General features: G+C 43.9%; 6 protein-coding genes, 1 long non-coding RNA gene and 1 pseudogene across 9 annotated transcripts; 2 read left to right on the top strand and 6 right to left on the bottom strand.

Annotated features, from left to right (window-relative positions):
* The first annotated feature begins 15261 nt into the window (after positions 1-15261).
* PRSS37 (serine protease 37) lies at positions 15262-20449 on the top strand. The gene is made up of 5 exons (XM_062194594.1): positions 15262-15295; positions 16822-16963; positions 18165-18418; positions 19616-19752; positions 20303-20449. The coding sequence occupies exons 1-5, from the start codon at positions 15262-15264 to the stop codon at positions 20447-20449; spliced, it is 714 nt and encodes a 237-aa protein (XP_062050578.1).
* Positions 20450-45161: 24712 nt separating this feature from the next.
* On the bottom strand, positions 45162-45739 carry TAS2R5 (taste 2 receptor member 5). The gene is given in 4 exon segments (XM_062194582.1): positions 45162-45211; positions 45214-45489; positions 45492-45591; positions 45593-45739. Coding segments are annotated over 4 exon segments (573 nt in total).
* A 16062-nt stretch (positions 45740-61801) lies between these two features.
* Positions 61802-62695, bottom strand: TAS2R4 (taste 2 receptor member 4). Its single transcript, XM_062197640.1, has one exon. The coding sequence runs from the start codon at positions 62693-62695 to the stop codon at positions 61802-61804; it is 894 nt and encodes a 297-aa protein (XP_062053624.1).
* Positions 62696-71612: 8917 nt separating this feature from the next.
* TAS2R3 (taste 2 receptor member 3) lies at positions 71613-72563 on the bottom strand. The gene has a single exon (XM_062194568.1). It carries the CDS (start codon positions 72561-72563, stop codon positions 71613-71615), a length of 951 nt encoding a protein of 316 aa, XP_062050552.1.
* Positions 72564-77987: 5424 nt separating this feature from the next.
* SSBP1 (single stranded DNA binding protein 1) lies at positions 77988-97651 on the bottom strand. Of its 3 annotated transcripts, none has more exons than XM_062187897.1 (8): positions 97604-97651; positions 97073-97129; positions 93920-93980; positions 92188-92328; positions 91920-92007; positions 88653-88741; positions 86747-86820; positions 77988-78187 (listed from the first exon to the last, which is right to left on the bottom strand). In XM_062187897.1, exons 2-7 carry the CDS (start codon positions 97094-97096, stop codon positions 86777-86779), a joined length of 447 nt encoding a protein of 148 aa, XP_062043881.1. In that variant the 5' UTR covers positions 97097-97129; positions 97604-97651; the 3' UTR covers positions 77988-78187; positions 86747-86776. The 3 variants fall into 3 exon arrangements, with proteins under 3 accessions (XP_062043881.1, XP_062043791.1, XP_062043784.1); XM_062187807.1 differs by lacking the exon at positions 77988-78187 and adding an exon at positions 85508-85595; XM_062187800.1 differs by lacking the exons at positions 77988-78187; positions 97604-97651 and adding an exon at positions 97501-97584 and having other exon boundaries at positions 85602-86820.
* LOC133757142 (transcription elongation factor A protein 1-like) lies at positions 79101-84830 on the bottom strand (annotated as a pseudogene).
* Positions 97652-97710: 59 nt separating the features above from the next.
* On the top strand, positions 97711-131017 carry LOC133757517 (uncharacterized). Its single transcript, XR_009865686.1, has 3 exons — positions 97711-97807; positions 101076-101328; positions 130576-131017. It is a non-coding gene; the product is annotated as an uncharacterized LOC133757517 (long non-coding RNA).
* WEE2 (WEE2 oocyte meiosis inhibiting kinase) lies at positions 106850-129767 on the bottom strand. Its single transcript, XM_062187693.1, has 11 exons — positions 129435-129767; positions 122717-122910; positions 119896-119947; positions 116913-117085; positions 115665-115786; positions 113292-113438; positions 112354-112458; positions 112175-112260; positions 111305-111475; positions 109591-109733; positions 106850-107038 (listed from the first exon to the last, which is right to left on the bottom strand). Exons 1-11 carry the CDS (start codon positions 129765-129767, stop codon positions 106876-106878), a joined length of 1689 nt encoding a protein of 562 aa, XP_062043677.1. The 3' UTR covers positions 106850-106875.
* Positions 131018-144179: the final 13162 nt, after the last annotated feature.

Raw genomic sequence — 144179 nt, 5'->3', positions numbered from 1 at the left:
TAACCTCTACTCTACCACCAATGGCTCTACTCCCAACCTGTGTGTCCTGATGGTCCTCTTCCCCACTTAATGCTGTATAATTGTTCAAACCTGGTAAATGCCACTCTTAGGATCATTGGTTACTATCCTCACTCTGTCTTTTATGACCTTGTCTAAATATGATCAGAGTCGACAAACTTGGAAGGCTTCCATAGCCTTGGCAACTCATGACGACAGCCTAGGGTGGTTACTGGCACCATAAACTAGAGTGTCAATTTGTTGGGTCAACAACAGGAGCCACTGTGCACTTGCTCCTCATGTGGTATCTCTGTCCTTAATGTGCTGTACATTGTGATTTAATGCTATAACTAGTACTCAAACAGTATGTTTCACTTTGTGTTGCTATGTGGGTGCAAACTGTTGAAATCTTTATACTAAATTGATCTTCTGTATATAAAGAGAATTGAAAATGAATCTTGATGTGAATGGAAGGGGAGAGGGAGCGGGAGAGGGGAGGGTTGTGGGTGGGAGGGAAGTTATGGGAGGGGGAAGCCATTGTAATCCATAAGCTGTACACTGGAAATTTATATTCATTAAATAAAAGTTAAAAAAAAAAAAGAAGAAGGGTGGGAGGGAGAAGAGAGAGGTACGGAGGGAGAGAGGAAGAGAATATCATAATGTTCTTAGAATTGTATCTACAAAGCACACTGACTCTATTAAAAACTAACTAACAATTAAAATAAGAAATTAAATTAAGAGCGGCAAGATGGCGGAATAGGAAGGAAGCACATTTATAGTTCGTCAAGACACACGTTAATATAAGTGGAGATACTGCAGGGTCAAGGAAGAGTAGGGGAAGAAACAGCAGAGGAAACTCTTCCGGAACTAGTGATTCACAGTGGACCTGCGTGGAGAGCGTGGGAGCCCAAGTTCGGGACACCAGCGGCAGACTCAACGCACCAGCGCTGGAACGCGAGGTGAGCCGAACCTCCATAGCCCGAGACACCAGCGGGCAAGTGGAAAGAGGAGGCTAGAGGGAACGAGCCTTGAAACTCCGTGGGGAAAAGTTCACCAGGCTAACTAGAAGAGAGAGAGGAAAAAAAAAAAGTGACCGATACGGACACGAGTCTCTCTTTCTCCGCTCACCTCTCAAAGGCGAGCAAGACAAAGAGCAGGTGCCATTTTGGACATACGTCATAAGCAGGGCGACCTCAGGTCTGCACCGGCCCTGAGCCTAGCAGAAAAACCTGACTCTGTGGGGAGGGGTGAAATAACTGGAGATTAGCATCTAACTTGGCAACCCAGTGGGAGACTGCAGGAGAATTGGAGCCCACACTGAGGGCAGCAGAGATTCCCTGTGTGGTCCTTGGGAAAGAGCTTCCGATCTCTGGCTCCTGTGGGTATATCATTTGCCTGCTAATTACTACCTCCAATTACGTTCAGCTGTGCGGAATTACTTCCCTTTTGAATCAAAAAAAGAAAGAGAGATTTACCACACCTAACCTGGGAGTGTCATCTTTGACACACCCTCAGCCCTGAGGAACCAAACACAGCTCTCAGTCCACACTCATCTCAAGCCTCTAAGGCTCCACCGAAAGCAGACAGTCCACTTAATATAGAGCCATAGTGTAACAAGAAAAAACACCACAGTGAAGAAACCAAATATCTCCAACATGCCAAACAACAAACGCAAAAACCAAGCTAACAAGAACAAGGAAGACACTATGACGCCCCCAAATGAAAAAGACACCCCAATTCAAGATTATGAAGATGATGAGATAGAAGAAATGCAAGAAACGGATCTCAAAAAATTGCTAAGAACATTAAGAACTTCTCAAAAACAAATTCTTGAACTACAGAAATCCTTCATGGACAAGATAGAAAATCTCTCTCGTGAAAATGAAATATTAAGGAGAAATCAAAATGAAATGAAACAACTAGTGGAACAAGAAACTGTGATAGTGACGAGAAATCATAATGAAATGAAGAATTCAATAGATCAAATGACAAACACATTAGAGAGCCTTAAAAACAGAATGGGCGAAGCAGAAGAGAGAATATCGGACTTAGAAGACAGAGAACAGGAAAGGAAACAGGCAAACCAAAGAAAAGAAGAAGAAATCAGAAATCTAAAAAATATTTTCGGGAATCTACAGGATACTATTAAAAAACCCAACATTCGAGTTCTAGGAGTTCCTGAAGGCATGGAGAGGGAGAAAGGATTAGAAGGCATTTTCAGTGAGATACTAGCAGAAAATTTCCCAGGTTTGGAGAAGGACAGAGGCATCTTAGTACAGGAAGCTTATAGAACCCCTAATAAACATGATCAAAAGAGATCCTCACCACGACATGTTGTAATCAAACTCACCACAGTGAAACACAAAGAAAAGATCCTAAAAGATGCAAGAGAGAAACGTCAGATTACTCTTAGAGGATCTCCAATTAGACTCACAGCAGACTTCTCATCAGAAACCCTACAAGCTAGAAGGGAATGGCGAGACATAGCCCAGGTACTAAGAGAGAACAACTGCCAGCCCAGAATACTATAACCTGCAAAGCTCTCATTTGTGAATGAAGGTGAAATTAAGACTTTTCATAGCAAACAGAAACTGAAAGAATTTGTTGCCACTCATCCTGCCCTGCAAAAGATGCTTAAAGATGTGTTACACACAGAAACACAGAAACATGGTCACCAATATGAAAGAAGGTAAAGGAAGGAAACCTCACAGCAAAAGATCACAGGAAGCTCAATTTATCTTTGACATAGAATTAAACTCTGATGCTCTGTTAAAGCAATGTGTTAAAGTAATCTATTGTGTTCTCTTGATGTCTGTTAAATTCTAATTGTTCAAAAACAGCTGAATTTTTATTAAGATCTATGGGTTAGGTAAATATGTGCTTATTTTCAAAGATTTGAATAATCACCTTGTAACAAGATCAAATTTGGTCTATGAGTTTATAATTTTAAACATGGCGACTTAAAGTCTTTTGTCATCCACAGTTATATATGATTTGCTGCTCATAAAACTAAAGCGTTGTTGGTTCTGAGTGTAGCTGTCCTCCTATAGGTTCCTATGGACTTTTTCCAGCCACTTCCATTGTATTCAGTACTTTGGGATGGCTCTGTAAACAGATGAAGCCAATAATGTATTAACAGTACCAACTGAGAGAAAGTATGGTTAACTGAGGTTACTAAAAAAGCAATTCAAATCAATTGGCAATCTACAAAAAGAGTTAAAGATTTTAAAAGCTATTATTAAAAACGCTATATTGGTCTATTACGCTATGTTAAATGTGTGTACATATTGTATGTCCACATGGGGAAATTTTATTAAGAGTCTTATTTTAAATGGCTTATAGATAAGATTGTCCATAAATTTAAGCTGCTAAAATCAATCAAAGATACATTTTAATTTGAGTGAACAGAATCTATGTATCATATGTTTTAAACTTGTAGGTAGAAAGAAACTAAAAACATTTTATATGGTTGTGCTTAGTTTGCTGGTTAAACAAACTACACCATGTTAGATATTTAAGAGGTGTTTTCAAATACATGATTCTTAAAATTTATAGAAGGCATTGGACCTTCTGGTAAATGTTTTCTTAAGTTGTTATCTAATGGTTGAAACGGTTTGCTAAGTATTCATGTGATATTGCTATTGTCAGCAAGCGATCTAGGACTTGCTCCCTCATTTCTCTATTCTAAGCCCAACTTGTTCTTTCATTTCTCTATTCTCTTCAAGGTAGGAAACTAAATCTATTATGAAGGAATCTGTAGGACGCACAATTTAATCTTTAGACCTTATAAAAGAGATGGCTAACATTTTTCTGTAATAGCATAGCCAAAATAAGAACTTAAATAATAATCTCATAGCTAGATTCACTTCGCCATCAGCAAAGTATACAGTAAGTAGAAAAAACCTCCCTTTCAGACCAAAGGGAAAGAAAGTTTTAAAGTGAGAATATAATTTTCCTCATGGGCATTGTCTACCTTAGAAAAACTACTACAGAACATGCCTGTGACTATAGACTTGTAGTTCAGGCCACCGAAGATTAGAGATGGGACACGGGCACTCCCTTGACTTGCATCCTCTGGTCTGCTTTAACACAAACCAGGAGGAAAAGAAAGCTAGGCATCAGAAGCAATGGGTGGCAGGCCTATTAATGGCTGATCTGTACAGTGATCTGCCCTCAAGGAGACCCAACAGGCCAGTCCACTGCAGTGGCTTTCAATGAGGTAAGCCTGGGCTTCAGCAGAAGTCAGCTTGTGAAGAGCCCTGGCAGCTCTGCCAAGAGTTGGATCACTGGAAAAGGACCTGCCCTGGAGTCGAAGGATGCCCAGGTCAGAGCCACAGATCTTATTGGCTCTAAGCTGAAAAGCCCTTCACTCAGCCCAACTTCCAAAGTGACCACTGCAGCTGAGGGTGTGGTCAAGTAGGGTCAGCAACATTGCAGGCAGAACTGTAAATTTCTTGTTAGAGTTGCCACCTGCCTTTACCTGGCCAGCTCTCCTCCCAGGCCAGCCAAGTAATGAAAGTCAACAGAGTGCCTTCCCCTAGGAGGTTCACACCTCCCTTAGGATATACCCCATGTGAAGAGATAGATAGGTCTGGGCCTCTTAACTTACAAGGCCTAAAGCCCACCAGATTATTATCAAGCCCCTTCTATCAGGTTCTATTGCCTCTCAATCAGAAAACTTAATTGTAGCTTAGACAGCACCTTTCTTAGCTCCTCTAAGAATGACTCTGTCCTTTGTTCTAGACCCTGTCTAGCGTACTTGGGCCTCATTCCTTTGTAATCATAACCTCTACTCTACCACCAATGGCTCTACTCCCAACATGTGTGTACTGATGGTCCTCTTCCCCACTTAATGCTGTATAATTGTTCAAACCTGGTTAATGCCACTCTTAGGATAATTGGTTACTATTCTCACTCTGTCTTTTATGACCTTGTCTAAATATGATCAGAGTCGGCAAACTTGGAAGGCTTCCATAGCCTTGGCAACTCATGACGACAGCCTAGGGTGGTTACTGGTGCCATAAACTAGAGTGTCAATTTGTTGGGTCAACAACAGGAGCCACTGTGCACTTGCTCCTCATGTGGGATCTCTGTCCTTAATGTGCTGTACATTTTGATTTGATGCTATAACTAGTACTCAAACAGTATGTTTCACTTTGTGTGTCTATGTGGGTGCAAACTGTTGAAATCTTTATACTAAACTGATCTTCTGTATATAAAGAGAATTGAAAATGAATCTTGATGCAAATGGAAGGGGAGAGGGAGCGGGAGAGGGGAGGGTTGCGGGTGGGAGGGAAGTTATGGGAGGGGAAAGCCACTGTAATCCATAAGCTGTACACTGGAAATTTATATTCATTAAATAAAAGTTAAAAAAAAAAGAAATTAAATTAAAAGAGAAACCTAAAATATATTAAAAATGAAAGATTATTTATATATTTATAACAAAAATGTCACAATTTTTAAACTTTCTAATCAAGGCCTTAAACCACAATTCTAAAATAAAAATTTCTGATATAAAAAAATAAAGAAAATACATTTTTTGAATAACAAAAAAAGAAATCAAATAACCTAATAAGAAAATGGGTGAAAGGAACAGACACTTCACTGAAGAGAATATGCATGTGGTACATTAGCACATGGACAGATATTCAGCATCATTCACCAATGGGTAAAAGAACAATAACACTGCAGTGAGGGGCCGGCGCCACGGCACAGCAGGTAAAGCTGCTGCCTGCAGTGCCAGCATCACATATGGGCACAGATTCAAGTCCAGATTGGAGTCCTGGGGGCTGGCGGTTGCTGGCAGCTGCCCGCAGACCCAGTGGAAATGAAGAGGACATGTTTGCCTCACCTCAACTTACCCACAACAGTGCCTACTGCCCAACTGAGAGAGGGCACATAGAGACTGAACAACATGGTCTCGAATAAGCAGAGGGTCATAGAAGAAATCAAAGAATAACCAGAAACTTTCTGGAAACAAATGAAGACAACAGCACATCATGTCAAAACTTATGAGATAAAGCAAATGCAATGTTAACAGAGAAATTTATAGCAATAGGTGCCTACATAAATAAATTGGAAATGTCCCAAATAAATGAGCTAAATATCAATGCATCTCAAGGACCTAGAAAAACCACAACAAACCAAACCCAAAATTAGTAGGAGGAAAGAAATAATTAAAGTTAAGGAATAAATAAACAAATTGGAACAAAAAATACAGAAAATCAGTGAATGAGGATCTGTTTTTTTGGAAAAATAAACAAAATTGATATACCACTGGAGCAATTAACAAAAAAAAGAGGGAGAGGACATTAATCAATAAAATCAGAGGTGAAAAAGGAAATGTAACAACAGATACCACAGAAATAAAAAGAATCATCTTGAATTATTACAAAGAGGTGTAGCTAAGAAATCAGGAAACCTAGAAGAAATGGGTAGATTCTTAGACACATACAATATACCAAAACTGAGTCATAAAAATTGAAAACCTAAACAGACCAATAACCAAGGTGTATACTGAATCAGTAATAAAGGCCCTCCCAACAAAGAACAGCCCAAGACCAGATGGCTTCACTGCTGAGTTCTACCAGACAGTTAAAGGAGATGTAAATCCAATTCTTCTCAAACAATTCAAGACAGCTCTGAGAGAGAGGGAATCCTCCAAGACACTTTTTATGAAACTTACATCACCTGAATTCCTAAGTCATAAAATGATGCAACAGAGAAAGAGAACTACGGACCAATGTTCCTGATGAACATAGATGCAAAAATCCTCAACAAATTATTATGTAATCAAATCCAGCAACACATCAGAAAGATCATTTACCTGGACCAAGTGGGATTTATTCCTGGTATGTGGGGATGGTTCAAAATTCACAAATCAATAAATGTGATATATCACATCAATAAACTGAAGAACAAAACTACATGATTATCTCAAGATACAGAGAAAGCATTTGGTAAAATGCAACATCATTTCATTATGAAAACCTTAAGCAAATTGTGTATAGAAGGAATATTTCTCAACACAGTCAGGCAATTTATAACAAACAGATGGCCAGCATAAACAGAGAAAAGTTGGAAGAAGTCCCCCTAAGATTCAGAGCCAGACAAGGATGCCCATTCTCACCACTGCTATTTAATATGGTCCTGGAGATTTAGCCAGAGCCATTAAGCAAGAAAAACAAATCAAAAGATTACAATTTGAAAAGAACAAGTCAAACTATCCCTATTTGCAGATGACATGATCCTATAAACAGGGAATTCAAAAATATCCGCTGAGAGACTACTGGAACTCATAGAGAGTTTTGTAAAGGGGCAGGATTGTAAAGCCAACACAAAAAAATCAATAGCTTTTGTACACGCAGTCAATGTCATGGTTGAGAAATAACTTTTTTTTTTGACAGACAAAGTTAGACAGTGAGAGAGAGAGACAGAGAGAAAGGTCTTCCTTCCATTGGTTCACTCCCCAAATGGCTGCTCCGGCTGGCACGCTGCGCCAATACAAAGCCAGGAGCCAGGTGCTTCCTCCTGGTCTCCCATACAGGTGCAGGGCCCAAGTACTTGGACCATCCTCCACTGCCTTCCCAGGCCACAGCAGAGAGCTGCCTACAGACAGCGGAAGAGGAAGCAACCGGGACAGAATCCGGTGCCCTGACCGGGACTAAAACCTGGTGTGCCAGCACCACAGGTGGAGGATTAGCCAAGTGAGCCGCAGCACAGGCCAAGAAAGAACTTTTAAGATCAGCTCCATTCACAATAGCTCCAAAAAGAATCGGATACATTGGAATAAACTTAACCAAGGATATCAAAGATTTCTACAATGAAAATTACAAAACACTAAAGAAAGTAATAGAAAAAGACATTTAAAAATGGAAAAATCTTTCATGTTCATGGATTAGAAGAATCAGCATCATCAAAATGTCCATACTACCAAAAGCAATTTATAGATCCAATGCAATCCAAATCAAAATACCAACAATATTCTTTGCAGATTTAGAAAAAATTATATTAAAATTCATATGGAGACCCCGGTTACTAAACCAAACTTACACAACAAAAACAAAGCTGGAGGCATCACAATACCTCATTTCAAGACATACTACTGGGCAATTATAATCAAAACAGCCTGGTACTGACACAAAAACATACTTGTGGATGGATGGAATAGAATAGAAACTCCATAAAATGATCTATGCATCAACAGCCAACTTGACAAAGGAGCTAAAATCAATCCCTGGAGCAAGGATAGTCTCTTTAACAAATGGTGTTGGGGAAACTGGATCTCTACATGCAGAAGTAGGAAACTAAAGCCCTACTTTACACAAAAATCCACTCACAATGGATCAAAGGCCTAAATATACAACCCAATACCATCAAATCATTAGAAAACATTGGGGAAACTCTGCAAGACATTGGCACAGGCAAAGACTTCTTGGAAAAGACCCCAGAGGCACAGGCAATCAAAGCCAAAATTGACAAATGGGATTACATCAAGCTGAGAAGCTTCTGCACTGCAAAAGAAACACTCAGCAAAGATAAGTCAATTGACAGAATGGGAAAAATATTTGCAAACTATGCAGCTGATAAAGGGTTAACATCCAGAACTATAAATAGTTCAAGAAATTCAACAACAACAAAACAAATGATTGAGTTAAGAAATGAACAAAGGACTTGAACAGGCATTTTTCAAAAGAGGAAATTTAAATGGCCAGCAGACCATCAGGGAAATGCAAATTAAAACCACAATGTGGTTTCATTTCGCTCCAGTTAGAATGATTCCTATACAGAAGTCAACAAAAAACAAATGTTGGCAAGGATGTGCTGAAAAAGGTACCCTGGTCAATTTTTGGGAATGTGAACTTGCACAACCACTGTGGAAGACAGTATGGTGATACTTCAGAAATCTGACTGTAGACCTATCATATATTCCAGCCATCCCACTCCTGGAAATTTACCCAAACCAAAGAAATCAGTATATAAGAGTTTTCTGCACCTCCCCCCTCCATGTTCACTGCAGCACAATTCACAATAGCAAAGATATGGAATCAACCCAAATGTCCAACAACTATTGACTGGAAAAAGAATTGTGGTACATATACACTATGGAGTACTATTCAGCTGTTAAAAAAAAAGAAAGAAATACTGTCTTTTGCAGCAAAATGGTCACAACTGAAAACCATTATACTAGTGAAATAAACCAGTCCCAAAAAGACAGTATCACATGTTTTCCTTGATCCAAGGTAACAGAGTATCTGATATGTAATGTATTGGATTTAAATAGACATTTTGAGAATAAATGATTGTTTATCACCCTTGACTCTTCCATTGAGGAACAGTGTTTTGTTTTGTTTTGTTTTTTCTCGTCATACTATTTGTTGAACTCTCTTACTTAGTTAGGTTAACAATAAAATCTTTAAGTATATTGAAAATAGAGGCCAGCGCTGTGGCTCACTTGGCTAATCCTCCGCCTGAGGCACCGGCACCCCAGGTTCTAGTCCTGGTTGGGGCGCTAGGTACTAGTCCCAGTTGCTCCTCTTCCAGTCCAGCTCTCTGCTGTGGCCCAGGAGGGCAGTGGAGGATGGCCCAAGTGTTTGGGTCCCTGTACCCACATGGGAGACCGGGAGGAAGTACCCAGCTCCTGGCTTCAGATCGGCGCAGCACCGGCCATAGCGGCCATTAAGGGAGTAAACCAATGGAAGGAAGACCTTTCTCTCTGTCTCTCTCTCACTGCCTGTAACTCTCTCTCTCTCTGTCTCTCTCTCTCTCACTGTCTAACTCTGCCTGGCAAAAAATTAAAAAAAAAGAAAATAGATCATTGTAAAAATTGAGAGTGGGAATTTGAGAGGGAGGGGATAGAAGAGTTGTGACCATAGGTGGGAGGTAGGGTATGGGGGGGTAGTGCCTCTCTGTTCCTAAATATGTATATATGAAATGTATGAAACTTGTACAACAAATAAAATTTTTTTAAAAAGAATATGCTTCTATGATGGTGATAATGGTAATGGTGGCAGTAGTGGTAGTGGTGGTGGTAGTAGTGATTGTTTTATTACAGATTTATTATTGCACATGGTATTTTAAAACCAAGAAAGCAAAATATGTCCTGTCCTTTTGAAATTTACAACAATTCTGCCTTGTGGTATGCTATAAATTCTTTGTTTTTTTTAACTTTTATTTAATAAATATAAGTTTCCAAAGTACAGTTTTTGGATTACAGTGGCATTCCCCCCCCCATAACTTCCCTCCCATCTCCCGCTCTCTCTCCCATCCTATTCACATCAAGATTCATTTTCAATTATCTTTATATACAGAAGATTAATTTAGTATATATTAAGTACAGATTTCAACAGTTTGCACCCACACAGAAACACAAAGTGTAAAGTACTGTTTGGGTGCTGGTTATGTATGCTATAAATTCTTACACCTCCTTCCAGACTCTGACTACCATCCTTCCTTCTATTTTGCCTGCATTTTTCAGCCCAAGAACCTTATCAGTCATTCAGAGGAGGTCTTTTTATTGTTGTTGTTAAAGATTGATTTATTCACTCTTTACTTAATATATACTAAACTGATCTTCTGTATATAAAAAGAAATGAAAATGAATCTTGATGTGAATGGAAGGGGAGAGGGAGCGGGAAAGGGGAGGGTTGCAGGTGGGAGGGAAGTTATGGGGAGGGGGAAGCCATTGTAATCCATAAGCTGTACTTTGGAAATTTATATTCATTAAATAAAAGTTAAAAAAAAAGATTGATTTATTCACTTGAATTACAAAGAGGGAGAGGGGGAGAGGGAGAGAGGAGGAAAGAGAGAGAAAGAGAGAGAGAGAGAATCTTCCATTCACTGGTTCGCTCCCCAGTCACAATGGCCCACACCGGGCCATGCCAAAGCCAGGAGCCAGGAGCTCCATCCAGGTCTCCCACGTGGGTGCAGGGGCCCAAGCACTCGGGCCATCTTCCAGTGCCTTCCCAGGCACATTAGCAGGGAGCTGGATGGGAAATGGAGCAGCAAGGACTTGACCACTGCTCTGATATGGGATGCCAGAGTTGCAGGCATAACCCTCTGTGCCATAATGCCAGCCCCATCAGACCTGCTTTTAAGCCCTTAACAAAATGGTTTTAGTTCTGGTTATGATAGAGCCTGGACAGAAAAGAGGGATTAGTATACTTTCCATTTCCCAAATTGTCCGGAGCCTAAACCGCCAACTCTCCCTCTCCAACACAGCACCACAGCCTCCTCCCCAGGACAGTACAAACCAACCTGACAAAGAGATGCCTCAGTCACTCACCAGTCAGCACAAACAAGGTAGATAAGATGAAGAACTTCATCTTGACACCTGAATCCTGTCTGGAGGATAAAGCTGCCGAGGGAATGAACAGGCACAGCACGTGGACAGGATCGATATCCTGCTTGCAGATTCTGAACACATGAGAAGGTGCAGGTGGGAGGACCGGAAATGAAAATCTACAGAAATCGGCCACCTAGAGGTCTGTCCTTCCCATCCCGACTCGGTGGAGAACGATGTCCAGCACAGCACACAGCTGCTCGCGCTCTCAGTCAGCAGTTCTGATAACCTCGTGCTTACTGACACCTGGCTTAGGAATCAGAGCTTTAGCCTCCTTATTTAGGAAAAAGCCTTCCAAAGCAGGAGCCGGGAGAAGCTTCTGTGGAGTCACGTCTGTGTGTCAGAGTGAGTCGAGTGCCACCCCTCCGGCCTCTCACTTCCTGTCTCTGGCTCCTTCCCTGCACGGTGTGTGTGGCACCCTCCTCCTCCAGATGTCCCATTGACTTCCTCCTTCCCTCTCAGCGGGCCAGGTGGGTCTCCACCCCTCTGTGTGACACCCACTCCCCACCCCTTTATGTATGTCAGTCACTCCCACTCCTCTTCAGGATAGCTTTACTTGCACAGGTTATATCTCGTAACAACATGGTTTTGAACTGAGCCCAGCCAATGTCAGTATCAGTAGCTGTCGTTGTATCTCTCCAACCAGTCACTGCATTCCCCTTGCTGACATGTCTTTTCCCCTTCCTTTCTCTGTAGTTGCCATTTTCAAATTAAATAATTGAATTTTGGTGGCAAAATACATCAAGTATATATGTTATACCAAGGAAAAAAAATCAATGAGGATGTTTTTAATAATACAATGTTAGATGCAGTAGCTCTAGAAATCAGAGATGCTCTGTGGAATGTGACCGGGGACAAACAGAAGCATATGTACGTGGAATCTACAGCACTTAATAGGTAAAGAAGTTAAGATCAAAACATTTGCCAATATATGAGGAAACATTGAATATCTCACACACAGACACACACACACACACACACCCTGAAGCAGCAATAGGAGTCTAGAGTTGTTTTTTTTTTTTAAGAGAAGCTTTAAATAAAATGTTCGTATCAATATTAGTATCCTTAAAAAAAAGTGGGGGGTGGGGGGGAACAGTGGTACAGACCGGCTAAAGGAAGCATTCAGAGGCTAAAGTCATTAATATTGAAACAAGAAAGTCTGCTCTTGGGAAGACTTTCTAGGCCCAGATACAACTGTGTACGGTGGGTAGATGAGTAGATGAGAGGTGGGCACAGAGGAGACAGGACTGCAGGGTGGCTCCGAAGGGGTGGAGGAGGGAGGGAGTGCCGCCAGTGATGCTTGAGGACTGGACTTTCTTCCGAGGTAATACAGAACGATGGAAAAGCTTTAAGCAGGAAATAAATATCTTTCTACATTATAGAAAAATTACTATCCTGAGCAAAATACAGAATGTCATCTTGAGGAATGACTGAGAGGTACAAATGTTACCAAAAGCTCGGTTCCTGTCCTCGCGGCCAAATCCAAACAAGGACAAAACTGAGTGAGGAGGGAGATAACGTAACCTACTGATAGAGGAGAGGCAGCAGGTCAGCAAGCTCAAGATCTACCACCTCCTTCGGTGAGGACGGCATGGGTTTTTAGAAACCAGAGAGGAAGCTGGGCTGCAAGTCAGGTGCTGAAGCCGGTTGTAGGTCTGATGGCAGGGTATCCCAGACATCGGTGTAGTTCCCAGGGACACTGGCTTGATGGTTTGACCTCAGCATGAGGAGGGATTAGCAGGGTGTTCTGGAAAACCAGACCGCTGCAAATGCCATTTGGCTGGGATCTGAAAGAGGCAAGGTACTTTACTAAGGGACTCCAGGGTGTCATTATTCAGGATGAGCCCGTGCTTACTGTGTGCTTAGTTATTTGATCCTCTTTACATTCTGTTACAACAAATTGAACCCTCTGTTCATGCTGCTGGGGCGGGGCTGGATTACTCTGCAAATTTCACTGACTTTCTCAAGGCCAGTCTCTGGCACTTACAAGCGAGCATTATTTAATCTGTGGGAATAAACACTCCAAGTAGTCACAGACTTGGTAGTCCTCAGAATATGAAAGAGAAAAGAAAGATGTGCTTGGTCTGGTTACACACCTATGAGTACAAGGGAGACAAAACTATGGACAGGATCAGGCTGCTCACAACGAGAAGGAAAAGATGTGGCTAGATCAAAAGGTTCTTGGAAATGCAATAGACTTCAGGATTTAGTGGTAAGAAAAACAGAAGTCAAACAATTGAAGGACAGAGTTGTTCCTGAAAAATAAAGAATACAGGCCCAAGAATTAATTTAAAAGCCTAGAGGAATGAAGATTTTTATTTTAATCTGCCACATTTCGGGGGCTGGAGGAGCTGTATATATCCTGTTTTCCAGCAGGTGACTGCATATGCGACCAGAAGTCTGATCTGCACTTATCATTGGGAATTCATAGACAGACAGTAGTCCCCAGTGCTAACCTCCTCTAGAGAGCTAGTGGTCCCGCTTCTCTGTTCTCAGACCTCACACTTCAAAACCAAGCCACAGATCCCTCTCTGACCCACAATCTATGAAAACTCGGGAAAACAACGCCAGAGAAAAGTCTTTTCCAACTGTTCTTCTGTCCCACTCCGATACACAGGAAAGTCCCCACAACTGCACCCTGTCTTCCAAACTTAAGTACATCTCACAATCCAGCCTGATCCCCAGCACGCCTCTGGGCCTGCTGTGAGGTTCAGGGGAGTCTGCGCTGTGCCATTCATTCCACGCGGCAAGGGATTTGTACAAATCTGCAATATCCATGCCGGCTGATTGGCTGTGGTCTGGACGACATGGCTGACAAGTGCAGGCTTCTAGTGGCAAAACCTGGGTTCAACTTCTTGTCTTCTACCATGTGTCACTGGGGAAATCACTTAAATTCTGCCTTAGGTCCATTACCCATAGATCAGGAAAGATAAAAAAGAGATATCGGCCCCAGTTGTGGCCTTGGGATGAGAGCATGAGTTTAACAAAGTATAAGGGGTTTATATGAAGTAGTAACTCATTTTAGATCTCTAACCTTACATAAAATCAGCCCTGATAAATCAGCTTGGTGCCTGGGGTTCCATAGTGTTTGATGGATGTTAGCGGCTAGGGTTAGCACGCTGTTTCTTGGTGAAGTGTGCTTGCAAGCATCCAGGCATGGCTGAGGCAGTGTATTCACAGTGGGAAAGCTTTGCAGCACGTAAGCAGAGTCTAGAAGGACTCCCCTCTGAATTCTCCCAGACACGCAGACCCTAGATACGTAAACCATCCAGAAGGTAAACTGCTGCGATAACCGCTCCAGGAGAGACTTCTCCTGTCTTCACTTCTCTACCTCAGGGCCACTGGCTCAGGACAGGACCAAGGGTGATGACGACCGAGTGATGGAACAGTGACCAAAGGCAAAGGTAATGCTAGTGTCATAAAGATGGGAGGGGCCGAGGACAGAATAAGTAGCCAGTCAGGGGTCCAGAGCACACCTCCAGGACACTGTCTCCATGAGCTAAGGTGAAGAGTTCTGTCCTCCACAACCCTGGCCTCAGAAACGTGGGGGCGAGATAAGTCGACAGCTCCTTTTTCCACAGAGAACTGAACTCGCTCCAATCACCTGGGCCTTTAAGAATGGCAGAGAGAGGGGCCCAGACCAGGAATATAAGCAATTAAGCTGCCTTTTCCTCTCATGAAAGGCCCCAGTAGAAACTGAGTCCCCCACCATCCCTGGAGCAGAGAGCCTCCATTTGTCCATTTGGAGATGGCTCCACTCATCTCCCTGCCCTGAGTATGCCTAATGCCACTTTCCAATCCCAAGTGCCTCATTCCTATCCATCTCCACCAATTCTAGGAGGCGTTCTTGAGACGACTTGAGCTGAGGGCTCCACACTCTGCTGCTGCTCTTCTTCGACATATCACAGGGAAACCAGACCACCATGAAATTTACGTTCTATCTGTGTATCCTTGCTGGTGAGTGTCTGACACCTTCCACTTGGTCCTGTAAGTCAACAGCTAATGCAGGATTGGGCGAGACGGAGGTAGAACGTGTGAAGGGTGCAGAAGAGTCACAGAACACTGTCATGAGCAGAATTAGGGGCTCTCCCCCTTAGATCCCACCCAACGTCTTCCAGGACAGGTTGAGTCCCTTCTTCTAGTCCCAAGTACTGGGGTGGGTTATGGCACACACTTGTCCTGGAGAGTCCTCAGCAGTGAGTGTATTAAAAATGGGTACCTCACCACCCTCTGGGCAAGTCCTAGTGTGGTTTCTAGGCTAGAAACTGATACTGAAACTTCAGATACTCAGAATGTAGGGGCTAGAGAAGGTGGAAAGAGGAGATCACATTGCCTTCCATTCCTACGCTCTTCTGATGGCAGAACTTGTGGATGACATCGCTCATCACCCCCTGTCGGCCTAGGCTCTACCACATATTACCTGTGTGAGATTGGGAAAGCTACTTAATTCACCCTTGTTTCAGTTTTTTCAGCCAAAATGGTGCACTTAATACCTATATTATGCAGTTGTAGAGATTCAATAAATCAATATAAAGTACTTAGAGTCATGCCTGATATCGAGCTCGGTCTCTTGCCCTATTAAAACCTCCACCTTTCCCCCTTGGGATTTCTAATTATGGTATCACACAGAGAACATTGTGGTGAATTTAAGGCACTGTTTGGGGAGTATTAACCAAATTACCCAAATCAGACAAGACACAGCAATGCTTTATTTCTGACACTAGATTTGGCCTCCTTCCCCTTTATTCTCTAGAGTTTTCCTTTTAACAATTCATTTATGAGATGTATCTTCATATTAGAAATTTGAAAATTTTCTAAGTAGGGAAAAAATCCTTCATTCAGAATCCCACCCCATCAATACATGCTGCAAATACTTTGAATGTATCACCACATATAATAAATTAATGTTTATTTCAATGATATATTTTTGCTTGTTGTTCTAAGAAAAATATATTGAAATATACAGTTTATTTTTTAAATTAAGGAAGCTCCTTTGCTGTTTGATATTTCTTATAAGTACAATTTTAAATATATATGATGTTCTACTTATCATGTGCAACTGTTTTTCAATGCCCAACATTACCATATCAGACATTCATGTTTCTAATTCAACTCTTAAAAATAGTGCTCAACTAACACACTTATTCAAAATCTTTATCTAGATTTGATAATTTCTGTAAAATATATTCTTTGGTTGGAATTATGAGGTCACAGTTGATAATTCCTGATGACTTTTCAAAAAGTTTGAATCAGTTTACAAGCAGTAAATTCAATTGTTTCTCATTACTTTATTAGATTGTTAATAATAACCAAGGAAATATTATTATGATAGTTGTTATATATAACATCATGTTAATTTATATTCTTATTGAGAAAAAAAAGTGTCAAATAGTCACATTTCCTGGCCAGTTGGTGACTTCTTTAAAACTGTGCATACTTTTCAACTTGGAAATTGGTGACTTCTTTTCCAATTGTTTTCCCAGGGGCATCTTTCTTTGCTCACTCATCTGTGCAGAAAGAAGACCCTGCTCCCTACTTGGTATACCTCAAATCTCACTTTAATCCTTGTGTGGGTGTCCTCATCAAAACTGATTGGGTTCTAGCCCCAGCTCACTGCTACTTACCGTGAGTACTGGGCATCCCCCACCCCCAAAACAGCTCCTGTTCCTTCTACAGCAGTGATTCTCAAAGGGACCAACCTCCTTCCAGGGTATATTGGGCAATATCAGAGATGTTTCCAGCTATCACAACTGGAGAACAGTGCCCCGGGCTTCTAGTGGGCATAGGCTGGAGCAAGGGTACTCCCAAACATGGCACATTGCACAGCACAGTCCCTTACAAGAAACACTGTCCCCCAAAATGCCAATAGTGCCACTGCTGAGGAACTCTGTGCTATACATTATACCTTCTCAGTCCCCTACAACTTTTTCAAGTGTTTCTTCTTTTCCTGGCAATTTGACCACATTTCATCAGAGTCCAGAGATAACTGATAATGGACTCAACTTGGGTGAATTAAAGAGAGTTTTTAAAAGAGCTAATTGTAAGGATATGGTGATGTCCTGGGGAAAATGCAAAGACTAGTTCTGTACTCCCAGGATCAGTGTCACAAAAATTCAGTGACTGCCTCTAGAAAGAGTGGTTTCCATGGAGAGAAACAGAGAAACTGACTCCTACATGGAGACACAATATAATAGGAACAGTAACCTTTGTCAAGTGACACAGGCAATCTGTGGCAATACTGCAAGCACAGGGCTGAGAGGGTAAATACTCCAACCTCACCTTTCTCCCTTCAGTTATCTCTGGTGCTTCCTGTTGACCAAAACCCAATAGGTAGTCAGAGGACAAAAGAGACCATTGATTTAATCCACATAAAGTCAACTTCCTGAAGTCCACAGCAATGTGGAGGGGCATTGTCAATGGGCTTAGTGAGACAAGCAGGAACTATCCAACACTGAAGTCATTCTATCCCCAGTCCTCATCAAAAAGGAAATTGTCCAATTTGATAGGCTGCGGAGGACGGAAAATTTCTTAGGCGTGCATTATTTTTCTCTACACTCCATTGAGTACACTACAGGAAAATATGGTGGTTAAGGGCTCCACCACTCACTGAATGACTATAGGTAAATTACTCCTATGTGCCCCCGTTTTTCGTCTGTAAAATGGGAATCAAAATAGGATCCACTGCATAGACTTATTGTGAGTTAAATTAGATAATCCAGATCAAGCACTGGTCACTTGTACGTGGCTTATTGTAACATTCAGTACCTTAGCCATGAAGAAGAAGAAGATGATGATGGTCATTATTTCTAACCCCTTCATCCTCCAGAAATCTGAAAGTGATGCTGGGAAACTTCAAGAGCAGAGTCAGAGACGGCACAGAGCAGACAATTAACCCTATCCAGATTATCCGTTATTGGAACTATAATGACACCTCCCCCCAGGATGACCTCATGCTCATTAAACTGGCCAAGCCTGCCACCCTTAACCACAAAGTCCAGCCCCTTGCCCTTGCCACCAGCAACATCCGGCCAGGAACCGTCTGTCTGCTGTCAGGTTTGGACTGGAGCCAGGAGAACAGTGGTGAGTGTCCCTCTCCCAAGTAGATCACGGCTGTCAGGCACCTGTGAGTAGGAGACCCGTGTCCTCGGGTGGTATGCAGAAGAGGGGAGGGGAGGGAGTGAAGACCCACAGCATGCGCTACAGGAGTGGCCTGGCACAGAGACCTTCCTACAAGTCCAGGGTTTCTTCTCCCCATTTGTCTAAGCTTCTTCGGGAGCCACCAGGCCACCTGACAGTACACAGAGGCCATACCAATCCTGATTGTCACATGCACAAGTCACATCATATCCCATATCCACACATGTCACATGCAAAGGACTTGTTCCTTTCAGCTTCTTATTCCTCCCTGACCAGACACGAACCAGAAAGAAAACTCTACATTTTAAAGAGACACACAGACTCGCTCAAAAACTTCAAACTGGTGTCCTCACTGTTAAGCCACAGCCTGCAACACTGGCATCCCCTATGGGCACCGGTTGAAGTCCCAGCTGTTCCACTTCCATTCCAGCTCCTTGCTAATGTCCTGGGAAAACAGCAGAGGATGGCCCAAGTCCTTGGGTCCCTGCACCCATGTGGGAGACTTGGAGGAAGCTCCTGGCTCCTGGCTTCAGCCTTGCCCAGCCCAAGTCATTGTGGCCATCTGGGGAGTGAACCATCTCTCCTTTCTCTTTCTGCCTCTCCTTCTGTCTCTGTGTAACTCTGACTTTCAAATAAATAAATCTTTGAGAAAAACTGAGGACTAATTTTCATAACCATACTTAAGTTAATTTCTTCTCTTTTTCTCCTTTTTTACAAATATTTATTTACTTATATACTTATTTTAAAGGCAAAGCAATGGGGGTAGAGAGAGACAGAGACAGAGAAAGAGATCTTCTGTCTACTGGTTCACCCACCAAATGGCCACAACAGGCCAAAGCCAGGAGCCAGCAACTCCATCTGGGTCTCCCACAGGAGTGGCCAGGCACTTGGACCATCATCTTTTACCTTCCCAGGTACATTAGAAGGGAGCTGAATTGGAAGCAGAGCAGCCAGGATTCTAACCAGCGTGCCCATATAGGACGCCAGTGTCACAAGTGGTGGCTTAACCCACTGAGCCACAGTACCAGCCCCCTTTTCTCATCCTTTAAAAGCAAACATAAAAGGGCTCCAGTTGAAGGCGAGTGGTGGGTAGATGGATTACATAACGAGTGTGATTCTTTTATCCCCGTCTTCCTTCAGGCAGACATCCTGACCTACGGCAGAACCTGGAGGCCCCGGTGATGTCTGACAAAGAGTGCCAAAAAACCGAACAAGGGAGAAACCACAGGAACTCCTTGTGTGTTAAATTTATCAAAGTATTCAGCAGAATTTTTGGGGTAATCTTTTCTCTATATTCACCTTCATTTACTTGCATGTGCCCACTTAACCTCACCATAAAATATTATTTTTAATTTCCAAATATTTTTCGTGAATTTATAGGTGTGCAGCTACGAAGCCACCATTGTTTGTTCAGTAACTGACTCTCCTCTCCAAGTATCTTTATTCGTTAACAAGGATCATGTTAATACTCTAGTTAATAACACTCTGTTAGGTGCCCATTCTCGTAGCTGCAAGTGAAACTGGGAAGACAGGCATGAGTTAATAAAAACGCAAACTTTTCACAAACAGAAACTGGCTCAAACATTTGAAATAATGAGATGTGACACGTCTCACAGAGCCTGTTCTTTGGCTCTCTCAGGATCGCACAAGGCTGTGACAGCCACTCTAGGGGAAGAAGCCAAGCACCCTGCCCCAGTCACTGCTCTTCTCATGACACACACACTGCTTCTAGGCGAGGCTCCCTCAGGTCGGGGACTAGGGGCAGGTTCCTGTGAGGAAAGGATCTGATCTCTCCCTCCCTCCCTCCCTCCGCACGACCTCGGGTAGGAGGTGGCTGTCGCTACTGTCCTCTGCAAGAACAAACTCCAGGGAATCGAGGTCGGTCACTTCATGGGAGGGGACGTCGGCATCTACACCAACGTTTACAAATACGTGTCCTGGATTGAGACAACCACTAAGGACAAGAAACACTGAGACCGCACTTCTCCCTCTGCACCTGCCGGCTCTGCTTTTAACAAAACAGGCTCATACTCTCCCTACCCTCGAAATAAATCTCCAAATTAAAATCTCTGGGTACAGGAGACCAGTAGCCTTGATTTTCTTGTTTCTGTGTCTGCTTGCGTTCTGTGATGATGTAAAGAACCAACAGCAAGCAAAAGAAGTTACTACACTGGACTGGGTTACATTGATAAACTCTTACAACGTTCATAAGCAAACCTTTGGAGTTCTTTTATCCCCGTTTTACAAATGAGAAAATTGAGACTAAAAAGGGTGACTTAACATTACTCATAGCTTGGGGGGGGGGTATAAGAGCCTAGAATGGAACCCAGAGAGTCAAATTTTAAATTCCGTCATGCCGATCTCCTGAAAACCATGGGGTAGTCCAAGAATTCACGAGGGATGCTGTCTCCTACTTCCCTGTTACTCTCCCCTTTCAAAGGGCTGAAGATGCTCACTGTGGCTGAGGCCTCAGCACTGGAATAGGCTCAGTTACGTTCAGGGCTGCATTGACTGCAGCATGCTGTAGAGAGAGCCAGTGGGACAGTGGGGAATGTAAAACTCCAGGACGGGCTTAACAACCGTAAGTCAAAGCCAAGAGGAATGCCTCCAGGGCGAGTGAAGATGTCATCCCCTAGACCCAGGGAAGGAAGACCCACACCGCACCAGCCAGCCTGATACAGAGATGGCTGGGGAAGAGGCAGAGGGCACAGCTGGGTAGCCACGGATCACGACTAAATACAGGCAGAAAGGCAGGTGCCAGCTCCCAGCTGGTAGAGCACGGCTATAGACCGCGTGCTGTGTGCACTGGAGATTTGTATGCTGAATCCGAATCCCCAGAGTCCTGGTGTCTGGGGTTGTGGCACAGCAGGTTAAGCCGCCACCTGTAATGCTGCCATCTCTTATCCCAAGTGCCTTTTAGGTTTCCATTCCACTTCCAATCCAGCTCTCTGCTGATGTCCCTGGAAAAGCAGTGGAAGATGGTCAAAGTGCCTGGGCCCCTGCCACCCATTGGGAGACCTGGATGGAACTCCAGGCCCCTGGCTTCAGCCTAGCCCAGCCCTGGCCATGGCAGCCATTTGGGGAGTGAACCAAATGGAAGATACCTCTCCCTCCCTCTCTCCCTCCTCCCCCCTCTATAACTCTTCCTTTCAAATAAATATACCTTTTTTTTAAATGAAGGTATTTAGAGTTGGGGACTTTGAGAGGTGAATGGAATCAGTGCCTATAGAGGCCCCAGAGAGCTGCCTTCTACCCTGTGCATGTATGACATGGATAGAGCAGTCTATAAACCAGGAAGCAGGCTCTCATCAGACACTGCATCTGATGGTGGCTTCATCTTGAATTGTCCAGCTCCCAGAACCACAACTGCCCATAAGAAACCACTCTACACTGTTAGAGCAGCTTAAACAGTCTGAGAGAAGCACCTCTCTAGATGTCTCAAGCATAGCGGTGACAGAGGGACTCTCTATACCCAGGAGACTGGGACATGCAGGACAAGCACTGGCAGAGTAACCCCCCAGCAGGTGAAGAGTCATACACCATCCTTGGTAATCCTTTATTTCTTTTTTTATAGAGGGAAGGGAGTATTTTCTATTCTCTTGGTTTATAGTGCAATCTACACTGTAATGAGTCTTGCACTGGTCAGAATGGTGACCCTGCAAAGGTGTCTGTTATAATCCTGTGAAAATGTAATCAGATGTAATTATGGCTATGGACCTCGATTTGCAGAAAGTGTCCTGGATTATCTCAAGTCACCGGTGCAATCACAGCACCCTTAGATGCAGAAAAGGAAGGGTAAAGGTTTGGTTGGAGAGCTGCAACAACAGAAGAGGCAGGATATAGGCACAGCATGGAAAGGACTTCACCTTCACGGCAGGCTTTGCAAATGAAGTAAGGGGCAACAAGATGAAGAATGTGAGCAGTGAGCAGTCTCCAGGGGCTGGAAGAGGCCTTCAGCCGAGGGCTGGCAGGGAAATGGAGACTTTACTGAATTCTGCCAAAAACCTGAATGACCAGGAAATGGGCTCTCCACAGAAGAGAGCACAATTCTGCTGACACCTTGACTTTAGCCCAGTGAAATCTTGACCTACAATCTAGACCTTGTACTTCTGACCTACAGTACCATTAAGATAATAAGGTTGATCACATTAAGCTGCCTGTAATAATCCGTTACAGCAACCACAGAAAACTCATAAATCCACATATATAAAAAGAACAACTTCTCATAATGGGAGGATGGCCCAAGTGCTTGGGCCCTGCACCCGCATGGGAGACCAGGAGGAAGCACCTGGCTCCTGGCTTCGGATCGGCACAGCGCGCCAGCCATAGTGGCTATTTGGTGGGTGAACCAATAGAAGGAAACCTTTCTCTCTGTCTCTCTCTCTCACTGTCTAACTCTGCCTGTCCAAAAAAAAAAAAAAAAAAAAAAAAGACACGCAGAGGCTCCCAGTTGCCCTGGGAATAAATTATAATTATCAGACTGGCATCCAGCCTTCCTGACACTCCCTGCTCACCCTCTTCGTCACATGGCATTGCTTCCTGACTATGTCAAATGAGAACCTTAGGACAAAAGAATGCCAGATGGAAACGTAAACAGCCCGAAGTAAGTTGGAAACATGGTCAAACAAAGCAAAATTACATCCTTTGAAGAAAAACGGAAACATTTGCATGAGCTGGAGTCAAATTTTCAAGCATTAAATGTGCAGGCAGTAATGTTACAGTCTGGAGAATTTTCCTCTTCTCCCAGGCGCCTATATGGTACACAAGGACAAAGCACACTAATCGCTATCCAAGGACCCCTCTTGGACTTCTCCCTCAATGTCTGCAGCCCCATTAGCGTGCTGCCCTGCCGGCACAGCATGGACTCAGGGGCTAATTCACCAAGACTGCTCTGCCCGAGTGTGGCTGCACTAGCTCTGCTCCTCTCTCCACTCCTGGCTCCTACACCTGGGCTATCCTTGCTCTCTCCTGGCGGGAGATGTCAGTTGATCTTCCCTGATATGACTGTATTGGTCTCAATCTTCACCCTCTCCAAAGATCTGTTGGAGACTACATTATGCCGTAGACAGCTTATTGCCTTGGCAAGTTTACTCCAAAATAGAAAAACATGCACTTCAAATGGGGTGCAGGTGGGTCATCTATGTCTATCATCATCATCATCGTCATCTAGAAGTTCTCCTCGTCTCATTCCAGAGAGCCACAGGGTCAGACTTTCACCTACAGCCTGGAAAGCTACCTAGCAGCCAGAGAGTTCCGTGACAAAGTCTACCTTGTTCATTTGCATAAACTGAAAAAACAGAAGAAGGTAAGCTACCATTTTTTGAACATCTACTATATACAGACACTCTGATAGAGATATTTCTGACATATGTCATACTATTCAAGGGGGAGTTATAGTACTGATTTTCTTAAAATTTCTCAAAAGAAAAGGATATTTAGTGATTTGTTCAAGGCCATACAATTAGTAAATGGCAGAACACGGATACAAACCTTGGTCAGACTGATTCCAAAGACTGTATCATAGCCCTCGTGATTTTCCATAACTACATTTCTTTTGTGGTTGTTGTTTTAAAGATTTATTTATTCTACTTGAAAGTCAGAGTTACACACAGAGAGAAGGAGAGGCAGAGGCAGAGGGAGAAGGAGAGAGAGGGAGAGAGGGAGAGAAAGAGAGAGGGGGGTGGTCTTCCATCTGCTGGTTCACATCCATTTGGCTGTAACGGCCAGAGCTGTTCCAATCCAAAGCCAGGAGCCAGGAGCTTCCTCGGGGTCTCCCACATGGGTGCAGGGGCCCAAGGACTTGGGCCATCTTCTACTGCTTTCCCAGGCCATAGCAGAGAGCTTGATTGGAAGAGTGGCAGCTGGGACTTGAACCAGCACCCATATGGGATGCCGGCACTGCAGGCGGTGGCTTTACCCACTATGCCACAGCAGCGGCCCCCATAACTACATTTCTAAGTACACAGATGCTCCTGAATACTTCCACTGTGTCTTTCCTCAGGGGGTGTGAAAAGTCCCTACTTAGAAAGCATAACTTTCATGGTTTCTCACATGCTTTTTGATTGTAGCTCTTAGTGAAAAGTATTTGAGATCTGTATACAGTGAGTCTTCAGTACTCCTATTTAAAGTTTCCCTGGAAACCACTCCATGGTGTTCTAGTCCCGAATCCCAGAAAGTCACAGACTTCCGCTCAATGGAAACACGACTAGAATGACTGCATCATGATAGCAACTGGGGATTGCTGAGATCTTTCCAGTTATGTATTTGGGTAAACATTCTTGATTGAAGAACCAAAGGCACAGTAGGTTAATCCTCTGCCTGTGGCTCTCTGCTGTAGCCTGGGAAAGCAGTAGAAGATGATCCAAGTCCTTGGGCCCCCGTACCCACATGGGAGACCAGGAAGAAGCTCCTGACTCCTGGCTTCGGATCGACGCAGCTCTGGCCATTGCAGGCATTTGAGGAGTGAACCAGCAGAAGGAAGACCTTTTACTCTGTCTCTCCTTCTCACTGTCTGTAACTCTATCTCTCAAATAAATAAATAACATTAAATTAAACAAATATGGCATAGTGATATTTTGGTTTTAAAAATTTACTTGGGGGAGGGGCATTGTGACACAGTCAGTGGGTTAAGCAGCCGTCTACAATGCCAGCAAACCATATAGGCACTGGTTCAAATCCCAGCTGATCCAACTTCCTGCTAATGCACCTGGGAAAAGTAGCGGATGATGTCCCAAGTGCTTGGGCCCCTGCTCCTACATGGGAGAACTGAAAGAAGCTCCTGGCTCCTGGCTTCAGCCTGGCCCAGCCCTGGCTGGTGCAGTCATTTGGGGAGTGAACCAGTGGGTGGAAGATCAATCCTCTGTCCTTCTCTCTAACTCAGACTTTCAAATATATAAGTATTCAAAATATATTCTAAATCTAGAAATTAAAATGATCAAATGTGTATATGTGCTTCAAAATGACTATCTATAATACACCTCCTTATTATGATATTCTACAGCATGTAGATGTTAAATCTAAAACTGTGAACCAATCTCTTCAGACTTAGACCTGCCCTGAGCAGTGTGACAGCAGGTTCTAGTCTAAGGTACATACCTACTGAAAAAGAGTGAGTGGTCAAGGGTGTGAAGAGCTATTTTAGTAACTTTTTATATTTAAAATACTTAAACAGGGAATGATATTTAGGATCAGAAGAGTATGTTATTCAGCAGATCAGCACAAATTCTAAAACAATTTATATTTACCTAACCAACGTGTGACATTTGCTAAGGAAAGAATAGAACATAAGATATCATATAAACATATGTGACTGAGTTAAGTGATCAATTAAAACTAAGAACAAAACTAATGATTTCTTTCAAAAAATAAAACGAAGTAAGTACAAATAAAGCGGGGGGGGGGGGCTCCTTTTTCAGAAAACTGAAAACATGCAACTCTGACTGGACCCATAGCCATCTAGTTACTCTCTGTTTGCTTCTCTTATAGTAGAGAGAATTCAAGAACACTAACAACCCAGAAAAAATCAGAAAATAAAAAATTGCATCTGCTTTTGGTTTTTTTGTGTGTTTATTTTGTAGAGGATAACAGTATTTAATGCTTAAAATACAGTATTGTTGGTTAATGTTCAGGAAAGAATAATTTACAATAAAACATTTTGTGTGGTTTGTTTCTGGTTATGTTTGATAAACAACTTATGGGGTATTAAAGTAGCATTCATAGTTAAGACTGACAAAAATATTCAGATCCAACAGACTCAAATGATGTCTAAACAACAGAAGGAAGAAGTAATCATGCTTAGAAAGGAACAAACCAAGAGAATATGGAATCTAATATCCATGCACATCTCACTCTCAATGAGTAGATTACAGCCAAGAGGCCAGACCAGGGCCATGTGTGGCTCAATGGATTAAGCGGTTGCCTGTGACACTGGGATCCCAAATCAGAGCTGGCTGTTCTGCTTCCAATTCAGTTTCCTACTAATGCGCCTAGGAAGGCAGAGGACAATGGCCCAGGTGCTTGGGCCCCGGTCACCCATGTGGGAGACTAGGATGGAGATTCTGGCTCCTGGCTTCAGCCTGGCCCAGTCCTGGCCTTACAGCCCTCTGGGGAGTGAACCACAGGAGAATTTCTTCTCTGGCTCTCCCTGTCTCCTTCACTCTGCATTTCAAATAAATAAATAAATATTAAAGAAAAAAAGAGGCAAGAATATCTCCATTGGTGTCTTCTATTCTTCCACAGTTGAAAGAAAGCCAGCAAAAGAGCTAAGGAGAGGAACTCTAGCATCCGGGTATTAGACAATAGATATGTGTTAACTGGTGAGAGCCCAGTGAGAGAAGACAATGTTGTTGATTAAAACAAATATCATCATGAATGTCTGGAAAGCAGGAAATTTCAAAGTATGGCATTTAAATTTAAGATGTAAGTTAACAAAAAATATTGGGAGGTAGTAGGTAGACAAAAATCCCCTCTGATATTAATCCAGAGAGTCAAAGAGTGGCATAAAGAACTAGAGCATAAGCCTGGAAACAGGCAGATCCATGGGACAGGACAGGCCGTTCTGAAAAGTTCCACAAGTGGGACACCAGTGGAGGTTCAGGTAAACAGAACACAGCAGTAGGCGGAGAAAGGAAAGGACTTTCCACGACACAAAGGGAAAGGCACAGCAAGACGCTTGGTGGGAAGGCTAGGAGCTCTGTCCAGCAGAGGTATGTTTGTATATGGCGGAAAAGGATAAAGATCCATTCACGGAGTCGGAGGTCAGGAGAGGTCCAGAGGGAGAGTCCAATCTCCAGGAACACTGCTACACGCGCAGCAAGACTCAGAAAGAGAAAGATAAGAGTTCTCAAGGAATAATAAAGAACCAGAATACATTTTTAAAAGCTATTTATTTCTGTTAATTTGAGAGAGAAAAAGAGAGAAAGCCCACCCACTGTTTCATTCCCCAAATGCCTACAACAGCCTGGGAGCAGAAGCCAAGAGCCAGGATATCAATCCAGGTCTCCCACACGGGTGGCAGAGGCCAAACAACTTAAACCACCACCTGCTGTGTCCCAGTGTCTGCTTCAGCAGGAGGCTAGAAACAAGAGCCAGAGTCCGGACTTGAACCTGGGCACTCTGACATGGGACACAGGCCTCTTTACCAGCATAACAACTAGGCCAAACAACCCCAGAACACATTCTTAGCTCACAAGAAAGCAGAGATAGCTGGTGCAATCCAAGCAATGATCTGGAAAGGCTAACCAATTAAGTATGCTAGATATATATTCCTCTAGATATGGCCCACCTAGGATCCCAAACCACAAGACTAAAGTATCCACATCAGCCTAGGGCTGTGGGATGAAGAGGAGACCTCTGGACCAAACAAGCGAGACACGTGTGGCTACTGCATTCCATGTTATTTGAATTTTTGGTCTTCTCGACCAATTAAGCATTTCCTAGTATCTGCAGACATCATCAGCAAGGCCTCTTGTGGAACCTGTAACCTCAAATCGGCACTTGGGGAACCAAGGTGTAAAAATAAAACATGAAGAGGCTGGAAAACATAAAAGGCAGAAAGAGCAGTGCCAACTGCAAGCACAATAATATCGTACACCCCACGAGCTCTTACTCAATCTGATCCTGCCACTCCCCCAACAGGAAAGGGAATTTCCCTCAGCCTTGGCACAGTTGGCACTGTAGACAAGATGACTGTTTGCTGTGAGGGGCTGTACTCAGCCTCTGCCACTAGACGGCAGTGGCACATTCTCCTCCTTAAGTTATGATCATCAAATATATTATAGAGGCAGAGAGAAAGAGAGAGGGGTCTTCCATCCACTGGTTCACTCCCCAAATGGCCGCAATGGCCAGAACTGGGCCAATCAGAAGCCAGGAGCCAGGTGCTTCTCCTGGTCTCCCATGCGGGTGCAGGGCCCAAACACTTGGGCCATCCTCCACTGCACTCCCAGGCCATAGCAGAGAGCTGGACTGGAAGAGGAGCAACCAGGACTAGAACCCGGCACCCATATGGGATGCCGGCACTGCAGGCAGAGGATTAACCAAGTGAGTCACGGCGCTGGCCCTAAGATGCTGCTTCTTAACGTGGTTGCTATACTATGAGAAACCCAAGCCACATAAAGAGGCCAGTGTAGACTCTCCTGGTAAGTGCCAACAGCCAGATATGTGGGAGAGCCCACTGGTCCACTGGAGCCAATATCAAACTGCAATTGCACAATAGTGTCCAAGCCAAAGCAATGCAGCTGGACGTAGCCTACATAAACATGCAAGATTATTGTTGTTCTAGGTTACTAACTGTGTAGTGAATATAGAGTATTGGAATAGGGAGGAAATAAGGAAATTATCAGAGGGTCAGTGACAGACAGTAAAAAGAAGCTGAAAACAGAAAAATCAGTAATGTTTACCTTAGAGCCACAACACTACACATAAAATTCATTTGCCATCAATTATTCACTATGTAATTAACAAAAAGAAAATAAAAATTCTAGAATTAAAAGGTAAAGTTTTATTGGTATCTAAAAGGATTAGAACTTGATTTTTTAATTAAATATTTCCATTATCTTTGTTCCATAACAGCAAGTTACTGTATAAGGAAAAGAACATCAGCTCTCAACTCACACAGGGGCTTAAATCTTCACGCACTGATTTCTAATGGTGTTCACCCAACTGTGAAATGTTGGACACCTTTATAAAATAACATGTCCTGAAAACTCTGTGCTGTACAATAGCAAGAAAATATTAATCAAGGAAAAATGAAGGTGGTAGTAAGCATGAAACACAACCATCATTGTTGTGCATAGGACAGGATGGCCAATTCTTTTGATGAGAAATTCCAACAAATATTGATAATTTAATATTTTTATAATGAATATGTCATGCTATACCACAATAACTATTTTAAAATATGAAGGAAGACATTTTAGTGACATCACTAACCAAAACCAGAAATATATAGGAATTGTATTCTACCTCCCTGAAGACAACACAAAATTTTCTTGAGAGATATATAAGAAGGCTTAAATTATTTCCCTTTATCACCCATTATAAGTAAATGCCATGTTCCTAGAGGATTAAACTGAATATCACAACATTACCAATCTCCAAATGACTAAATTAGCAATATAATGATATTCTAAGCAGAATCACAATGAGTTTTCTTCAACAAAGTAATTTTAGAACACATTGATGAGAATACCCGGGGACTACCACTGCAGCATAGTGTCACAGTTTAAGCAGCCACCTGTGACACCGGAATCCCATACTGGAGTGCAGGTTCGAGTCCCGACTGCTCTGCTTCTGATCCAGCTTCCTCCTAATTTGCCTGGGAAGGAAGCAGAAGATGACCCAAGTACTTGGGCCACTGATACCCACATCACAGACCAGGATGGCATTCCAGTCTCCTGGCTTCAGTGTGGCTCAGACCTGGCAGTTGCAGCCATTTAGGGAATGAACCAGCAGATGGAAAATTTCTCTCTCCCTCCCTCTCTCTCTAATAAATAAATAAGTAAATCTCTTTTAAAAAATAAAAATAGCCAAAAACATTAGTGATGAAAAAGTAGTAGAGTACTGGTAGAAAAATACATCATGGTTCAATAATTGTACCAATGTTATATTGTATGAGAATTTGCTTCATAAGTCAATGGAACAAAGTGAATAGTGAATAAAGTACAAATCATTCAATAAGCCAATAAGATAGGTCAGTCATATTGTTCCTCATCGCCACTTCCAGATATTTTTCTGACCCCTTCCCTTAAAAGTGCTTTTGCCATGGGACCCCAAATCCTATTAAGCTGGATGGTAAAAATGACATCTTAAGTGTTAAAATGATCATATAGATAGGATTAAGGGATTATATAAAAAAGATCAAAGGTCTGGTAATAATAATAGATAGAATTAAAGAATATTCCAACATGGGAAGCAGTCCACACAGCAGATTCATAAAATGACAATTGCTCTAAACAGCACTCTGTCCTAAGAATGCCCTTATGGCATTCTGGTCTGGCTAAAAAGCCCATGAGAGCATTTCAGTCATGGAAAGCCAAGACACTCTGGCAAAAAAATGTCCTACATGAAGGATCTCTGTGAGTGAGACCCCAGTGGAAAGAAGTAGCCATCAAAGAAGGAAGTACTTTTCTCTGAAGGGAAGAGGGAACTTCTGCTTTGCTTATGGCCTTATCTAAGTACTGATGGAGATTGTAGATTCAAAAGGCTTCCATAGCCATGGCAGCTCATGTCAAGAGCCTCAGGTGATCACTGATGTCATACATAAGAGCATTAATTAAATAACAACAGGAGTCACTGTGTGCTATTCCCATGCAGGACCTCTGTTCTCGGTGAGTTATATTATGAGAATTAACTGTAAAACTTGTTTTTAAACAGTTTGTGTGTATGTGTGTGTATATGTGTGTGTGTAAACTGTTGAAATTTTACTTAGTATAGAGTTGGGCTTCTGTGTATAAAGTTAATTGAAAATGAATCTTAATGGAGAATGGCACTGGGAACAGAAGAGGGAGGACGAAGTGAGGTGGGGGGGGGGGGGGACCGGTATGGTGGGAAGAATCACTATATTCCTAAAGTTGCACTTGTGAAACTTGTACTCATTAAATGAAAGGTTTCTTTGGGGAAAAAAAAAAAAAAAAAAAAAAAAACGCTCCACTTTAGTTAACTAGATTTGAGGACCTGAGACAGAATTTCATAAGCATACCCCTCCAAGTGACCACAGAACATGTGTCTGTCTCGCAATAAATGTGTGCCATCTCCTGAAAAAACTCTGGTTTAAGCATAAAAATAGACAGACCAACGGAACAGACAGAAACTCCAGAAATAAATCCACATGGCAAAGACCAGCTCATCCTTGACAAAGAGGCTAAATCCGCTCCTTGAGGAAAAGACAGTCTCTGCAATTGACGTTGTTGGAAAAATTGGATTTCCACGTGAAGAAGTTTGAAAAAAGACCCCCTACACAGCACAAACACTCAGACACTATCATAGGTAGCAATTTTATTGATAAGACATCCAAAAGCACACGCAATAAAAGCAAAAATAGGGAGTTTCAATACAGGAGAATAGTGACAGGATGGTTCAAATCACACGGTGCAAAATTAATATTTAAAAAGGGAAGAAACCACATGACTAAGATAAAGCTGAGGGATATTCACAGCGGGAATCCCAGCGAGAATAACAGAGACAGTGCAGGTCCTGCCAAAAGAGCAAATAAGAATCAAAAGAAAAAAACAAAACAAGAAAAACAGCAGAGGCCTGGACCTGGGGAGGAGAACACTGGCCCTGCAGACCAGGCGAGATGGGGTCCACAGGCTCCCGGAGCCGTGGACAGCAGCAGGAGGGAGAACTTGGTGAACTGCTTTTTAAGTTCCTGCAACCCCACCTTGGGACAGCAGAAGCGGGATGAGGAAAGAAGAAAGGGTAAAGAAGGGAAGGAAAGAATGAAGGGAGGGAAAATGGAGGGGGAAGGGAGGGCAGAGGAGGGGAGGGGGAGGGGGAGGGAGCAAAGAGAGAGGGAGAGAGGGAAGGAGGGATGGAGGAAGAGAGAGAGGGAGGGAGGGGGGAAGGGAGGGAAGAGGTGGTGTACCTCTCTCCCCTCCCTCCCCCCTCCCTCCAACCCTTCTACAGCAGAGACTTGCAGCCAGCCAGGAGAAGCCATTTTGTTTGGTTGGTTTTTTTGTTTTTGTTTTTGCTTTTGTTTCTGACACAGGCAGATAGCTGCTGCCCCTACTTCCCATGCAACTGATAAAGGGTTAATATCCAGAATCTATAAAGAGCTCAAGAAATTCAATAACAACAAAACAAACAATCCAATTAAGAAAAGGGCAAAGGATTTGAACAGGCATTTTTCAAGAGTAGAAATTCAAATGGCCAACATACACCGGAAAAAAATGCTCAGGATCACAAGCCATCACAGAGATGCAAATCAAAACCACAATGAGGTTTCACCTCATCCCAGTTAGAATGACTTTCATATAGAAATCAGTGAATAATTAATGCTGGCAAGGATGTGTCAAAAAAGGCACCCTGGTCCACTATTGGCGGGAATGTAAACTGGCGCAATCACTGAGGAAGACAGTATGGCGATACATCAGAAATCCGACTGTAGACCTATCACATATATGACCCAGCCATCCACTCCTGGGAATTTACCCACACCAAAAGAGATCAGCATCTGAAAGCGTTACCTGTACCCTCATGTTCATTACAGCACAAGTCACAATAGCTAAGACATGGGATCAACCCAGATGTCCAACAAATGTTGACTGGATAAAGAAATTATGATATATACATAAACTATGGAGTACTACTCAGCTATAAAAAAAATGAAATCCTGTCTTTTGCAACAAGATGGTTGCAACTGGAAACCACTGTAACCAGTGAAATAAGCCAGTCACAAAAAGACAAATATCATATGTTTTCCCTGATCTGAGGTAACTAATACAATACCTGAAATGTAATGTATTGGAGTGAAATGGACATTTTGAGATCCAATGATTGTTTATAGCCCTTGTCTCTTCCGTTGAGGAACAGTGCTTTTTTTTTTTTTTTTCTGCTTCGTGTTATTTGATGAACTCTTTTACTTAGTGTAGGGTTAACTATATAATCATTGAGTAAACTGAAACTAGATCTTTGTAAAATTTAAGATTGGGAATGTGAGAGGGAGGAGGAAGAAGGGTTGGAGCATGAGCAGGAGGGACGGTGGGGGGAAGTATCACCATGTTCTTAAAGCTGTATATATAAAATACATGAAACTTGTATAACTTAAATCAAATTCAAAAAATAAATAAATTATGTATAAAGATTTGAGCAGGGAGGAACTAGCAAGGGGAAGTAAAGAGCCCAGATACTTGGGAAGCCTGGAAGGTTTAGACAAAGTACAGTTAATGACACAGTGAGAGCTACCACTGACAAGAGCCCCAGGCTTTAGGGAAGGCAAGCAGTCACACTTCCAAACCAGTCCTGCAGGACGGACAGAGGGTTAAACACCCCAACGTCTCTCTCTCTCCACTTCATCTGACAGCATTCCACTGTTCCTTTTGGCCGAATCCTAATGGAAGCCGTGGGCAAACGGAATCCAACATATGAAGTCTGTAGAGACAGTTTCGGGATAGGGAGCTATCCTGTAGCTCCTCCCAAAATGGGGGAGGGAGATTTAATTGGCAAATGAGAAATACCCAGCTTGATATTTTATTTTTTCTTATTTTTTTAAATATTTATTTTTATTTGTTTGGAAGGTAGAGTTACAGAAAAAGAGGAACAGGCAGAGAGAGACATCTTCCATCTGCTGGTTCAATCCCCAAATGGGAGCTTGATTCAATCATTACACACTTGTATGCATGTGGTATAAACATCATCTCAATTATATACAATTAAATTTGTCAAAAAATAATTTTTCAAAAAGAGTAGTATGACAAAATTAAATATTTATAGCTAGTACTATATATCAGGCACCCTTCTAAGATCTTTGCATGTATTAATTCACTTAATCTCATGACAAACCTATGTGGTATTCACAGGCCTTCCTGCATAATCTGATATATGTGTTATTATATAAAATTCTGCAAAATCATGTTCAAAAAAAGTTTATAGGGAAAATAAAGTAATTGAAGACTATTTGAAGCCTATGCAACTTTGTAAACACAACACAACTGAAATGAAAAAATCCTAACAAAAATTTTAGAAAGGTATATATCATATATCTAGCATTTGTACCCAGCATCGTTCATTCACAGCTTTCAACCTGATGCTGTGTTCCTTTCAAATCAAATATCTTAAAGGGCATTAATTTTTAAAGATCAATTTTATATCAATTAAAAATCCAAACCAGAATATAGATTTATGTAGTACTATACCATTTCAAAACAGAAGATGGGTATTTTCACAGCTACTGAATCCTCACTTATTGCTTTATCAATAAGGGGTCCTTAAAGGCACCCCAACAGCAACCACATAAGCAAATTGCAAATTTATTCCTTCTACATTGTTAAAACATCTGTAGATACTGTAAAAGTTACCAGTCACAAAAATAGAGTTGAAAACATATTGCTTAAAGTTATAAAATTAATGACTGGAAGAATAAAACAAAACAAAGCTAATCTAATTAAGGAGAATGGAATAAATTTGGGGTCACATGAGAAAACTGCCAAGCCCTGATGAATGAATCTACAATTCAAAACTGATGAGCTTGTAAGAGAGACAAAATAAGATTAGAGTTGTGAAAATAACCACTAGAACTAGAACCAATGATAAAATAAGATTGTATCTGAGCAGCGGAATAAAAAGAACAAGAAAATATTGCTGCTTGTCATCTACATTTCTGTAGTGTTTGAATTATTTTTAATGTTTCAGATCTCCTATAGGCTACACCTTCACAGAACTCAAAATTGAAAAGAATGTTACTGGGGAATCAAAGATGGCTGATAGGGAAAAGATGTACTGATTCTGACCATGGGAAGATAACAGAAGCAAAGCGGACTAACAGCTTTCCCAGGGGAGAGCAGGAGAGAAGTTTGCAGTGGATATTCCACAAAAAGAGAGATGCTGTGTGGCAACATGGATAGTACAAGCACACAGCAGAAAGCAGAAACACCACTTCTGGGGCCTTCAGCAGACAGTATCTTCTTGGAGCAAGGCGAGGGGAGACTATGGCAGCCATGTCACTGGTAATAACGGACTGGGGGAGAACCTTGTGGCCCACACTGACTGGTGGTAGAGGTGGGCAGCGTGTCCACTTAACCCAGGGAAGGGAGAGCACATTTCTTTCTCCCCATCTCCCAACAAAGGTACCCAGCAACTAGCAGGGAGGAAGCACCATCCTAATAAGACAAGTAGAGGCTGTGGTAGCTCATGCATATGTTGGTGATTAAGAGATTTTATCAGAGAGATAAACCCAATATCCCCACTGACTACATCTGGCTTAGAGGGATGCAGGGGGCAGAGTGTCCACTTGGGACTGCGAGGTACACCCCTCCCCCCATTCTATCACAGGTACCAAGGCTGGATCTGGAAACACCTCTGCACTCTGTAGACCGGGTAAGCTTGGTGGGGCTGAGAGCGGATCCCTTGCTCCCTGTGACTGTAGGAATTTTGCACACTATGCTGTGACTGCATGATAGGCAGTGGGGTGTAGCTGGGTCTCTGGGTCTCTGGGCAGTCACTGTGTCTGGCTTCAGAGGAGCAAAGTTCCCTGCCTGGGTGGGTCCTTGCATAGGAATCTGTGCTCTGAGGACCACAGTGTGGTTCATGCACCTATGTGGGTGGGGTTTGCATTCACTGATCACATTGGCAGAGAGGAGCTGAGGCTAGGATCACGCCAGCTGACAATAGAAGGGATCTACCATGCCCAACCTGAGGGTCACCCTGGATTCTCATCCCAACTTGAACACTGACCAGAGCACCCTGCCCCACCCAGCACACAGCTCTGGGTATCCAATGAAGGAGCAGACACTCCACAAAGCCACAGAGGTATATTTCAAAGATAAAAGTTATCAGAGGAGAAACCCAACAAGTGTTTCCAAAGATGCCTTAAAAATGCAGAATTACAAGAAACATGAACAAAGAACACAATATGACTCTCCAAAGATCCCAGAAGCACAGGCAGTCAAAACCAAAATTATCATTTGGGATTGCATCAAATTGAGAAGTTTCTGTACTTCAAAAGAAACAGTCAGGAAAGTGAAGAGGCAACTGACAGAATGGGAAAAATATTTGCAAATTATACTACTGATAAAGGGTTGATAACCAGAATCTACAAAGAAATCAAGAAAATCCACAACAACAAAACAAACAACCCACTTAAGAGATGGGCCAAGGACCTCAACAGACATTTTTCAAAAGAGGAAATCCAAATGGCCAACAGACACATGAAAAAATGTTCAAGATCACTAGCAATCAGAGAAATGCAAATTAAAACCACAATGAGGTTCCATCTCACCCCGGTGAGAATGGCTCACATTCAGAAATCTACCAACAACAGATGCTGGAGAGGATGTGGGGAAAAAGGGACACTAACCCACTGTTGGTGGGAATGCAAACTGGTTAAGCCACTATGGAAGTCTGTCTGGAGATTCCTCAGAAACCTGAACATAACCCTACCATACAACCCAGCCATCCCACTCCTTGGAATTTACCCAAAGGAAATTAATTTGGCAAATAAAAAAGCCATCTGCACATTAATGTTTATTGCAGCTCAATTCACAATAGCTAAGACCTGGAACCAACCCAAATGCCCATCAACAGTAGACTGGATAAAGAAATTATGGGACATGTACTCCATAGAATACTATACAGCAGTAAGAAACAACGAAACCCAGTCATTTGCAACAAGATGGAGCAATCTGGAAAACATCATGCTGAGTGAATTAAGCCAGTCCCAAAGAGAAAAATATCATTTGTTTTCCCTGATCGGTGACAACTGAGCGCCAAAGGGGAAACCTGTTAAGTGAAATGGACACTATAAGCAACAATGAACTGATCAGCTCCTGTCCTGACTTTAGATGTACAATGTAATACTTTATCCTTTTTAGTATTTGTTGTTGTTGTTGTTGTTCTAGTACTATTGGTTGAACTCAGTAATTAACACACAATTATTCTTAGGTGTTTAAATTTTAACTGAAAAGTGATCCCTGTTAAATCTAAGAGTGGAAAAAGAGAGGGAGGAGATGAACAATTTGGAACATGCTCAATCGGTCTGGCCGCAAATGGTGGAGTTAGAAATGTGCCAGGGGATTCCAACTCAATTCCATCAAGATGGCATGTACCAATTCCATCGCACTAGTCCAAGTGATCAATTTCAGCTCACAATTGATAGCTCTGATAGGTCTAAGAGTCAAAGATTTACGGGATATTATAAAACCACTAAACATATGTGTTTTAAGAGTTCCTGAAAGTGCAGAAAGAGAGTAGATTGGAAGTCCTGTTCAGTGAAATGGTTGCAGCAAAGCTTCCCTGATATGGAGAAAGAGAGAGACATCCAAGCACAGGAAGCACATAGGACTCCTGATAGAAATGATCACAAAAGATCGTCAAGAAAACACATTAGAGTCAAATTTTCAACAGTAAAACATAAAGAAAAGATTCTAAAACATACACAAGAGAAACACCAGATTACTTTCAATGAAACAAACAACTGATTTCTCATCAGAAACCATAAAGGATAGGAGGGAATGGATAGATATAGTCCAAGTCCTGAAAGAAAAGAACTGTCAACCCAGAATATTGTACCCAGAAAAGTTCTCATTTGTGAGTGAAGATGAAATAAAGACCTTACAAAACAAACATAAATTGAAAGAATTTGTCAACACTGATTCAGGCTTACTAATGATACTTAAGAATGTGCTACACACAGAAACAGAGAAAGACAGCCATCATTATGGAAAAATATGAAGACAGAAAATCTAGCAAGAGTACAAAGGAAATCCAAGGCAAATATTCATGGAAAATTGGCAGGGCAAAGTCATTACTTAGCAATAGTCACCTTGAATGTAAACAGCCTCAACTCTCCAGTTAAAAGACACAGATTGGATGAATGGATTAAAAAACAGAACCCATCTATTTGCTGCCTGCAATAAAAATACCTCACCAACAAAGATGCGTGTAGACTAAAAGAGAAAGGATGGAAAAAGATAACACATGCTAACAGAAACCAAAAAAGAGCTGGTGTAGCCATCCTGATGTCAGACAAAATAGACTGTAACACAAAAACTGTTAAAAGAGACAAAGAAGTGCCGGAGGTCAGCGGGAAGTGTCACCACAGCTCTGTGAGGAATCCAGTGGAATGAAACCTGGAGATATGGGAGCAGTCTGCCTGTGCTATATATACACTATGGCATACTATTCAACCATAAAAAAGAATGAGATCCTGTCACTTGCAACAAAAAAGATGCAACTGGAACCATTATATTTAGTGAAATAAGCCATTCTCCAAAAGACAAATATCATGTTTTCTCCAATATGTGACCATTAATATAGAATAAAAAAAATTAGGAATGAAACAGACATCTTGTGATATGACTGTCTTTTTAGCTCTTATTTATAGTCCTGTGGGACTGTGGTCATCCTACTTTTTACTTGTTAAATATTATGATTATTAGTAGTCCATTAAGTCTGTTATTATAGTGTGGATTGAAATTATTCTTTGCAAAAATTAATGAAAAGAATAGAAGTGAGGAAAGGAAGGGGCTTGGGGAGGGACAGGAGGAGAGAGGAAACTATGTTTATCTTCTTAGAACTGTATCTAAGAGATACATGAAATCTGTTATCTTTATATTAATAAACATTTAAAAAATTTAAAAAAGATATATTATAGGGGCTGACCCTGTGGCATGGCAGGTAAAGCCACCGCCTGCAGTGCCGACATCCCATATGGGTGCCAATACGAGTCTCAGCTGCTCCACTTCTGATCCAGCTCCCTGCTATGGCCTAGGAAAGCAGTAAAAGATGGCCTAAGTCCTTGGTCCCCTGCACCCATGTGGGAGACCAGGAGAAAGCTCCTGGCTCCTGGCTTCGGATTGGTGCAGCTCCAGCTGTTGTGGCCATCTGGAGAGTGAACCAGCAGAGGGAAGACTTCTCTCTGTGTGTAAGTCTGCCTTTTAAATAAATAAATAAATCTGTTTAAAAAGATACATTATAGCTCTAGGGTGAATCTCAAACTAGATGTCTATCAGCTGACCATTGGATAAAGAAATGGAATATTGCTTAGCCATAAAAAAAAATGCAATCCTGACATCTATCACTAAATGGATACAACTGTAGATAATGAATCTAAATAAAATAATTCAGTCTTAAAAAGACAAACATCTTATGTATTCACTTACTTGTGAAGTTGGTATCAAGCATAAAATTATGTGGGCATCGTATCATTTCCTAGATAACTATAAATGTTGCTTCATTTAGTCATAGCATGTAAGAGACAAAGCATCCTTCTGTCTCTATATTATGAGCATTTTCATGAATCCCTCACGTTGTGATATCACTATCTCTGTTCTCATGAAAATTAAATTACACACACACACACACACAAACATGCATATGAATCAAACTGCATTGCTAAGAATGCAAATTATAAAAGATTTGTTTACATAGGAATGCATTCAAGAGCACATATTTGCCTCCAGATTTGTGTTCTTGGCTAAAACACAAAGCAGCCTCATGGAAAGCCAAGACTCTGTGGCGAAAAATTGTCCTACATGAAGGATCTCTGAGAGACCTCAAAGAAGGAGGTACTTTTCTCTGAAGGGAATAGAGAACGTCCACTCTGCTTACGGCTGTGTCCAAATGCTGATGGAGTCTATGATCACAAAATGCTGCCATAGCCTTGGCAGCCTCTGGCAAGAGCCTCGGTGATCACTGAAATCATAAATAAGAGTGTTAATTGCTAAATTAACAACAGAAGTCATTGTGCACTTACTCTTCATGTAGGACCTCTGTCCTTAATGAGTTGTACCATGAGAACTAACTGCATAACTTGTTCTCAAACTATACTCGATATGGTGTGGGGAGGGGAGATGGGGGGTACAAACTGTTGAAATCTGTATTTAACATAGAGTTGGTCTTCTGCATATAAAATTAAACTAAAAATAAACCATAATGAAGAAGGGAATTGGAGAGGGAGTAGGATGTGGGGTGGGAGTCAGGGTAGGAGGGTGGGTATGGAGGAAAGAACCACTATATTCCTAAAGTTGTACCTATGAAAAATGCATTCATTAAATAAAAGCTTTTTAAAAAAAAACAGTCTCACATCTATCATAAGCTCAATCATATAAAGAAAAAGAAAGAAGTAGACCCAAAAGGTGAATGGGAAAATTCAGGACTATTTTCCACCTTTCTCATGACATAACTGATAAATGAAAATTGCATAAATTTGCAGTATACAATATGGTGTTTTGATATGTCCATACATTATAAAATGATTACCATAATCAAGTTAATAAATATATCTATCATCTCACAGTTATTCATTTTTGAGCATTTTAAAGCCTACTCTCTTAGCAAATTTCAAGCATGTAATAAATATTATTAACTAGAGTCAGTATGCCGTATATTATTCACTTATTATATTGATCTGTGCAAACCTTTGTACATTTTGCTAAACATCTTCCCATTTTTCCCATTTTTCCCATTTTTCCAGCACCTGGAAGTCACCATTTCACTCTTTGCTTCTGTGACTCTGACTTCCTGAAACTGCACACATCAGTGAGATCACATACTATTGTCTGTCTGCACCCAGTTTATTTCACTTAGCATAACATCCTGCAGGTTTGTTCGTGTTTTCCCAAATGTCAGGGTTGTTTTCCCTTTTTAAAATTTATTTATTTATTTATTTATTTTTATTTGAAAAGCAAGTCAAGGCTAAAAAGCCAGGAGCCAGGAATTCCATCTGGGTTTCCAACGTGGGTGACAGAAACCCAAGTCTCTGAGCCTTCGCCTACAGCCTCCCAGGGTGCGCATTTTAGCAGAAAGATGGGTTGGAAGCAGAGGGAAGACCCAACTCCAGGCACTCCAATATGGGATTCAGGCAAGCCAAGCCGTAGCTAAACCAGCTGTGTCACAATGCCTGTGCCTCCTTCTTTTTCAAAACTGAACAATATTCCACTGTGTATGTTTGTGTGTGTGTAATACACACACACACACATAACATTTTCTTTACTCATTCATGCATTGATGTCCACTTAGACTGATTACATACCTTTACTATTGTTTTCTTGTCTAATAAAAGCAAATCATAAAAATGTCTATCTGTTGTGATTTTGGATCTTAGCACCCAGGTATTCCACTAATACCAAATTTGAAAGCTTTGTTGTTTATTTCGCCTGTGTTAAAACACACTTGAACTTGTATATTCAATAGTATGTATATTCAACTTGTATATTCAACAGTACGAAGTCTTACAAGTATGAAAAATGTGGTACACAGTTTACTGGAAAGAACACAAGACTTGTATTCAAAATATCCAGGACTGTTCCATCTGCATCCACTTACCAGCTGAAGACCATGAGCAAATAAATCGTTGCTCCAGCTTGAGTTTTGTCACCTATAAAATGTGGATATAATTAATAGCTGCATAGAGTTGCCATTAAAGTCAAGTGAGATAAAGGACTATATATAAGATCTGATAAAATGCAAAATCTAGGAGAGACAAAGATGGCAGAATAAGGAGGGTGCTTACTGCTCTAGTCTAGGGGTAGATAGTTAAAAAAAAAGGTGGAGAAAGTGAAACCTCAGGGAAGAATTGGAGAGGAAATAGCAGAGGAAACACCATGCAAATTAGAGGGACACTGTGGATCTGCACTGAGGTTGTAGACGCTCACATCTCAGGACCCCAGCACTGAGGGCCTCAGCACCAGCTTTGGAGAGAGGGGTGAGGCCAGACTGCAGCAGCCCATGCCGCTGGCAATAAAGAGGCTGGAAGAGTCTGGCATGCATCCAGCTTGGAGCCCTGTGGGGGACACTGTACCTGCCAACCTAGAGGAAAGAAAAAGGGAGACATGTTTCTCTTCCCTGACCACCTGGCAGTGGCATCCTCTAGCTAGTAAGAGAGATGGAGCCATTTTAGACAAATACAATAGCTGCACCATCTCGTGTCTACACACCCAGCAAAGAGCCAAGAGACACCAGAGTCTGACTCTGATGGGGAGAACTGACAGGGGGCTGGGTGCTTGTGACCATGGGAGCCCTGTGTGCTGGAACTGTGAAAACACTGTGGCTGTGTGTGAGGGTGCAAGGTGTGGCTGGGTCTTTGGGCAGTCCCTGTAGGCAGCTCCACACGCTCAGGGATTTGATTCCCTGGTGAGGGTCATTGCTGTAGGATTCATGCTCACACCAAAGACTGCACGGATTCTTTGTGTGGTTCTTGTGGCAGTGCAGATAAATACTGTACCCACTAGGAATGGTAATTAGATATTGGTCTCCTTGTAGGAGAGGAGGTGAACATGAGACTACGCCAAAAGAGCAGATTAAACTTCCCCTCTTAAAAAAAAAAGTAGGTTTACCATGCCCAATGCCACCTTGAACACTCCCCTCGCCCTGGAGCACTGAACAGAGCTCCCTGGCCACACCCAGCACACTGCTCAGGGTATTCACTGAGAGAGCAGACTCCACTAATCCATAGAGGCAGAGGCCAATGATAAAATTCATCATGGCGGGGGGGAGGGGCAGTATCTCCACGAATGCCTAAAATAAATGCAGCAATTCAAGAAACAAGAATAAGGAAGACGACATGATGCCTCCAGAGGAACACAACACTTCAATAATAGATTGTGAAAATGAAGAGATTGGAGAAATGCCACAAATAGAATTCAAAAAATTGATCATAGGATTACTTAAAAGTAACCAGAAGAAATGAACTAAAGAAATCCATACAAGATATGAATGAAAAATTCTCCAATGAAATTGAGATTTTAAGGAGAAATCAAATAAAACATTAGAAGAGAAGAATTCAATAGAACAAAAATTATTTTTTATTTTTGACAGGCAGAGTGGACAGTGAGAGAGAGACAGAGAGAAAGGTCTTCCTATTGCTGTTCGTTCACCCTCCAATGGCCGCCATGGCCGGCGCGCTGCGGCCGGCGCACCTCGCTGCTCTGAAGGCAGGAGCCAGGTGCCTATCCTGGTCTCCCATGGGGTGCAGGGCACAAGCACCTGGGCCATCCTCCACTGCCCTCCCGGGTCACAGCAGAGAGCTGGCCTGGAAGAGGGGCAACTGGGACAGTGTCTGGCACCCCGACCGGGACTAGAACCTGGGGTGCCGGCGCCGCTAGGCAGAGGATTAGCCTGTTGAGCCACGGTGCTGGCTGAGAACAAATTTTTTAAAAAGCAGTGGAAAGCCTTAACAACAGACTCAATGAGGCAGAAGAAAGACTATCCGACTTAGAAGACAAATCTCTGGAAATTTTATAGCCAGACCAAAAAAAAGAAGAAGAAATTAGAATACTAAAATGGATTAAAAGGACTTTTTACTGATTACTAATTACAGAAAACTTCCCTAATTTGGAGAAAGAAAGGGACATCCAAGTATAGGAAACACACAGAACTTCTAATAGACATGACCAGAAAAGATCTTCAACATGAGACACTGTAGTCAAATTCTCCACAGTAAACATACAGAGAAGATTCTAAAATGTGCATGAGAAAAACAACAGATTACTTGCAGAGGATCTCCAATTAGACTCACAACTGACTTCTAATCAGAAACCCTACAGGCTAGGAGAGAATGGAGAGATATATTCCAAGTCTTAAGAGAAAAAAAACCTGCCAAACCAGAATTTTGTAACTTGTAAAGCTCTCATTTATTAATGAAGGTGAAATAAAGACCTTCCATAACCAACAGAAATTGAAAGACTTTGTCACTACTCATCCAGCCTTACAAAACATGCATAAGGATATGTTACACATAAAAAACACAGAAACATGGTCATCACTACGAAAGAAGGTGAAGGCAGAAAATCTCCCAGTGAAGGGACAAAGGAAATCCACAGTAAACAACAGGAATATTTATAGAAAAACAGTAGAGCCAAGTCATTACTTATCAATAATCACCCTGAATGTTAATGGCCTCAACTCTCCAGTTAAAAGATACAGACTGGCTGAATGGGTTAAAAAACAAAACCCTTCTATCTGCTGCCTACAAGAAACACATCTCACCACCAAAGATGCATGCAGTCTGAAAATGAAAGGGTGGGAAAAGATATTCTATGCCAACAGAAACCAAAAAAAGTGCTGGTATGGCCATCCTAATATCAAACAAAATAGACTTCAACACAAAAACTGTTAAAAGAGACAAAGAAGGGCACTTTGCAATGATTAAGGGATCAATTCAACAGGAAGATATGACTATAATAAATGTATATACACCCAATTATAGGGCACCTGGCTATTTAAAACTAATGTTAATGGATATATGGAGGTATGGACTCCCATACAATAGTAGTGGGCGACTTCAATACCCCACTTTCAGATCAACCAGACTGAAAATCAGCAAGGAAACAACAGTTAATCTACACTATAGAACAAATGGGCCTAATGGATATCAATGGAACTTTTCATCCTACAGTTGCAGAATATAAGAATGTATATTCTTCTCACCAGTTCATGGAACTTTCTCTAGGATAGACACAGGCCAGGCCATAAAGCAAGTCTTAGCAAATTCAAAAAAAATCAAGATCACACCCTGCATCTTCTCTGACCACAATGGAATGAAACTGGAAATCAACAACTCAAGAATCCCCAGAACATATGCAAACACATGGAGACTGAACAACATGCTCCTGAATGAACAGTGGGTCATAGAAGAAATCAAAAGAGAAATCTAAAACTGTCGAGGTGCACTTGACCTCACACCACTCACAGTAACAGCAGCAGAGCCAGTCCTTCTGTGGAGGTCAGCAGCCCAACCTCCACAGGTGCCTACCATGTACCTTAACTCACTGCTTTGGGGAAGAAAGTGACAGGTGTTAGAGAGCAGATTAGCTTGGTTAAGTGAACTATACCAGTTGTTGTCTTTTGGCTTTCAGATCTTTTAAGAACTAAACCCGGTGAAACGCGGTCCAACAAGCTGCAAAGGAGACTGAGAACATGCATAGAGAGACGAATGGAAGGGAAAGGAAGGGAGGGAGAAACCAGCTCTTTGGGAAGGTAGCATGGATCAGGGAAAGAGTGCTGGGCCTGGAGCCAGAAAACAGCGCAGGCGGTCTCAGAAGACTGCATCCATGCTGCCAGCTGTGTGCACGTTCATCTTCCTTGATGTCAGTTAACTGAGACAGTCAGCACCCCAGAGGAAATAACACACACCACGAGAGGCAACCACTTCCCTGCAGCACATCCTGGAACAGGGCACTGAAAGCCCTTGTTGCCTTGGGAAAGCCTACGGGACTTTACGCCAATTCTGACAATAAGTAAGACCCTGATGATGAAAGACCCTCGAAGGCACCAGAGACTCAGGCTGTAGGCCCTCTGCTTCAGCCACAAGCAGGCAAGGAATTCAAACATCGTGATGTTCTTGCAACAGAAGACACCAAGAGAGTGCTGGACTGGCCTACTAGGACCCAGAAGACATTAAAATAGTAAAGATCACAGTTACTCTGGAAAAGCAGAAATAGGCTTAAGTCCAACCTAATCAGCCAACTGCAGAAGAAACTGGCAGCCAGACAGGCCCAGGACCACGAGGTGATATGAAGACCTCCTGAAATTTCTGATACGTTCTCTAAAGCACCAGACCCCAAGGACTCCATTTCCAAAAAGACCACTAAGAAATTCGGCCACAGCCAGCATCCTCAGCCATCCTGGGCAGCAGTGAGCATGGCTGGGGAGTCCAGCCTCTCTCAGCAGTTCTGGGGCAGCAGTCAGCGTGGCTGGGGAAGTGCAGCCTCCCACAGCCACCTAAGAAGTCCCTAGTCTGTGCTGATGCATATGTATGGCCATTGGCTGAGATCAGGGGAAATTCTCTCACCACAAGTCTGGATTTGTCTTTTCCTTCTGAAACCTGCTCTCAAGCAGAAATTAAACAGCTTTGACCAGGAACAGAAAGTTTAGAAGTTATGACACTCTCTGCATTTCCGTCCATATGAATGAACCCTGAGTCTAGACTCAGAGACTGGAAACAGCACCATAGATACCAACTCTCTGGCTCAGAGGTCATGGGCTAAAGCCTAGACATGAGCAGAAAACATCACAAGGCCTCTACCAAGAGAAGAACAAGTTAAAACATTCCTCAGGTTCTATACAATGCCAGATGTGAGCTCATGCGCTATAGAAAACAAAATTTTATTTTCAGAAAAAGAACATTGAATACATAAACACAAAAGATGAATAATCTCAGAAATTAAAACATATTCCATTATCATAGAGAGAAGCAGAAGTTTGGAGCATAACATATTTAAGTGTCAAAGAACAGAAATATGGGTCGTTACATTACTGTTACAAACCGTGATCTTTGAAGCCACATGCTCTGTATTGCCAAGTATCCACGCACACTTGCCTTAGCACATATCTTACATCAAGATCTTGGAAGAATGAGCTCAAAGAAGTATGAGACTAGCACAGTTACCAAGAAATGCAAGAAAAGCGCTTCACATCCCAACTGTGCTGCAACCAACTGATACAAATATTTATGTGGTAGGCTAAATTCTAAGATGGCTCCAAGATTTTCACGCCCTGGTGTACACGCTGTGAATACTCCTAGGGAAAGATTTGCATTGTGAATAAAATTAGTCATTTCTATGACTAGGCAAAGGTGAGAGGGCTTTGTAGATATAATTAATGCTCTAAAACAGTCAATTTTGAGTTAATAAAAAAGGAGAATATTGTGGGTGGGCTCAAGTTAATCAGTTAAAAGCTTTTAAAGAGACACTGGCCTCTCCTGGAGAGAAAAAGAGAGAGAGAGAGAGAGAGAGAGAGAGAGAGAGAGAGAATCCTCCTGCTTGCTTGCCCTGAGGAACCTAGCTGCCATGCTGCAAGGAGACCTGTAGCAAAATGCTGACGAAGGCCTCTACATGCTAAGATGGCTTCAGCCGACAGCCAGCAAGAAGCCTGGGACCTCAGTCCCACAATTACCAGGAATTAAAATCTTCCAGTCATCTGAGCTTGAATGAGGACCTCGAACATCAAGAAGAAATGAAGCTCAGCCTACACTGACCGGAGTTTGTGATCTTGGAAACAGAGGTGACGCTATGCTCAAACTCTTATCCACAGGAGTTTAAATTACAAGTGCATGTCATTTTAAGCTGTTAAATTTGTGCTGCTACACAGCAGACAGAAAACTAGTACAGTGTTCAAACCAGGACAGAAGTGGCTATGAGAAAATGTGAAATAAATGCGATTGGACCAGAAAGGAGGAGAAAGGCCAATTTTGTGGGAAGGCAGCACGGGTGTGGAGGAACGAGTGCCGTACCAAGAGCAAGGAGCCCTGCAGAGTGGCCCAGCACTGCCTCAGACTCTAGGAAGCAGTGGGCAGGCTACTGCCCCACCTTGGGCCTCAGTTCCTCTACGAATAGCATAATAGAATTTTCAGGTTAGGCTTCCACTCCTTTAGATAAGACTGACCAAGTGCTTATAATGTGCTAAGCTATAGGATACTGGGCACAAGGTAGTGAATAATTCACAGTGCCTGCCTCCAGGAAGCAAGCACTTCATATCATCTCCATGCAGCTCCAAGACCCAGGCCTCTAGACTCTGGCTACAGCCTGAGGGGAAGCCGAGTAGACAGTCGCAACTTCCACTGGCCAGAAAACCTGGAAAAGACTTGAATCTGTTTAGAAGCAGTTTCTGTGGCGACTCTTAGAAACATGAGTGTCCCTCTCTCCCCAACTGTTCCACTCTATCATGGAAACTGGAACTCCCTACAAACCATGGGAGCCAACTAATTTGTTTCCAGAAAGCCTAGTCTGGCCTCAAAAACTGTATCTTCAGAAAAAGATAGATTTTTAACAAATACTTTACTACAGGTACGATGAGAAACTAAACCATATAGAGAATTGAGATAATCATTTAGTTAATTTTACTAAGAAAAAACTTACCAAAGATGGTATCCAGCAATTAATGTACAGGTTCATTATTTTTCCAAACACACATTTTGAAATTACAACTATTTTCTATTTCCTTTTATCAAGGAGACACAAGGTATTGGTGAAGAAAATTGAATTATGTAAAAGTAATTTGGAAAAGTGTGATACTTTCCATGCAAAACCTAACAGCCCCACTGTGACTATTATGAATATATGTGAATATTATGAAAATAATGTACTTTGCATTGCTTAGTGAACAACTGTTCTGGTTTCTAGCTTGTTTTTCATATTACCCTCTCATTCTGTTTCAAAATTAATAATTGAGGATAAAAATTTAGTTAAATTTACTTACATCTTTCAACAAATGTTATTGTGGCCCATTGTGCAGTGAATGGGTGACTAGATCCCTCTGTCATGTTGTGGCCTTTAGAACCTCCATGCACAGACCACCTTCCACAGATTCCTCATTTCTTATCACCATTGGGATAGAACGGAGAGAAGAGCACATAGCCATTAGTGTCATGGAAATGGAGATGGTGATGAACTCCAAGGGGCAAGATTGGAGATGACTGGCAAAAAGCCAGACAAGGCCTAAGCCAGGTCAAGGAAGTTCAGAGCCTTGAAGTCTCGGCTCAAACACCCCCCTACCAGTTGTGTGCCCCTTCATATTCCAATGGTGTCTGCACAAGAACACAATCGGCACATGGGAACTGAAACCCCACAATCAGTTTCCAGCATTAGAATGCAATATATAATAACGTGGGCTGAAAATGGACTGCAGGATCCTGCTGTTTCCTGTAAATGGTTGCAAAGCTTCGAGCCCACCAAGGCTGAGAAATGACAAGTGCAGGCCAGCACTGGGGTGCGGCAGGTCAACCACAGCATCCTGCATCAGGCACCGACTCAAGTGCTGGTCTGTGTCTGTCCTGCTTCTGACCCTGCTTCCTGCTAACGTGCTGCAGAGGAAGGCCCATGTACCAGGGTCCCTGCCGCCCATGTGGGAGACCCAGATAGAGTTCCGAGTCTCTGGCTTCAGCCAGGACCAGCCCCAGCCAATGTGGCCATCTGAGGAGTGAACTGATAGAAGATCTCTCTCGATCTTGATATGTGTGTGTGTGTGCAGCTCTGCTTTTCAAATAAATTTTAAAAACAAAAATACAAAGTGATCTTGAAAGATTCCAAAAGAAACAAACAAAAAAAATTACCCTCCATGCCACCTTCCTCCAAGAGTCAGGGGCCAAAAGTCATGACCTTCACCTGGTAGAAGCCACTGAGGAGAGTGGAAAGCTGCAGGCTGGTCTGGCTACCAGGACCAGGAGACACTGACACCAAGCACTGCTTTGGGAAAGTGGAGTCAGGCTCACAGAGCACGTTCAGGTCATCAATAGAGCCTGAGTAGGAGAGGGTGGACAACCACTGTGCCCAAGGCAGTGAGCATTTCCAGGGGCCTCTTACAGCTTTTTTGACTCATCTTCCAAAACTCCAGGTCATAATGCCTCCATTCCCAGCCAGGCAGGCAGGTGAGCAATCCTAAGGGCACAGCAGTGAGCAAGGCTGGGGCAGGGAGTCTCTCACTGCCCTCGCAGAAGGCACCCTGCTTCCTTACTGATGAGCAGATACAGCTGCTGGCTGAGGTCCGATCCCCGGGGTGCCATCAGAATTAAGGTGGACAACTTTACTGCTAAGGACTGATCCTACCACACCTGCTCACTGGTAAAGATGCTGCAGCTATGAACAGAAGAAATGGTCTTGGAAGCAACAAACCCGGCTTCACTTGCATCTACATGACGCCAGCCTGGAATCTGAGATTAGACACAGAGCTGTCCTTCCTAAAACCCAGAGGCCCTGAAGTCCCACTCCCACCATGTCCAACTCCACAAACCTGAACAGGACAGTTTAGAATCCAAACAGGGGCTCAAGTAAGGCACATCAGGTTCCACAAAGGGCAAGTACAACATTTATCAATTACTTGATAAGTAAATACTTGATAATAAATACTTACTGAATGACCACCCTGTGCCAGGCTTCTGTTTCAGCCTCTTGGGACATAGCGTAAAGGAAACAAAATCCCTGCTCTCGTGGAGCTCAAATAATTAACAGTGTTAATATGCTTGTCACTAGAATACATAGACATGAGTTGTATATATACATAAATAAAGCTTTTTTTACAATAACAGGGAATACAAAGGAAAGAAAAGGTGATAAAACGAGCAAAAATAAACATAGGGTAGGAGAAATACTAACTGTTTAATAACAAATTGTGGAGAAAATCTGGAAGGGGAGAAATCTGAGCCACACAGAACTGTCTGGCATATCAGCCGTGAACCAAGAGCTGGAGTGGTGGTGTCCCTCTGCAGAGTACAGGCTCAATGCCTTCTCTACCAGGGCAACCATCTGGGACTCTCACTGTTAAGGGAACTGAAATGGGCGTGCCATTAGACAACTGCCTATCGTTGTACTGAAGTTCCACCACTTCAACGCCACTGCTCTGAGTCTTCAACCACTTTCATTGTGCCTGAACCAAGAAAACAGAACCAGGGAAGTATCAAGTGGAGTACAAGGCTCAGAAGAAACCCCCGGAGGGGGAAAACAGCAGGCTTTACAGGCAGTCTATCCTACAGAGAAGAAGGCTACTGAAGGGAGAGAAACAAAGAACAGCACTGGTTGCAAAGACTTTTACCCGAAAGAATCCCTCCCACCTTTGCCAGAGTACGTACAGCCCCATCACCAGCTCTACGTCTGACGTATCCGGACAACTCGGAAGCATTTTGTGTCCCTGTGTTCTGGCAGCCTTCTAAAACAGCCCCCAGAGTTGTGCCTGTCTTGCCACTAGATGGTGTCTCGGCAGCCCTTCTGCAGCAACTCAGCAAATGAGTTCCCTTACGGAACTGTATTGATCCCGATCTTCAGAGCTGAGCAGATCAAGCACATTGCTAGCAAGCATTGTGACAGGAGCAAACGTGATAAATTCACATACATCAGTCTCCCCAACTTCCTTCTCCGGCACCTTACAAAGAAGAGGGGCTCTGTCTCACTGGCCAGTCCCGCCTCTTGGGCCTTGCAATTTAGGCATGTGGAGGGAAGGGAAGCACCACAGTACCCAGAGTCCGGAGTGCAGGAAGCAGCACGGCATCCAGGAAGAGTGGGCTGAGCTTGGGCAGCACGCTAAGTGGAGAGCAGCAACTATGTCTGCCTGCTTCCCTGGCTAGGAAAACGTGGGGAGATAAATATGGCGCACAAACTTTGGGAGCCTACTAGGAGGGGGAGCTTAATTTCCCTCCTGCTAAGTTTGGGCTAGACTTAATGACTCCGAAAGAATAGAGTGCATAAACGTAAAAAATCAGTAAGCTTCAAAATAGAGAAACACTTTAACCAAGTGATCAAGGTTAACATCAGTGACAAGTCACTGATATCACAGACCCTTGTGATGGGATGAGATGAGAGGGCACCTCCATCTCTGTGCTACACTTCCCCAAAAAGCCCATCTAACGATGAAGAAAAACACCAGATAAGCCCACCAGATGAGGGGCACTCACAAAGTATTTGAACAGTAATATTCAAAACTGTCAAGGTTATGCAAAGCAAGGAAAAGCTGAGAAACGGCTCTGGACTAGAGGAAGCTAAGGAGTTGGGAAAACTGATACAATGGTGTATTCTGGAACAGAAGAAAGGATACTCATCAAAAACTGGTGGAATCTAAATAAGCCTGTAGCTTAATGATAGCAATGTACCAGTGGTAATTCCTTAGTTTTGACAAACATACCATGGTTATGTAAGATCATAACATTAGGGAAAACAGTGAAGAAAATACACAAACTCGCTGTACTCACTTGCAACACATCTGTAAGATACTCTACGATGAAGGGTCATTTTTTAAAAGCCAAGTAAAACTCAGAAATGCATTCTCTGTTTGTATGAGGATTCTGTTTTTAGCAGTTTGAGAGTTGTGCTTTTCCAGAGGAGACCAGACACCTAGATGTTCCCATAACACTGAAAGACCTTAAGAGTAAAGAAACAGAGACGGCAGACCGAGGCTTCCCATTGTCTGTCCGTCCACAGCAAAGTGCTCCCATGTTCTTGCTAGTAGCAGCTCCCAACAGGACACACAGCTTGTGACTAGCTGTCTGTTGATAAACAAGGCACTTGTAGCCATGCACAGAATGGTGATGTGTTTTGAAGTAAGAGAGGGTTGAGCTTGCCTCCCATCTCAACTGGTTATTAACTTATCCTTGTGCAAGTCAATTAATGTCTGAGTTTCAGCTGTCTCTCTGCAGAAGTGATTTTGGTTCTTAGAATGCTACTTGATAGTAAGATAAATTACCTACCCTGCTGCCTAACAAGCAGTGTCATCTACTCACTGTTATTTTCCTCTCTTTCCTTAGTGGTTTCTCTTCATCATCACTACTTTCAAAGACATCAGAGCAGCTGAGGGCTGCTATTCACAGTATGCAAACCCAGTATGAACTGGGTTGCTGCTCCTAGAAGAAGCTGGTCAGTTCTGAAAAACTCCAGAAGCTCTGGTAAGTGCAAATAATAAGAGTTGTATTACCTCGGGACTTTAAAAGCACACTGGAGAGGGATAGAGGAGAGTTAGGAGAGGCCTTTTCTGAGTAGAATCAGTATGTTTAACTCTTTCTTCTCTTGAGACACTTGTATTCAGATCATTATCATCATAGTCATTGCTCCAATCATGAAAGCAGCAGAATTGAGACAAATGATTTTACTGTATTAAAAATAGCTCAGATAGGTTATCAAACAAACAAATCCAGCATGTACCTCGTTTAGATACCTCATTTGCATGCAGTCTGTCCACACACCCAGTCATTGCCAGGGCCTCTGGCTCCTTCCTGTTGAGGCAAGGCAGTTACGGTCACCCCTTTCCCAGATCCCAAATATCACACAGCCACAATCCAGAGAACAGCCAAACTCGACCTCAGGGCAGGGGTGAGGTGTTATCCTAACCTTCCATGGCACGCTTTCCTCTACCCTCCCCCATTTCCATTAACGCAGATCACATCCTTGTGAATTTCTATACCAGGCAGATTCTCATACATGGAGACTTCTTTTCACGTTTTTTTCTTTGTGAAGTAAAATTGGTCATGGACGGTTCTCTTGGTGGGAGGGGTGGGAGGAATAAATTTACATCTGAGTCAATCGTCAGATCACAATATCTAAATCCTTGGTTGGAGGAAAGGGGGTGGCTGACAAACAACTTCCCCATTCCACCCTCACACCTAAAAGGAATGAGAAGGAGGGGATGTAGATCGGAAAAAAAAAAATTCCAGTGGACTCAGACATGCCTGTCACTTTCTCAGGCCTCTTGGGCAAAGTACCCACTAACTTATGAAAAAGAATATTATTGACAAATTTATTTTAAATGCCTTCAGTAAGCTTCAGTTTAACCTGGAGACTCCGGCATTGTCACACTTTAGAAGACTAACTTCTTTCGAGTAATCCCTTTGTTATTTATTTTAAAGCAACTGAAAATGGCTCATCAACAGAACGTTTGGAGCAATGATCGGAGAAACCCACAATCACAAATGCTTAAATGAAATTTAAGCAAAATGAAGAAACTTTAAACATCCATGAAAGTTTTAAGACTTCAGATAATTCTTAGAGGAATTGTTTCTACTTTCCCATCATCTCTCTATTGGCCTATTTCTTCCCAAGTGCAGCAATCAAAATAAACTTTTTTTAAATTTTATTTAAGGTACATAAATCCCATGTATTTCATATATACAGATATAGGAACATATGATACTTCTCAACCTACCCTCCCTCGCTCCCACACACCCACCCATTTTCCTCCTTCCTCTCCTATTCCCTCTCTTAATTTTTTTTAACTTTTATTTAATAAATATAAATTTCCAAAGGACAGCTTTTGGATTACAATAGCTTTTTCCCCCCATAACCTCCTTCCCACCCACAACCATCCCATCTCCCGCTCCCTATCCCATCTCATTCACATCAAGATTCATTTTCGGCCAGCACCATGGCTCACTTGACTAATCCTCTGCCTGCAGTGCCAGCACCCCGGGTTCTAGTCCCAGTTGCTCCTCTTTCAGTCCAGCTCTCTTCTGTGGCCCAGGAAGGCAGTGGAAGATGGCCCAAGTGCTTGGGCCCTGCACCCACATGGGAGACCAGGAGGAAGCACCTGGCTCCTGGCTTTGGATCGGTGCAGTGCGCCAGCCGCAGCACACCAGCCGTGGCAGCCATTTGGGGGGTGAACCAATGGAAGGAAGACCTTTCCCTCTCTCTCTCACTCTCTCTCTAACTCTGCCTGTCAAAAATAAAAATAAAAAAGATTCATTTTCAATTATCTTTATATACAGAAGATCAATTTAGTATATACTAAGCAAAGATTTCAACAGTTTACACCCACACAGAAACACAAAGTGCAAAGTATTGTTTGAGTACTAGTTATACCGTTAATTCACATTGTACAACACATTAAGGACAGAGATCCTACATGGGGAGTAAGTGCATAGTGACTCCTGTTGTTAATTTAACAATTGACACTCTTGTTTATGGCATCATTAATGACCCGAGGCTCTTGTCATGAGTTGTCAAGGCTATGGAAGCCTTTTGAGTTCACCAACTCCGATCTTATCTAGACAAGGTGATAGTCAAAGTGGAAGTTCTCTCCTCCCTTCAGAGAAAGGTACCTCCTTCTTTGATGGCCCGTTCTTTCCGCTGGGATCACACTCAGAGAGATCATTCATTTAGGGTTTGTTTGTTTGTTTGTTTGTTTGTTTTTGCCAGAGTGTCTTGGCTTTCCATGCCTGAAATACTCTCATGGGCTTTTTAGCCAGATCCAAATGCCTTAAGAGCTGATTCTGAGGCCAGAGTGCTATTCAGGACATCTGCCATTCTATGAGTCTTCTGAGTATCCCACTTCCCATGTAGTATCATTCTCTCCTTTTTAATTCTTTTTTTTTAGAAAAAAAATTTTTTTGGGACAGGCAGAGTAGATAGTGAGAGAGAGCGAGACAGAGAGGAAGGTCTTCCTTTTTGCCATTGGTTCACCCTCCAATGGCCACTGTGGCCGGCGCATCTCGCTGATCCGAAGCCAGGAGCCAGGTGCTTCTCCTGGTCTCCCATGCGGGTGCAGGGCCCAAGCACTTGGGCCATCCTCCACTGCCTTCCTGGGCCATAGCAGAGAGCTGGCCTGGAAGAGGGGCAACCGGGATAGAATCCGGCGCCCCGACCGGTACTAGAACCTGGTGTGCCGGCGCCACAAGGCGGAGGATTAGCTTGTTAAGCCACGGCGCCGGCCATCCTTTTTAATTCTATCAGTTAGTATTAGCAGACACTAGTCTTGTTTGTGTGATCCCTTTGACACTTAATCTTCTCATTATGATCAATTATGAACTAAAACTGATCACTTTGACTAGTGAAATGGCATTGGTACATGTCACTTTGATAGGATTGAATTGGAATCCCCTGGTACGTTTCTAAGTCTACTGTTTTGGGCAAGTCCGATTGAGCATGTCCCAAATTGTACATCTCCTCCTTCTCTTATTCCCACTCTTATATTTAACAGGGATCACTTTTCAGTTAAATTAAAACACCTAAGAATAATTGTGTGTTAATTAAAGAGTACAACCAATAGTATTACTAGAACAAAAAAAATACTAAAAGGGATAAGGTATTAAGTAGTTCCTCGACAGTCAGGACAAGGGCTGATCATGTCATTGTTTTTCATAGTGTCCATTTCACTTCAAAAGGTTTCCTTTTTGGTGTTCGGTTAGTTGTCACTGATCAGGGAGAATATATGATATTTGTCCCTTTGGGACTGGCTTAATTTACTCAGCATATTGTTTTCCAGATTCCTCCATTTTGCTGCAAATGACCGGATTTCAGGGTTTTTTTTTACTGCTGTATAGTATTCTATAGAGTACATATCCCATAATTTCTTTATCCAGTCTACTGTTGATGGACATTTAGGTTGATTCCAGGTCTTAGCTATTGTGAATTGAGCTGCAATAAACATGCAGGTACAGACAGCTCTTTTATTTGCCAATTTAATTTCCTTTGGGTAAATTCCAAGGAGTGGTATGACTTGGTTGTATGGTAGGGTTATATTCAGGTTTCTGAGGAATCTCCAAACTGATTTCCATAGTGGCTTTACCAGTTTGCATTCCCACCAACAGTGGGTTAGTGTCCCTTTTCCCCACATCCTCTCCAGCATCTGTTGTTGGTAGATTTCTGAATGTGAGCCATTCTAACTGGAGTGAGGTGAAACCTCATTGTGGTTTTGACTTGCATTTCCCTGATGGCTAGTGATCCTGAACATTTTTTCATGTGTCTGTTGGCCATTTGGATTTCCTCTTTTGAAAAATGTTTAAATCCTTGGCCCATCTCTTAACTGAGTTGTTTTGTTTTTGTGGAGTTTCTTGATCTCTTTGTAGACTCTGGTTATTAATCCTTTGTCTATTGCATAGTTTGCAAATATTTTTTCCCATTCTGTTGGTTAACTCTTCACTTTCCTGACTGTTTCTTTTGCAGTACAGAAACTTCTCAATTTGATGCAATCCCAATTGTTAATTTTGGCTTTGACTGCCTGTGCTCCTGGGGTCTTTTCCAAGAAGTCTTTGCCAATACCTATATCTTGCAGGGTTTCTCCAGTGCTCTCTAATAACTTGATGGTGTCATGTCATAGATTTAGATTTTTAATTCATGTTGAGTGGATTTTTGTGTAAGGTGTAAGGTAGGGGTCTTGCTTCATGCTTCTGCACGTGGAAATCCAGTTTTCCCAGCACCATTTATTGAATAGATTGTCCTTATTCCAGGAATTAGTTTTGGATCTTTGATCAAATATAAGTTGGCTGTAGATGTTTGGATTGATTTCTGGTGTTTCTATTCTGTTCCATTGGTCTATCCATCTGTTTCTGTACCAGTACCATGCTGTTTTGATTACAACTGCCCTGTAGTATGTCCTGAAATCTGGTATTATGATGCCTCCAGCTTTGTTTTTGTTGTATAAGATTGCTTTAGCTATTCGAGGTCTCCTGTGTCTCCATATGAATTTCAGCATCATTTTTTCCAGATCTGAGAAGAAGGTCTTTGGTATCTTGATTGGTATTGCATTGAATGTATAAATTGCTTTTGGGAGAATGGATATTTTGATGATATTGATTCTTCCAATCCATGAGCATGGAAGATTTTATTTTTTTATATCCTCTTCTATTCCTTTATGATTTTGTAATTTTCATCATAGAGATCTTTAACGTCCTTGGTTAAGTTTATTCCAAGGTATTTGATTGTTTTTGTGGCTACTGTGAATGGGATTGATCTTAGAAGTTCTTCCTCAGCCGTGGCATTGCCTGTGTATACAAAGGCTGTTGATTTTTGTGCATTGCTTTTATATCCTGATACTTTGCCAAACTCTTCTATGAGTTCCAATAGTCTCTTAGTAGAGTTCTTTGGATCCCCCAAATAAAGAATCATATCATCTGCAAAGAGGGATAGTTTGACTTCTTCCTTCCCAATTTTTATCCCTTTAATTTCTTTTAAAAAAGAAAAAAAGTTGTAAACACTCCTTCTTTTCATGTTAGCAGAAAACAGGGATAGATGCAAGACACTGAGTGTCTATATTAGAGAGCCTCTAAATTATCACACCTTTTTTTTAAAAGATTTATTTATTTATTTATTTGAAAGTTAGAGCTACAAATAGAGGGAGAGACAGAGAGATATCTTCCACCCAATGGTTCACTCCCCAGATGGCTGCAACAGTTGCCTGCAACAGCCACAATGGCTGAAGGCAGGTGCCAGGAGCTTCTTCCAAGTCTCCCACATGGGTGGTAGGGGCCCAAACATGGACCATCTTTTGCTGCTTTTACCAGGCCATCATCAGAGAGCTAGATCAGAAGTAGAGCAGCTGGGACTTGAAACAGTGCCCAGATGGGATGCTGGCATCACAGGTGGCAGCTTAACCTGCTACACCATGATATCAGTCCCAAGTTATCATATCTTGAAAAAATAAACCAAAAAAAAAAATCCACTTTAAGTCTTAGTTAGTAAGTCCTTCATGGTAGGTATTTAGCAGAGCATATTGGAATCAGCAAAACACTGAACCCATAGCATTGCTAAAAATTGTGCCCAAGGAGGACTTTGGGCAAGTGCATAACCAGACTTAAGACTTTCGTCAAATAGTAAAAACAGTGCTAATAAAAAGATAGAACACATCTAGCATAGATGGGGAAAAAATAAGATAATGTAGGACAATCCAGAAACCATTCAGAACTTCGCCAATTCAGAAAAAGAATCCAGGGACAGGCATTTTAGCACAGTGGGATAAGCTTGGCATGCCCTCATCCTATATCAGAATGCCTGCTGGACCGGCGCTGCGGCTCAATAGGCTAATCCTCCGCCTTGCGGCGCCGGCACACTGGGTTCTAGTCCCGGTTGGGGTGCCGGATTCTGTCCCAGTCGCCCCTCTTCCAGGCCAGCTCTCTGCTCTGGCCCGGGAGGGCAGTGGAGGATGGCCCAAGTGCTTGGGCCCTGCACCCGCATGGGAGACCAGGAGAAGCACCTGGCTCCTGCTATCGGATTGGCGCGGTGCCCCGGCTGCAGCGCGCCGGCCACAGCGGCCATTGGAGGGTGAACCAACGGCAAAGGAAGACCTTTCTCTCTGTCTCTCTCTCTCACTGTCCACTCTGCCTGTCAAAAAAAAAAAAGAATGCCTGCTGGAATCCCAGCTACTCCATGCTTCTCATCCAGCTTCCTGCTGCTGGGCCTGGGATGCAGTAAGTGATGGCTCAAGTGCTCAGGTTCCTGCCACCCATGTGAGAGACAAAGATCCAGTTCCTAGCTCCTGGCTTCAACCTGGCCTAGCCCCAACTATTGCAGGCATTTGAGGAGTGAACCAGCAGAGATGAGATCTCTCTCTCTCTCTTTCTCTTTCTCTTCCTCCCTTCCTTCCTCTGTCTCTCTCCCCAACCCCTACCATTCTGCCTTTCAAACTAATAAGTAATTCGTTTAAAAAAAAAAAAAAACAGGAAAAAAAGAAGTCAGACAAAGCAGAGGAAAGACTATTCACTGATCTTTCTTGGTAAGCAGAAACTGGATGTTGATATCAGAACTCCTCAGGTGTCCTTTAGATATATATAGATGTAGACAGATAGAATGTATAGACTGTATGTATTTTAAAGTATGTGTTTTATTCTGATTACAAAACAAATTTTTGGGCTGGCGCCGTGGCTCAACAGGCTACTCCTCCGCCTTGCGGCGCCAGCACACCGGATTCTAGTCCCGGTTGGGGCGCCGGATTCTATCCCGGTTGCCTCTCTTCCAGGCCAGCTCTCTGCTGTGGCCCGGGAAGGCAGTGGAGGATGGCCCAAGTGCTTGGGCCCTGCCCCTGCATGGGAGACCAGGAGAAGCACCTGGCTCCTGCCTTCGGATCAGCACAATGCGCCAGCCGCAGCGGCCATTGGAGGGTGAACCAATGGCAAAAAGGAAGACCTTTCTCTCTGTCTCTCTCTCTCTCTCTCTCTCACTATCCACTCTGCCTGTCAAAAAAAATTTTTTTTTGTTGTTCATCACTGGAAACTATCTTACAATTACTCAAAACTTTCTACCTATAAATAATTGCTATTTGCAATTTTACATACTTCCTTCCAGACTTTTCTTTATATATAAATTTTTAAACAAAAATGGAAATCATACTTCAGACAATTTTATGTCATTTACAGTCATATAAAAATGTTCTTTGATCATAAGAAAAAACTACATGCTAATTCACCAGAAAGATATCATTAAATATATTTATGGTATAGTATAAAATATTTAAATAAGGTCACAGAGGAAAAAAAACGCAGTGCCTGAAGACTGGAGATGTGCCTCGTGAGCAGTCCAGAGCTGCTTTAGCAACTCCAGTGCAGGGAACATGCAGCCAACTCTGGAGTAGACAGTAAGTCTGCTATCCCAAGCACTGACCTCATCTAGCCATTCCTAGCTCATAGTCCAAGATGGACCACTGTCCCATCAGCATTCCAGCTCATGGGAGGAAGGAAAGAATAATAAGGAAAGAGAGGGCATGATTGTTCTATGGGCACCACCTAGGAATTAGATGCACCATCTCTGGTCATACTCTATTGGCAGAACTTGATCACAAGGGAATCCCTTCCTACAAAAGGAAGCTGTAGGATGTAATTAGCTACCAAAATCCTAGGCAGCTAATAATCTGATTACTGTGCAGTAGAGGAGAGAGAAGATAGATATTGGGAGTCCCATGAGGGTTTCTGCCACTCGTTTAAAGTTCTTATGCCACGGTGTACACTTAATTACTTCAGCAATCATTTTACTTCTTATTCTTTTTTTGAAAGATTTTTTTATTTATTATTTGACAGGTAGAGTTACAGACAGTGAGAAGGAAAGACAGAAAGAAAGGTCTTCCATCTACTGGTTCACTCCTTAAATGGCCGCAATAGCCAGAGATGGGCTGATCCAAAGCCAGAGGCAGGAGCCTTCTCTGGGTCCCCCATGTGGGGACCCACGCATCTGAGCCATCTTCCACTGCCCTCCCAGGCCATAGCAGAGAGCTGGATCAGAAGAGGAGCAGTCAGGACTAGAACCAGCGCCAATATGGGATGCCGGCTCCGCAGGCGGAGGATTAACCCACTGCGCCGCAGCGCCAGCCGCTTACCTCTTAAGATTCTAATGTGACAAACACTTCCAGGTTTTGTATTATAAAGCATTGGTTTGAGTAGCTCCTACTGTGTATTATAGTCAAGATTCTGGTAGTCAAGTAAAAAAGTCAGGTAAGATGTAAAATTTGAAGATATATTTATTTGAGATGTTTAGATATTACACAAGCATTTTATAAACAGTACATAAGCAATTTTAAGTTTTATAAATCTAAATATTTCCCAATTCCCATGTCAAAACTTGTCAGCATCCTGCCTTCAGACTCTTTCCCTGGAGCCACTGTCTGCTATCCCAAACCAGGAGAGATGTGCACTGTTCACAAACTCACAAACGAGCGAGGTAAATCCACCGAAAGTCCACAGCTTCCACTACGGGAGCTCAACATCTCCTCTTGGCTTTCCACTGAATTTACACCATGGGAGCTCAACATCTCCTCTTGGCTTTCCACTGAGTTCTTCTCATAGGATCAGGCACAATATCCTGTATATTTGCATTAACCATGTTAATTTCACTATTTGGCACTTGGCTTTGACCCTTTAATACTGTTCACTGCCCTCCACCTGTCAACTCTGGCTCTCTCCTACCTTCCAGACTGAGTCTGGGAATTCAGTCCCAGGGTTTCTTGGTGGCAGTGACTCAGTCACTGTCATCCCGCAAATGTGAGGATCCCTTTTCTGTCTTGTCTCACAATGGATCTATTTCTTCCCATCTTTCTTTTCCTCCCATTTCTCTCTGATACTTTCCTTTTATTCATTTTCTGTTTCACCTCCTTGCTGTGCTATAAGCCAGTTAAGGCTCTCAGTGATCACTCACTCACCCAGTGCTGTGCCTTTACTCAGTGCTCCTGAGCTAAGCCACAGAAATTTAACCAATCACGTACACATCAACTCAGGGGTACTTCCCACTTACACTTCAGTAGCCCATGGAACAACACAGTAACTTCCATTATCCAGGGTTGCAATGTCCATACAAAACAAATGGTAAGTAATGCTTCAACCAAATTCCTTAGAGAATGTTCCTTATTTTAAAATATTAGCAAAAGAAAAAAAAACATGGAAGAACTGAAATACCGCCTGAACTGTCAAATCAGCATTCACACAAACAAACTGGGAAAACTGGTAACAGGAAATCCTACTCTCAAACCATGAGGTGACTGCAGTCCTTATTTACTACTGAAATTTTGCTATTTGTTGAAACAAAGAATCTTCCTTGCTTTGGTTTTTAGCTTAGGATGAGTGAAAATGATGAGAACAGAATGTCCTGGATAGTAAAGAGTGGAAAGAATTATACAAACACATCTGAGTCTCAAATCTACCTTCACATAAGGGAGATAACAGATGAGGCTAGTGAGTGAGTATGGGATGTAGAGGACGAGGAAGTAGATCATCAGCTTCATGGCTCCGATGTGAGCTTCAGTCTGGGGGCTCCAGAGGCTAGTGGCGTTTCTGTGCATCTTCTTTATGTGTCTTCTCAAAGAACGTATTAGCAAGGAAGCACAAGTCACATTGATGGTCAACTGGACAAACGAGCTCAAGACTGGAGAGATCACCAAAGACAAGATGTCCTCATTGGTGCCAAACATAGTGCCATTTCTCTTGGAAACAAAGTTAGAAAGATGGAGCGTCTCTCTGAGCACAACATGTAGGAGAGTGGTGAAGGCAGAAATCAGCACACAGGCCCCCAGCAGCCTCGGGGTCTTGGGAGAAATATTCTGTCTCAGCAGGCGAAACACCAAGGTTCGGAAGTTAGCAATCTTCACACAGTACAAGATGTTGAGCAGGGTCACAAACCAGACACTGATGGAGTCCAAAAACATCCAACACACTTGTAAAAAGATGGATATGTACACTGACCTTTCAACACCGGCAGCTGTGTGGTAGATAATATTCAGCAGAAACAGTCCCAGCGTTAGAAATCTGGTGATGCCCAAGCTGAATAGGATCCTATCAGAAGAGGAGATGCTGTTGCTTTTGGCCCAGCTCTTGTAACTGACCACTGTGATAAACAGACTTGTAAAGATCCCTACAAAAATTAAAATTAAAAAGGCAATAACAAAGAAATAGAAATCTGGATGCATCGTTAGGTACTGAGGATTCAGTTGTGGTGCTGATGGTGGGGGTTAGGAGAAACACTGAAATGGCCAAGCAGGCACCAGTGTCCAGCCAGGAAAGACGTCTCCTTTTTTATTTTTTCCCCAGCATGGCAAATGAGCCAGTGGTGGTCTAAGAGCCAGCTGCTTTTACTAAGATGCAAATCCTCCAAGGATTGCATTACTGTTTCTTCAATCATATCCTCTTCTTAGAAACGCCTTGTTCAAACTAGCTGAACCTGGAATCTCTCTCCTCCAACTGCAGAAGGGCTATCAAGCAGGGTCACAGCAGGCTCCAAAGATTGCAAATCCAAATTAGAGTTCCAATTCCGCATTGTTTCTGTCACTGTTTCACCACAAATGTTATTTTTCTTCATAGAAATCTCAGAATGTGGTGAGAATTCCAGTGCCTCATTCTTACCCATCCAACCTCCCATCACTCTAATCTGGAGATGCGTTTCCAACCATCCTGACCATGCCAAGCCACTCCTTTATCTCAGCACCATCAATGATCTCCAGTTATCTAATAGATCAAGTTTAAGGACCCTACCCTTCTCTGAGAAGACCATTCTCAACTAATCCCATCCTTCCATGCTGATGCCTTTACTTAGTTTTCCCTCACTAACTGTATACACAGATTTGTGCCATAATCATTTTCTGCGTTTTGTTTATGCTCGGAAAAAAAGTCAATCTTTTTTTTTTTTTTTTTTTTTTTTTTTTGGTGACAGGCAGAGTGGACAGTGAGAGAGAGAGACAGAGAGAAAGGTCTTCCTTTTGCCGTTGGTTCGCCCTCCAATGGCCACTGTGGCCGGCGCACTGCGGCCACGCACCGCGCTGATCCGATGGCAGGAGCCAGGTGCTTCTCCTGGTCTCCCGTGGGGTGCAGGGCCCAAGCACTTGGGCCATCCTCCACTGCCCTCCCGGGCCAGAGCAGAGAGCTGGCCTGGAATAGGGGCAACCGGGACAGAATCCGGCGCCCCAACTGGGACTAGAACCCGGTGTGCCGGCACCACAGGAGGAGGATTAGCCTATTGAGCCACGGCGCCGGCCCAAAAAGTCAATCTTTTCACATGTTTTCTTTATAAATATTGGTTTATGTTCAGACTGCATGTGGCTATTTCTTCATAGGCATTTAGCTGTCAAACAAGGTACACAGATAGGAGATATAGGAGACACCTATAACACTTTTAGCTGGGTCCCTAACTCTATCCAACTGAGAAGGTTGGAGCTAAGCCAGCCTGAGACAGTCTTGTGAGTCTGGATGCTTACCAGGGCCTGAAAAGATCGGCTGGTGGCCAGGGCAGCCCTGGATCCAAACTGTGCTATTGACAGGTCTCTGGGGAAAGCTTCAAAGCAAACAGCTGGAGTAAAAGGGTGACTTAGCTGATTTGATGATGACTCCGGAAAATGAGGTCCACTATGAGTAAACAAGAATTTCAGAGTTTGGAATTTTTTCAAAGGACTACACATGGAACTTAGGAGGAAAAATAAAAGGAACTTTCATTTCGTGGGATTTTTGAAATGTTTACTATTTTCCCAGCAGTACACGGTGGATTTTCAATGTCAGTTATTCCATAAAACAGTCTAGAAAAAAGATATGAACATTACTAGTCACAGATGAGGAAAATAAAGATGAGAGAAAGTAAATGACTGCCTAATATTACAGCAAAGATCGTTCTGAGGCTAAGCTCTTTCCACTACACTAGACTGGCGCTCATTGGTTTTTTTTATTTTTAAGATTTATTTATTTATTTATTTGAGAGGTAGAGTCACAGACAGAGAGCGAGGCAGAGAAAGGTCTTCCATCCATTGGATCACTCCAGTGGCTGCAACGGCCAGAGCTGGGCCAATACAAAGCCAAGAGCCAGAAGCTTCTTCCCAGTCTCCCATGTGGATTCAAGGGCCCAAGCATTTGGGCCATCTTCCACTGCTTTCCCAGGCCATTAGCAGAGAGCTTGATCAGAAGAGGAGCAACCAGGACACAAACCACAAACCCACGTGGGATGCTGGCACTGCAGGCGGAGGCTTAGCCTACTACACCACAGCACCAGCCCCCAAGGTTCTTTTATTACAAAAATAAATGTTTATATCAGCCAGGCACTACGTTGGGTGCAGGCAAGAATCACCCGCAGCACACCGCAGCATACCTTCAAAGAACATGCACAACAGTGGGGGCAGACAATTAGAGATCAGAGTTTCCAGTGCTGTAATAAGAAGAAACAAAGAATGCAATCAAGAGCGTTTCGGGAGGACACTAACCAGCCTCTGGGGTTCAGAAAAGGCTTTCTCGAGGAGGCATATAAATTAAGTCTTGAAGGATGCAAAGGAGTTATCCGAGCAAATGTCTAGAGTGAGAGGAAGAAGGATGTTGGAAACAGAGGGAGATCTCTACGTGCAGACTCAGAGGAGACAAATGGTAGGTGCAGGAAACAGAGGAGTGGAGGGGTGCAAGGAGAGGAGGAGTCAGGAAATGAAATAGGTCCCTAAGCACCTACCCATACTGGATACACATCTGGGACATAATTATAGCAATGTGATCAGAGTTCTGTACATATTCTAGGACAGTACACAGAGTAAGTGCTCAACTTGAGAGTTAAAGAGTTTCCTAAAGGAGACAGCTGTTGATGGATAAGAAAGAGGAGTTAGCACAGCTGTTGAGAAAAGCAATTTTAGGCAAAAACAGAAGCATATACAAAAGTAGAGCAAGAAGAGTATGCGTATTTGGAACCAGAAATGGTTCAGCAGTAAGGATGGGAAGATGCAACGTGAGGGAGGAGTTAAACAATGCTTAGTATTGAGAACTAAGGAGTGGACTTTATCCAAAGCAATGAAGAACCATTGCAGGATTTAAGAGGGGAGCGTTATGGTTGTATTTTCACTGCAGGAAGAACACGAACCAAGTAATGTGGAAATGCTTGCTGGAGAGTGATGGAGATGGAAAGAGGAAATTAGAACACTGTTGCTGTCATTCTGATGGGTTGAAAAGAATGGATATGAAGAGCAATGGAAATTAGAAAGAAATATTTTTTAAATTATAACCAAAGGGGTCTTGTGACAAATGAACAGTGAAGCTTTAGAGGAAGGAAAATTCTGAAATGATTTCCAGAGTCCTAGTGGACACACGTGCGCGTACGTACACAATTGCATGTCGTTCAGTGGGTATCTTTACCATCTGCTCTACCCATTCAGTAACAAGCTCATTTATACAGGAGAGTGTGACAATTCCTGAGGCAGAGACTGAAATTAGATTAGATTGCAAGATACTTTAGACGGGATGCAGTCAGAGGAGGTGAGCAGGGTATTCAGACTGCAAGATAGGTCTGACAGCTGTAAAAAGGCAGGAAGGAAGGATTGATGAAGTCCTAAACAGAAACACAGATCCAAAGCTTCAACAACACTGTTAGAGTCCCTGGGCCAAAACTGCCTGGTGGAAGAGTCCCATGTTTCAGCAGAACAGACCTAGCTTCCCACTGCATGGTCTCTGGCTGGGGGAAGCATGGAGAAAGTGTGGCCTCACAGGGATGGATCCAGCAGTGGGAGTCATCAGCCAATTACGCTCCCCAACAGCAGAGATCTGAGCAGTGAGTCTTCATGGCTGCCACAAAACGGGGTTAGCAGGGCCAGTGTTGTGGTCCAGTGAGTTAAGCTGCTGCCTGTAGTACCAGCATCTCATACGAGCATCATTTCAAGTCCTGGCTGCTCCACTTCTGATCAAGTTCCCTATTAATGCACCTGGGAGTGAACCAGCAGATGGAAGATCTCTGTCTCTCCCTCTCTTTCCGTAACTCTGCCTTCCAAATAAATAAAATCTTTAAAAAGGCGGTGCATTGTGGAGGGGTGGCTAGAGACAAAGATCAAAACATAACCTATGCAGGACCCTCTTGTGATAGGAGGATCCCTTCGTCACACCTGAAGCAGAGATGAAATATCTGTTTCTGTGATGTGATGTTCTGGAGAACAGGAACTGCACAGTGCTTAGTGCACAATGAGTGTGACGTCCATGTCTGTGATAGCAATGGGATGGAATGGAGTCCAGGTAAGCCAGAACCCAATCAGAATGAGAAATGTGTTTATTCCTGTCCAAATCCCATTCCTTTCTGAAACAATCAAGGTACAAGCCTGAGATAGCAAGAAAAAAACTTCAAAAACCTTCAACTCTAGCTGTAAATACTGTTTGCCAACAGGCCAGATGGAACACGGCTGAGAAACTCTACTCCTGAACTTCTGAAAATGTTTTTCACCTGGAAATGTGATTCTGGCCATCAGTCCAGCCCCATCATGTCACAATGACAGTTGTAATGGAGTCAATAAAATTTACTCCACACAGATGTGCTGAGAAAAAAAAAAAAATCAGGTTCTTTATTTTGCCTGTAATAACAGGAGTTCCCTCCTGAGTTCCCCCTGCCGGTTGGTAGAAGTATTTAATCCAATGGGAGAATGCAGAGTGTCTTTAGAAAATGCTTAAGTCTCCATATTTGCAAACAAAAACGGAAACACCCTCTCCCTGCTGCTTCTGTCCTTTACTGAAGACAAACGGGAAGCTGGGTGAGATCACCTCTGCTCATGGTTCCAGAGAAGTGTCCGATCCTCAGCTTCAATGTCCTCATCTCATCTGGCTTCCAGGAAGAGGTCCTTTGTGTCCTGGTGCCCGCTTGTACTGCCACACTCAAGGCTGAGTGTGTGCCTATGCTTTGCTCCCACTGACTACACACGGGGAGTTTTTAGCCAACTCTCCAAGTGGGACACATCAGGACCCTCGCCTGACTACCTGCAATCCCTTTTCTCTCTCACTCTTCTCCTTCCTCCCATCCGGAGGCTGGGAGGAGCGGGTTTCCACTTACATGTCCTCCTACACCACCACCACCACGCCTCGGGGATTCAGTGTCGCAGGAGAAGGACTCTGGAGGTGGACACTTCAGGCTCAGTGCTTGAGAGGTAAAGCAGTAGCTCCTATTTACTGTTACCATTTACATACTTCACATACATTGCTCTGTTTAACCCCCACATCAAATCTGTCAAGTACGCCTCTTTCAGAGTGAAGTCCAGGGAGGGTCAGGGACTTACCAAAGATCACGCATGAACGGTGGGGCTCAGGATTTGAACACGAATGCGTCTGAGTAACACTCTGACACTCTTACCTTCATGCTACACATTGTTCTAGCCCACCAAAATGTAGAAACATCAGAAAATAAAATATAGTTGTCATCAGCAGTTGCTGGAAGTTTATGATGTCACTTCTGCATTTTCAAAACAGAATCTCGTACAGAATTGGATAAATAACACTTTATACCTATCCAAAGGCAAAAAAAAATTTCACATGTAAAGAGCACTTGCAGGCACTGAAATTGTTTTGAAAATGTTGAAAAGTGTTTTTTGGGTTTTTGGATTTGTTGGTTTTCATTTAAAATTCTCCTGGACCCAAACTACAGTTCCAGGTCATTAAGAGTCAGCGTCTATGAATTGGTCCAGGGATCAGAGTATTAAAACATGAGAAGTAGTCTCATAGGACATAGGACATAGGAATCCCTGATAGAAAACTGGAAAGTGGAAGTCTCATGAGTTACTGTTGCTCCATGTGTCAAAACCCCCAGAATATACATAGGTGTGTCTGGAGGAGACGTGCACCTTCAGAACCAGCTCCAGCGTGTAACCGGACTCCGAATGCAGAGACCACTTACATTCCATTCTGAAGAGGAAATCTATTCCCTTGTGCATGAAGCAACTCAATTTAAGAGTCTTATGGGGTTAACAACCAAAGATAAATAATCGAAAGCAAAATAAAACAAACAAGGTGGCATCTTTAAGGGTTTCTCAGAACAGGGACTAAGATATTAGGTAATTCTGACCCACGCCCTGGGATTCAGTGTGGAGTTGGCGGAAAGCATTTCCTGTGATAGATATCGAAGACCAAATCCTCTCCCAATTAGCCCAAATTCCCATCTTTGTGCCTCTTGCAATGGATGAGACGTCTCTTCCCAGAAACTCACCCACGACCTGGACCTATGCCCCAGTCTCACTACCAACCTCGATCAAACGCAGTCCACACAGAGCTGAAGTCACATAACAAAGTCACAGGTCTTCCAGAAGTCACCTCAGGCTAACTGCTCCGGAAGAGGAAGTTTGGAATGCTGTGAAGTGGAAACGCCACGTTTTTTCTCGGGGAACCACATCAGACTCCCCACCTGGCATTCTGTACTTTCCACTCGCACTACAGGCACCAGAGAAGCTAACAGCGGCAGTAATACCAACATGTTTACTATGTCTGAATGTGTTAGGTCACTGTAGAATTTCATGGGGCCGGCCGGCGCCATGGCTTAACAGGCAAATCGTCCGCCTTGCGGCGCCGACACACCAGGTTCTAGTCCCGGTTGGGGCACCGGATTCTGTCCCGGTTGCCCCTCTTCCAGGCCAGCTCTCTGCTCTGGCCCAGGAAGGCAGTAGAGGATGGCCCAAGTGCTTGGGCCCTGCACCCGCATGGGAGACCAGGAGAAGCACCTGGCTCCTGGCTTCGGATCAGCAAGATGTGCCAGCCGCAGCAGCCATTGGAGGGTGAACCAACGGCAAAATGGAAGACCTTTCTCTCTGTCTCACTCTCTCACTATCCACTCTGCCTGTCAAAAAAAAAAAAAAAAAAAAAAAAGAATTTCATGGGGCCATGGTAGAAAAATTAGGGAAGGATTCCTACAAAAGTCAGCTGAAAGCACAAAGAGCCAAAGAACAGCTAAGTGAAAACCTCCACAGAGATGCTGAGTTCAACGAAGAGAAAGGAAATCCCAACAGCTAGGTCAGTTGGCAGAATCAGGAGTTCAGGCAAGGACTAAGGAACTATAAAGCAGAGCAAGGCAGAGAAATTGTTCAAGAAATCGTAGCAGAGTTCAAGAGTGGGTGAGGCTGAATTAAAGAGCAGGTCAGATGGACAAAGATGCCAATCAAAACAGCATGGATTTACCTAGTGAAACCCCTTTGTACCAAAAAGAAGCCCAGATTTTTACTAATTGCAGAAATTTCAGATAGAGAAAAATAGTAACTTTTAAATTTTTATATTTCAGTGAATTATAAATGAATCACAAATCATTCTTAATTAGGAATATTCATAGATGTTTCTTCACTAGGCAGGAATCAAATTACAAGCAAATATGTAGATCAAAAGCCATTTTACTCCTATAATCTTAAAAATGAATATATAAATTTCAGAATAATCCCCAAATTGATTTTTGGTTACATATGACTAAATGTCAAGTAATGTGACAATCCTTCACGCTAGGTCAAAATATACCCCCTGGCCGGTGCCACGGCTCAATAGGCTAATCCTCCCCTGTGGCACCGGCTCACCAGATTCTAGTCCCGGTCGCTTCTCTTCCTGTCCAGCTCTCTGCTATGGCCCAGGAGTGCAGTGGAGGATGGCCCAAGTCCTTGGGCCCTGCATCCACATGGGAGACCAGGAGAAACACCTGGCTCCTGGCTTCGGATCGGCGTGCTGCACCGGCCGCAGCACACTGGCCGCAGCGGCCATTGGAGGATAAACCAATAGAAAAAAGGAAGACCTTTCTCTCTGTCTCTCTCTCTCACTGTCCACTCTGCCTGTCAAAAAAGAAAAAAAAAATATATATATATATATATATACACCCCTTTCCCAAAATAACAATAATAAAAATATTTACTGTGTGTTTACTTCATGTAGGGCTCTGAGCACCATTCATGTGCTAACGCACTCATTCCTTCCAACAACCCCATAAAAAATACTATTACTATTACCACTTCAAAAACAAAGAAAGTACAATAGAGAGGGGTTAAGAAACTTCCACGAGGTCACTCAGTTCCCAAGGTCCCTGGCCAGGAGTTGAGCCCAGGGTGTCTGGCTTCAGTGAATACATTCTCAGTCATAACACTCTACATTTGAGAGTCAAAATATTGTTATAAACACAGAATCAGAAATAATATCTGTCCAAACTGAATATATACACAAGTTTGAGAATTTTTTATGTAAAATAAAAATATTTAATATAAAATAAATTTAATATAAAATAAAAATATTCCCACTAACATCAAAATTGTTCAATGACAGGAAGTAAATAAGTGTCTAATGTACTTCAATTTAAATAAGATTGATCAACTTATGAAATTGCTTACATTAAATTCAGTAAGATTCTGTAAATTAAAAACAAATAAGCATCTCAGTTTAAAAAAGAAGAAGAAAAAGAAGAAGAAAGTGGTTGGGTATTTTTGCCCAGTTTAGAAAATGTAAATTTACTTTAACAAAATGACCATAAAGTGCAAGGGTAGATTAGAACCTAGAATCCAAAGGTCTTGATTTTCATTCCAGTGCTTTCTTCATCACACAATGGGTAGCAGAAACTGGTATTATATGGGAATTGCTCTTGCTCCATGATTGTTAGTTACAATAATAGCCTTCACTTATTAAGCATTTTACACAACACACTTCCTAAAATATTATCTCCTGACTCTCTATTACTCTATGAAGTTGATGTTATATTAAAATCATGGAAGAAAAAAATCAGACAAGCAATTAAAGTAATCCACACGAGGCCAAAACCTTGGGAAATTGACACAATCAGAATTCAAACCCACATCTAGAGCATTACAAAGCTTTTGTAACTAAAGTCTCTATTTTATTTACATTAGTACCAAACTTAAGTTGAAATGTACTAAAATTCATTAAGCTAACCTGATGGTTACTAAAATACAGCTCCATGTCTAGACAGCAACAGTGTTCTCATTACCTTGACATTCCCAAAGACTGTTTTACCCCCTCCAAAGCAACCATTGCAGAGCAAGCTGTGTCTCTCTCCTACTGATGTTACAGAACTGGTACCATGGGAATGTCAGGAAGATCCCACCCAACAGACTTGAGCCAGGCCACAGGACTCCTGGGCTCCATCGCCCTCTAAGGGAAACAGAATCCCTTAGATCCAGGCTTCAGCGGACAAGACTTACACCGGAGCATCCCCATAAATGCCTGCTTCAGCTTGTTGTTCCCTAGAATGAGAATACAGGAGTGGACAGTAGGATAAGACATCGTGATCACTTCACCAATCATCTTAACCACCCTAGTTCCTGGTAAGAAATCACTGGAGGATAAAATTAAAAAGGCAAGAAAGTAGAGTAGAAAAAGGAAGAGGAAGGAGAGGATGATCCTGATGGCCTTCTTGTGGGCCTCAGTGCTTTGGTCTCTGGGGCTGACACCATTTTGCTGCATCTGTCGTGTGTGCCTCCCCAGAGAGAGAATGAGCAAAACGTAGGAGGCCAGGGACAGAATCAAAGGAGGGGAGTACCAAAGAGCCATAAGAACGTGCATCAGTTCATATTCTCCTTTCTTCTTCCTAGTGAGTTCAGTCGCGTTCTCTGAGTCACCAGCTTCTTCGAGGACAGAATGTATCTTGAATTCATTGACCAGAGACACGGTACTGCTGCCGGCAAAGAGCAGTGCACCCAGGAGCATCCACACCACCACCCTGGACACTCTCCACTTGAGCCAGAGGAATGTGGCGTGGGAGAAACTGGCAATTTTCAGGCAGTAGAGGACACCAAGACAGGTGGCAAGCCAAATGCTCAAATGGTTTGTAAATGTCCAGAAAATATCAATAACTTTCATCATTATCCCCGAGTCATGTGCCCTGTAAAAGAACACTATTAAAAGACCATCGGTCAAGAAAATCCATAGCAGAATGACCCTGGAAAAGGCCAGGTTGGTGATGAGGAAATCAGACAAAGAAATGCTCTTGCTCTTGAACCAGTTGCTGCTGTTGACCAACCCAATGAAACCATTGGCAAGCAGCCCCACAATGAACTGAGTGACCGACAGAACTAGTGACAGCCACTCAATGACTCCCAGCATGTCAGCAACGAGGCTGCCTGCTCTTGGGCCTCTCTGTGGATAGACGTAATCTCCTTGCTGACTTGAAACTTCCAGTCTCTTCACCCTGCTGTTTCACAGTACCTGTCTCTTGTCTCCGCCTAACTTAGTCTGTCCAGAGTGCTGTTCAATGAATCTTCTTCGGCCCTGTCCTCTTCACAGATGACATGGATTGTCACGTTTCCTCTATGAACAGCAGCTTTTTGCTAACATGCAAATAGAGTAGTGTCCAGTTTCACACTGAGACTGGAGATTTGAGTCACAAAAATGGTGGACTTGGAGTCTATTTCAAAAGGAGTAGGGCATGGAGTCACCCAGAACAGAAAGGTGGCTCGTACTTTAAAGGAAGAAGGACAGAGTCACTCAGAAGAGCTAGAAGCTTTGTTCTTTGGGAGGGACAACTTAAGAGATATAAACAGAAAAGGGAAAATATCAGAATTCCAGCATGAAAGACAAGCCACCACCTGGTAAAATTTTTAAAAATGCAATGCCACTTGTCCAGGATTAAAATTAGAAGGCATAAGCCTAAGAGTGTTACATGCAGAGACTCCAAATAATTCTCCACTAGTGAATCATATCATCAGAAATGATGAATTATCAGAATATGTGCAGTAACAATAAGGAGGACAGCAAATAAGCTAATCAAACTGTGGGCTTTCCAGGTACATTACCACTGTAATGATAAATCAATAGTAGTTCAGACTGACAGAGATCACATACAGATCTACTGATTTAAAAAGCCTTATTTACCTAAGGACATCTTACAAATTTTGACCATGACCAACAATACTTTTTATAAGGCTATGTGCATGTATACACATGCATGTATGTGTGTCAGAATCTGAATGGATGCATAGATTCCATATACAATATATATAAATGTATTCTGAGAACACAAAGGTTTCCTAAGACTCTGTGTCCCCTGTCTACATGAGTGCTACTATAACATTTTCTATCCTATTCTATATTTTCAATGCTGCTTGCATCACATCATACATAATTGATTTTATAACCTACCAATGACTTATAATAAATACCACTTTAAAACATTGACCTGAAGGAGAAAGAAATCGATGTCGTCAAGATAGAAAGGCAGTCAGTTCAGAAACATTATCCAATGACAGAAGGACATACATTTAGGTCCTTCAAAAATTCATGAGTGACAGAGGGCAAATCTGAAGAGTGAGATTTAGTCTCATCTGAACCAGGTGGACCTTAGTGATCTTGGCATTATGTAGCATGCGATATGATTATGGAGCACCGTGGACTACACTCAGGAATAAACGCAGTCCGCATTAATGACCCTCAGCTTTTCCCAGGCCTGGTTAACCACTTGGCCCAAATGCTTCCTGACCCTGTGCTGTATAATTACAGTAGTAACTGGACATTAGGGTATACCCCACAATCTACCTTTCACCCTGCTCAACTGTATCATGGCCTCATTCTATGGACTGAGATTTTTTTCATCTCCTAATACCTTTTATATCCCTTATGAGAACAAACACAATAATTCACTTCTATCTCTATATTAGGAGAAAGTTAAGAACATACAGCACATCAGAATGTAATTCACATACCATTTCATGTTTGATCCTTTTTACTAGCCCTATTATTTTTACTCCTTCCATCTCAGAGTTACCATGTCCAAAACAAGCATCTCAATTTATTCTCATTTAAAAACACATATTACCCCTTCTCACCTTGAATATTCCCTGTTTCACCAAACGGCAACATGATCTAGCTGCTAAAATCTGCCATCACCTATGAACTTGATGATTCCCTTTCTCATCCACCTACATCAATGCATCAGTGACTGATTCACTAAGTACAAAGTCCGTCTTCAATTTCCCATTTCCACTGCCTGCATCCTGATCCAAGCTGCCCATCATCTTTTATTTGATCTACTCAATGACTTCCCTTTTCTCCACTTCTAATCTTTTCCTCCATTAACAAAAATCCTTACATACCACAAGAAAGATCTTAAAATGTTAATTCTGGCAGGTGCTATAGCACAACAGGTAAGCTGCTGGTTGGGATAGCTGCATCCCACATCAGAGTACCTGGTTTGAGTCCTGGCTCCACATCTGATCCAGCCTCTTGAAAATGTGTACTCTGGACGGTAGCAAGCAATGGCTGAAGTACTTGGGTCCCTGCCACCCACACAGGAGACCCTGAGGCAGTTCTGGGGTCCTGGCTTCAGCCTGGTCCAGCTTGGGCTCTTGAGGGCATTTGGGGAGTGAACCAGCAGATAGAGGATATCTCTTTCTCACTGTAGGTCTGCCTTTCAAATAATAATAAATAAACTTTTCAAATGTAAATTTGACCATCTCACTTTGCTACTTAGGATACTTCAATAGCTTCCTACTCCAAAAAAATACAAACTTCTTATATTGTATCCTGAAAGTCTCTTCTAGGCATCCTCCTATTGTGCACCAGGATTTAAGGTAAATTTTATAATATCACATGGATGGATTATACTAAGGAATAAGCCGTAATTGAGTCGAGGAAGCTTATGTCAGTCCACAGTATGAAGGAATGGTTCTTCCTCATCCTGTTACACACAAAGACCAGGGTAACTGTTGGGCCGGCAGTGCACTGATGGGTACTAATGGAAGTATTCCATCCTCCCCAGTGCACTGATGGGTACTAATGGAAGTATTCCATCCTCCCCAGTGCACTGATGGGTACTACTGGAAGTATTCCATCCTCCCCAGTGCACTGATGGGTACCAATGGAAGTATTCCCTCCTCCCCGCTGTCCTTTTCCGAACTGTAAAAGCAGCCATGTAAGGACACAATTCGCTTACTGCCACAAAATAACAGTTGTCTGGAATATCACCAACAACTCAGACCATGAAACCCAAGGGATGCTACAATTCCCACTGCAAGGAGTCACGAATTCTATGGGAAACTGAGCTTAGGGGAAGCACTTTTTGTTGGAAGAAATCTTCTCCTCCCACCCAGCTCATTGTCCAGGCAACCTACACTGAACTACTAGGGTCATTTTGTACGTTTCTCAATGCAGCAATTTCCTATATGAATCGTTACTTCCCAGTTTTCCAGGGTAGTCCTAATACACGCCTGTCACTTCAAGTAATTAGTAATAGTGCCCCTTTCATTCTCAAAAGTGTGTTACTTTATTCACTGGATATTCAAGTCCTAGGCTCTGTCCTGGGGACATGGTAGAATCTATTTTGAAATGTACATATTGAATATACAAATTTCCTAGAAAATTTGAAATCCAGAATTGTTTCACTTTTGTGTTCAACTGAAGTCTTAATTTTTTACCATTAGGCTTCAGGTAATTTAACAATGGAAAAAATAAGGGACCTAGATGCTAGATCTATTCTTGTATCTACCATTTATTCATATAATTTCTTGAGCATCTACTGACAGGCACTGTGCAAGGTGCAATAAATCAAGGTCTTATAAGCCACACGCACACACATAATGATGTGACCAATGCTAAAACGTGTTTGCAAAGAGAAGGAAACAAATTCCGTCTGGAGTAGTTATAAGCTTAAAAGAAGAGCTGTTGAGATCTTTTCTTTATGTACATATTTTTATTTATTTATTTGAAAGGATTGGGAGACATGCTGTCATCTGTTGGCTCTCTCCCCAAGTCTATAATGGCCAGGGCCAGGCTGAAGCTGAAGCCTGAGATTCAACTGTTCTCCCATACAGGTGGCAGGAAACTGGCCATCACCTACTGCCCACCATCCCAAGGTCTGTCTTGGCAAGAAGCTGGAGTCAGGAGTCAGAACCAGGAATCAAACCCACATACTCCAACGTGAGATGTGGAGAGCACAACCACTAGGCGAAGCAGCTACTCCTGAGACAGGTCTTTGAAATCGAGTGCACTCACGCAGGCAAGTAAAGGGAATTCCCTACACTACAAAAATCCAAGGGATAATGGGCATGATTTATCCAACAATGTTAACACTGTGTAGGCTAGAGGGTAACATGGTGGTTATGTGCTGGACACCATTTTAAGGTTTCTGTACCAATTCATTTCATTTTCAGCACATGAGGTAGATTCTATTATTGTCCTCATTTTTTAAGTAGAGAAAGCTAAGGCTCCAAGATGATCACAGAGCTAGTAAGGGGCAGAGCTGGAGCTCCAGTCCAGGAAGTCTGGCTTCAGAATTCTCTGTCTTAAACAAAGACCTTAGAGATCACCTATGATGTTGTCTCACAAAACACAGAAGAAAAAATGAGGCCTTGAAGCAGTACTATTGGATCAGGGTCAAAATCTTACATATCGCTGTCTGTTGTTTAAGTCAATCAGGTCTGTATTTTGTTACAGTAGCCCAAGTAGACCAATACATCTAATGATGCACTATCATTATATTATATACATTATATACAAAAACATGTATGATGGCATCTGACCTTGTGCTTAAGACACCATTTTTAAGATGCCCACATCAGAGTCTGGGTTCGATTCCCGGCTCCGGCTCCAGATTCCAGCTTCCTGCTAACGCAGACCTTGGGAGGCAGCATTGATGGCTCAAACATGTGGAATTCCTGGACTGTGTTCCAGGCCTCACGGCTTTGCCTGGGAGCTATTACAGCATTTGGTGAGGAGGTGGGCTGAATCAGGATAGTTCTCTCTGCCTCTCAAATAAGTTTTAAAAACTATGTTATACTTAAAAAGGCTCCCACCCTAGATAATATTGAGTCTCCTACCCAGCCAAAGGAAGCAAAATAACATTATTGTTCTTAACTTAAATGTCACTTAACAGGGGCTATTAATTAAAGGCACTCATTAGGGACTAAAAGCAAAATTATATTTACTTGATTTTTAAAATATGCTTACGTTCACTCTTTCTGAGGTTAATTGCTAAGGTTTTGTCTTTTTTTTTTTTTTTTTTTTTACAGGCAGAGTGGACAGTGAGAGACAGAATGGTCTTCCTTTTGCCATTGGTTCACCCTCCAATGGCCGCCGCAGCTGGTGTGCTGCGGCCAGCGCACCGCGCTGATCCAAAGCCAGGAGCCAGGTGCTTCTCCTGGTCTCCCATGGGGTGCAGGGCCCAAGCACTTGGGCCATCCTCCACTGCACTCCTGGGCCATAGCAGAGAGCTGGCCTGGAAGAGGGTCTACCAGGACAGAATCCGGCGCCCCGACCAGGACTAGAACCTGGTGTGCCGGCGCTGCAGGCGGAGGATTAGCCTATTGAGCCGCGGCGCCGGCCAGGTTTTGTCTATTTTTAAAGTCTCAGTCCCCTCTCCAAATTTATGATGCCTGGTTTAAAAATCTGAAGCACTGAATAGACAAAAGACTTGACTTCAACTGGAAGTAAAAGGTCATATAAGGAAAAGTGTAGAAAGTTGATGTGTACATGGAGATAATGTAAGATAATGGGTGAAGTTCTACAGATTAGGTTTAACAACAAAACACAAGTGGCTTAAACAAGAAAGCTGTTTATTTGTGTCCTTCAAAGAAATCCAGAGGCAGAATGCCCACAACTGGCCTCAAAGTCCCAGATGGCCACGGACCCCAGCTTCTTCCATTCTCCATCCTCCAGACTGGCTCTTGCTCCATGGTTAGTTAGTCTCAGTCATCATGTATACATTTCAGAAAATAACAAAACCAGCAGATGAAGGCCTGGAGAAGTGCAAACGATGAGTCTCTCAATGGACAGCTCCCAGAAGAACCCTCCTGGAAGCATCACCAAATGACTTCTGCCCACAGACCCCTGGTAAGCCCTAACAGAAAAGGAGACACACTATCACCCCCAATAAAATACAGGTTCTTAAATACAGAAATAACAGTGGCTACTAGGTGGTGAAACAGTCATGATCTTATTTTTTTAAAAACTGTATTTATTTATTTGAAAGTCAGAGTTACAACGAGAGAGAAGGAGAGGGCAGAGAGAGAGAGAGAGGTCTTCCACCCACTGATTCACTCCCCAGTTGGCCATAATGGCTGGAGCTGCTCTGATCCGAAGTCAGCAACCAGGAGCTTCTTCTGGGTCTCCCACATGGGTGCAGGGACCCAATCACTTGGGCCATCTTCTACTGCTTTTCCCAGGCCATAGCAGAGAACTGGATCAGAAGAGTAGCAGCCAGGACTTGAACCGGTGCCCACATGGGATGCCAGCACTGCAGGTGGCAGCTTTACCTGCTATGCCACAGCGCCTGCCCTATTTATTTTTTAATAACAAGAATCTTCATTGAATTAAAAAATTTTTAAATGGATCACTTAAAAGTGGGATATTTTTACTTTATTATTTCTTAAATTCATTCTGTCAAAACCTGGTTTTGTTTTTTTATTTGACAGGTAGAGTTATAGACAGTAAGCGAGAGACAGAGATAAAGGTCTTCCTTCCATTGGTTCACTCCAATGACCGCTACGGCCAGCACTGTGCTGATCCGAAGCCAGGAGCCAGGTGCTTCTCCTGGTCTCCCATGAGGGTGCAGGGGCCCAAGCACTTGGGCCATCCTCCACTGCCCTCCCAGGCCACAGCAGAGAGCTGGACTGGAAGAGGAGCAACCAGGACAGAATCCAGTGCCCCGACCAGGACTAGAACCCGGGGTGCCAGCGCCGCAGGCAGAGGATTAGCCAAGTGAGCCACAGCACCAGCCAAAACCTTGTTTTTAAAATGATAAAAGATTCACCTGTGATCTGACAAAGTAGAGATGCCCTGGTGGGCCCTTTCCATGTTTTCTGTAACACATCAAAATGATTTGTACTTAGGGAAATGGGAAAAGGAGGGCATAGGAGAGTGCAAAGCACACACACCGAGGTCTTCCTGCCCATGTCTGAGAGACTGCAGCTCCAGCACAGTGACACACACTTTGCCACAGTGGCCTTAACTTGTGCTAGAACAAGCATACTTTAGGGTACACTTTTCTTATTTCGACCAGAACAAATGGTGCACACATAAACAGAAAGTACCACTTAATTTTAAGATCTGTATCATAAAACTACTTGCAATAGTCCATATTTTCAGTTTGTTCAACAACCTTATTCATCATCATGTAACAAAAAGTAAATAAGACTCAGGACAAAAATACTTTGTAGCAACTTCTATATCGAAAGGTCACAGCTTTATTGATTTATACCATCCTTATGTTTAATCCTTGGTCAGTGTAAATGTCCAAATCAAAATTAAGTCATGAGCTGTTTACTATACTAACATAACATTTTCTTCTTAGTATGTCTTCCTATGAAGGGGAAAAATTCGTCAGAAGCTTTTGTTCTTTGCCTGTGACGGCATTCATGAAAATCCTACTAGACTACAACAGCAATTTTCTACAAAACTAAAATACACTACAAGGTCAAACAGGTAAATAAATAACAAAATCAAACTGATTTCAACAAAGTCAAGGCATATTTCCAAAAGTAAAATCCATTAAGAACAATACACATGTACAAAAAATTACAAGAAATGATGATCACAATTAGTTACAAAGGCAAAATATCTAATTATCCCAGGCTTATGGTCAAATTCATATGCTAGTAAAAATATTACATATAATTTAGATAAGCTGATCAAGAATCATTTGAATGCACACCATATCTGGTAAACTTTTATCTTCCTTTAATAGTTCTTATAAGTACATGCCAAAACAGAAAACAATGTCATTTTTATTTATGAGTTAACAGAGTGACAGAAAATTTCTGCTGCAGAAGTTAAAGGATCTTTTAAGGAGAAAAAAAACTTAAATTGCCAAACGTTTAATTGATGAAAGTTTAGTATCAATTTACTTATAAAAAAGAAAAAGTTCTAAAACAGATGCCATACAGTCATTATATGGTGACCCTACTGATCTTCCGTAAGGAAGGGACGTTCTGTGGACATCTCAGAGATGAGTGCTGCTTTAAAAATCTGCTTCACAGGTAAACCAGTTGCTTGGCCCAGTTTTAAAGCGAATTACAAAATCTGTTTTCTTAACGGTCCAGATATTTTGCCAATTCTTCCAACTTAACATAACTTCCGTAGATTTTCACATTCGTTGCAGACAACAAATTTGGTCACCTGTTCTTCAGTACTATGGGTTTGCACCTGAGTGTAGGTGTAGTCCTTGTTACGCCTGCCACTTGTGAACAAGTCAGTCTGGGTTCCACCTGTCTTGGCCACCTGATGTCCTCTGATGACTTCTTTGGCCAAGTTTTTCTGCATCTCCTTGAACTCGTCACTAGCCAATTTCTCTAGCACCATTCTAGCCAATAAGTCAGGAGGAATATTACCACACAATACATTTTTCCTTAAATTTGGATTTTCTGCATCTTTAAAAAGATTGGATATCCTATTTTGCACTCTATTTTTGAATTTCCTGTCTGTATTCCTATTTCTTGGTTTATAGCTTCCTCAATTTCAGACCCCAATTGTTGCTCCTCAGCTCCAATAGCAACATATGGTCTCCTGTTCGGAGAGCCCCGGCCAGCACTCCCCCACGTTCACTGCAGGAACCAGAAGCTCTCGGTGCCCGTAGGTACCTGGAGCATTGCTCACCTTCCTGCCGCGCAGGCTGCCCCTGGGGTTACTTAGTCTCCTGTGAGGTAGCTAGTCTTTCTTCTCTTCAAGGTCTTTGTCTGTGGATGGCTCCCTGGACAGCTTTTTCCAGGATTCCATGAGAGACTTTGCTCAAGATTAACTTCTTCATTCTGATTCTCATGGACTATAATTCCAGGGTCATAGGAATATTTTTAAGTTCCTTCAGCATATCCAATGCTCCAGCCACATTCTTCTTCACCATCTTGTCCACCTTCTTGTAGGCGCAGAACACCTCGTCCTCCATGGTGCTGGCAGGTCTTCCCTGCACCCAGCCACTGGGGCTGCCATGTGGCAGAAGCTGGCAGACAGAGGACACAGAGCAGGAGCGAGGCCCTGTGTCCAGAGAGCCCCACACAGCAGGCCCAGGCCTCCATTTTTATTTTTCATAGTGTATGAAGCTTTGTCATCTTGGGGACCAAGGGAAGGCCTGCCCCTCCCAATGTTAGAGAATTCCTGGTTAGTAAACCTGTCTGAGGGCACACCTTTGACTGCAAACCGACCAACCCCGAATCCACCTCCCAGCCACTGCTTTTTGCAATCTCAGTCACCCCCAGGCTGGCACGGAGCATCGGGACTCAACCCCAGCACCCAGAGCACGCGAAACTTACTTAGCTTGCTATGAAAATCACAACACATGCTCTGGCCTCTGCTTCCCCCTGTCCTTCTGCTTCCTGACCAACCCTGCTGCCTCCCCACATGGCCCTGCAAGAACTGCAAGTACTGTGTCCATGTCTGTCATCTAATCTCTGTGATTGTAACAAGTCCCAGGGACATCCTAAATCAGGTAGGCAACTGGAAATCTGTCCCTTAATGCGATTTCCAGAACAGGAAGCTGGAATCCTAACAAAATTTGAAAATTATCTCACAAAACCCATTTAGTATGCGTTTTGCAGGGAGAAAAAAAAAACTCTTTTAATGTCTCTTTGACTTCAAATAATAAGGTCAGCATTCTGCCAAATATCAGCCAGAAAGTTTATAATTCACCCATGTTGAGGACATTTGGCCCCGCAGTTAGGACTGCCTGGGATGTCTGCATCCCATACCAGAGGCCTGGGTCTGAGTCCAGGCTCCACTCCTGATTTGTTTCCTGCATATGCTGGGAAACAGCAGGTTGCAGTTCAAGTAGCTGGGTCCCTGCCACCCACACAGAACACCTGGATTGGACTCCCAGCTTCTAGCCCCAGCCTTTACAGGCATTTGAGGAGTGAGCCAACAGAGATCTCTCTCTGCTTCTCAAATAAAATAAAAACAAAATCTGACGGATCAACTTGAATACCAAGTGCCCCTCACGGCCCCTCTCCTCCCCATGCTGTTGACCTTCAAGGACTATCACAGCAGCTTCCTGTCTTTAGGCCTTCCCTCTCCCGACCTGTCACTATGTCACTCTCCTGCAGAGAAGGCACAGTTCTGATGAGACAGCCCTGTCTTCCACCCGTGTGTGGCTCCGCACTGCCAAGAGCCTCTGCAAGCTCTCTAGCCCAGATTCATCTTTCACATGCTCTCTCTCTCTGCCTCATAAACTTGGTTCTGGGTCTTCCTTCACGTACTTCCTCTGGTGAAAACCAGCCGCTCTCGTCTGTGCTATTCCTCACACATCACACCGAGAGGCTTCTGCTTAGCCTCCCCATCCAACCTCCATCGTCAACTGCGAAATCTTCAGCACAACACCCCCAAATGCAGGATCTGCACGGGAGTACAACACACAGCAGACATCCAACCGACTTTGAACTTCAAAAAGGCACCCAGATAAGGCCGGCGCCGCGGCTCAATAGGCTAATCCTCCGCCTGTGGCGCCGGCACCCCGGGTTCTAGTCCCAGTTGGGGCGCCAGGTTGTCCCGGTTGCCCCTCTTCCAGTCCAGCTCTCTGCTATGGCCCGGGAGTGCAGTGGAGGATGGCCCAAGTGCTTGGGTCCTGCACCCGCATGGGAGACCAGGAGAAGCACCTGGCTCCTGCCATCGGATCAGCGCAATGCGCCGGCCGCAGCGGCCACTGGGGGGTGAACCAACAGCAAAAGGAAGACCTTTCTATCTGTCTCTCTCATTATCCACTCTGCCTGTCAAAAAAAAAAAAAAAGGCACCCAGATAATTATATATATGGAAGACTAAAAACACCACCAATGTGAAGTACTCAGGCATCCACAGACCTCAATCCAACCATAAAATACAATAAACTATTCTACGATGAACATGCTCAAATATACCCTATGAAGTTTGGTAAGATGGGACAGTGACTGAAAGATACATCTTGTAAAACAGCGACTACCACAATAACAGCCAACATGTACTGGGTACTTGTTACTAGGCACTAACTAAGTTACGGTACTGTTTACTGTGCTTTCATAGTAGGCCTGTAAGGTAGGTACCATCATCCATGCTGAACTCAAGGGAAACAAAACCAGAAAAGGCTGGGGCAGAGAAAAATAACTCACCAGAGTCACTGGGCTGGTGAAGGAACAGCAGGGACTCAAATCCAGGCTGTCTGAATTAAAAGCTTGAACTCTGACATATTATTATACATCACTTTTTTCCCAAATGACAGGTAGGGCAGAGAAACTGAATATGAACAGGGGATGCCTGTAAAACACCCCACCCCCAGAATGTGGCAAAGAGCCAATGGATGAAGAATAAGAACACAGGAAGTTTCATTACTGATGGCTGCATGCTAGCAACAACCTAAGAAGCTACGCAGTATCCTGAGTGTAGTGGACTGTGGGGTTGGGGCAGTGGCAGACCAGCAGTGAGAGAGGCCTCAGTGCTGCACCTGGTTCCCGGACCTCTCAGTACCCAAGGTGGACACATTTCCCCTTCTCTCATTCTCCTAACAAGTATCTAGTGTGTATTCAAGTCCCAGTGTGGTTCTGATACACTCTGCATGGTAACGTCACAGTGGATACACAGGGCGGGTAGAAATATGAGTGCAACTGGAAGCAAGCAGTGGGCAGAAAGCAAAATGCAAACTTCACACCTGAATCAAACTCCAGGTGTGCATCTCACGAGCCACATGACTTTGACAAGTTACATAATCTCTCGGTTTTGGTTTACCTCACCTGTAAAGTGACAATAACAGGACCTCCTTCTTAGGATAAAAGTTAATAGAAATAATTACTCAGCCTAGTGCCTGACACACAGTAAGCACACAAGAAGTGTCAGCCATTAGTCACCTCTCGAGATTTTCCTATAATTCATTAACCTTGGATTATTTCTTTTTCTGCAATAATTTTCTTGCTGTTACTCCCACCAGTGTTGAAAGCATGTACTCCAGATCCTGCCCTCATTTGCCTACCAAAGTTTCAGTCTACAAACATTTGCAAAGACCGATGGTGTCGGTGTGCTCGGTGGAGCTGGATGGGGACAGGAGGGTAATCTGAATAGAGGTAACCACCTTCAAGAAATGCACGATCACCAATGGGCACACAGCGAAACTGCCAACACATTCTCCTTCAGGAGCTGTACAGGTCAGGGTGACCCAGTTCCCAATGACAAGAATCCCTGCAAAATACATACTTCCCCAAACAGACACAGACACATGTCTACAGTGGTGGCTCGGGACTAATCCTCCCGTGATTGTCTGAAAAACCAATGACTCTTTGGGAACTATATTGGCAGCATTCAGTGGATCTCACATAGGCAGGTCTTTAAAGCACTAAGAAATTAATGAAGTACACAAGCACAAGATGCTAAAATGCTAAAATGCTGTTGGCTGGGAAAAAGATATGAAAGATTTTTTTTGCTTACTTCCACTACATCAAACACTGCCGGCTGAAAGCCAAAAAGTAAAGTAAGCCTAGTTCAGAAATAATGAAAAGGTATTTTTTCCAAAATGAAAAGGTTTTTAATTATTATAAAAGTAATACATGCTCAGTGCTGCAGAAACAACTAAAGTGTAAAGAAATAAGGAAAATACACATAATACCCCCATTTAGAGATGAGCACAGCCTCTCCTCCAGACTTTTCTAAGCACACATTTACATTAATTATAATTTGCTTTCAGAAATACAGTAACACCACACGTCTGACACTTTTTCTCCCTCTTCTCTGTGTGTCATACTCATCTTTCCATGTGACAAAGGATCCAGAAATCAAAGCCACATGGCAGTTTTTCTACAGGGTGACTCTTGACACAATCACATCAAAAAGGGAAATGCAAGACCCAAAAGCTGGGTTAGAAGAGCACTACAATGTACTGCTATTGTCGGGTTCCACAAGTCCATTCTGTGCCTAAGCCAGCCGGGGAGCTCAGGCAGGTGGGGCCGCTTATGTGGGGAGGCCAGAGTTTATGCTCCAGCAAATCTGCTGGTTTGGGCCATTAGGTTTGTCAAAAATCACACACCTGCTGGGGACTCCACCCGACTCTGAAAGTCGGCTGTCGCAGCCTCCCGGCCTTCCAGGGTCACACAGCTGAGAGGCAATGTCCAGTAGGAGGGTCTGGAAAGGAGCACGACATACTCTTTCTGTCCACGTGTCCTGGACTCAGAACTGTGTGGGTCGGGAACCAAGCACCTTCGTTCACCCTGCAATTTTCCCAAAGCGCAGATTTTATCACCCTATTTTCACTGGAATGCTAATGTGCATACCTCTTTCAGCATTTCAGTATAAAAGCTGTTTTGCTAAAGCAAAACATAAAGATAAATTTTGCATAGGAATGAGAACTTCATCACCAGACAGTTACAGCGTGTGAACTCAGCAAGAGTTGACATGCTGATCAGTAGTCTCAGCTGCTGAAAAGATTGCTGACAGAGGGACAGGCAGTCATTTTCTATGATGCCTAAGTAAGGACAGGAAGAAGTTAAGGTACTCCATCCTTCCTCACCAAAGTGCACAGTAAATACAAAAAAGGTGCTCAGGTATGCAGAAAATGCTTAAGGAAAACAAAAGTCAGGGGCCAATAGAGCACATGAATTCTGACAATGGTGAAGTCCAACAGGACCTAAGTCACAGTACCACACTCAGGCACAGAGGATGGCACACAGAGCCTGAGGAAACAGTAGTAGTAGCCAAGCTGGAGACAGGCGGCCTATGCAGAATAAAGGACTGCTACGACTGAACACAGCAACACAAAAAGTAACTGTGTATACATAATGACCTGTGTGTGTGCAACAAGAGATCATGTGAAAAACAAAAGAAGTGAAGAGGTAGGTTAGCCTGAGGCCACTCAGGTTAGACACTAACACTGTACAGCTACTCCCTTCAATTTGGGATGAAGTTTAACATCCCGTTGGGATCATTCACCTGTTCTGAGGAAAGCACTGGTTAAGGTACAAGTTCACAGAGAAGGTTCAGTACTTGCCTTCAATGCTACAGGGAGATTAGAACATCAATATTCACAACACAGGGTAAATGTCTGACATACAGCGACGCTCAGTAAACACCTAGTGGGTGAACCAATACTGCGATACAGCATGCACGAGACAGGAGAACTTCCCTAAGGACATTCATCCCTCTGCACGACACACACAGATGAACATGTAAGTACACTATTCCATATACCTATGCAAAGACACCACCCATAAGAGAACAAATGTCGGACACATAGGAGCTACAGAAAGGGGACAGGGAATGACAGCCAGGAAAAACATTATCACTCATTTTATATAAAACAGTGTTTTAATTCTTGTCCTTAGAAACTATAAAGACTATACATGATTTGGAAATAAGACTATACCAAACAACGGCCAAAGAAGAATCATCCATGCTATGCCTTCTCTTTCGTCTGGTCACTCAGAAAGATGATGTTATCTGCAAAGAAGCCAAGCATAAGTACTATTTTCAGAACTCTTGCATAACTTCCTTTAATAATTCCCCTCTAATACCACGCTGTTGACTAAGAATTTAGATGAATGTTCAAATATTCCATAAGTTTTGTTCCGCTCATGAGAGCCATATACAGTAGGCATACATGGAGCTACAAGCTTGGTTTTGGCTGCTTGTCCAACAATTCAGACGTTATTAGAAGAGGAGATCGTTCTTGCCGTCCTTGAAGACAGTTCAGCTAAAGTCTTCTCAACATCAACTTCCTGCGGAACGTCAGCAATGTGGACGCCTGCAATGCTCAGGCACATGTCCTGACACCAGGCAGCACAGCCTCGCACATGCCACACGCTGGCGCCACGGAGGAAGGGACAGGGCCCATAAACGGCCCTATTTGCAAAGGTACATTTATTAGTTTTAAGTTTAAGAACTCACATAAAAACAGTAACTTATATATACCCATTTTTGGTATATACATTTTGGTATATATATTACAGAGCAAGGATTTTTACCCAAAAAAAATTAGATGTTGCTATTAAAATATTGTTCCAGAAATTTACCTGAGGACAAGCAAAGAGGTAAGTACAACTACAAAGTTGTTATCAGATAATCTCTATTTGTTCATGACTGTACTCTTCCAAAAACAATACTCTGGTGCAGAATGGTTACTGAGTACTAAAATTTCCATCACTATGTACAAAGCCAAGAGTGCCATCCACTGGTGGCTATTTTAAAGTTACACTATGATCCCTAGGAAAGAAAAATCCTGTAAAACAGATCAACCAAGTTAAAGTCTATTTCCTTCCATTCAAATTTATGACACTTTACTATCAGTCATAAAACTACAGTTAACTTGCCACACCAGTGAAAACTGTGACAAGAAAAAAATCAAGCTGGTAGCAAATCTGAAATGCTTCTGTTTGGCTTGGTACACAAGACCCTAACCATCCCAACAATCCAACGTTTGCCTACAAACTTGGTTTAGAGCAGAACATACGTAGGGTAGGAAATGATCTACATTAGTTTTCAAGGTCAATATACTTCCAAAGAAATTCACCAGAAAGAAAGCATATCATTTACAACAAATTATAATTTATCAATGTAGTAGGGTGAGTATATGGCTGAAGGAGAAAGATACAGGAAACAGTAATGACTGTATGTTTGCAATAATGTAGGAACACTTATTTATGAAGTAATCAAGGAACTTTATAAACACTTTTATATTTGAAAAAATATAAGAATCATTTTGTAAAATTAAATGTGGTAATAGTATTAGAGTTATATTTTTAAAAAGGTATCTCATCTTTCAGAGATACCTACCTGAATTTACCAGTGAAATGACATAGTATCTGGAACTCACTTCAAAATAATGCAGGTAGAAGACTAGTGGCTGGGCGCATAAATGACCCAACACTGGCCACCAGCTGATAAATGATGAAGCCAAATGCTGGGAGCTCGCCCATCTCTACTACCATTCACATCAGTGTAACTCTTACCTTGGCATCCACTTCTCCCTCTGTTTAGGTCATTCAACAAGATACTACAAGTTTTTCTGATTTTCAACAACAGGGATTCACACGGACATTTAATTTCATACTCTACTCCGAGGTTACTTATGCACTAAAATTGAGTATGAAGACACTTTTCTACAAAAACACATAAAAGTCCAAATTTTTCGTAAGCAGAAAAACCCGAGTCAGAATTCTTCCGTTGAGCTGTATTACGATCCTGACAGCATAGGGCGACAGGCTCAAAGTTACTCACAACACAGTCGAGCTTTTAAAGAAAGAGAAAGAAGTGAAGAAGAGCAGGCGCCTTACCAGCGATGATGGTGGTTGCTTGTCGCCGCACGTTATTTTTATCCATGTATTCACCATAGTCTACTTTCCCTTCCACGTAAATTCGAGACCTGACACAAAGAAAATTTACTGTTGTCAATCTGGAGATTCTATATGCTTGACAGAAGAGAAACGGGTCAGGGCAGTAAGAAGTACACACTACAAAGGACATTTGTAATCATACCTCATTTTTGCTACCATTTCTCAAAATTCAGAATTAGAAGTACTGAAATAAGGGGCCAGCACTGTGGCGCAGCAAGTTAACACCCTGGCCTGAAGCACCAGCATCCCACATGGGTGCCAGTTCCAGCCAACTGCTCTACTTCCAATCCAGCTCTCTGCTATGGCCTGGGAAAGCAGTAGAAGATGGCCCAAGTCCTTGGGTCCCTGCACCCACGTGGGACACCTGGAAGAAGCTCCTGGCTCCTGGCTTCAGATCGGCACAGCTCCGGCCGTTGCAGCCAATTGGGGAGTGAACCATCGGATGGAAGACCTCTCCCTCTCTCTCTCTCTCCCTCTTTCTCTGTGCAACTCTGACTTTCGAATAAATAAAATCTTATAAAAAAAAAAAGTACTGAAACAAAATGTATAAAGAAACTTGGCAAATCTAGGTAAAAATGACAACTTTTCCACCTCTCAACTGTTTTCTTTATATAAGTTTAAAAAGATGTTCAAAATCTTAAGCTAAAACTTAGAAAAGTAACCTTTAGGACCACAGAGTTGGAAGGACAACTAAGTAGAAATTTTAACTCTAAGAATGATTTCCAAAGTATCAGTTTCCTTGACCTTCAATTTTGGAATCCCTAACAGATTTGATTTCATCCATTTACTGATTCCCTTCTAAACAGTGATGTTCATGATATTATTCTCAAGTGACTTAATTAAAATTACAAATCGAAGTTTTCAGCTTATTGCTCAGAGCTAATTACCAGGCCTATTTCCATACTAGTTAGAAAGCTGAACTACATGACAGTCCTAACTACGACTTCAAAGGGTAGAAAATGGCCACAATGGCATCAATTTGCAGAGTCCACCAGCAGAGCACAATAAAGAAAGACAACCTGGGCTGGCGTCGCGGCTCACTAGGCTAATCCTCCGCCTGCGGCGCCGGCACCCTGGGTTCTAGCCCCGGTTGGGGCACCGGTTCTGACCCGGTTGCTCCTCTTCCAGTCCAGCTCTCTGCTGTGGCCCAAGTGCTTGGGCCCTGCACCCACAGAGGAGACCAGGAGGAAGCACCTGGCTCCTGGCTTCGGATCGGCATGGTGCGCCAGCCGCAGCGGACATTTGGGGGGGTGAACCAACAGAAGGAAGACCTTTCTGTCTGTCTCTCTCACTAACTCTGCCTGTCAAAAAAAAAAAAAAAAAAAAGAAAGACAAACTGGGTCAGTGTTGTGGTACAACAGGTTAAGCTGCTGCCCCCGACAGTGGAATCCCATATGAGTGCCAGTTTGAATCCTGGCTGCTCCACTTCTGATCCAGCTCCCTGCTAATGTGCCTGGGAAAGCAGTGGTATCCGTGCCACACATGTGGGAGACCATGATGGTGTTCTGGGGTCTCCTAGTCATTGCAGCCATCTAGAGAGTGAACCAGCAGATGTAAGATCTCACTCTCTCCGAAACTGCCTTTCAAAGAAATAAATCTTTATAAATCTTAAAAAAAAAAAAAAAAAAGACAAACTAACGTAATGATCAGGTACTAAGAAAACATACAGATCAATCAATAGATCTATATACCAGTCTACCTCAAAAAAGTTCATGGAAAATGGAATTCAAATGTTTACTTTGGTGCATTTCTGAAATACATGCATAGTTTTTCATAATATGCATTTTCAAAAATGACCCCTCATATATGAACATATTCATATACAAAAGGTAATGGGGATATATCTGAAAAAAGGTATGGAGATATTGAAAAAAAATAGAAATTTTAGTCATTGTGGAAATATATTTCATGAAATGTTTTGATTTTTTTTAAAGATTTATTTATTTATTTGAAAGGCAAGGCTACAGAGAGTAGAGGCGCAGAGAGAGAGAGAGAGAGAGAGAGAGAGAGAGAGAGATCTTCCATTTGCTGGTTCACTCCCCAAGTGGCTGCAATGGCCAGAGCTGGGCCAATGTGAATCCAGGAGCCAGGAGCTTCCTCTAGGTCTCTCACGCAGGTTCAGGGGCCCAAAGACTTGGGCCATCTTCTGCTTTCCTGAGCCATAGCAGAGAGTTGGATCGAAAGTGGAGCAGGGGGCAGGCGCTGTGGCATAGCCAGTTAAGCTGCCACCTGCAGTGCTGGCATCCCATATGGGCGCCGGTTCGAGTCCAGCTGCTCCACTTCTGATCCAGCTCTCTGCTATGCCCTGGGAAAGCAGCAGCAGAAGGCCCAAGTCCTTGAACACTGCACCCACATGGGAGACCCGGAAGAAGCTCCTGGCTCCAGATCAGCACAGCTCTGGACGTTGCAGCCAACTGGGGAGTAAACCAGCAGATGGAAGACCTCCCCCCTTCTGTGTGTGTGTGTGTGTGTGTAACTCTTTCAAATAAATAAATAAATCTTTAAAAAAAAAAAAAAGAAAAAGAAAATGGAGCAGTTGGGAATTGAACTGGTGCCCACATGGGATACCTGCACTGTAGACCAGGGCTTTAACCCGCTGCACCACAGCACCAGCCTTTGATTATTTCTACAAAATATCACAGTTCTAAATGTATAACTATTAATGCAAGTGCTATTAAACACACACTTGCCCTTCTAGGAGTCTGGAAAAGACACCTTTACTCATAATCCATCCAAATATTCCCAAAGCGAACTAGCTCTACTATGGATTTTACCATAACTCAGCGTACCAGGTTTCAAAGATTCCAGATCCACTGATAAGGGCATTACATGGATGGCAGGTGCCAAAACATCCCCTCAGAATCTCTGACCAAGGAGGGACAGGAACTCCTGAAACGCACACGTTCTCCTTGCTCAAATGGTACTTAACACACACCGCCTTCCTTCGTGCCTCAACTACTTCTATAGGTATACAACTTATTCAACCTAAATTACAAGCTCTTAGAAGGCTGAAGCCATGTTTTACACATCTTTGAACCAGTCACGAACACAGCAACAGGTCATGCGTTTGTTACTGTAAACTTCACGTACCTCTTAATATAACTGGTAGTACTGAGGGACAAAGGCGTAGGTACACAGCCCTTGTTATTAGAACACTGCTACCAGTCCTTTCGATCGTCCAATCCCAAAGACCCTTCTTCAACTTACCCCTTTTTCACATACTGATAGGCCACATCTCTGAGGCCTGGCCGGAAAACTGATATCCTGTGCCACGTTGTTTTTTGACTGACGTCACCTAAATCACAATAGGAGACATGGTCACAAATGCAGCAGGTGACATGCCAAGCAAAACCAGTATCGTAATTTCTGAGAGGACAGACCTGTCTAAAAGTGGTTTATCTTTACTCAGATAACTGGCAATAAACAATGTCTAGTCCCTGCTGATAAAATTAAGACCCCAGCTGTTTATACTCACCCATTTGGTATGTTTCATTATCCCCGGATCGCCACATCTCATTTGTTGCTAGGGAAAATATTGTGACTGGATTTTTTCCTTCCACCTGTCTCATGACAGGGTCCTGACCCACTCGCCCCAGTAACTGCACACGATTCAGAGCTGAAATGCAATGTGAAGATACAATGAGACTGAGGGCCTGCTAAGAACTAGCTATCCCCTGAAAATCCCTAAGCTCTCATGTGACATGGGGCCTTGGGGGGTTACTGAGTTTGGATGAGGTCCTGAGGGCCCTATGTTGGAATTGGTGTCTTGCAACAAGAGGAGGCCAGGTTCTTCTCCATGTGAAGACACAGTAAGAAATCAGGAAGAGAGCCCTGTCCAAGAGCCCAACGCTGACTCTCATCTTGGTCTTAGCCTCTAGAACTGTGGGAAATAAACGTCTGCTATTTAAGCCACCCAGTTTATGGCATTTTGTTACAGCAGCTCATATTGCCTACTTAAGAAATTCACATTTGATTGGGCCGGTATTGTGCTGCGGTGGGTTAAGCTGATGCCTTTGACACCGGAATCCCTTGAGTGATGGTTCGGGTCCCAGCTGCTCCACTTCCAATCCAGCTTCCTGTTAATGCACCTGGGAAGCAGCAAGTACTTGCGTCCCTGCCACCCATGTGGGAGACTAGGATGAAGTTCCTGGCCCCTGCCTTTTGGCTTCCCAGCCCTGATCATTAGTGATTCAGGGAGTAAAGGAACAGATGGAAGATCTTTGTCTTTCCCTCTCTCTGTCACTCTGCCTTTCAAATAAATCATAAAAGAAAAAAAAAAAAATCCATATCCGAGATTCAGAGAAACATCCAGAAAAGGAATAGCTACAAACACGACTTCAACTTTAACCTCTGTGTTAAGCAAAACCCAGTTCTATAAAATCAGAAGGAAAAAAAAAAAGTTCTATAAAATCAGAAATAAGTAAATGGGGTAAATAAATGGAGATTGGGAGGAAAAATGAGGGTTACCAAGAAAGGAGGAAACAGTCATAAGAAAGGAGCCCCACAAAACAAACTTTTTATGTTATCGAAAATTTTTTTAAGGTTTATTTATTTGAAAGTCAGAGTTACAGAGAAGATGGGGGAGAGAGAAATCTTCCATCTCTTGGTTCATACCTCAGATGACCACAAAAGCCAGGGCTGAGCCAGGCTGAAGCCAGGAGTTCCACCTGGGTCTCCCACATGGGTAGCAGGGTGCCAAACACTTGGGCCATCTTCCACTGCTTCCCCAGGCCATCCCAAGGAGCTGGATCGGAAGTAGAGCATCTAGGACACGAACCAGCACCTGTGTGGGATGCTGGCATCACAGGTAGCTACACGACAATGCCAGCCCCTATCTTAAATTATTTTTCACAATATCTTTTTTAACAATGTCTGTGAAACTAATACAACAAATATGAGCTCCAAAAATCTTTTTAAGAATATTGAAATATCTCTGTGCAACAATATTTTTCACAATCTCAGCCTCACATAACATAACCTGGAAAGGTTCAAGGAGAAGAATGAGCAGTGTCTGGCTAATGAGGAGAAAGGCCTCATTTATACTAGGACCTGCAACCTACTGCAGCGAGGCCAAGACTTAAGGAGCAGAGACAAGCCAAAGACATGACGTCTAACACAATTAAACCAGAACACCTCTGCTCCAGCACACTTGAGAGCATAGCACATTGTTAAAAGTAACACTTCAAACTTGGAAATTAGATACTTACATCTTTCAAGAACCAAACTGCTAGCTATTTCAGACTCATGTCTTACAAACTGACGAAGCACCTAGAAGAGAACAAAAGATCATCATAGCTTGAACTGTTTAGCAAAGGCAAACGCAAATGAAGCCCTTCGGTTATTCATTCAGCATTTAGTCGGTAGTTCCCCTGGGCTCCAGAGAAGCAAAGCTCTCCCCAAGTCCTCCCAGCACACAGTGCCTGAACAACCAAGAAAACGCTTTAGAAGCAGCCTACTGCAGAGGCCCAAAGGCACAAGAAGTATTAAGGAACAAGCACAAGAGTTAGTCTACCATTTTCTCTTGTTTCCTCTGTGGAACAAGGAACAAAGGAACAGTTTTCTCTTGCTCCGCTTCCAATTATGACATTTTTACATTTGCACACAAAAAGGTAAAATCAAAATGGTACTAGCTTTATAATAGAGTATGACAGTGCATATAAACCACTGCGCTTAAGAACTGCTGCCAAGGATTAAAAACTACAGTTTCCATTAGCCGAAGACACAGGAAGAAGCAAGGACTACGGACATCCAGTAGAACAGACAAGCTGCTATCTTATTCTAAACATACACAGCTGATACCTCACTACCACATTTCAGTTATAGGAGACTTTAAAAATTAAGAAATTTAGATTTACTTAAGGTGGGTACACATTCAGTCCATCACTAGAGCAATGATAAACACATTCACCAACATAAACAACAAGGATCCAACAACTGTTAGAATATACAGAATGTAAAGCCTTTGCTTAAGCCTCCCTCTCAGGCATATACGACAGAGAATGAGAAATGGGCGAAATTCCAAGAAAAACACATTCCTTATATTCATTACATAAACAACTTTTCCGACACAGATACCAAAGCCAGAGTCCCTATGGGTAAAACTTGCAGAGTCCAAGTGGCTCCCTTCCCCTGGTTGCTCCTTTTGAACTCATAAGGAACCAGGGACACCTCACATATGATTAGCCTACCTATTTCATTTAAAAATGAGTACTGACTGGAATTGAGGCAAAGCAGGCTAAGCAACTGCCTGCAAGGCCAACATCCCATATCTGAGTTCCAGTCAAAGTCCTAGCTGCCCTACTTCCAGTCCAGCTACCCAACAATGAACCCAGGAAAGCAGCAGACCCAGGAAAGCAGCAGATGATGGTCCAAGTACTCAGGCCCTTGCCCCTGTCGTAGGAGACTAGAAAGGAACTTGAATCCTGGCTTTGGTCTGGCCCAGGCCCGGCCATTGTGGCCACCTGGGAAGTAAACCAGCAGATGTCTCTCCCTCTGTCACTTTCAAATAAATATTTAAAAAAATAAATAAAAAAGAAGGGCCAGGGCTGTGATGTAGGTTAAGCCTCCACCTCTAGGGCTGGCATCCCATACTGGCACTGGTTCAAGTTCCCAGCAGCTTAACTTCCAATCCAATTCTCTGCTAATGTGCCTGAGAAAAGCAGTGGGAGATGGTCCAAGCGCTTGGTCCCTTGAACTCTTGTGGGAGACCTAGAAGCTCCTGGCTCATAGCTTTGGCCTGGCCCAGCCCCAGCTGTTGTGTCCATTTTCGGAGGGAACCAGTGGATGCGAAGATCTTTCTCTGCCTTTCAAATACATACATAAATCTTTAAAAAAAAAAAAGCAAAATGAGTAAAAGTGATGAGAGTAACATATACTCTCGACAAGGCTATTGCAAAAAATTAGAGAGCCTCTGTACTGAGGTTAGCCCAGTAGAGTCCATAGTTATTTGATGGGGAATTTTGTGCTTTCAAAGGATCAGTGAATAGTCTACCATAAACAAACGTGTTCTTTAAGTACAAAGATGTGGCTGTCCCGGCCTCATAATAACAGCGCTTACTCAGCTCTCATCACTAAGCAGCTGCTAGGTGCTGTACCTGTTAGCAACTAATCCTCAGACTGTATTTTATATCACTAGAAGTGATAAAATATCACTATCCAAAGCTAAAGATACTGAAGTTCAGAGACGGAGAAGCCTGCCCATGAGCTTGCAGGAAACAGCAGTAAGCCGCGCCTGGAAACCCTGGCTGCCTGACACTCGGAGCGCTGTTCCCCTGCCCTCTGTTGCCTCTTGAGGACACTGTGTTCCCGAACCGTCAGACACGAGGCCACACATCTGCACCCAGAACTCAGAGCGAACCATTCACCAGAGAAACGGTTCCCAGAGGCAGGAACACACAGCTGTTCTGGGCACGGCTGACTCCATACAAGGCTGTCATTCAACATGAGGGGTGCAGGGCGGATGAGAAAAAAGAAAAAAAAAAGATGCAGGTTCCGGCACACTACAGAACCAAACTGCCACCAGCACTTGTGCCGTAATCTCAGAAACGCACTAGTTTGTTCTAACAAGCCCAAGTTTGTAAGTCTCATAAAATAGAAAAGTCTTATTTTGTGCACATAAAAATCAAGGCCTATTAGAAAAATAAAACTAGGGAAAGTATTATTTAACCTGATACTTTTAAAATTAAACCGTTAACTCCTATTTGGTGTTAAGGACTTCTGTAGTTGCAACACTACTGACAATTGTGGCTCTCCTGTGTTTCACATTCAACCCACTAGAGTAGGTGAGAAGTGTGTACAAGGTGAGGTGGGCTCCAGCGAGGTCAGGGTGGGGCAACAATTCCACGGAAGGCGGATTCTCCATCAGGAGGTGTTGAGGGAGACTCTACGGGCGTGCAGAGTGGCTGGCACAGGCTGGCCGCATGGCTGCGGGGAGTGAGAGGGAAGTGGACACAGCGAGTGCCTCGCCCAGGGAGATGGGGGAGCATCGCTGATGGAGGGCGCGGGTCAGGGCAGCACCCACAGCCCTCACGGCACCCACGGCCCTCACGGGACCCACGGCCCTCACGGGACCCACGGCCCTCACGGCACCCACAGCCCTCACGGCACCCACGGCCCTCACAGCCCTCACGGCACGCACGGCCCTCACGGCACCCACAGCCCTCACACACACAATCTTAAACGCGGATCCCCATTGCGCGGATCAACCGGAGCACTTGGGCAAACAGCGAAGGGAAGGCAGAGTGCCCTCGCACGCCCCACTAGAGGAGGGGACACAGGCGGGCGGTGGGCAGCGAGCTCCGAGCGGCCTCCCCCGGGGCGGACACGGCCGCATCTCCACGCTGGTCCGCGGCGGCGGCTACCTGTAGCACAGGCCTTCGGAACATGGCTTCTCCTTGCGGTCCGCCCTCTGTGCCGTCCTGAAGGGAGAGACAGGGGCAGGAGTTACCGCTCACGGCGAGAGCCGCGCTGCCCGGCCCGGCCCACTGGGATACACGCCGGCGGGTCTGTGCCCCCAGCCGTGCACAGGGCTGTCGGTCCGACCCGCGGGCCTCCCGAACCCCGCCAACACGCGAGCTCAGCGCAGAGCCCGGACCCCACTCCGCACTGCCCAGACCGCCCCGCACACACGGCTACGGCTGGCGGCAGACCGGAGTCCGGACCCGCCGCTACCAAAACCGCTGCGTCCGCTGCCGTCGGCAAAGACCAAGGCGCCGCGGGGACCCCCGGGCTCCCCGCCAGGTGCGCGCGCGCGCTCTCCCGAAGGCTGCGCTCCCGCCCAGCAACGCACGTGGGCTGGGAGCACCCCGCACGCGCTTCTGCCGCGCGGGGACAGCCGGACACGGACCCAGCCCCCGCACTCGACGCGCGTACTCGCTTCCGCCCGCCCTCACCCGGCGCTCCAGCCGACAGCCTCCAGCCCGAGGATCACTTCCGGTGCACGCAGGAAGCGCGGCTCCCGAGAGAGGAAACAGGAAGTCGAAGGCGTGCTCCGCGGAAATGGTGCCGGCCACAACCGCTGGAAACACGTTTCCTTAGCTCGGGCGTTCCGGGCCCTTCTCTGCGCACGGAGGGGGCTGCGTCCACGCCGCCCGGTGGTGAGTTCGGCCGACTTCGGGTTTTAAATGAAACTGTGTGATAGCGCTCCCAGCACAACGCCAGGAGGCGGCGCAGCCCCGCCCCGGCTTCCTAATGCCGCCGGAAAGGGAAGTTGAGCCAGGGCCGACTCAGCAGCTGGAGAACCGGCGGTCTAGGTAACACGTGATGTTTTAAGGCGCAGAGGCCGTGAGGACCGAAATCCTACAGTTCTAGTCCTGGGCCCCGTTACCGAAATCCTACAGTTCTAGTCCTGAGCCCCATTACCGTAATCCTACAGTTCTAGTCACGGGCCCCATTACCGTAATCCTACAGTTCTAGTCTGTGGGCCCCATTACTGAAATCCTACAGTTCTAGTCTGTGGGCCCCATTACTGAAATCCTACAGTTCTAGTCTGTGGACCCCATTACCGAAATCCTACAGTTCTGGTCACGGGCCCCATTACCGTAATCCTACAGTTCTAGTCGTGGGCCCCATTACCGTAATCCTACAGTTCTAGTCGTGGGCCCCATTACCGAAATCCTACAGTTCTAGTCGTGGGCCCCATTACCGAAATCCTACAGTTCTAGTCCTGGGCCCCATTACCGAAATCCTACAGTTCTGGTCCTGGGCCCCATTACCGAAATCCTACAGTTCTAGTCGTGGGCCCCATTACCGTAATCCTACAGTTCTAGTCTGTGGCCCCCATTACCGAAATCCTACAGTTCTAGTCGTGGGCCCCATTACCGTAATCCTACAGTTCTAGTCTGTGGCCCCCATTACCGAAATCCTACAGTTCTAGTCGTGGGCCCCATTACCGTAATCCTACAGTTCTAGTCCTGAGCCCCATTACCGTAATCCTACAGTTCTAGTACTGAGCCCCATTACCGTAATCCTACAGTTCTAGTCCTGAGCCCCATTACCGTAATCCTACAGTTCTAGTCACGGGCCCCATTACCGTAATCCTACAGTTCTAGTCCTGAGCCCCATTACCGTAATCCTACAGTTCTAGTCACGGGCCCCATTACCGAAATCCTACAGTTCTAGTCACAGGCCCCATTACCGTAATCCTACAGTTCTATTCATAGGCCCCATTACCGAAATCCTACAGTTCTAGTCCTGGGCCCCATTACCGAAATCCTATAGTTCTAGTCTGTGGGCCCCATTACCGAAATCCTACAGTTCTATTCATAGGCCCCATTACCGAAATCCTACAGTTCTAGTCGTGGGCCCCATTACCGTAATCCTACAGTTCTAGTCCTGGGCCCCATTACCGAAATCCTACAGTTCTGGTCCTGGGCCCCATTACCGAAATCCTACAGTTCTAGTCGTGGGCCCCATTACCGTAATCCTACAGTTCTAGTCTGTGGCCCCCATTACCAAAATCCTACAGTTCTAGTCGTGGGCCCCATTACCAAAATCCTACAGTTCTAGTCTGTGGGCCCCATTACCGAAATCCTACAGTTCTGGTCCTGGGCCCCATTACCGAAATCCTACAGTTCTGGTCCTGGGCCCCATTACCGAAATCCTACAGTTCTGTTCCTGGGCCCCATTACCGAAATCCTACAGTTCTAGTCCTGGGCCCCATTACCGTAATCCTACAGTTCTAGTATATGAGCCCCATTACCGAAATCCTACAGTTCTAGTCTGTGGGCCCCGTTACCGTAATCCTACAGTTCTAGTCATGGGCCCCATTACCGTAATCCTACAGTTCTAGTCTGTGGGCCCTGTTACCGTAATCCTACAGTTCTAGTCTGTGGGCCCCGTTACCGTAATCCTACAGTTCTAGTCATGGGCCCCATTACCGTAATCCTACAGTTCTAGTCTGTGGGCCCTGTTACCGAAATCCTACAGTTTTAGTCTGTGGGCCCCATTACCGAAATCCTACAGTTCTAGTCTGTGGGCCCCATTACCGTAATCCTACAGTTCTAGTCTGTGGGCCCCGTTACCGAAATCCTACAGTTCTAGTCTGTGGGCCCCGTTACCGAAATCCTACAGTTCTAGTCTGTGGGCCCCATTACCGAAATCCTACAGTTCTAGTCACAGGCCCCATTACCGTAATCCTACAGTTCTAGTCGTGGGCCCCATTACCGAAATCCTACAGTTCTAGTCATGGGCCCCATTACCGAAATCCTACAGTTCTAGTCATGGGCCCCGTTACTGAAATCCTACAGTTCTAGTCGTGGGCCCCATTACCGTAATCCTACAGTTCTAGTCCTGGGCCCCATTACCGTAATCCTACAGTTCTAGTCTGTGGGCCCCGTTACCAAAATCCTACAGTTCTAGTCCTGGGCCCCATTACCGAAATCCTACAGTTCTAGTCGTGGGCCCCATTACCGAAATCCTACAGTTCTAGTCGTGGGCCCCATTACCGTAATCCTACAGTTCTAGTCATGGGCCCCATTACCGTAATCCTACAGTTCTAGTCCTGGGCCCCATTACCGTAATCCTACAGTTCTAGTCCTGGGCCCCATTACCGAAATCCTACAGTTCTGGTCCTGGGCCCCATTACCGAAATCCTACAGTTCTAGTCGTGGGCCCCATTACCGAAATCCTACAGTTCTAGTCCTGGGCCCCATTGCCGAAATCCTACAGTTCTAGTCACGGGCCCCATTACCGAAATCCTACAGTTCTAGTCTGTGGACCCCATTACCGAAATCCTACAGTTCTAGTCTGTGGGCCCCATTACCGTAATCCTACAGTTCTAGTCGTGGGCCCCATTACCGAAATCCTACAGTTCTGGTCCTGGGCCCCATTACCGAAATCCTACAGTTCTAGTCGTGGGCCCCATTACCGAAATCCTACAGTTCTAGTCGTGGGCCCCATTACCGAAATCCTACAGTTCTAGTCACGGGCCCCATTACCGTAATCCTACAGTTCTAGTCTATGAGCCCCATTACCGAAATCCTACAGTTCTAATCTGTGGGCCCCGTTACCGAAATCCTACAGTTCTAGTCATGGGCCCCGTTACCGAAATCCTACAGTTCTAGTCGTGGGCCCCGTTACCGTAATCCTACAGCTCTAGTCTGTGGGCCCCGTTACCGAAATCCTACAGTTCTAGTCCGTGGGCCCCGTTACCGAAATCCTACAGTTCTAGTCACGGGCCCCATTACCGTAATCCTACAGTTCTAGTCTGTGGGTCCCATTACCGAAATCCTACAGTTCTATCATGGGCCCCATTGTTGCCGTGTCTGACTTCACAAGCAACAATCAAGTAACTTTAATTAACTTCAGTTTGGTGATCCTAGTGGTATTTTGCTCATTGTGGTTTTTTTGTAACATTGTGTTCAGATCTCATCCGTGTGGATGGCCGGGCTTCTTGGTGGCCGTTCAGTCTTGCCTCATTCGTGCCGGCGTTTGCTGGTGGGAGCCCTGCGGATTGCATAGCCCAGGCCAGCCAGGGAGGCTGGAAGGGCCTCGTCTGCCCCAGCTCGGCCCTGGCCTTGTCCACTGTGCGGTGGGAACAGCCCAGATCCCTTACGGATCACCTCCTCCACCCACACCCTCCGTCATCTTCCTTAAGGAAGGAATCTCAGCTCTGCAGGTGAGATCCAGCTGCCCCTCAGCGCTCCTGGGGGTCTGGCTCCTAATGGCTGTGTTTCTGGGTGCTGGTCTGGCCTTCCTGCTGCCTTAAGTGTTGGGATCTGAGACCGTGTTCCCCTGCCTACAGCCTTTCCCAGGTACACCTGCTCCCACACCCCTCTGCCGTCACTGCCCTCCAGGGCTGCCACTTGCCTGGACAAGTTAAATGAAAAACTGAATTTACCTTTTCCTCCAAAGTCAGTTTTCCCCTTCTTAGCTTCTTGTGTTAATGGTGTCGAACTTTCAAATCATCTATTGATCTTCTCCCTGGTCACCCACATTCACTCACTGGTATCTAATCACCTGGCCCTGAAAACTTTTATGCCACTACTATCTCCCTCTTTCTGTTTGCAAACCTGGGGTGAGGAATGCAGAAAAGGTTGTTTAAAAAATGAAAAAAAAAGCATAATGAAAATTGAAAATACACAACCTTGGGCAAACTGTTATAACTTTATCTTAGTGGAGTCTAGGCTAACTTGAACTCTTAGGAATTACCAATACACATTCTCCTTAGACTGTTTGATGGAGAAATTGACATATGCTGCTACTTCAATTTTTTTTTTCTTCTTTGACAAAGAAAGGCATGTTAAAATGTACAAAATTTTAGAGCTACATAATGTCTTGAGGAGCTGAGTTAAATTATTTTCTTTTATGACCAGATAGATCCCTCTTCCAATGCCACAAGTGTCCTCCTCAACACTTTCAGCATTCTCTACTCAAATTGCCTTTGTTTTCTGTTCTCCCCTTTCATGTTTTTTTTTTTTGTACTATCTACCTTTATAACTTAAATGATCATGATGGTACTTCATTACTCCCATTGATTATGAGCTAGTAGAGTACAGGCAACTTGTCAATATCTGCTTTAAAACAAGGTCAGGCCCTAGAAGGGCCCAGGTTATAGGCAGCCACACAGGAATAGTAAGAAAATTAGGAATACTGAAGGATACTCAAATAGACCCAAAATTAGAAAGTCAAAAATCAAAAACAAGGACCTGGAAATGTCTCCAATGTTATTTCTGCATTAGAGATACCTCTACAAGAATCTACAGTTTGCATTTTGATGAGGAAGCCCAGAAATCTTTCTGTAGTATGTGTGTGCGCACACACATAATTTAACATAACCATACATTTCTCTAGTTTATCCATAGACCCAGAGAGGTCCTTCCAACTAAGTGGTGACAAGTAGCATAGTGGCTTCAGTCAGCTTTTATCTGTGGCAGTGTTGGACTCACTTAGGGCTGTAACCATTTGCACAGAAGACTGTTAAGAAGTGTGTATCATACATTCCCAGACCCACAAAGTTCCCTTAGCCCTGCCTATATTTTCCCCTGTATTAAACTGTTTCAGCTATAGATACCCAGTGGTAGAGGCTAGGAGCCACAACCCTTTATCTTAAGTGGAAAGTTTGACAGTTTTGTTGCTCTCAAAAGCATTTTTGAAGAATGTAATTGAGTTTTAACTTTGTTTTTAAGTCTTTCCTTTTTAAATTTTTGTTTGAAAGGCAATGAGTAGAGAGAGCTCCTATCCACTACCTATTGGTTCACTCTAAATGCCCACAACGGCCTCTGGCTGGGGCTGAATCCAGGAGCTGGGAATGAAATTCTTTTTTTTTTTTTTTTTTTTAATTTTTGACAGGCAGAGTGGACAGTGAGAGAGAGAGAGAGACAGAGAGAAAGGTCTTCCTTTGCCGTTGGTTCACCCTCTAATGGCCGCCGCGGTAGCGCGCTGCAGCCGGCGCACCGCGCTGTTCCGATGGCAGGAGCCAGGTGCTTATCCTGGTCTCCCATGGGGTGCAGAGCCCAAACACTTGGGCCATCCTCCACTGCACTCCCTGGCCACAGCAGAGAGCTGGCCTGGAAGAGGGGCAACCGGGACAGGATCGGTGCCCCGACCGGGACTAGAACCCGGTGTGCTGGCGCCGCAAGGCGGAGGATTAGCCTGTTGAGCCACGGTGCCGGCCGGGAATGAAATTCAAGACTGTAACTAACACAGGTGGCAGGAACTCCATTACCTGAGCTATCACCACTGCTTCCCAGCCTGCTTATCAGGAAGCTAGAATCCGGAGCAGGAGCTGAGTATTCAACTCAGGCACTCTGACGCAGGACACAGGCATCTTCATTGTGAGGCTAAAAGCCCCCCCTCAATCAGTTTTCTGAAACCTCCTAAGTGTTGGAAAATTACAACGCTTATTACCTTATTATGTAACTGACTAATAGCATACATTTTAAAGTGGTTCAAAAGCAGTTATACTTCATAGTTTTTATGCCTTTCAAAAAAAATCAACCTGACATTAATTCAAGATTGAAATAGTACTAAGAAATAAAAGACTTAATTAGTTTAGACTGAAAGGTTGACATCTTTCTACAGCTTTAGCTAGATGACCTCTATAATTGGTACCTGTTAGACCTTGGACCAGTGGAACGCAATGGTATTTGTCTCAAGGTTATCTGTTGTTACCTTAGAGTCAGTGTCAGGCATTGTGTTTAGGATACATCAATATAAAATACTTTATAAGATATTTAAATTTAACTTTAATGTTGCCAGCCCAATAATGTTAGTGAAATAATATAATTCATTCCTAAGTTCTAGCATGATCTCTGCAACAACAGAACCTACTGAGGTCAGGAGAATGTCCGACTGAAGTGGAAAGGTGGGATCCCAAGCCCAGTGAAGACCCAGTCCCTCTAACACTCGATGAAAACTCTGCAGCTCCAGAGCCAATATACAGACTATATTGGTGGCTCTCTGCTAGTGTGGAACCCGGCAGAGAAAAAAATTTGGCAGCAGGTCCATTCACCAGATTGAGGAACATAGTGGAGATGGGGTCATAGACCTTCATAGTGGTCGTGGTCAGTGCCTGAGAAGACAAGGACAGCTAAGGAGTTCTGGCCTGTATGATGTGAGCAATAATGTGCACTCTTTTCTGACAGGCAGAGTGGACAGTGAGAGACAGAGAAAGGGCTTCCTTCTGTTGTTCACCCCCCAAAATGGCCGCTGTGGCCGGCACCCTGCGCTGATCCGAAGCCAGGAGCCAGGTGCTTCTCCTGGTCTCCAATGCGGGTGCAGGGCCCAAGCACTTGGGCCATCCTCCACTGCACTCCCGGGCCAGAGCGGAGAGCTGGACTACAAGAGGGGCAACCGGGACAGAATCCAGCGCCCCAATCAGGACTAGAACCCGGTGTGCCGGCACCGCAGGCAGAGGATTAGCCTGTTGAGCTATGGCAGCACCGGTGGTGCCGGCCAATAATGTACATTTTCCAGCTTAGACTTCGTGGTTGACCTTTCACTATACTGTAGAAGAAATGGCCTGGGTATGTGAGCTAGGAAGGTGGTAAGAGCTAAAAGGGTGTGAGAGAGAAGGATACTCCAGCACCACTAATTCACTCTCCAATGCTCACAACAGCCAGGGCTGGAGCTGAGAGTGCAATTCAGATCACCCACGTGGGTGGCAGGAACCCAATTTCTTGAGCCATCATCACTACTTTTGCAGGGTCTGCACTGGCAGGAAACTGGAGGCAGGAGCTAGAGCTCATTGTCAAACCTAGACGCTCCAGTATGGGCCATGGGCATCTAACACTAAACGCTCGCTCCAAACTAAACTCATTTTAAAACTCGAATGACATCTAGTAAATAGAAATAGCAGTAAATAAGAATGGGCTGTGGAACCACATTACACTTAGTTGCATGGAAAAAATTGCTGCTCTGACAATATTGATATGAAGGCTCATTCAGTTTTTTGAAACCATTTTTAAAAATGAAGGGAAGAGAAATAAGGTAGCAGAAAAGCTCTTAATCATTAATAGATTACCTCAGTTAAGATGGCACAGCAGTAATGGGGTACCCAGATCCCGTGTTGCTATACCTGCGTTTGAGTCCTGGCTGTACTCCAAGTCCAGCTTCCTGACGGTGTGCAACCTTGGAAGGCTTCAGGTAGTGGCTTAAGTGGTTGGGTCCCTGCCACACACTAGAAGACCTGGATTGAGGGGCCGGCGCTGTGGCGCAGTGGGTTAATCCTATGCCTGCAGTGCCAGCATCCCATATGGGCGCTGGTTCTGGTCTCAGCTGCTCCTCTTCCAATCTGGCTCTCTGCTGTGGCCCGGGGAGGGCAGTGGAAGATGGCCTGAGTCCTTGGGCCCCTGTACCCGTGTGGGAGGCTGGGAGGAAGTTCCTGGCTCCTGGCTTTGAATCGGCACAGCTCCGGCTGTTGTGGCCACTTGGGGAGTAAACCAGTGGATGGAAGACCTTTCTCTGTCTCCCTCACTGTAACTCTACCTCTCAAATAAATAATATCTTAAAAAAAAAAAAAGATCTGGATTGAGTTCCCGTCTCCTGGTGTCAGCCCAATCCCAGTTGTGGCAAGCATTTGAGGAATACAATAGCAGATGAGACCTCACACCCCTCCCCGTCCCTTTTCAAAAAATAAAATTTAAAAGATGACACAAAGAGGAATTATCAAATACTTTTATGACCAACATTTTTTATAGCAAAGCCTGACCACCAGTTGCTTTGGCGCCCATGAAGCTAGCATTGCTGCCAAGACATGTTACTGCTGACCTACTTGATTCTCATACTAATTCACTCCTAGAACATTTTTCAATATAAACTTTCAGTCTTGTTATATATTACCAAGAAAAGTCTTTTACCCATATTCCGCTTTGAACAAGATAAAAACCTTTATTTACAAGTACCCTATTTCTTTAAAAACAGAAAATAATCTGAATAAAATGATAAAATCACAGGGGAAAAAAATTCAAATTCTGATAAAACCAGGAGGAATTGGTCACACCTAGAAAATCAGAGCCACTAAGAACATCCAGGGAAGGGCAAGGGCAGACAGAGAGGGGTAACAGCCACGGCAAACCATGGAAGCTCCTGCCTGCAGTGCCGTTGTCCACAGCCACCAGCTCACGAGGAGTTTGACTTCTACACCTCACATAACGGTGAGGCCATTCGTTTAGTAAATACAGTATCAGAGAGAGGGATTCTCTCCATCCAGAAAACATTAGGACTACTTGCTCGAAGGGACTAGGAATTCTTTCAGAAACAGCATCACATAACCTGGGAAGCTCTGTTGGAACCCAGGCACGTTTTCTTGTGAGCCATCACTGCAAACCAAAACCACATCCTGGGACATGGGGGATGAGCAACAGCAACCGTTCAGCCCATCAGCCAGGCCTCAAGAGCCATTTCCTTTTCGTTTTGCAACTCAAAGCCCATGTTTCCCATTGCTCATCCAAAAAATTTGAGAACGAAATAAGTCGATAAGTGGTGTTCGGAATATGACAGTAGATTTTTCAAATGACTACCAATTATAGCACCAGGGACCATGAATAATAGGAAGCCTTAAAAGCTTAAAGATCTTGGCTACCAGTGGTAAACTAGGATGACTTCGGTGATCTTTGGGCATTCAAGTTGATTAGTTTTCCATGTGTAAGAGGAAGGCTGAGATGGTCAGCATCTGTTCACTGGAGGCTATATGGCAGAAGACTACTTGGTATTAAATGAGTTCCTATGGGGAAGATTCCCCTAGGGTAAAGCTTGAAGACTTGGCACTGTTTCTTCCCACCAGGCGTTTTGTGCTTCTTGATCCTGCAGGGGTCCCAGAGACCTCAGGGTCACTGTGGGAGCTGTTTCCCTGGGGGGACTGGGCATGCTGCACTTCTCTCAGTTCCCTGCAGTGAAAGTGGGAAAGCATAGGTTACTTCACACCCAGCTACAGATCAAAACTAGCACATAGATGTTTTTATTTCAGTATTGTAGAAAGAAGCCTGAGCTGTGTAAGATTCAGTTCTGAATGCAAGCATCATAGAAAGGTGGGCACACACATGTCATGACACACGCTAGGTTCCGTTTCCAGATCTCACTGATTGCAGCATAAGTGGTCTTTAAAATAAGTGAACAACTAACTCCTCAGGCTGAGAAGCTACAGGAGTCAACCCACCACAGGCTGCAGGTCCAATCTGGCCTGCCATTGGTTCTTATATATAATCAGATATATATTGCCAATGGCTGTTTTCACATTAGAACAGCACATACACACTGAAGCAGCAAACTCAACTACAAAGCTGAGTCATTACAGCAGATTGTATGGCCTACAAAAACAATTGTACTAGCCAGCCCTTTCCAGAATAAGTGTCAACCCACGATTCACACAACCTCAAAATGCCATAGGCCCAGCACTGGCACTGGCTGACAGTACCTGTGCCTCCATAGCTGGCTTCACAGGATGTACACACCACACATGAAGAGGAGCTTATATTCTTTGAACACAAGTATATATACATACAACTATACTTTATCACATGGGAGAGTAGGACTCAAAACTGGAGCAAAAGCCTTGCCTCAGTGGCTTATTAGGAAGACCTCACCGAATGCCCAGAGTCTCAGCAGCCTTAAGACAGCCAAGCAGCTCGAGACTTTCCATGCTAACCTTTCCAAGGTGGATTACGCATCCATAGTAAGTTGTACCTCAAAGCCTAAGTAAAGACTGTTTTTCTTTCCCTCCTGTTATTACATATTGTACAGTACTGAAAGTATGATCTTGTAAACTTTCCTTCAGATGCTGCTCAGACATCCCTAGCCGGACCTTTTCCCCAACCTCACCCCGTCTAATTGACTCCCAGCTGTTTAATGGAGGACTGGATTAATCCGTGGAGGCATGCATAAAAACAAGCCTCCGTGAACAAGAGACTGAATTGCTTTCTTTGCTCAGAAGTTCTTTTTCTCTAACTGTGCCAGGACAGTGTATCTGCGTGCTCACCCCTGAAATATAACAGGTTTCTAACAGGGGTCTATCCACCTTCCCTTTGGTTCTCCTGCAGTATGTTACTGCTGTCACTCAGATCCTAGTTTTTCTCTACCAGTTACAGTCAAAGTTCTTTGTAGTCCTCACTTTGCTTCCTGTGCATCAGCTGGGATTCTCTCTCAAGCAGCTTAGTCACAGAGCCTCCTAGTCTCATACTTAACAAAGGGTCTTGTGCTGCCAGCCTCCTCATGAGCAGGGACCTATGTATTGTAGAGCTGAATATGAGGGTCTTTCCAGAAGATCTCTGGGATATGGAATTAAAATAAGCTTGTTTTGGTGCAAAAGGATTTTGAAATCCATGCATAAAGGATCTTCAAAGAATTCATGGAGGAGGGGTTGGCACTGTGGTGTAGCAGGTAAAGTCGCTGCCTGCAGCACCAGCATCCCATATGGGCACTGCTTTGAGCCCCAGCTGCTCCACTTCTGATCCAGCTCCCTGATAATGCCCTGGGAAAAGCAGTAGAAGATGGTGCAAGTGCTTTGGCCCCTGCACCCATGTGGGAGACCTGAAAGAAGCTCCTGGCTCCTGGCTCTGGTCTGGCCCAGCCCTGGCTCTGCAGCCATTTGTGGAGTGAATCAGCAGATGGGAAATTCTCTCCCTCTCCCCCACCCCGCCCCCACTCCTCGCTAGCTCTTTCAAATAAATACAAGAATCTATAAAAAAATTCATGGAGGAAAAAACATTTAGCCTAGGAATTAAGAGAACCAGACCCAATATCAGAATATGTAGATTCAGTGGCTGGCTCCAGCTTCCTGCTAATGCAAGACTCTGGTAGGCAGCGGTAATGGCTCGGGTGGTTGGGTTCCAGGCTCCTAGCTTCAGACTGGCCCGGTCTTAGCCACTGCCAACATTTGGGAAGTTAACCAGTGGATAGGAACTCACTCTCTCACTCTTCCTCTCAAATAAATCATTTTTAAAAAAATTTTTAAGTGCATGGAATATAGGTGTTATGAAAAATCTGTGCATAAATTTCAAAGTTGATCCCAATAAAAAACTTATCTTTTTAAATTTTTAAATATTTAATTTATTTGGAAAATGTACTTAAAAGGCAGAGAAGCAGACAAACACAGGGAGCACTGTCACCTGCTGACCCCCTCCCTGGGCCAGGCTGACAGGGGAACCCAGTCCAGCTCTCCCACAGGAGTAGCAGGGACTCAGCTACGTGGGCCATCCCTGGTTGCATCCCAGGGCGCACATTAGCAGGAAGCTAGAACTGGGAATGGAGCCAGGACTAGAACATAAGCACTGACGTGGGATGCAGCCCTACAGCCATCCCAAGTGATGTCGTAACTGCTGCACCAAATGCCCACCCCTAACTTATCTTTTAATTCCCCCAAATTGTTGAAGTCCTCTTGCATATAAGCTTGGGTCCCTAGAGACGGAACAGCAGACCACTCAGACTGAAACACCGAGTCTACCTTTCCAGCGCGGCTATCTTGAACTTTTCCAAGTTCAGCTGCTTCTGGAGCTCTTCCACTTTGCCCAGGGACGGCCGCAGAACTCGGCTTTTGACCAGAACGGCCGCAGAAGGTCTCTTTTCTGGATCAGGATGGATCATTTCCTGACGTCAGGTGGCCAACAAGAACACAGAAGCTTCATTACTGGGATAGCCTTCCCACGCAAGCCCACTCCAACCCAGGTTCTGTGAGTGGATTTTGTGGAAGAATTGTGTGTTCTTTGGGCAGAGGAAAGAGATGAAAATTTAGCTCCACCTTGGACAAGAGGACAGTCCGTGTCTGGTAGCATCAGTTGTCTACATCTTTAACTTGTCTCCAAGTATCCTGTTTTAGAGCTGAATGGCTGTCTAACTCTTCTAATGTCTTAATTTTAAGAGAGGAAGAAACAGGCCTGAGGTAGAGAGTGACTTATCCAAGTTATTGGAAGGACCAAAACCAAACCCTACTTTTCCCAACTCTTATTTCAACCCATTTTCTGCTACCTCATGCTCCTTTTTCACACCTACCATGGCAATATTCCTAAAGCATTCATCTCATGGTATCAGATGTCTGTAACCCACAATGATCTGAATGTAGAAAATCCCATTATGTATAGCAATCAATAATGTCACATGAGAAAAATCTTTGTTTTGGTGACCAAGTTTACAGCCAGCTCTGCCCTTTAATTTCTAAACTTTGCTGAAGTTCAGTTTCCCTTTCCTGAAATTTGGGACAATTATGTTAACCTTCTGGGACCATGGTGAGAATTAAATGAATTACATATGTACAGTCTTGTCTAGCACAGGGCCAGCATATAGGTACTCAGTAAGTACCAACTCATTTTATGAGCAGCTCCACATAGGAATAGATGAAAAATTATGAACCAAAGATGACTGTAAGGAGAGGCTTTCCTTCTTTCAGGAAAGTAAACAGAAGACAGGAAGAAAAACAAGTTCATAGCTACATTTGAAGTGTTCCGTAAACAGTGAAATTCAAGTCAGTAGATATAAGACGATTTTAAGCATCCTAACCAATCCTATTCCCTAAGTTAGGAAGTAAGTCATATTTTCTTGGTATGATTCTCAGCTTCTTGACAGTATTAGCTTTGATAATCTTTGTTTCCACATAATACCCTCCCATTTTGTCCCTACAGATACTCAAATATGTACAAATAGCATACATATTTCTGAATTGACGTTATGCCTTTCTTCCAGAAGAAAGAATCGGTGGCATTGTCAGTTACCAACAAAGAAGCTTACACTTTCCTATATATACTCAAAACTCATTCTTTTAGAAATACAGTGGCCAGCACCATTGGCAGTGGCTAAAACTCTGGAGTAGTGCTCTTGACTTTGGAGTTAAGCAAATGCAAGAGTCAAGGAGCGACTGGAAGCCTCGATTTCCTCAACTGCAGAATGACATGCCAGCTTCCCATTTCACAGGGTGGTTAGGGCAAAGAAGAAAACATAGCAAGATTTTTAGTCTAACATGAAGGATTTTGTTACATTCTGTTTCCTTAAGTTTTTTAAAATCCATCCTGTATCTTCTGGGATTCCTAGGCATGGTCCTGGCCCTTTATTCCTTCCATTAACGATACTAGCAACATCTCCTTTTTCCTTTCTCTGACTACTTGCCAGCACAATTAAAAAAAAAAAAAAAAGAGGCGTTTCCTCATCTCCATCTCATGAGCTGTCACCTTAAGCAGGTCTCGGAAGTCTTCGGAGAGTTTCTGAGGGACGTCTGGAAGGTTACCCTTGCGGATATGATGCCACACAGCTCCGTTGGCAGGCAGCGACTCTGCTCCCGCAGCGACTGCGATCGTCAATCCCAAGGCAAATATGTCTGCTTTAGGGAGGTTTTTATAATCCTTCAAAACAGAAGATAGGAAGGCCAGTTAGTTTTCCAAGCACAGTGAGTCTAAACTAAAATATACCTGGTAGGAGAGGTCCACTTGAATGTTTATAAGCTCTAAGCAAATACTGCAGAGGTGGTTATATTCACTGTACTTGGTGGTTTGTTTATAGAAAAGATAGAGGGAGCACAAATCTACCCAAGTAACACTGATGTGCTTGGAGAGTCCAAGGCAGAATCGTAGCACTGTTTTGCTCTGTCAGACTTGCAAAGGCTTGATGCATAAATTAATCACAGAAAGAACAGACTCGTTTCTTTGCCTTATTATCACCTACGAGGAAGTTAATCCTTCATAGTGTGATTGAACAGACATCCCAGGAGATGGACAGTGACTAAAGATGGGCTGGGACAGCGTGGACTTGAAGGACACGCTTTGTTCATAGTATGCAATCCATGGGATTAGCACCTCCCAGAAAAAGTAGCAGCAGCAAAGGACTCTTAGAAAGCACGGTACAGATACTGTTTCATCCTTGACCGAGTCAGATTTCCTCTTGACTTTTTGGGAGTGTTTCTCTCCAATCTGGTCTCTGAGAAAAGAGATGTCATAAGTTGAAGTGGTGAATGTGTACTTTTCATGTTTTGCACTGTGAGACTTCGTTCTAGAGTCAAAAGCATCAGTGGATTACAAGCTACTCTCCGTCCCCCTCATCTGTACCTCTTGTAAAATCTCATTAGCCAGGAAGCGGATATCTCCTTCTTCTACTTTCGGCTCACTTATGGATGTTACATGGCCCAGGTCACCTAACAAGAAAAAGAAAAGAGTTCTTTAAAAGCACGTCTCTTAGAACTGGAGTAAGTGTTGACGGTTACTGGTGGGGTACAAGGCAGACCCACCAATTTTATAGATCACACTGGCAGAGAGAAACCAATCAGCTTCATTTTCAACCTCTGGGACTTCAGTGGCATCAATTTGCACCTTATGACAAATGAAGATGTTACCTGAGAATACAGAAGAGCAAAAAGTAACGATTCCTCAGGTTTTACACCCCTAAGATTCTTTTCTTTTGTATCACTGCAGAACAGCACGTGGTTGATAGAACATCTGTTTACACTGAACTGCAAAGGTTCCCCACCCTAAGAGGCTGGTAGCAGGGCACTATTGTCTCGAAACATCAGTGAATGACAAAACCATTCATTTCTGCTTACTTTGATCATTGAAATTAGAAAGTGTAGCACTAGTCATCAACACAATTAGCATGTGGACAACATTCAATCTGTTATCTACGTAGTACATGATGAGTCCTTTTTCTGATTTTCGCCTCACTACATAGGAAACAGTCTTTTTCCTCTCTGACCTCTAGGCCCAAGCAGGAAATTGTTAATAGTTGTTTAACTGGGTTTCTATAAGGGACACAAATGGCAGGAAGGGGTTCTGCCAGCAGACACTACCTGTGACAATCAACAGACCCTCAGGCACAGATGTCCATGATGGGAAAGGACAAAATAGGGGCCGGCGTTGTGGTGTAGCAGGGTCAGCCACCACCTGTGATGCCAGTTCAAGTCCTGGTTGCTCCACTTCTGATCCATGTCCCTGCTAATGTCCCTGGGAAAGCAGAAGATGGCCCAAGTGCTTGAACCCCTGCACCCATGTGGGTGACCCAGAAGCAGCTCTGGGATACTGGCTTCAGCCTGGCACAGCCCTGGCCATTGGAGCCATGGAAGATCTGTGTCGTCTCTTCTTGCCTTGTCTCTAACTGTGCCTTTCAAATTAAAAAAAAAAAAAAAGTCTTTTAAAAAAATGTGACAGGAAGAGCAGAAGGGACCGTACTCACTAGGCTTGATGTCCAGGTGTACCATGCCGGAGTTATGGATGTATTTGAGTCCCATAGAAACCTGCAGAAGAATGTCTCTGAGTTTTGGCTCTTGGAAATGATTACCAGACTTCGCATTTTCAGATACGGCAGACTGCAAACTCCCGCCTGGGAAAAAACAAGAGACCCACGAAATGGAAAAAAAATAAGTCTTACAGGTGAAAACATGACAAATATTTAACAGATTCCTTATTAAAGACTTCAGTCCAAGTAAGACTAGATTACTTCAGTGTTATCACAACGCATGATATCATCTGCTCCTGTCTATATTACAAACAAGAATTAAAGGGCTTTTTAAAAGGAAAAGAAAATGAGTATCTGAAGTATCCAATAAGTGGCCATTCTACTTTGAGGATGTGCCAACTAACATTTCAAGTTTTACCTAATTATTAACCAGATGGTCAATAAGCCCTAGTTTTATAGCTAATGTTGTAATGGTGATTAATTCCATTTCCGTGTCAAGCTAGTAGTTATAGGCCATTAGTAATTACAGTATAATTGATTCTAAGTCTAATTCCATTAAGAACATAACATGGGAGGGTTTAATGATTGCCAACCCAAGAAAATTTAAAAGCTTTGTATACCTAAATCCTATTTGAACTGCATTATTTCCATATCAACTGTAGACTCTTGGTTTACTGTTGTTAGCCATCATAAATAAGGCTGGAGTTCATATGACTACCTGATTTGGACATCCTTCCTAAGGTATCAGAATTCCTCCACATACTTGATTTTCTTAGCATTCTTTGGCAGTTTATATAGAGTCTTGGCTCTCACTGGTAGTTATAAGCCCACTGATCTACACTTCAAACATATATAAAACCATCACTTCTCAGCCTTTTGGCTAAGGTCAAGCGTAAATATTTATCAAACCAATAGGATCAGAGATGGTAATAGAATTCAAGAAATCTATATTTAAAATTATCCTGTGTTGGGGCTGGCATTGTGGCATAATAGGTTAAGCCACTACCTGTAATGCCAACATACTACATGGGCACAGGTTCAAGTCCCAGCTGCTCTACTACTGATCCAACTCCTTGCTAATATGGCCAGGAAAGCAGCAGAGAATGGCCCAAGCGAGAGAACTGGATGAAGATGCTGGCTCCTGGCCTCAGCCTGGCATAGCCTTGGCTGTTGCAGCCATTTGGGGAGTGAACCAGCAGATGGAAAACCTCTCTAACTCTGCCTTTCAAATAAGTAAAATATTTTTTAAAATTACCCTGTATTTCAATTCTATCCAGGGATACCATTTAAGAAAAGAAAAAAAAAATGCTTAACATCATTAATCATGGGGCCGGTGCTGTGGCGCAACAGGTTAACGCCCTGGCCTGAAATGCCAGCATCCCATATGGGCACCGATTGGAGACTTGGCTGCTGCACTTCCAATCCAGCTCCTTGTTAATGTGCCTGGGAAAGCAGTAGAAGATGGTCCAAGTCCTTGGGCCCCTACACCCATATGGGAGACCCGGAAGAAGCTCCTGGCTCCTGGCTTCGAATCGGTGCAGCTCTGGCTGTTGCGGCTAATTGGGGAGTGAACCAGCGGATGGAAGACATCTGCCTCTGCCCCCCCTCCCCGCCTCTCCCTCTCTCCTCCCCCCACCTCTCCCTCTCTCCCCACCCTGCCTCTCCCTCTCTCCCCCCATTCTGTGGCCAGAGTACGCATTGCTCCTTCTAAAACGAGAGCACACTTCTACTCAGTTTGTAGCACTTTCTATTCTGCTGTTGTATTGACTGTTTAACAAATTATAAGTGTGGTAAACCGAAGGACTACTCTTTATGATCCAAGTAGCCTAGAGAAAAGGGTTCCCAGGTACTCTGTATGCGTGTTTCTCAAGAACAGAGAATATATGAAGTCACCAAGTTTTTTCCCCAGCTTCCCAGCCCGTGCGCCTACTCAGGTGGGAACACCAGAGCTCAAAGGTAAGAACCAGGAAGAATCCTCCTATTTAAGAGCCTATCTGAAAATTCAAAAGCTTTCTGTGCAAACCGAAGCATGATGAAGACAGTTTACCTTCAGTGTACCTGTGCGCGTATCACCCAGAATATGCAAATGGTTAAAAAGATTTCCATTTAAACACTAGCATAAGAAGTTTTCTAAGTATTAAGTGTGTAAAGAGTGATATCCTTCAGCTTCATAGATCTGAAAGAAATCTGTGATAAGAGTATAAGCCTGGAAATTCCTGTAACTCAGCGGATTTTCTCCAGCTGTCCGCTCAAGACTGTAGCACAGACTTTAAGGTATGACTCTGCTATACTTATCATGAGATTTGGGGAGGCGAAGCTTACTTCTGAAGACCGATGAAGCTCATCTCCCTCTTTGTTCACCATACTCACCATTGCAGTATTCATTCTGAATGATCATGTGGTCATCTTCCGACCATGCAGAGTAGTAGCGCACCACATGGGGGTGATGCCCAAGCACCGCATGAGCATAAACTTCCCGCAGATCCGAATTCCTAGGGGACAGAGAGCCTTGAGAAAATCAAGCGAGATAATACACAGTAAGATGTTCTAAAAGACAACCTATGGGGCATTACTAACAATGGCAGAACATTCATCAAGTGCTTACTGCTCGCTTCCTCTCTAGTCTTCATAGCTATTTATTGTAAAACCATGGAAAGAATGAGGTTTGTAGAAAGTAAGTTACCAGCCCAAAGCCAGACTGCTAATATTGCATCAGTGACCAGAACCTTGGTTGAGCTGGTACCAAAGTGTACCATTCTTCTGACTCTGCAGCATACGTAAAGAGAAGCCTTGAGTGGTCACTGCCCCAACGGCAAGCATGCTTTGGGTCTTCATTTCACTATAAAATAATCAACAAACCTTAATGGGCATAACAAGCATGATTGTGGACATTGTAACAGGGTCTGTGTCTCTTCTGTGAGGGTTATACAGTCATGAGGTTCACTATTAAACTCAGACAACAAAATGTAGTCACAGGAACAACATTAAGTAGAGATATTGAGTATGGACTAGGAAAGCCCCACAGAAAGGTAAAATATGGTACTGGATGAATTTCAGTTTAACAATGAATTCCAAAGCTATAATGTAATTTCAGATCCAACATGTTCAATATGATGTCACAGTCTATAAAAAGCATTGGCTGAATCCTCACAATGAAAGAACTTTTGAACATTTAATTCTGGGAATGATATAAAAACTTCCACTAATAATTTCTCTTGCCTCCGAAACTTAACTATTGAATTTATTATTTAAGTAGAGAAAGACCATGATTTAACAATAACTTCCCATTTGGCAATATCCCTGATGAACTCTACAGGCACCAGAAGTTCATTCTGCAAATCTACATTTACAAAGCAATAAAACCCAGTGATACAGAGCAAAGCCAGAAAGATCACCCAAAACACAACGTGATCTGAAAGGCTACATTTTAGACAATAACAACTTTGATCTGGAAAACTCAAAGGTTATGAAAGTGAAACATCATATAATGGGAAGGGGCAGGTAATTTTTAGAAAGAAGCAATGTCATGTTTTTAATAGTGTTATTTAAAATATCTTGACAAGAAACATCTCTCCATATCTAAGTCTGTATTTCTGACACATTTCAAAAGGTACTCACTCATTTGAAGATGCTGCAGATGGTTTTGTAGCACGCTTTATTGCATACACACATCCATCCAGCCTCTTAATGCATTTGTAGACTGCACCGAATGCCCCAACCCCAATTTTTTCTACCTCCAAGAACTCCTTTTCATAACGGGCATCCATGTTGGTTTCTCGCAGGACACACCTCTAAAACATTTTAATAAAAAGGAAGTTTAATTCTTCCAAACGTGTTGTGAGCAACAACGTAAAACAAATTACATTTCTAAATGTTTCTAAATTCAGACTTGAGGCAAATGTAGTGTCGACATCCATGGCAGCACCGTCTTTCTAATCACTGACCACTTTGTGTTCTTCGTAACCTTACACACAACTCTGTACTGGCATTTCTCACATCTTTGTATTCATCTGGCCATACTGTTCTTTCCTGTATGTTCCCACAGGGATACATCTCCTCACACGCAGTTTCTGCCCTCCAAAAGAATGCCAGGAAGCAGGGTGAATCACGTTTAAAGCCAAAGACCACCTCTTCTCTGCCTGTTTGACACTTCTCTGCCTGTTTCAAAGTCTAGATGCTTTTCCACCTCAAGCTTAATAAAAGTCCTTGTTCAAGAAATAAAATCTTAGTGTGTGGAAGAAAATCGTTGAACTGATTAATTCAGCATGTGCTGAAGCATTGCTACTCCCCATACTGGCCAACTAGCAACCTCATTCATCTCCCGGAATGTAAATAACCCAGGCCCATCACTGTACTCCCACCAGTTTTCTCACATGTAAGATGAGAATCATTAGCAACTACTCCTCCGGATACTTTAAAATACTACATGGAGGATAAATATGTTTGTAAAGTATATTATAATTATGCATTACACATTATATGTAATACATCTTAGTGTGATGTCCACCACATAGGAAGTTCTTTAACAAATTTGACCAAAATCTCCACAATTTATATGAGTCTAGATCCATGCTGACTTATCTTCCAAACTCTTATTTTCCCAGTGTTCTAATTAGCAAGAATTTTTCTCTAGGAGTTTAAAATCTTGATGCTAACTAGTTTTTCTCATTTTCAGCATCCAAATATAATCACTTCATCAGCAAGATCTGTAATTTTCATTACCCTCAGAAAATCTCTTCCCTCCATGTGTGAATTTGCCACAGCTATTAGTCTTCTCACGAATTCCTTTAACAGTACGAATTATTTTTACAAAATTATACCATAGTTTCAGACACATAATTGTTTCCCATGAAAAATTCAAACTTATGGCAACAGAACTCAAGACCAGTTGCACATCCACCACCTACCACCTTTATCTCCAATACCAAATAATCCAACCAACTCCAACCACTTACCCACCTGCCCCACCCTTTTCACCTGCATAAACTATTCCCTGCCTTCATAGCAGTAAAAGTCACTTACTTCCTTTGCCTAGAACTATTTTAACAAGATACTATCTTTCCTACCCACATCTTTCTTCTCACTAGAACCATTATGTTTTAAATATACATGTATGACTATGTGTATATACATCACATGTTTGCACAAATACATACACATGTACACATCTTTTAGCTTCAAATTTATGTGTAGATTTTGAAGTTATAAAGTTCTTAATTACTTTTGTGTAATTTTTTTACCTTAAAGGATCTAAACACAATCAATACTTTGAACAACTGAATGTTCAATAAATATTGTTGGCATTTCTATCTAAAACCAGGAGACAACTTACAAGTTAGGAATAAAATTCAAGGGTAAAGGAGTAAAGCCATGAGTCAGAAACATTTGTGTGTGAAGGAAAACTGCCCTGCCCCGGCCTCTATATCAGTGGTAATTACAGAAGCCAAATGCTGCTGGTGCTGCGGCACAGCGGGTTAAAGCCCCAGCCTGCAGCGCCAGCATCCTCTATGGGCACTGGTTCAAGTCCTGGCTGCTCCTCTGATGGCCCAGCTCTCTGCTACAGTCTGGGAAAGCAATAGAAGATGGCTCAAGTCCTTGGGCCTCTGAACCCATGTGGGAGACCTGAAAGAAGCTCTGGCTCTTGGCTTCGGATCAGCTCAGCTCTGGCCGTTGTGGTCGTTTGGGGAGTGAACCAGGGGATGGAAGACCTCTCTCTCTCTCTCTGGCTCTACCTCTTTCTGTAACCGTCTTTCAATTAAGTAAAATAAATACAAAAAAAGAAGCCAAATGCAGATATTTAAGTTTAACCAATTTTATTTATTCAAATAAAATAAAACTTGCTTCAAAAAACTTCAGAAGCTAAAAGGCAAAACAACCAAATTCCCAGCATTCAAGCTGTTGAAGAAACAGTAGTTATACTATGTTTAATGTGAAGTACATCATTGTAATCATTCAACATATTAAGTTTTTAGTTTAATCAACATTGAAATTGAACATAGGCATATTTTCATTTTATTAACATAATGGCAATTCAATTTTACACTGACTTAAAGCCATAAGGACCTTAGCTATCACTCTATTACTAGGCATTCAACACTTCCCACCCTTCTTTAGCGATTGCAGTTATGATGCAATAAACATCTCTAGGGGAAATATTTACAATACTGTTTTCTTAGATTAGATTATCAGATGAAGGATACTAGATCAAAGATGGTAAATATTATAAAAGCCAATAAATATGGATATTTAAGACCTAAAGTTTTACATATAAACAAACAGCTGTATGCCATTTTTCTCCATTTTCCATATGTGGACCATACCCTCACTTCTATACCACACAAAGTTTTTACTTCAAAGATACAAGCAGAAGCCATTAATTTAAAAATACTGTAAGGTAATGATTCAGCAATATATATATCAGACATTGCCTGGCAGAGTAAGAACTGGCTAAGAATATAGACCTTGACTAGAGTCCAGATAAGTTCATCTGCAGTGAACATTTACAAAGCTATAAATGCTTGGCAAGAGGAAATAAAGATGGGAGAGAGGAAAATATGATGAAATATCTGTTGTGATAGCAGGGCCAAAGAACAATGCTCACCTTGGCAGGTAACCCTTGTTCTAACTTGGCTTCCTCCAGACCAGCCTCCTCACTTTAAAAACAAAAAACAAAACAAAACAAGTTATATCAATATATGGTTAGTACTTAGTAACTTGTTTCTATTCTAGGTCGTAGGGAATTCCTTCCCCCTCTTCAACTTATACTTGGGGCAGGGATAATCAAAAATTTAATACAAGAATCTAGGGAAGGATTGGAACAAGGCATCAAGAGACCATGGACAGCACCCAGTAAGTTATCTCAAGAGTTAAAACCTTTCCTAGAATAGAGGATTTGTAAGCGGAGATCAAGAATGAAAGGAATGGGGTCTTAGGCAAGTAGAACCCTATATGCTTAGAATAGGAAGAAATAGCATAGAACATTTATGCAGCTATGGAGTGGATATTATCATCCCCAAATGAGGAAACCAAGGCATAGAGAGGCTAGATAACTTTGGGTACTGTAATTAGGAAGTGACATAACTGGGAATTGAAACCAGTCTAACCCAGAGAATTTACCGTTAACAGCCACACTGTTCTGTCTTTCCAGCACCCTCTTCCTTCCAGAGCCCGGCCCTGTATTCACTCACAGATAGTAAGTAGAACAAAATGACCTCTAACCCTAGCTATTTTCAATTGCTTTTCAAAGAGCTCAAGTCAGTGCCAACCATCTTCCTTTTAAAAAGAAAATCTATTGAGTGACAGGGGTGGAGGGGAGAGATGGAGGTAGGGAGGGAGAGGGACAGAAAAGGAGAGAGAGGAAGAGGGGAAAGAGAGGGGGGAGGAGGGGGGAGGGGGAGAGAGAGAGAGAAAATGAATGAATGAATGAATGAATGAGAATCTTCCATCCTTTGGTTCATTCTCCAAATGCCAACAGCCAGGGCTGAGCCATGCTGAAGCCAGGAGCCCAGAACTCCATTCAGGTCCCTCATAGACGGCAGCCACCCAAGTCCTGGTGCTATTATCTGCTGCCTTCCGGGATCCATTAGCAGGAAGTTAGATCAGAAGCAGAGTTGCCAGGACTCAATGGCACGCCCATAGGAGATGCAGGTGTCTCAAATGGTGATGTAACTTGCTGCACTACAACATCTACTCCAAACTTTGTCTTGTATGAATAACTGTATTCTGAGTATTTAGAAGGGTTTCCAGTTCTAGATCAGCCTGCTGTAGCTTTTCATTTTAAAGAAGTACCTGGTAGAAATGGCAAGTGCATGATGCTACATTCATGGACATGAATTGATACTATTGGACAGCAGATTAGAGATTAGCCTATGTATATAAGAGGGGCCTAAGGAATAACCCCTACTGGAAGGAAAGGAACACTGCAGGCTTTGGCAGCCGCAGAGGCACACCTTGGGCACTTCCCAGTATTTCACACTACGAGGTCCTGCCCATACCCTGATAACTGCAGGTGGTCACAGCCTCCCCTCAAGGCATCTCCTGTGCCCAGCGCCAAGTGAGCTACCCAGTCTAATGGCAGTGGGTAATAAAAACTTGGGAGTTTTACATGTTTCATACCCCACAAACCCTTTGTCCTGGAGGAGATGGAGGAGGAGAAAGAGATGGGAAGAACTCGACCCCGTTTTCTTACAAGCCTCAGTCTGAACACAGACTGTGTATTCAGCGCTCAGCTCTGAGCTGCCTGCCTAGCCTGTCAGGTGTGTTCCCTCTATTAAACTACAGTCTTACTTCCCCAGTCTGAATCACTGGGCACCTTCTCAGACTTTGTCTGGAGAAGTGTCCATCTGTTCTGATGGATGACCTACCCCATGAAACCTTACTACCTTGCTTACAGCTAGTCTGACATCTGAATTCTTTCTTGGGCGAGTCAAGAACCTATTTCACTCATCTCTGCTAACAATACTAGACACTTGTTACTTTAATGCTACGTTGTAATACTTCTATAAAATAAGGGATAAAAATACCTTCTCTGAAGTGTTAAACATTACTAAACTGTCACCACTTTAATTGCTAGGAATTCGAATGAGCCGTCTTTTCTTCTTGGTGGTTTACAAAGATTCCCAAAGAGCTAAAGCCAATAGAATTTTTGGAAACCAAGTAGGCTGAATGTAGCTGTGCTGATGTTCACTTGAGAGTCAGAAGATGGTGATGAGCAAACATTCTGGCCTCCACGCTCATATTAATAGAGTCACTGGCTCCAAAGAAACAGCCTAGTCGGGCACATCAAATGATCTGCAAAGGTTGTGCTGGTAGCCGTGCATTTATTTTGTGAGCCAAGATTGCCATCTTTTAGAAGCACTTCCCTTCCATTAAAAAGTATTAAAGAAATGTCTGAGTAACATATACGATCTATTTGGATTTCTACCATTAAGTGGCCTTTGTGGATCAGCGAAGGTTGGCTTTCCACTTTTTAGCACCTCTGCAGGCAACACTTTTCCTCTTCAATCTTCCATTAGCTGCAAGGAAGTCCAAATCCTTCCTCTGACTCTACCTGTCACACACGCTCCAGCCAGAGCAGCAGTACGCTCTTCGAAGTGTAACCATGCCTTCCAACAGCCAGCCTTGTGTTAACCTGCAGAGACCCTTTGAGTGCAATTCCTTAGCCATTTCAACTTCCTCCTAATGGAAGTCCGAGATCTATTGTTTACTCTGCCCTGCTCTTTTAAAGAGAAGGTATCAACAGTGCACTTCAGAATGGGAAGATTCTAGAATCGGACAAGCAGATTAAAACCAACATGGGCATTCAGAGAGGGGGGAATGTGTAAACACTATTTCAGTTTCATCCAGATAGAATTCTTGTTCCTACTTGCTGCCCCTCAACTACAGGAAAGTCAGTTCAAAGTTGTAGCCATCTATGTACTTACAGATCTCCTCGGGTTTTTCTCTTGCCATTGTTTTTAAGGAGTAATTTTCTGTAAGCCTCGGGGGTGAAGGGATTAATATTGACCAGATCCAGTGAGGTCATCTCATCCCTGAAGGAAACAGGCGTGAGCCTCTTAGAGCTTCGAGAGGAGAGCTTGCCCGTTGAGGAGATCGCCGGAGGCTGGCTCTGCAGGTTCTGAGTGAAGATGACAAGAGGGAGGGAGAGCAGTCAAGAGCTGCGGACGTCAGCCAGCTAATACTTGAACCAAACGATGTTTCGCTGAAAGGGGAGACTATCTGGTTCCCTGCAAACCAGCTGCATTGTAACTGGTGCTGTCACAAAAGATACAGAATCCCAGTTTCTGCCTCTAAATGTTCTCACTCAAGAGATCAACCCAAGAATCTCTACTTTCATTAAGTTCTACCCTTTTCCCTGGGGAGTTCAGTTAACTAGCTATGAAAAAAAAAAAGACAATTTAGTCCTACTTCCAGTTTTTGAAGACGAGGACTTGAAAATGACCATGTAAATACCTCGTCTCATGCTTTCATGGTTTGTACATTAACTTCTCCTCAATTACTCATTCCAAGTGTGTGTTTGGTGCCTACTAAGTAGCATTTTTCTGGACGAGATAAGGACGGGTACAGAGGTGAATTCTAGCATTTAAGGCATACAGCATTATTAATCAGCAGTTCAGTGTTTCAGAAAGATTTCAAACTACACATGAAAAAATAAGTGTTCAATTTCACTTAATATGCAGAATGAAATGAGAGGAGCTCTGTGAATGGAGTAAAGTGACCGAAAACCAGTACTCTAAAGTAAGTCCTTTGGGGCTGGTATTGTGGTACAACTGGTATGGGCAGGCAGATAGGATTAAATTAGATTCATGAGCTGGAAGACCATGCCCCCTGCCCCCTTTCATGATCTCATGCTCCTACCTGTGTATGCCCACCTGTTGACTGAATTACATAACTGCTCCCCTTTTGGAAGCAGATAAGATGTGGAGGAGCGTTGTCCTGGGCTCACAGCATCCTGGTCGCCTCTTTCCTGCCCGTGTGCTATGCTACCTGTGGCTGCTCCTAACTACACACTTTGCTGCACATGGCTCTGGCCCGTGGGTTCTCCCACGTGGCTCACAGCCTGCTCTCTGCCAGTGTGGACTCCTCAGCTCACGCTTTTAAACTCCTTTCTCACTTAAATAAAGCCCTCACTTTCCTGTGTATTTCTCACTAAATAAATGCTAAAACCACGTCATGTTGCCTGTTTGATTCGAGACGATATTCAGAATTACCATCTAATTAGATAGTAAGGACCCTTGAGATAAAATAAAGGGAACCCATTCAAACCAGTTAAGCTGTGGTTCCCTGCAGTCACACTTCCTTCCAGTCCAGCTCCCTGCTAATGCACCTGGGAGGGCAGTAGAAGATGGCCAGTTACCTGGCCCCTGCCTGCCACACTTGGGAGACCCAGATGAAGTTCCAGGCTCCTGACTTCAGCCTGGCCTGGCCTGGCACAGCCCATGCAGCCATTTGGGCAGTGAACCAGCAGATGGAAGAGCTCTGTCTCTGCCCGTCTCCCTCTTCCTTTCAAATAAATAAATCTTTTTAAATGTAAAAAAAATAAAACCCTTAAGATTCAGGGCCTTATGATTAGGTGCCAGTAAGCAGGAAAACATGCAGGATTAGCCACTCCATGTTAGGTATCACAAGAGGAGATGGGTCTAAACCTGACCAGAACTAAACCACAGGGCAAAGAGTTGTCAGCAGAATGCCATCATGCCCTGGGGTGTAGGGGCCAGAGCAATCCTGTGTCATGGATCCAAGCATACAGTCACATACCTGGGGTCGTGATGGAGCCTCAGGTTGTCATTGCACTGCGGGTATTCCATAAACTTTCTACCTTTGCAGTAGTCACTGCCCATGACTTCATTGTAAAAGCAGAAACCAGACCACACATGAAAGAATGAGTTACACAGAATGAATATTTGACTTAATAAAGCGTTGAATAAGCAGAACTGGAACAAGCTAGAGTACAATGACCTTTAGTCTTTTTAAAGATTTATTTATTTGAAAGGTATAGTTAGAGAGGAGGAGAGAGGAAGTTATCTTCCCTCTGCTGGTTCACTCCCCAAACGGCTGCAGCAACCAGAGCTGGGCCAGGCCAAAGCCAGGAGCTTCCTCTGGGTCTCCCACATGAATGCAGGGGCCCAAGGATGTGGCCCATCCCCTGCTTTCCCAGACAATTAGCAGGGAGCTGGATCAGAAGTGGAGTAGCCAGGACTCAAACTGGGGCCCATATGGTATGCTGGCGCTGCAGGCCATGGCTTAACCTGCTGCACCACAGCACCGGCCCCTTTTTCTTAAGTGAGGAAAATATTGCCAAATCAAGAGTTTGTTGTATGTCTTAGAGATCATAGAGTGAATAATCCTGGGGGCTGTGGCCAGACAAAGCCACCACTGGGAAACTCTTGATTTTCTTGTGAGTTTAGAATGAAGATTGAGTATTAGTTCAAAATAAGCATAACTGGCTTAGCTAAGACACCTGCGCGGTCTACCAGGTATACTTCTTTTCATTAAACTTTGGTACTTTGCTTACCATACTCTGTCTCACATCAGAAATTCCTACACAAAGACAAGATCCCCTGAGCAGCCGTCTCTAATGGGTTTCACAGAGCCAGCCAGGAGAGGATGAGAGCAGGGGTGGACTCTGAGCAGCCTTGTTTACTGCTTCAAACTCCACCTAGGCCCTCCTGGCACTCTTGTCTTGCCTGACCTGCTCAGCGTCTGTTCTGTAGCCCCCTCCTTTGTCTCAGGTGTTGGGAAGTAGAGGGAATATTCCGTGTGTCCAGGCAAGGCCCAACGCCTGGTCCCAGTCATCCCTCCCTACTGAAGGATGCCACGTGCCCCATTTCCCCTCTCTCCTTTGCCACCGTTTTAAAAAGCTCTAGCAAGAACTGGTCTTATGATAGTTTCCCTTATGCTACTATTTTTACCACCAGCCCAGGCCCCTGCAGGGCCATGTTTTTTCCAGGCTAACAAGAGCAGGACCCTGGTCCCTCTTACACAAAGGGTTCCCACTTTCTTCCTCGCTAAATTATGGAAGTTTCTGACCACCTGTTTAAGATCCCTCTGTACAGTTGGCACCAATATACGCCTTGTTAAACTCAGAGCTAGCCACTAGCCACTGCCTCTCCCATTAGCCCTGAGCCCGGAAGCAGGAAACAGCCTGTGAACCCCTGCTGTGCTTTCTAAAAAAACGCTTTACGCTGCCAGCTTGTCATTGTGACCCTCTGTTCTGTCATCCAGTTGTGAGACTCTGAAAATATTTGCAATTTATAGAGGTAAATGTTTTGTCCCATAGGTTTGAAGATTTTTCCAGAGATTTCTAGGGCTTGTGTAAACAAAGAAAGTGTAATTATGGGTTAAAATTCTGTATGTCCTTTTATTAAAAGATGGTTTTCTTTTTCATCTAGAGGTACTGACGATTGTTTCAGGATGTGAACTGAAGGAAACCCTAGGTAGGAAAGCAAGATGTAGAGGGAGGTATGAGCATGAGAATGTATTTTTGGTGACAAAGGTTGAGAACAGTATTTCAATAAGAGGAACTGAAGGAAGAAGTATGTTGTAAAAGGCTTGTGAAAAATTAGTTGAGATGAGCTTAGAAGGAAAGTTATTTTCAAGTTAGCTCCTATATCTTAGAAGTCCACATATCAGTATTACCCAGTTCCTACTTCTTTGTTCCACACTGTACTTAAGTCCTGAGTAATGAGTTCAAATGTTGATGTCAAATGCTAATCCTTTTACTCAAGATTTTTCTGTTTTGGTAACTGACCCTAGGTACCAAGAATTGTGTGTCTTGGGGAGAAAGTTTCTCATGTTTTCTGTTGCTTTCATTGAGTCTTGATTTCTTGGGAGAACTGAGTCTGACGGAATTAACATTATTTGCCGCTTTTAAAAATGTTTGAGTGACCAGCTCAACTCTGATTAGATCTGGCCCACAGCTTTGGTCAAGATGCCTAGATTACATAAATTACTACTTTTGTTTTGACCAAAGGATTTGAACATCTGACAATTCATTAGACTTAAGGGTCTGAAAGGAGTACTTTAACTGAGACTTCCACTTGGACTCCTGGAAATCTCAAAGGATGGAGCTCTCAACCTGGAGAGGTAATAGCTGTTTGATTCCCACCTGCATGGGAGACCCAGAGGAAACTCCTGGCTTCGGATCAGCGCAGCTCCAGCCATTGCAACCCATTGGGGAGTGAACCATTGGATAGAAGACCTCTCTCTGTCTCTCTCTGCCTCTCCTCTCACTCTTTCAAATAAATAAATAAATAAATAAAGTAAACCAGAGATTAATTTCAACTCTGCTCAGAAGATACATTAGGAAATGTGCTAGGCTGGCGCCGCAGCTCAATGGGCTAATCCTCCGCCTGCCACGCCAGCACCGCAGGTTCTAGTCCCAGTGGGGGTGCCAGATTCTGTCCCGGCCATTCCTCTTCCAGTCCAGCTCTCTGCTGTGGCCTGGGAGTACAGTGGAGGATGGCCCAAGTGCTTGGGCCCTGCACCCGTATGGGAGGCCAGGAGAAGCACCTGGCTCCTGGCTTCAGATCAGCGCAGTGCACCGGCTGTAGCGGCCATTGGAGGGTGAACCAACAGAAAAGGAAGACCTCTCTGTCTCTCACTGTCCACTCTGCCTGTCAAGAAAAAAAAAAAAAGGAAATATGCTAGTCACCATTCTAGGAGTTGTTGTAAACATGCTTAGGGGTCAGCGTTGTGCTGCAGCAGGTTGAGCCAGCAACTACAATGCCAGCATCCCACATGAGCGCTGCTCTCATTCCTGGCTGCTGGACTTCTGATCCAGCTCCCTGCCAATGTACCTAGGAAAGCAGTGGAAGACGGCCCAAGTACTTGGGTCCCCACTGCCCACGTGCGAGACCTGGATGGAGTTCCAGGCTTTTGGTGTTGGCCTGGCCCATCCCTGGCTATTAAGCCATTTAGGGAGTGAATCAGCAGATAGAAGATCTCCCTCTCTCCTTCTGTCTCTCCCTCTCCCTCTGTAACTCTTTCAAATAAATGTTTTTAAAAAAATTTAAATGTTCAGGTGAAAAAAAGCATTCATATAAGCACAGAGAATTTTCAGAACCTTTAGCTTGGTAATATGAAGGCCAATAGATTCTGTGAGCTTCACCTACAATGTAGGGAAGGCTCTTAGTAACATCCACTAATATGGATGTTCTTGCCAGAGTAAAATTGTGAGTTATCTTTCTGAAATCTCAAAGAATATAGCTTAAGACAAGTCTTGGGAAATTCTTCCTGGAAACAAAGCAGGGTGAAAGTGTCTGGAAAGCTGACACAAAGTGGGTCTGTAAGTAAGAGCTCTGGGTAGTTAAGGGAAATGTGAGAGGAACTCCTTGGCTTCTGAACAAAGTGAGAAGGCAACCCCCCATACACGATACAGCATCACAGGTAAGGACTTTAAGGTGGAGTTAGTCCCAATCCCCGAGTCCCTTCTGTAATGTTCCTTCCATGTAACCCCAAACTAGTGTTCAGTGCCTTGAATCAGAGTTCGTTGGCCCCTAACACACGTCATTTTCTTGCCTGTGTGCTCCTGCTCAGTCACGTTCTCCATCATACATCACAACTGTGTGAACTGATGTCAGGGCTGTGGTACAGTGGGTTAAGCCACCTAATTTCTTAAGAACTGTATAAACTTTCACTGCCTGTCAATGCGTCCTTCACCTTTATTTCTTCCTTGATCACCCCACTAAGAACAATCTTCTCAGAGCACTGACCGTTCTGGAAGCACTTACCACATAGTGTCTAATGGCACGATCAGTCAAAATCTCAATCTCTCTCTCTCTCGGCTAGACTGTAAGCTCTTTGAAGGCAAACACTGTTATGTTCTTTATGCGCAGTGTACTCAAAGTACTAAAAAAGTGATTGGTTGTTATTGGGACCATTGAGAACCCATAGCTGGACATCCAGCCATGTTCATGTGTCTGCAGTTCGGAACAGCAGCTTAAGGTTTCCTGGTAGACGTGGTACACACACCCAGCAGGTACCAAAGCAACCCACTGAGAGAGGCTGTGCTGCAGGCAGGATTACAGATGTAATTACGATGATCTTAAGTACCTCCAGCAGGAAGCAGAGGGATCACACAGCACGCCACTGGCGGCTGTTGGAGGTAACCCTGCCCTACCCTGGCTTTTAGTGCCATGAACAATGTAACAGGACCCTAGCCGCAGTAAGAATAAGAGGATATGCTCTTAGGGGACCCTTGTTTATTTGCTGTCTTCAGTTTAGAAGAATCATGTGCTAGAGCCGCCTGTGCTCCACCAGACCAAGGAGGGAACAGGAGTTCCCCGAGCTGTAAGCCAGTTTCTCCTGGAACCTCGATTTTCTCATACTTAAAGTTCTAGGTTGGGCTCTGGATCTCAGTGTTCCTTCTAGTTCTATCACTCTTTAACTAGGAACCTTTCCCCCCCAAGATTTATTTGCGGCCAATACCAAATAGTTACTGGTGCCAGTGGGTGTGAGAAGACAATGGGAAAATATTTAATTTTATATGTTTTCTGGTAACTTTAAACTTCATTTTCACCAGTAGATACTGATGTCATTGAAGATATCCACAGCCTATGTGTAAACAACTAAGTCCTCTTTATCAGCTGAATCAAAGAGAGACAGGTCTTGGCCACCGAGTCCCACTTCCACACAACTTACTTTGGGAGTAGAGGGGCTGTCACCAGGCCGCATCTTGCTCCTCTTGTCCGACTGCGCTGGTGTCACAAGACATTTGGGAGGGGCCGACTTTGGAGTCCACAAAACCGGATCTGGACTTGATTTGTCTTTTTCCTGTGATGTGTCAAGTGCACCTACGTTCCTAACGGGTGTCCTAGGGGACTCTGAGTCCTGAACCCCGCTCTTCTCTGGCGTCCAGCTCTGGGCCTCCTTGCTCTCTCCTGCTTCCTTCTGCTCCTTGTTCTCCATCTCTTCTTCACCGAGGGAAAAGCTTAACCTCTGAATTGGCTCCTGGTCGCTCCCCTTGTCATCCATCTCAGCCACAGAGCTTCACCACGTAGGCAGCAGGTCTGATGGAAGGAAACGCTCTGGGGCCACAGAAGGCAGGAAGGAGGCCGAGAGAATTTAACCAGCAAGTTCCGCAGCTCGAGCCTGCCTTCTCTCTACCAACTAACAGCCCCGAGACACGTTGTTCATTCTCTCCCTTAAGTACTAGCATCTGTAAGCCCTCACCTTATCCTATTTCCATTCTGATTAAAGACAGCTCCAGTAACTCTTTGAGCAATTAAACCCAGTTTATGTATAGAACTCTCTGGGTACCCCACAGAGCCTCCCTGCACCCATGTGCTAGTGAGATAGTGGAATTCCTTTCATTTAGCACAGCTTTAAGAACACCCATTTGCCAATTTGGGACCAAGGTCTTTGTTGGAAAGAACTCAGTTTCACTCTTTTACACCTGCCATTTATAAATAGCACCGTCCTCACCTACCTAATGGCGAACAGCAGGTACTTACAATTCAGCCTCACCTGGATATCATAATGGTCCTTAAACAGCCTCTAACATTTATTGGCTGGAGTTTCATATCCCTGAGAGAGACACACCTCAGATCTTTGCCAAACGCACCTGCCCTAATTCAGGCATCCTCCTTCAACCTGGCATTAGCAGTTAAAACTTCTAGGGAATTGATCGGAATTTTAAACTGAGAAAAAAAGAGCTCAAAGATCAATAACGCATTTAAGCAGATTTTGATTACCTTAAAAAAAGCATCAAAAATGCTTTCTTTGTTAAAAATGTTTTTCTGTTTAGGTATCTTTAATACACATCATTAATTTTTTTTTTCAGAGGGACCCCATGAGAAGGATGAAAAACTCTTTGAAGAAAAAAAATTGAACTACCAGCTGAGTCAGCAATCCCTCTTCCGGGAATATTCCCAAATAAAATGAAATCAGCACCTCGAACAGCATTATTCATGGGACCAACATCCGGAAATGGCTCAAGGGCCCACTGATGAACGAATGGATGAAGAAAATGTATATTACTGGTGAAAAGGAGAGGAATATTGCCACGTGTGGCAGCCCGGAGTGAACCCGGAGGGCACTGTGACAAGTGAAATAAACCAGGCGAAAAGGTCAGTGCGATCCTGCAGCACTCATGTGTAGCATCTAAAGAGGAACAGAGTAGAATGGTGACTGCTGGGGGCTAGGGAGAGGCTGGTCAAAGAGACACTTTCACCTATAAGATGAACAATTTCTGGGGATCTCATTACAGCACGGCGTGGTGATCCTTACACAACATATATGTATACCAAATACAAAAGAAAAACCAGGAACAGTTGTTGGGCCTGGTGGTTAAGACGCCCTTTGGGATGCCCATATCGGAGTGCCTCTGAGATGTGTCAAGTTCACTTATGTTCCTAACAGGTGTCCTGAGAGTCCCAGCTCTGCTTCCACTTCCAGCTTCTTGCTAATGGGCACCCTGAGAGGCAGCAACGATGATTCAAACATTGGGTCCCTGCTACCTGCATGGGAGTCGTGGATTGAGTTCCAAGCTCTTGAATCAAGTCTGGCCCAGCCCCCAAGCTGTTGCAGGCATTTGGGAAATGAACCAGTGGATAGGAACTCTTACTCTCTGCCCCTCAAATAAATAAATAATTTATTTAACCTTCCTTCCGGTGGTTCACTCCCCAGGTGGCTGCAATGGCCGGAGCTGCGCTGACCTGAAGCCAGGAGCCAGGAGCTTCTTCCAGGTCTCCCACGCGGGTGCAGGGGCCCAAGGACTTGGGCCATCCTCCACTGCTTTCCCAGGCTGTGGCGGAGAGCTGGATCAGAAGTGGAACAGCCGGGACTAGAACTGGCGCCCATATGGGACGCCAGCACTGTAGGTGGAGGATTAACCTACTGTGCCACGGCGCTGGCCCCTAATAATTAATTTTAAAAAAGCAAAAAAACCCAATGATTCCACATTGTAGGAGACAATCATGTTCAGGAGAAAGAATGAAAACACACAAGCCCCTCAGCACCATTAAGGCTCTGGAGGGACCCGACAGGAGAATCCATTACGGGATAAACATGGCCCCAAAGACAGGCACTGAGAAGCCCAGCAGCTGGGTAAGTTTGAAACAGACTTTGTTGCTCTTAGTGGCCGTCGCCGTACCCATGTCATCACCGCACTCCCATTTCTCTCTTCACGGATCCCTCTGCCACCTCTGCTCTCACGGCTGCCCACTCCAGAACTGCTGGTGAGGCGATCCAAATGAAGACTGACCGGGAGCCGTGGCAGTGTCCGTTTGGCTGAAAGTCGGCTTGTGGGTGGGAGCTCGCTGAACCCTCCCGAGGCCCTTCCTGCCTGTCCCAGCCACACGAGCTGTCTCCGGGGACCGGGCAGCAGGTACCACACTGTTCACAGCGTGCACCAGCTCTCTGCTCTCTGTGTCGGAGATCAGCACGGAGCAGGGAGGACTCCACAGGGGACCAGCAATGACGTGTCTCCATCCTGGGCTGTCTACACATCGGCAGGCCAGGTGCGATGACTCCTTTCCTACACCGCGGTGCTGACCGGTTTCCCTCGCACATTCCGTGACTTGTCACTCCTGCCTCTCCAGGGCAGCCAGAGGCGGGCTTTCTTCAGCACACACGACCTGCTGCAAAGCACTGCGTGCGCCACGGTCCTGCAGGCGGGCTCACCGGGCCTTCCTCAGGCAGGGCAGGCTGTTTTGTCATCATCATCACTATTACTCTCTTGCTGTCACCCCGTCTCTCCTCTCACCCTTGCTGTACTTCTCAGTTGCCCGTATTTAGGACTACGTCGGCAGCCGTGCCACGGGGATGGTTTAAATCCCGTGTGATCAGCAGTACTTCTATTAGAAACTCGCACTATCCACTTTTCCATGCACTGTCACTCGAAAGAGTGGTCATGGCGAAGTTTTTAGAATAAGAAAGGCTTAACACCCGGTGCAAAAGAGAGAGCCTCAGCCTGGAGAACTGACGAGCGCGTGGCCGTCGCTGGCCCAGAAGGATTTCTAAAGGTGGACATCACGCCTGCTCTGGTTCCCAGGCTTTATTCTCTTCTGCACTCTTACCCTCTTAGCCTCCTGGAAAACCCCACCTCTTGTCTCGGGCATGCTAATCCCACAGACACCCTCCCCCCACGCGAGGCTTCAGGTCAGATCAAGAGGAAGCCTCAGCAGTGCAACTGTGTAACCTGTGGCATAGGAACAGGAAAAGGTTTTCCCTAATGCCTGACACATAATCCATGTTCAGTAAATCATTTCTGCGTGGATTTGAGGAGATGAGTGTATCTCAGGTTTGCAATTCCTTTTTTTAAAAGTTTGAATATTTTAGTTATTAACTTAGTTGAAAGGCAGAGTGACAGAGAAGGGGGAGCACAAAGAGTAAGAGTGAGCTCTTTCTTCCACTGGTTCATTGCCCAGACACCTGCAACAGCCAGGCCTGGGCCAGGCCAAAGCCAGGACTCAGGAACTCCATCCAGGTCTCCCACAACAGGCGACAAGGATCCAAGTGTTTGGATCGTCACCTGCCGGTTTTCCAGGCTCACTAGCAGGAAACTAGACCAGAAGCAGAGCAGCCAGCACTTGAACTGGCACTCCGATAGGCGATGCCAGCGTCACCAGCTGAGGCTTGACCTGCTCCATCACGAGGTTGGTGTATTGTGGTAGGAGTTGCTGCACCGGAGGAACACAAAACTCCCTAGGGTAAGATATGCGGGACAGAATCCAATCTTGCATCTCAGGGCTGAGCTCCGTAGACCACCTGCTTGGGGGATGCACTTGTACAGCTGTTGAGCGATAAGGGAGCTCTTAGACTTCGCTGGGACCAACCTTGGCTCTGTGGACTTTGAAACACTGATGGAAAGAGCAGAAACAGGGAAATCTGTTAAAATGGATTTTGCCAGAGGTAGACATTTGTATTCGCCTTTGGAGCAGACTGTTCCTTTGCTAAAGTATACAGCTGAGGCCATGGAAGATGAGAGATTTGTTTCAGAGTCTTGCTTCCAAGGAAGAAAAGAGAAAGGAGGAGAAAAGGCCGAACAACAACCTTGAATGGTTGGAATGAAGATCTATTGGCCAGCCCCGCGGCTCACTAGGCTAATCCTCCGCCTGCGGCACCGGCACCCTGGGTTCTAGTCCCAGTGGAGGATGGCCCAAGTGCTTGGACCCTGCACCTACATGGGAGACCAGGAGGAAGTACCTGGCTCCCGGCTTCGGATCGGCCCAGCACTGGCCATAGCAGCCATTTGGGGGGGGTGAACCAATGGAAGGAAGACCTTTCTCTCTGTCTCTCTCTCTCTCACTAACTCTGCCTGTCAAAAAAATAAATAAAAAGAAATGAAGATCTATAACATTGTGTATTTAAGCTGAATTAAGCCTCTGGAAAACCATGATCTTAGGCTATCATATATTTAAGGGGCTTGGCTCTTGAGAAACCATTGAGAAGTCTGGTTCCCCAAACTGAAGTAGACACTTTCACTGTCCATCTTCCTGGGAAGCTGGCAGATTCCAGACTCTCTGGACCTCCAGCCTATTGGGCATGGACTCTGGAGAAGAGAAACAAACTTGAGAGAATTCCAGGCTAGTGGAGAAAAAGAGTGACCTTTCTCACCAGTATGTGCCCTGTAGAAGCAACAAAGCATCAAGCAAAGGTCAAAGACATGGGCCTCCAACTACGGAGGAACTGTCTTGCAACTCACGGGTGAGTAGCAAACAGTAGTGTCTTCACAGTCCTGCTGGCCCGAACGCTGAATGCTTCCTTGTTTTTTCTGTTCAGTGTCTTACCACAGCCGGAAATGTTGCTTCAACTCCACAGGGGAAGTTTGCAGTGACTCGAGGAAACACAGAACAATTTCATTACTAACATATGTTGTCCAGCTCCCTGGGCAGCAGGGGCGGCACTGAGCAGGTGCAGAGTAGAGCAGCTGCACTGGACTTGGCTCCGTTGAAGCTGGGCGTCTCGGGGGCTCCCGACTTGCACAGCTCTCCTGCATGACAAGGGCAGTGAGCCAAGCCAGGAGCTGCCTTCTCATCTCCTCCCCTCCTGCAGAGAGAGTGCTCAGAAGCAGGGCAGTGAATCTGAAGGTGGCCATGTAAATCACCAACAGTTCCTGGGATTTGTCCATCACAGTTCTCATTTCAAACTGCTTGCAAGACCACATCTAGTAGACAGCATTGCTGGCAGAACCGAATTCCAAGAACAGATTACAGGTAAGGCTAAGACAAAGCCCAGAGGTCAGTTCAAAGCCTAAGAACCTGTCTCTGGCAATTTCCTTCTTTTGTTTAACCTTTTCTTACGGAAATGTTCAAACATAGCAAAAACAGGGAATAGTAATATGAATCTCAGTGTACCCACAGCCCAACTTCCAAACTTGTGAACAGTTTTACAATTTTGTTTCATTTCTTTCTGCAACTTTGCTAGGGGTGGGCGCTCCGATATTTTATAGTAAATCAACGAATAACGTCATCTTACTCATGAATACTTTGCGACACTCGTAAAAAATCCCTAGGTTAATCTACTAATTGGAAATCAGTCAGTCTACTTAGTGATTAAATCAAACAGATTTCAGTGCGTTGCTCCTCTCGCCAAGACCTCCCTTCCCGGATATAGAGGCAAGTCATCAAGCTAGCCGTTACGGTGGAGACGTGCTGCTTGACTTCCAGCAAGGCACAGTGTCCTCAGAACAGCAACACATCCCGACCTGACAGCCTAATAATGGAAGGATCAGCGGTATACTTCCCATACGCCAAGGAGTAGGTACATTGGAACTATGGTGTGGGCTCACTAGTTTGGTCTTTGTTAGCCACAGTTGGACTGTGGCCATTCCCAGAGTCACTTGAATTAGAGTGGGTAACAGGCTGCCTGTGTGACCTACAACAACTCCTTCTCAGAGCTCAATCTGTTGTACTTCAGTCTTTTTTTTTTTTTTAAGAAGATTTTATTTATTTCAAAAACAGAGTTACAGAGGGCATAGACAGAGAGAGAGAGAGGTCTTCCATCCACTGGTTCACTCCCCAAATGGCCATAACATCAGAGCCAGAAGGCAGGAGCTTCACCTGGTCTCCCACGTGGGTGCAGGTGCCCAAGGACTTGGGCCATCTTCTGCTGCTTTCCCAGGCCACAGCAGAGAACTGGAGAAGTGGAGCAGCCGGGACAGGAACCCATGCCCATGTGGCATGCTGCAGGCGGCAGCTGAACCCACGGCACAACATCAGGCCCTGTGAGCCTCAGTCTTAAGTTTTCTCTGTGCCCCAAGAGATGGGCTCTGGAAGGCACTCGTAAATGGCCAGACATTCCCACCTCAACCCCCTGCTGAGCCAACTTAAAGGTCCCCTGGGGCCGGCACCTGGCACGGTGGTAAATCGCTTGCATTCCATGTACATTCCATGTCGGAGTACCCACTCTGTATTCTGGAGGGCCCAAGCTCAGTACCCCAGACGTTCTCCTCTCTATGGACCTCACGCCGTGGGAATATCATTCAGCCGTAGCCTGCAGCACTGTAAGCTGATAACCCCTGCGTTTGTATCCACACCACAGATCTTGTGAACCTCAGATCTGCAACCGCCTTATCAGATCTCCCTCTGGCTGTCTGGTGGGCACCTCCGTCCTAACACGTCCAGAACTTCCCTACCAAACCTATTCCTCCTGCCTCGGCAAACGGAAACTCGTGAGCACTCCTCTCTGTCTTCAACCCTGCATCCAATCTGTGAGAAATCCTCCGCCTTCTGGCCTCACCTCTTCGCTGTGGGCAGTAGCTTCTAGTATTTCTCCCCGCGGTCACCCTTGCTTCATTCTGTTCTACTCTACACCTAGTAGCCGATAGGATCATTTTATAAAGTAAATCAGATCATGACGTTCCTGCACCCACATCCTCCAGGGTCTCCCACGTCACTAAGGATAGAGAGCCAGTCCCTGCACCGATGCCTAAGGGTCCTGTGGCCCACCCCTCACTGTTCCTCCCGATGCCCCAATCTTGCGTGCCCTGGGCCTTGCTCCTACCCGCATGCTCTTTTGCTGTCCTTCCCATTGGCCCCATGAGACTTTGTCCAGATGTCTGCTGTCGGGTCACTTACCAGAAAGGTCTTCCCCAACAACCCCAAACAGTGCCTGTCAGCAGCTCTACGGCCCTTCACAGCACTTACCACTACATTACACGTCGGGCGTCGTCGTGCACAACTGCCATGCATGGCTTTAAAAAGATTGATTTATTTGAAAGGCAGAGTTACAGAGAGGCAGAGAGAGAAGTCTTCCATCCACTGGGTCACTGCCCAGATGTGTGCAACGGCCAGAGCTGCGCCAATCCAAAGCCAGGAGCCAGGAACTTTCTCTGGGTTTCCCATGTGGGTCCAGGGGCCCAAGGACCTGGGCCATCTTCTACTGCTTTCCCAGGCCATAGCAGAGAGCTGGATCAGAAGTGGAGCAGATGGGCCTTGAACTGGAGCCCATATGGGATGCCGGCACTGCAGGCGGTGACCTGGCCTGCTACACCACGGTGCCTGTCCCCTGCATCCCTTCTTCTTCTTCTTCCTTTTTTTTTTTTTTTTTTTTTTGACAGAGTTAGTGAGAGAGAAAGAGAGAAAGGTCTTCCTTTTTCCGTTAGTTCACCCTGCAAGTGGCCGCTACGGCCAATGCGCTGCACTGATCCGAAGGCAGGAGCCAGGTGCTTCTCCTGGTCTTCCATGGGGTGCAGGGCCCAAGCACTTGGGCCATCCTCCACTGCACTCTTGGGCCACAGCAGAGAGCTGGCCTGGAAGGGGGGCAACCGGGACAGAATCTGGCACCCCGACCGGGACTAGAACCCGGTGCGCCGGCGCCACAAGGCAGAGGATTAGCCTATTGAGCCGTGGCGCAGGCCAGAACATAATTTCAACATGTAAACAAAGAAGAGGAAAACATCTATCATCCATTTTAAAATATGCCATTAAATTTACATGCCACTAAGAACAAAAAAAAATGCCCAAGGTGGATATCTAATAGGATACTCCATATAAAATTGGCAAATAAAGTTCCCACACAAAGAAAACCAATGTCAGATTCTCTGACTAATGGAGGAAGGAAAAAAAAAAATCTCACCGAAAAAGTTGAACCACAAGCCATTGTTCAAGGTAGCTTGAATTTTGAATTTCTACCACTAGCCTGGTCCAAAGAACCTCAAGCAGGGAACTCAGAGAAGTTTTGGGTTGGTAGAGCCTCCAGATGACTGACAGCTACGAATCAAAATTCCCCGAGAGGCCGGCGCCGTGGCTCACTAGGCTAATCCTCCACCCTGCGGCGCCGGCACACCAGGTTCTAGTCCCGGTCGGGGCGCCGGATTCTGTCCCGGTTGCTCCTCTTCCAGGCCAGCTCTCTGCTGTGGCCCGGGAGTGCAGTGGAGGATGGCCCAAGTGTTTGGGCCCTGCACCCCATGGGAGACCAGGAGAAGCACCTGGCTCCTGGCTTCAGATCAGTGCAGTGCGCCGGCCGCAGCGGCCATTGGAGGGTGAACCAACGGCAAAAGGAAGACCTTTCTCTCTGTCTCTCTGTCTCTCTCTCACTATCCACTCTGCCTGTCCAAAAAAAAAAAAAAAAAAAAAAAATTCCCCCTGAGAACCAGACCCCAGGAGAGGTCAGTGGCAACTATGAGTCACCAGGGTGGTGGTGAAAGTTGAAAACTGGGGTGGACAGTTGGTGCAGTAATAGTCACCACTTGGAGTACCTGGGACACACGTCAGAGTCTGTGGTTCAAGTCCCGGCTCCTCGGCTCCTGATCCGCCTTCCAGCTAAAGCACACCACGGAAGGCAGCAAGTGATGATGCAAGTATGTGGGTCGCTGCCACCCACATGGCAAACCCAGACTGGGTTCCAGCTCCTGGCTTCAGCCTGGCCCAGCCCCAGCTGTTGTGGGCATTTGGGGAATGCGTCAGCAGATGGAAGATTTCTGCCTTTAAAATACAATGAAAATAAATTTTAAAATGTTAAGTCAAAAATTCGCATCTTAGGAATGATAATGATAAGCAAAATATCAACTCAGTGGTGATACTATAATTCAAGTACTTTCCTGTAGTTTATATAATGTTGATCTATTTAATATTTGAGAAAGTAAAATAAATTTATTTTAGAATTTAGACATACAGTGTTTAGGTGAGCTCATTTTGAAATGTCTATATGTGAAGAGACTTCAAAATTTATGGAAAGTTGAAAGATAAAAATAGATGCTATTAACTTTTTTTCAACATAAACTCCATCAAGTTGAAGACACTTTTTTGCCATGCAAACAAAATGTGATAAATTTATTTTACATCAAATTATACATGGAGAAAAATATTAAGTGAAATAATATTGCCTTTATTTAGCCTCCAAATAATTCAATGTAAAAACAAAATACTGATCTGACAGATGCAATGTTTATACCCTTCTCTTAGTAACACGTATTTATACTAGGGTGCTTCAAAAAAATTGTGGAAATGGAATTAAGAGATAAGTTTATTTTAGTGTGGAAAACTTTTGAAATCCATGCATATGAGGGATCTCCAGAGAGTTCTTGGAAAATGCATATTATTAGAAAACTAAGCATGCATTTCAAAAGTTTTTTGCACTCAAGTAAATTTACCTTTTAATTCAGTTTAGAGCCCCCTTTCGTCTACATGAAAAAGGCAATCCAGTGGGAAAATGGGCAAATGAATACCTGAAAGTTCAGTAAGCATGAAATGATGTTCCACCTTACTAGTTGTGGAGGAAGTCCAATACAAATCCAGCATGGAGTACAAGCAGACACTTCACAATAGCAAGTGATACAGGTGTGGGACGGCCGGAGCTGGTGTTGGGATTGGAGATTGAGAAAAGTGCCCTGAAAGCTGCTTGGTGGAGTTACTGAAGGAGACGTAGCATCCATATCCTACAATCCAGTAGTCCATCCTCAAAATGCGTGCGTATGTTCACAATGAGGCCTGTAAAGAATGTCCATAGACCCATTGTTTACAGTGAAAAATCTAGAAACAACTGGAACATCCTGCAACCTTGAAGTGATTAAATATATTGTGATAGAGTAGCATAACAGAATGCCATACTTCTTTTTTTAGCAGTGAAATTGGTCAAATTACAACTAAATCTGACAGCTTGGATGAATCACTTAAAATTGAAAATTGCTAGAAATGATATCAAATGCAAAAGTTAACCTAGTTTAGAAATCAGGGAAGTGCTGATACCCATTTTGGAGTGGATAGTGGCTGGAATAGAGCACAAAACTTTCTGGGTGGTGTTTTATGTCTTCATCTAGGTACTGCTTGAATGAATGTTCGCAAAAATTGATGAAGATGTGCACTTAAAATGTGCTTCAAGAACATCCTTAGCAACATCATTTTTTAATAGCTTTTTAGACAGCAAGATGATTCCATCATCAGAGATAGGTTAAATAATCATATACTTTCTCATTTCTACATGTTAATGTATGTTGCCATAGATAGAATGTTTAAAATAACGTTGTCAAAAACAGCTTATAGTGTGATGTACACATTGGCCCACTTTTTAAAAATTGTCTTTTACTTATGTGTTATGATTTATTTTATTTGGAAAGCAGAGTTACATAGAGAGAAGGGAGACACACAGAGAGAGATCTTCATCTGCTGGTTGATTCCCCAAATGGCTGCAACAGGACCAGGCCAAAGCCAGGAGCCTGGAGCTTTGTTTGTGAAGGAACAGGAGACCTGGCACCGGATCACTGTCCACCGCTTTTCCCAGGGCGTCAGCTGGGAGCTGGATCAGAACCAGAGCGGCCAGAATGCAACCTGGCACCCAAATGGGATGCCAGCATCACAGGTAGCAGCCCAACCTGCTACGCCACAACACTGACCTCCACAATTTTATTTTTATAAAATGTGTTTTCCTCCTCATGACTACGTGTTCTTTTTAATTAAACATAAAATACTATAAGTAATTATACATTGAAAAATGATGGGCCAGAGTTGTGGTGTAGCGGGTAAAGCCGCCACCTGAAATGCCGGCATCCCATATGGGTGCTGTTTCAAGCCCCAGCTGCTCCACTTCCAATCCAGCCCCCTGCTGACGCACCTGGGAAAAGCAATGGAGATGACCCAAGGGCTTGGGCCCCTGCATCCATGTGGGCAACCCGGAAGGAGCCGCAGACTCCTGGCTTTGGACAGCCCAGTCCCCACTATTGTGGCCATTTAGGGAGTGAACCAGTGGGTTCACTCACTCTGCCTCTCCTCCCTCCCTCTAACTCTTTCAAATAAATAAATCTTCTTTTTAAAAATGAGCAGAACCAGTTAGAGTGAAATAATTAGTTCTAGAAGTCAGAATTGCTTATGTCTAGGGAAAGAATAAGAAAATAGGAATAATGGAATTAATAGAACCAGAAAGAAATGCTTGCAGGGATATCTGAATCACTACCAGTTATTACTGAGTAACTTGGAGGAGGCCGGAAGCCAAGAACTAAGCCATCCCGTGAGTTTTCAGCATTCCGTGTCGGGGTTAATCTGCCAAGCGTCTCTGTTTTTCACTGTGTTTATTTTAGTCTATTTTTACTTGAGAGGCAGAGAAAGGGAGAGCGCCTACCCTCAGGTTCACTCCCTGGTGCCTGCCATGGCCCTGGCTAAAGCCGGGAGCTGACAGTTAATCCAGGTCTCCACGTGGTGGCAGGGACGCCACTGCTTGAGTTATCACGGCTGCCGCCTTGGGTTCGCCCCAGCAGGAAGCTCGCTCGAGGCGCTGGGAGTTGAACCCAAGCACCCTCATGTGGGATGGGGGCATCTTAACTTACGTAATTGCCTATCCCTTGTTTCTATTTTAATAATGGGAATTTATGGAAATGATGTTTATAATGTACCAAGAAATAGTTTTAAATTTCACTCTAGGGATACTTGCTGAGCGCTTAACTCAACCCAAATCATACTGTATTAAACTTTTTTTGGTATGTGCATATGCTTTGTTTTCTGCCAATAAACTGACTTTTTTTGTAGAAACCACTTTTCAATTTCAGTTTAACTTTTAGTTCTGAGAATGATGTTAATTTAAAATCCACTCATACAAATTCAAAGTTAATTTATTCAGTGTTTTTATACCAACCTAATATCTTAGCGTTGGTTTTGAAGAGATGATGTAATATTGCTTTTTAATTTCAGAGGCATTTGATTCAGTACGGTTGTGATAGTTAAAAAATTTAATGTTAACAGCATTTTGTCTTATTGACTTTTGAATCCCTGAAAGCAAAAAGTACATTTGGGTTTTCCCAATTTTAAATGGGGTGAGAAGTACGTGATTCGATTAGTGGGACAAATACAAAATGAGTGACCCACAGTAAATACTAAATATGAATTCATTATTTTTCCTGTCCTTTGTGAATTATTTAGCAACATTAATTCTATGAATGTGGAAATTTATTCCTAAGAAACTTTGGCAATGTTTTCAAGAGTTGAAATAATGAACTTTTTTAACAAACATTTTTTAGAAGAAACCAAAGACACAGGAGCGCCCACAGCACCTCAGAATAGCCAGTTAACGTGGAAGCAAGGCAGACAGCTGTTAAGACAGTAGGTAAACAGTTTATTTTCAGCTTTTCTTAGGATTGAGGTAGACAAGTACGTATATTAAGTTGGCAAGTCAAATGTTATTTAATTGTAATGGGACAATATGTATTTTTTTTTTTGACAGGCAGGGTGGACAGTGAGAGAGAGAGACAGGGAGAAAGGTCTTCCTTTACCATTGGTTCACCCTCCAATGGCCGCCGTGGCCGGCACGCTGCGGCCGGTGCACCACGCTGATCTGAAGCCAGGAGCCAGGTGCTTCTCCTGGTCTCCCATGGTGTGCAGGGCCCAAGCACTTGGGCCATCCTCCACTGCACTCTTGGGCCACAGCAGAGAGCTGGACTGGAAGAGGGGCAACCGGGACAGAATCCGGCGCCCTGACCAGGACTAGAACCCAGGGTGCCAGCACCGCAGGCGGAGGATTAGCCTATTGAGCCACGGCACGGCCGACAATATGTATATTTTTCATAGTGCTACTTTTTGCTACGTAGAACCTTGGTTCATTTTAAAGTTTGTTTCCTCTGGGTGTCAAAAAAATCTTGCTTTCTTATTTGCAGGATAGACTAACAGACTGGATGACTTCCAAAACCATAACAAAAACAATATAGAGTCTATTCTTCTAGACTTTTCTGTCCCTTTTCCTACAAAATTTCCAAGTTGGTTTCTCTTTTGTGGGAATGTGACTGGCTTAGGATTATTTGAAATTATTATTAGAAATGGCTTGACAAATCCTCAGTTTGTTGAATTTTTGAGGAAGCTTTTTGATTGAATTCTTTGCTGTATTGGAGATACTTTTAGGGCAAATGTTGGTTGCTGTCTTATCTGGTCCTTTCCTTGTACATAGTTTGCAAACCTTGGTACTCACATCCTGCCGAGACTCTGTAGTTTAGAACCATTCAGCCTTCCCAGCTCTGGACAGCTTTATTTTCAGGTCAGTGACCCCATGAAGTGTGGTCAGCCCTTCGCCCTTGTTCTCACCATCAAGTGTTCCTCTGGAATACTCCACGGTGTGAACAGGCATCGTGTATTTCACATTGAGCTCTCAGGTCCTTACCTGCCGAAATGTTCCTCTTCAGCCCCTTTGCCTGTGGTTACTTTCATTTGTTCTATTTCCTCAGCACTCAAGACAATGACGCCAGTCACGTAATCCATCTCTAAGGAACTGAGGATCCTGCGAATTCAACCAGATCAGGGGACCTTTCACGTTATTAATTCAAGGGAAGATGGAAGCCCTTTACAGGTTTTTGTATGATAGAGAACTAAAGGAATTAAGAGCCGCGTCAGACGTTAAGGTGGGTGCCTAATGATTGCAAATGCAAACTCTCCAAGAGCTGCCCTTGTCTGATGGGAGCCAGGAGCAGGACCAGCGCCCTCGTGGGGAAGGGCCCTCTGGTGACGTTGTCCCCGTGCCGTTTCTGCTAAGGCTTTGGCTGACTCTCTCCAAAGAATCAGAACAGGCCGATGTTACCATCCTTAGGCCCTCCAGAAAGACAAGAAAAATGTTTTGCTGTGACCTTTCCTCTTTTTTTTTTTGTTTGTTAAAATTTATTTTATTTATTTGAAAGACAGAGTTACAGAGAGAGGTAGAGACACCGAGAGAGAGGTCTTCCGTCTGCTGGTTCACTCTCCAGATGGCCGCAACGGCCGGAGCTGCGCTGATCTGAAGCCAGGAGCCAGGAGCTTCTTCCGGCGCCCACTGGGATGCCGGCGCTTCAGGCCAGGGCTTTGACCCGTTGCGCCACAGCGCCGGCCCGACCTTTGCTCTTGACAAGTCCACTTTCGCTTTGTCCAGGCCACTTCCACCTCTTAGTAGCCACTTTTTAAAAGATTGCTTGTTTTATTTATTTATTTATTTATTTATTTATTTTGAAGAGAAAAAGAAATACAGATCTTCCAGTTGCTTTGCCTTCAGGATCATCCT

The sequence above is a fragment of the Lepus europaeus genome, chromosome 1 (genome assembly GCF_033115175.1).
Source record: "Lepus europaeus isolate LE1 chromosome 1, mLepTim1.pri, whole genome shotgun sequence".
Taxonomy (NCBI): domain Eukaryota; kingdom Metazoa; phylum Chordata; class Mammalia; order Lagomorpha; family Leporidae; genus Lepus; species Lepus europaeus.
This window is presented reverse-complemented; position numbering and strand designations above follow the sequence as displayed.

Excerpts from the sequence above, each read along its gene's own strand:
- TAS2R3 (XM_062194568.1), bottom strand. The coding sequence starts at position 72,563 with ATGCTGGGAGTCATTGAGTGGCTGTCACTAGTTCTGTCGGTCACTCAG.
- PRSS37 (XM_062194594.1), top strand. The coding sequence starts at position 15,262 with ATGAAATTTACGTTCTATCTGTGTATCCTTGCTG. Across the intron at positions 18,419-19,615 it reads CTGGAGCCAGGAGAACAGTG|GCAGACATCCTGACCTACGG; the intron begins GTGAGTGTCCCT and ends GTCTTCCTTCAG. Across the intron at positions 19,753-20,302 it reads TATTCAGCAGAATTTTTGGG|GAGGTGGCTGTCGCTACTGT; the intron begins GTAATCTTTTCT and ends GACCTCGGGTAG.
- TAS2R4 (XM_062197640.1), bottom strand. The coding sequence starts at position 62,695 with ATGCATCCAGATTTCTATTTCTTTGTTATTGCCTTTTTAATTTTAATT.
- SSBP1 (XM_062187897.1), bottom strand. The coding sequence starts at position 97,096 with ATGTTCCGAAGGCCTGTGCTACAG. Across the intron at positions 93,981-97,072 it reads TCCGAAGGCCTGTGCTACAG|GTGCTTCGTCAGTTTGTAAG; the intron begins GTAGCCGCCGCC and ends GTTCTCTTCTAG. Across the intron at positions 92,008-92,187 it reads TAATGAAACATACCAAATGG|GTGACGTCAGTCAAAAAACA; the intron begins GTGAGTATAAAC and ends ATTGTGATTTAG.
- WEE2 (XM_062187693.1), bottom strand. The coding sequence starts at position 129,767 with ATGGATGACAAGGGGAGCGACCAGGAGCCAATTCAGAGGTTAAGCTTT. Across the intron at positions 117,086-119,895 it reads AACAAGGGTTACCTGCCAAG|AGGTGTGTCCTGCGAGAAAC; the intron begins GTGAGCATTGTT and ends AAAATGTTTTAG. Across the intron at positions 111,476-112,174 it reads CTAATGAGATTTTACAAGAG|GATTATAAAAACCTCCCTAA; the intron begins GTACAGATGAGG and ends TCTGTTTTGAAG.